Source organism: Oncorhynchus mykiss, chromosome 16 (assembly GCF_057628025.1).
Source record: "Oncorhynchus mykiss isolate SJ-2025 chromosome 16, ASM5762802v1, whole genome shotgun sequence".
In the NCBI taxonomy this organism is placed as follows: domain Eukaryota; kingdom Metazoa; phylum Chordata; class Actinopteri; order Salmoniformes; family Salmonidae; genus Oncorhynchus; species Oncorhynchus mykiss.
The window spans coordinates 20,184,661-20,328,839 of record NC_143037.1 but is presented as its reverse complement, the minus strand read 5'-3'; the positions used below and the strand labels follow the sequence as shown (position 1 = coordinate 20,328,839).

The 144,179-nt window shown below is 41.5% G+C and overlaps 3 protein-coding genes across 6 annotated transcripts in view; 1 reads left to right on the top strand and 2 right to left on the bottom strand.

The window, feature by feature from the left end:
- LOC110492850 (SH3 and multiple ankyrin repeat domains protein 1) overlaps positions 1–39,459 on the bottom strand; it is a 57,712-nt gene extending 18,253 nt beyond the window's left edge. Inside the window, 13 exon segments of the mRNA XM_036946466.2 lie at positions 903–1,045; positions 1,230–1,414; positions 2,376–2,442; positions 7,574–7,651; positions 8,220–8,336; positions 8,963–9,004; positions 9,485–9,652; positions 9,978–10,129; positions 10,315–10,423; positions 10,542–10,613; positions 12,523–12,726; positions 19,401–19,981; positions 39,053–39,459. Coding sequence (XP_036802361.2) covers positions 903–1,045; positions 1,230–1,414; positions 2,376–2,442; positions 7,574–7,651; positions 8,220–8,336; positions 8,963–9,004; positions 9,485–9,652; positions 9,978–10,129; positions 10,315–10,423; positions 10,542–10,613; positions 12,523–12,726; positions 19,401–19,919 — 1,856 coding nt within the window. The 5' untranslated portion in view covers positions 19,920–19,981; positions 39,053–39,459.
- Positions 39,460–83,499: 44,040 nt separating this feature from the next.
- LOC110491577 (uncharacterized) lies at positions 83,500–93,288 on the top strand. Of its 4 annotated transcripts, none has more exons than XM_090202188.1 (8): positions 83,500–83,900; positions 87,677–87,715; positions 88,138–88,359; positions 88,654–88,944; positions 90,358–90,852; positions 91,137–91,253; positions 91,396–91,713; positions 91,804–93,288. In XM_090202188.1, the coding sequence occupies exons 1-8, from the start codon at positions 83,867–83,869 to the stop codon at positions 91,905–91,907; spliced, it is 1,620 nt and encodes a 539-aa protein (XP_090058314.1). In that variant the 5' UTR covers positions 83,500–83,866; the 3' UTR covers positions 91,908–93,288. The 4 variants fall into 4 exon arrangements, with proteins under 4 accessions (XP_090058314.1, XP_090058313.1, XP_090058312.1 ...); XM_090202187.1 differs by having other exon boundaries at positions 91,131–91,253; XM_090202186.1 differs by having other exon boundaries at positions 91,396–93,288.
- A 5,475-nt stretch (positions 93,289–98,763) lies between these two features.
- Positions 98,764–121,357, bottom strand: LOC110491576 (vesicular glutamate transporter 1). The gene is made up of 13 exons (XM_021565125.3): positions 120,642–121,357; positions 108,271–108,523; positions 106,753–106,871; positions 106,247–106,361; positions 105,802–105,889; positions 105,403–105,489; positions 104,539–104,681; positions 103,399–103,548; positions 103,011–103,143; positions 102,225–102,335; positions 100,292–100,419; positions 99,801–99,870; positions 98,764–99,446 (listed from the first exon to the last, which is right to left on the bottom strand). The coding sequence occupies exons 1-13, from the start codon at positions 120,701–120,703 to the stop codon at positions 99,160–99,162; spliced, it is 1,746 nt and encodes a 581-aa protein (XP_021420800.1). The 5' UTR covers positions 120,704–121,357; the 3' UTR covers positions 98,764–99,159.
- Positions 121,358–144,179: the final 22,822 nt, after the last annotated feature.

Here is a 144,179-nt window from a genome sequence, read left to right as displayed (position 1 = left end):
GGATGGTGTTCTTCGGCTTGCAAGCCTCCCCCTTTTGCCTCCAAACATAACGATGGTCATTATGGCCAAACAGTTCTATTTTTGTTTCATCAGACCAGAGGGCATTTCTCCAAAAAGTATGATCTTTGTCCCCATATGCAGTTGCAAACCATAGTCTGGCTCTTTTATGGCGGTTTTGGAGCAGTGGCTTCTTCCTTGCTGACCGGCCTTTCAGGTTATGTCGATATAGGACTCATCTTACGTGGATATAGATACTCTTGTACCTGTTTCCTCCAGCATCTTCACAAGGTTCTTTGCTGTTGTTCTGGGATTGATTTGCACTTTTCGCACCAAAGTACATTAATCTCTAGGAGACAGAACGCGTCTCCTTCCTGAGCGGTATGACGGCTGCGTGGTCCCATGGTGTTTATACTTGCGTACTATTGTTTGAACAGATGAACGTGGTACCTTCAGGCATTTGGAAATTGCTCCCAAGGATGTTTTTTTTCTGAGGTCTTGGTTGATTTCTTTTGATTTTCCCATGATGTCAAGCAAAGAGGCACTGAGTTTGAAGGTAGGCCTTGAAATACATCCACAGGTAAACCTCCAATTGAGACAAATGATGTCAATTAGCCTATCAGAAGCTTCTAAAGTCATGACATAATTATCTGGAATTTTCCAAGCTGTTTAAAGCAGAGTCAACTTACTGTATGTAAACTTATGACCCACTGGAATTGTGATACAGTGAATTATAAGTGAAATATTCTGTCTGTAAACATTTGTTGGAAAATTACTTGTGCCATGCACAAAGTAGATGTCCTAACCGACTTGCCACAAATATAGTTTGTCAACAAGAAATTTGTGGAGTGGTTGAAAAACGACTTCAACTGTATGTACGGTCACTCCCTCCACTATGTCCTCACCCCTGTCTGCCGCGCTGTGGTTTGCTGTGATGCCTCTCCTCTGTGTCACTCTGTCCTCCTCCTCCTCCTCTTCCTCGTGATGGGGAGCGGGTACGGGCCCTGGGACTGCTGGAGCTCCTCACACCTACAGAGGCCCTGCGACCCTAGAGAGAGAGGGGAACAAACAATTACACAATATTATATTATATAAATACATAGGCTGAATGATGTAACTGTGTTGACACTTACACAAACCCAAACTCACAAATCGTTAACTAAAATAATCTTAAAGCATAGCTCCCCAATAAACAATTCCCCACTGCATCTCCATACTGTGCCCCTCAGTACCTGTCCAGGGATGGGATTGGATCTAGCAGCCTTGTTGGGCAGGGCCATGGTATCAGGCAGGGTCATGCTGTTATCACTGTTAGCACGCAGAAGGGGGTGGGGGTGAGGGTGAGCCATGAGGAGAGGGATTGCGCGTGCACTCTCTCCTCTTTTGGGAGCATACTTTGGGAATTCCAGAAAGGGCACTGAGAAAAGAGAGTGACAGGTAGGTGGGAGAGCAGTGAGGTTAGTGCAAGAGGGGGAGAGAAAGAGGGAGGGAATATTGTGAGAGTGTGAACGATTACCAACCAGACTCAAGTGATTCGGATGAAAAGACAAATACATAAGCAACACGGATGGACTTGAACACCACACACACAACCCTGAAACTGGGCAAGCAATCATCAAAAGGATCACTTGAGGTAAAAGGAATACTTCTGGATTTTTGGCAATGAAGCCCTTTATGTACTTCCCCATAGTCAGGTGAACTCATGGATACCGTTTTATGTCTCTGCATCCAGTATGAAGGAAGTTAGAGGTAGTTTTGCGGGCCAATGTTAACTAGCACAATAACTGGAAGTCTATAGTCTATGGTAACAGCTAGCTGTTGGGGCGGCAGGTAGCCTAGTGGTTAGAGCGTTGGGTCAGTAACCGATCCCCGAGCTGACAAGTTAAAAAAGACATTCTGACGTTCTGCCTCTGAACAAGGCAGTTAACCCACTGTTTCCTGGTAGGCTGTCATTGTAAATAAACATTTGTTCTTAACTGACTTGCCTAGTTAAAAAAAAATAAGAGGTTACCATAGACTCCCAGTCATTCAGCTAACGCCAGTTGAAACAAGTTTAGGCCACCTCTGAACCAACACAGTGCTTTCAGAAACAACATCGTTTGCAAAATGTCTAGGGATTAGCCTCTATTCTGATCCAATGCACCGCGAACAAATACTATCTACCAGTGTGATAAAACAACTTAATAAGATGACAAAAGACAACATATATTGTGAGTCAAAGGTTGATTGAGGAAGCAGGACATTCATACCAAATGATGCACTGAAAGGTGTTTTATAGCAGACAGAACAAAATAAATATAGTAGACACTCATTCATCAAAACACACTATCAATCACTCCCGAATCTGAAGATAACCCAAGTGGAGGACCAAAACTTACCTACATCTGCATCTCTGTGGTTTTTGATGATTTCCCCGATTTCAAAATGGCCTGACATTACTGCTACCTTCAAAACACAAACACATGTAGACACACAATTACATGCAACTGTGCAACACAATACATGCTCCATGTACAGGAACAATTCTACAAAAACACAGAATTTGATAAATGCTTTGCAAATAACACATGTAAAACAAGTAACTGATTATTAACTCAATGGTTTATTTACCGATTTATTTTATTTTTTAATTTCACCTTTATTTAACCAGGTAGGCCAGTTGAGAACAAGTTCTCATTTACAACTGAGACCTGGCCAAGATAAAGCAAAGCAGTGCCACACAAACAACAACACAGAGTTACACATGGAATAAACAAACATACAGTCAATAATACAATAGAAAAAGTCTATATACAGTATGTGCACATGGCGTAAGGAGGTAAGGCAATAAATAGGCCATAGTAGCGAAGTAATTACAATTGAGCAAATTAACACTGGAGTGATAGATGTGCTGATGATGATGTGCAAGTAGAAATACTTGTGTTTAAATGAGCAAAAAAGTTTTTTTTAAACAATATGGGGATGAGGTAGATAGTAAGATGGGCTATTTACAGATGGGCTGCGTACAGCTGCAGCGATCTGTAAGCTGCTCAGATAGCTGATGCTTAAAGTCAGTGAGGGAGATATGTCTCCAACTTCAGCGATTTTTGCAATTCTTTCCAGTCATTGGCAGCAGAGAACTGGAAGGAAAGGCGGCCAAAGCAGGTGTTGGCTTGGGGATGACGAGTGAGATATACAGTGCCTTGCGAAAGTATTCGGCCCTCTTGAACTTTGCGACCTTTTGCCACATTTCAGGCTTCAAACATAAAGATATAAAACTGTATTTTTTTGTGAAGAATCAACAACAAGTGGGACACATTCATGATGTGGAACGACATTTATTGGATATTTCAAACTTTTTTAACAAATCAAAAACTGAAAAATCGGGCGTGCAAAATTATTCAGCCCCTTTACTTTCAGTGCAGCAAACTCTCTCCAGAAGTTCAGTGAGGATCTCTGAATGATCCAATGTTGACCTAAATGACTAATGATGATAAATACAATCCACCTGTGTGTAATCAAGTCTCCGTATAAATGCACCTGCACTGTGATAGTCTCAGAGGTCCGTCAAAAGCGCAGAGAGCATCATGAAGAACAAGGAACACACCAGGCAGGTCCGAGATACTGTTGTAAAGAAGTTTAAAGCCGGATTTGGATACAAAAAGATTTCCCAAGCTTTAAACATCCCAAGGAGCACTGTGCAAGCGATAATATTGAAATGGAAGGAGTATCAGACCACTGCAAATCTACCAAGACCTGGCCGTCCCTCTAAACTTTCAGCTCATACAAGGAGAAGACCGATCAGAGATGCAGCCAAGAGGCCCATGATCACTCTGGATGAACTGCAGAGATCTACAGCTGAGGTGGGAGACTCTGTCCATAGGACAACAATCAGTCGTATATTGCACAAATCTGGCCTTTATGGAAGAGTGGCAAGAAGAAAACCATTTCTTAAAGATATCCATAAAAAGTGTTGTTTAAAGTTTGCCACAAGCCACCTGGGAGACACACCTGGGAGACATGTGGAAGAAGGTGCTCTGGTCAGATGAAACCAAAATTGAACTTTTTGGCAACAATGCAAAACGTTATGTTTGGCGTAAAAGCAACACAGCTGAACACACCACCCCCACTGTCAAACATGGTGGTGGCAGCATCATGGTTTGGGCCTGCTTTTCTTCAGCAGGGACAGGGAAGATGGTTAAAATTGATGGGTAGATGGATGGAGCCAAATACAGGACCATTCTGGAAGAAAACCTGATGGAGTCTGCAAAAGACCTGAGACTGGGACGAGATTTGTCTTCCAACAAGACAATGATCCAAAACATAAAGCAAAATCTACAATGGAATGGTTCAAAAATAAACATATCCAGGTGTTAGAATGGCCAAGTCAAAGTCCAGACCTGAATCCAATCGAGAATCTGTGGAAAGAACTGAAAACTGCTGTTCACAAATGCTCTCCATCCAACCTCACTGAGCTCGAGCTGTTTTGCAAGGAGGAATGGGAAAAAATGTCAGTCTCTCGATGTGCAAAACTGATAGAGACATACCCCAAGCGACTTACAGCTGTAATCGCAGCAAAAGGTGGCGCTACAAAGTATTAACTTAAGGGGGCTGAATAATTTTGCACGCCCAATTTTTCAGTTTTTGATTTGTTAAAAAAGTTTGAAATATCCAATAAATGTTGTTCCACTTCATGATTGTGTCCCACTTGTTGTTGATTCTTCACAAAAAAATACAGTTTTATATCTTTTTGTTTGAAGCCTGAAATGTGGCAAAAGGTCGCAAAGTTCAAGGGGGCCGAATACTTTCGCAAGGCACTGTACCTGCTGGAGCGTGTGCTACGGGTGGGTGTTGTTATGGTGACCAGTAAGCTGAAATAAGGTGGAGCTTTACCTAGCAAAGACTTATAGATGACCTGGAGCCAGTGGGTCTGGCAACGAATATGTAGCGAGGGCCAGCCGACGAAAGCATACAGTGGTGGGTGGTATTTTGGGCTTTGGTGACAAAACAGATGGCACTGTGATAGACTGCGTTCAGTTTGCTGAGTAGAGTGTTGGAGGCTATTTTGTAAATTACATCGCAGAAGTCGAGGATCGGTAGAAGTGTCCGTTTTACGAGGGTATTTTTGGCAGCGTGAGTGAAGGAGGGTTTTTTTTTCGAAATAGGAAGCCGATTCTAGATTTATTTTTGGATTGGAGATGTTTAATATGAGTCTGGAAGGAGAGTTTACAGTCTAGCCAGACACCTAGGTATTTGTAGTTGTCCACATATTCTAAGTCAGAACCGTCCAGAGTAGTGACGCTGGACGGGCGGGCAGGTGCGGGCAGCGATCAGTTGAAAAGCATGCATTTAGTTTTACTAGCGTTTAAGAGCAGTTGGAGGCCATGGAAGGAGTGTTGTATGGCATTGAAGCTCGTTTGGAGGTTTGTTAAAACAGTGTCCAAAGAAGTGCCAGATGTTTACAGAATGGTGTCACCTGCGTAGAGGTGGATCAAGGAATCCCCTGCAGCAAGAACGACATCGTTGATATATACAGAGAAAAGAGTAAGCCCAAGAATTGAACCCTGTGGTACCCCCATAGAGACTGCCAGAGGTCCGGACAACAGGCCCTCCGATTTGACACATTGAACTCTATCTGAGAAGTAGTTGGTGAACAAGGCGAGGCAGCTGTTGAGTCTGCCGATAAGAATACGATGATTCACAGGGTCGAAAGCCTTGGCAAGGTCGATGAAGACGGCAGCACAGTACTGTCTTTTAGCGATGGCAGTTATGATATCGTTTAGTACCTTGAGTGTGGCTGAGGTGCACCCGTGAACAGCTCGGAAACCGGATTGCACAGCGGAGAAGGTACGGTGGGATTCGAAATGGTCAGTGATCTGTTTGTTAACTTGGCTTTCGAAGACTTTAGAAAGGCAGGGCAGGATGGATATAGGTCTGTAACAGTTTGGGTCTAGAGTGTAGGGAGATAACTGCGGTAGCTTTCCAATCTTTAGGAATCTCAGACGATAAGAAAGAGAGGTTGAACAGACTGGTAATAGGGGTTGCAACAATGGCGGCGGATAATTTTAGAAAGAGATGGTCCAGATTGTCTAGCCCAGCTGATTTGTATGGGTCCAGGTTTTGCAGCTCTTTTAGAACATCTGCTATCTGGATTGGGGTGAAGGAGAAGCTGGGGAGGCTTGGGCAACTAGCTGCGGCGGGTGCAGAGCGGTTGGCCGGGGTCGGGGTAGCCAGCAGGAAAGCATGGCCAGCCGTAGAGAAATGCTTATTGAAATTCTCAATTATCGTGGATTTATTGGTGGTGACAGTGTTTCCTAGCCTCAGTGCAGTGGGCAGCTGGGAGGAGATGCTCTTATTCTCCATGGACTTTACCGTGTCCCAAAACTTTTTGGAGTTAGAGCTACAGGATGCAAATTTCTGTTCTGTCCTGACTTTCCTTGAAAGTTGCATATCACGGGGACTATTCGATGCTAGTGCAAATCGCCACAGGATTTCTTTGTGCTGGTCGAGGGCAGTGGAGAGAACCAAGGGCTATATATTTATTCTTAGTTCTACATTTTTTGAAAGGGACTTGCTTATTTAAGATGGTGAGGAAATGACTTTTAATGGATGACCAGGCATCCTCTACTGATGGGATGAGGTCAATATCCTTCCAGGATACCCGGGCCAGGTCAATAAGAAAGGTTTGCTCATCGCAGACGTGTTTTAGGGAGTGTTTCACAGTGATGAGGGGTGGTTGTTTGACCGCGGACCCATAGCGGATGCAGGCAATGAGGCAGTGATCGCTGAGATCCTGATTGAAAGAGCAGAGGTGTATTTGGAGGGCAAGTTGTTCAGGATAATATCTATCAGGGTGCCCATGTTCACAGATTTAGGGTTGTACCTGGTGGGTTCCTTGATAATTTGTGTGAGATTGAGGGCATCTAGCTTAGACTGTAGGACTGCCGGGGTGTTAAGCATATCCCAGTTTAGGTTACCTAACAGAACAATCTATAGATCAATTCACATATGGTGTCCAGGGCACAGCTGTGAGCTGAGGGGGGTCTATAACAGGTGGCAACAGTGAGAGACTTAATTCTGGAGAGATTAATTTTTAAAATTAGAAGCTTCGAAATGTTTGGGCATAGATCTGGAAGGTATGACAGAACTTTGCAGGCTATCTCTGCAGTAGATTGCAACTCCTCCCCCTTTGGCAGTTCTATCTTGACGGAAATTGTTGTAGTTGGGGATGGAAATCTCAGAATATTTGGTGGCCTTCCTAAACCAGGATTCAGACACGGCAAGAACAAGGGTTGGCGGAGTGTGCTAAAGCAGTGAGTAAAATAAACTTAGGGAGGAGGCTTTTGATGTTAACATGCATGAAACCAAGGCTTTTACGCTTAAAGAAGTAAACAAATGAGAGCACCTGGTGACACACAGGGCCTGGGTTAACCTCTACATCACCCGAGGAACAGAGGAGGAGTAGGATGAGGGTACGGCTAAAGGCTATCAAAACTGGTCGTCTAGTACCGCCTAGTACCTATAACAATCCTGATTACATTTGGCGAAGTCGGCAGTATATATATATAAACTGAAAACATGAAGTTGTTATTGATACCTGAAAGGGGGTTTGTCCATGCTTGTTCTTCATTTCCTTATTGGCACCTCTGTAGAGCAGAACACGAACACAGCTTTCCTGATAGGCCAGAAAGAAAGTCGCTGTTTTAAGGCCCAGTGCAGTCAAAAATGTAATTTCCTGTGTTTTATTTCTATTTCCACACTTTGAGGTTGGAATAATTATGTGAAATTGTGAAAATTATGACAATGCCCTTTTAGTTTAAGAGATGTTTTTAAAGGCCACCTTAAATTTCACCCTGTTTTGGTGAGAGGGAGTTTTGTTATATTACTTAATTAGACCAATAAGAAAGAGATACAAGCCTCTCTACCAATAACAGCAAATGTAATGTTTTCCCCTCCCCACTCAAACCACTCCCAGACAGTCCTAGCAACATACTTGCTTGAGAAATTGCTCTTTGCTAAAAAAAACTATTTGTTCATTTTTTTACCATTTTAATTGTAAAGGTACTTCATTGTTATCCAGAAATTATTTGATATTTCGATAAAAATGGCTGCATTGGACATTAATAACTTGATTCAGGACTAAAATATCATACAGTAGTTTTGGAACTCACATACCAGTTTCTTTAAGTTCAACTTTGAATGGAAACACACACTCTTTATTGCACATTTTAAATGGTACTTACCTTATTATACAGAGCACAAATGTGAAGTGCAGTGTTCCCTGAGGCATTCTGAGAAGTGGTATCTGCCCCATAGAACAGAAGGTGCTCCAGGTGCTGGGCAAAACCATTCTGGCAGGCCTTGGGGGAGGGTGTATAAAGAAAGTATCTAAATATGACAATTATTAGCAATAGAAAATCTCAGGGGTTGTAGAAGGATCATCACGTCACAATCAATTTCAAATAAATGAAATATACTGTATGTAGCAACATTTGTGACAACGTGAAAGATAAACAGAATAGAAAGATATAGAGTTGATGAATAAAATGATATAAATACGCCTTTGACTTCCCCTTCTGCTTAAAGATTTGCTCTTTCTTTTTTGCACTTGAAATAACACAAGAAACCAAATTAAAAGAAGTACCACAGGACACTACACAAGCTAACATGAACAAAAGTAAAATAGCATGACACCACACTGGTGAACAGCACAGCACAGAAAAAGATGCAGAGATAGAAGATGTCAGCACGGGATGGTATCTAAAGTCTATTCGCATTGGACTCAACAGTTACATGAGATACGAGTAAGGATTTGGCACTTGGGAAGGATCACTGTTTCAGGAAGAAATGACCAATCTCCCCTTTCTTTCTTTCTTTCTATAATATTTTTTCTTAACCACTTTGAGACCATGGAAGGTTATGTAAGGTCATGACCCTAAGTATTCATGACTTAAATCGAAGTATTAATGGATTACATGATGAGTACCTTGTGTATTTCTTGCATTCCAAATTCCTCTTCATCCCTGAGCTGTGGAGAGAAAGGAAGAGCGGAGGAAAGGGAATGAATGGAAAGAGATGAGTGAGAGTGTTTCTCAATGGAGGAGAATGGAGAGTAGAAAAAGAGGGATGAAATGTTTAAGACATGGACAGGACAGGAGACTGAAAGGAAAGTAAAAACCTAATGTACTATACCAACGTATGATAATACACAGAAGAGAAAAATATGAATAGACATAAAAACAACAGTATACATGTCACCTTCCACAAAAAAAACAGTTATTGCGTGTGACAAAACACATTTCAGTTCATTACTGTAGCTACCGCCTTGGTCCAGTCAGTGTAGTTTTGTAGATATCAGATCTCTATGGCAAGACACGTCCCTCAGCCAATTTGAGTCAAAATAGGGCCAGTGCTGTCTGAGACATTGTTTGTGACGATCATACGGATGGAGGTGATTATTTTTTTTTGGGGGGGGGGATTGATCTGCTTTAGACAGCCAGACGGATACCTGGTGAGACTCCTCCCAGCCGTTTTCATCTCTCACTCCCAGTCTGGCCCTGTAGTAGAGTAGGGTCTCGCAGCAGGAGGTGTCGCCACCTATCAGCACTGAGTGGTACAGCGGGGTCAGGCAACATCTGTCTTTGTAATCAGGAGACGCTCCCAGGGACAGTAGAGCCTGGCAAGGATGGAGAAAATACATGCTTATTAAACCCATGATGTGTGTGTGTGTGTTTTTTATTTAACCTTTATTTAACTAGGCAAGTCAGTTAAGAACAAATTCTTATTTTCAATGACGGCCTAGGAACAGTGGGTTAACTGCCTGTTCAGGGGCAGAGCGACAGATTTGTACCTTGTCAGCTCGGGGGTATGAACCTTCCGGTTACTAGTCCAACGCTCTAACCACTAGGCTACCCTGCCGCCCCGTGTGTGTGTGTGTGTGTGTGTGTGTGTGTGTGTGTGTGTGTGTGTGTGTGTGTGTGTGTGTGTGGAGTCCTAGTTACCAGCAGCGCAACATGATTGTGTGCCTTGACAGCCTTGTGTACAGCTGTCAGTCCATCTCTGGTTCTGAAGTCGACATGGGCCCCACCTTGAACGAGCGTCCTGATCCCCTCCACTGTCATACCAGATTGCACCGCCACAGACAGGGGAGACTCTGAAGAGGAGGGAGAGAGAGAAAGGAGGGAGGGGGAAATGGAGGATCAAGAAGAGAGGGAGGGAGCAGGGAAAGAGTTTGAGATTATGGGGGTTGTTAATATCGGTAATGATCATTTGAGATTTGACTGAAAACAGTGTCAGAGTCATGCAGTGGTAACCCTATCAAGCTAGTTTTCAACTCACCTCCATTGTCAGGGTCATGGTAGTTTGGGTCGAGACCTTTGTCCAGGACCTTTGATATCTTATCTAATGATCCACTCACAATGTAGTCCATGAACTTTTTCAGACTCGCCTGCAATGGAAGATGTTCACTGGACATTAAAAACATTGTCTGCCACAGTCTGCCATAAACTTTCATTTCCATAGCTGTACAAATATCTTTCACCTACAACAAGGGACATAGGAAGTACCTTGGTGTGCAGTTTAGTAAGTAGTTTTTCATCCAGGTTTGTTTGTTTGTATACCCTGGTCTTGTACCTAAACTGTGGAACAGAAAACATTTGCAGTAGAATCAAATCTTTAAAGCAATCTGAAGGATGAAAACACGTTATTTTCATACCCCTGGCTTCAACCTTGCCTAATCTAAACACTGTAGTCCTTCTGGAACCAACTCTAGCCCTGACCTCTTACATATTTGGAACCCCACCCAGGTCATAAACACCCACAACAGACATACCACCAGAGGGCATCATAATACCAGTGCATGGGTATCACTGTACTGTGTATTGGTTTCACAGTAAGTGAAGCTCCGCAGTGAAAAATCGAAGCACTGCAAACACACTAAAAAGCAAATGTATAATAAATACATCGATCCAAATCTGTTTTGACCTACAAGCTGGTTGTGGTTAAGGTTGAGGTCAAACCCATTCATATCAAGTCAGTTAAAGAAAATGCAATGAAAATCTGACTTGGGGGCAGCCCATTAGTCTTAGTGAGTTTTTAAATGCACTCCCCGAAAAGTCTCAAGCTAAATAGGATACAAATACACTACCGTTCAAAAGTTTGGGGTCACTTAGAAATGTCTTTGTTTTTGAAAGAAAAGCCATTTTTTTTGTCCATTAAAATAACATCAAATTGATCAGAAATACAGTGTAGACATTGTTAATGTTGTAAATGACTATTGTAGCTGTCTTAGGTCAGTTAGGATCACTACTTTATTTTAAGAATGTGAAATGTCAGAATAATAGGAGAGAATTATTTTATTTCAGCTTTTTTCATCACATTCCCAGTAGGTCAGAAGTTTACATACACTCAATTAGTATTGGGTAGCATTGCCTTTAAATTGTTTCACTTGGGTCAAACGTTTTGGGTAGCCTTCCACAAGCTTCCCACAATAAGTTGGGGGAATTTTGGCCCATTCCTCCTGATAGAGCAGATGTAACTGAGTCAGGTTTGTAATCTGTCTGTAAACAATGGTTGGAAAAATTACTTGTGTCAAATGCACAAATTAGATGTCCTAACCGACTTGCAAAAACTATAGTTTATTAACAAGACATTTGTGGAGTGGTTGAAAAATGAGTTTTAATGACTCCAACTTAAGTGTATGTAAACTTCCAACTTCAACTTTACATACTGTAGAGGCCCATTATCAGCAACCATCACTCCTGTGTTCCAATTGCACGTTGTGTTAGCTAATCCAAGTTTATTATTTTGAAAGGGTAATTGATCATTAGAAAACCCTTTTGCAATTATGTTAGCCAGCTCCTAGCACAGTTAGCACACATAGTACCAGCAAAACACCAGTCTCAACGTCAACAGTGAAGAGGCGACTCCGGGATGCATTTCTCAAACTAGACACTCTAATGTATTTGTCCTCTTGCGCAGTTGTGCACCGGGGCCTCCCACTTCTCGCATGGAATAGCCTTCATTTCTCAGAACAAGAATAAACTGACGAGTTTCAGAAGAAAGGTCTTTGTTTCTGCCCATTTTAAGCCTGTAATCGAACCCACACATGCTGATGCTCCAGATGCTCAATTAGTCTAAAGATGGCCAGTTTTATTACTTCTTTAATTCAGAACAACAGTTTTCAACTGTGCTAACATAATTGCAAAAGGGTTTTCTAATGATAAATTAGCCTTTTAAAATGATAAACTTGGATTAGCTAACACAACGTGCCATTGGAACACAGGAGTGATGGTTGCTGACAATGGGCCTCTGTACGCCTATGTAGATATTCCATTAAACAAATCAGCCATTTCCAGCTACAATAGTCATTTACAACATTAACAATGTCTACACTGTATTTCAGATCAATTTGATGTTATTTTAATGGACAAAAAAAGTAGCTTTTCTTTCAAAAACAAGTACATTTGTAAGTGACCCCAAACTTTGGAACGGTAGTGTATTATTATTGCATCACTCTCTAACATCCAGTGTCTCCCATCAAAATACCTCCAGGTAAGGCACCCCTTTCTCAAAGGACTGTGGGTAGTCTCGGAGGCAGCGCTCCTCCTCCAGGAACATGGCGTCTCGTCCCTCTCCGGCGGGCTGGAAGAGGCCATAGTTGTAGATGTCCCACAGTGGCTCGCTCAGCGAACAGACGACCTGCTGCTTGGCACTCCACACCGTGAAGTCAGGGTCAAACTGCAGACACCTCTGACAGAGGGAGGAGACGAGAGACGAGAGAGCACAGTGGACAGTTAATAGGTATGAAAATCACGAGTGTATTATTTTCAAGGTGGTGTGCATGTGTGTGTGTGCATGTGTGTGCGTGCATGCGTGAGTTTTGAATGGAAGCAAGGATTGGGGCAAAGGTGAGTTCTACATTTTAAATGCCATTTGATTTGACTGGAAGGTGTATAATTAGCTTGGCATACAATTTGTGATCCAAATCTAAAGCATCATGGCAGTTAATTATTCATAACATGGTGACATTTTAGCAACAAGGCTGTATTAACGGCATGTGATTGACAAGAGTTTGTTTTAAAAGTAGAGGTAGAAAGTACTTTATGGAAATTGGTTTCACCTTTCTATCAATGGCCTTTTACTGGTCCCATTGAAAACTGACAATTATCATGTTTACTCTACTTGAAATGAACAAATAATCTAACTGATCTAGCACACTAACTACTGAGCATCAAATGTGCTCATTCGCTGCCAAGCCACCGATTCGCTATCACCATTCTGACTCATTTGTATACAAATGAAAGGTGTGTAAATTATTAATCAGTCGCCATGTCTATTAACTGTGTCTATTAACAAGACTCAAGACACACAATGAGAGCCAATATTTACTAGGACCCAGAGTACAACACTCACTCTGTCAACTAAACCAATTATCTGCCTTAGCCATAACCTTAGACCTGCATTGCAATCAATGGAAGACAGAGATTTTCTTCATAGACTTCTTTAGAGGATAAAGCGCGTTACCCCCACGTACGTCTGTGTTTGATACATTAGAGGCTTTCTGGTCACAATGGACAATGTCTTTGATGTTTTAATATGCATCTGGTAACTTTGCATTAATTTGATTTTAGGCTGATGTTTGTGGAGTATTCTTCCATATTATTGTTTTATTTTTTTGGGGGGGGGACAACATTTTCTATAGTTTTCTCCCCTTCTGTCTATCCGTTTGATACTGTAGCCAACAGCACATGGCGAGATCATTAGAGGAGCAATGTACCCGTTGCCATAGCAATGCCGTCCCTTGGAGGAAATACCCGAGTATGTGTGTCTGTGTGTCTGTGTGTGAGAGAGACGTGTGTATGCAAGATGTATGGTGTGTGTGTGTTTGTGTGTGATTCCTGGGAGAGAGCGGAACTTCAGAAAGTATTCACACCCCTTGACTTTTTCCACATGTTGCTGTGTTACAGCCTGGATTTAACATTTATTAAATATAAATTGTTTGTCACTGGTTTACTTTTTCTTCATTTTTACTATTTTCTACATCGTACAATAATAGTGAAGACATCAAAACTATGAAATAACACATATGGAATCACGTAGTAACCAAAAAAGTGTTAAACAAATCAACATATATTTTATACACTGCTCCAAAAAATAAAGGGAACACTTAAACAACACAATGTAACTCCAAGTCAATCACACTTCTGTGAAATCAAACTGTCCACTTAGGAAGCAACACTGATTGACAATACATTTCACATGCTGTTGTGCAAATGGAATAGACAACAGGTGGAAATTATAGGCAATTAGCAAGACACCCCTAATAAAGGAGTGGTTCTGCAGGTGGTGACCACAGACCACTTCTCAGTTCCTATGCTTCCTGGCTGATGTTTTGGTCACTTTTGAATGCTGGTGGTGCTTTCACTCTAGTGGTAGCATGAGACGGAGTCTACAACCCACACAAGTGGCTCAGGTAGTGCAGCTCATCCAGGATGGCACATCAATGCGAGCTGTGGCAAGGTTTGCTGTGTCTGTCAGTGTAGTGTCCAGAGCATGGAGGCACTACCAGGAGACAGGCCAGTACATCAGGAGACGTGGAGGAGGCCGTAGGAGGGCAACAACCCAGCAGCAGGACCGCTACCTCCGCCTTTGTGCAAGGAGGAGCAGGAGGAGCACTGCCAGAGCCCTGCAAAATGACCTCCAGCAGGCCACAAATGTGCATGTGTCTGCTCAAACGGTCAGAAACAGACTCCGTGAGGGTGGTATGAGGGCCCGACGTCCACAGGTGGGGGTTGTGCTTACAGCCCAACACCGTGCAGGACGTTTGGCATTTGCCAGAGAAGATTGGCAAATTCGCCACTGGCGCCCTGTGCTCTTCACAGATGAAAGCAGGTTCACACTGAGCACATGTGACAGACATGACAGAGTCTGGAGACGCCGTGGAGAACATTCTGCTGCCTGCAACATCCTCCAGCATGAACGGTTTGGCGATGGGTCAGTCATGGTGTGGGGTGGCATTTCTTTGGGGGGCCGCACAGCCCTCCATGTGCTCGCCAGAGGTAGCCTGACTGCCATTAGGTACCGAGATGAGATCCTCAGACCCCTTGTAAGACCATATGCTGGTGCTGTTGGCCCTGGGTTCCTCCTAATGCAAGACAATGCTAGACCTCATGTGGCTGGAGTGTGTCAGCAGGTCCTGCAAGAGGAAGGCATTGATGCTATGGACTGGCCCGCCCGTTTCCCAGACCTGAATCCAATTGAGCACATCTGGGACATCATGTCTCGCTCCATCCACCAACGCCACGATGCACCACAGACTGTCCAGGAGTTGGCGGATGCTTTAGTCTAGGTCTGGGAGGAGATCCCTCAGGAGACCATCCGCCACCTCATCAGGAGCATGCCCAGGCGTTGTAGGGAGGTTATACAGGCACGTGTAGGCCACACACACTACTGAGCCTCATTTTGACTTGTTTTAAGGACATTACATCAAAGTTGGATCAGCCTGTAGTGTGGTTTTCCACTTTAATTTTGAGTGTGACTCCAAATCCAGACCTCCATGGGTTGATAAATTTGATTTCCATTGATCATTTTTGTGTGATTTTGTTGTCAGCACATTCAACTATGTAAAGAAAAAAGTATTTAATAAGAATATTTAATTCATTCAGATCTAGGATGTGTTATTTTAGTGTTCCCTTTATTTTTTTGAGCAGTGTATTTCAGATTCTTCAAAATAGCCACCCTTTGCATTGATGACAGCTTTGCACACTCTTGGCATGCTCTCAACCAGCTTCATGAGGAATGCTGTTCCAAAAGCCTTGAAGAAGTTCCCACATATGCTGAGCACTTGTTGGCTGCTTTTCCTTCAATCTGCATTCCAACTCATCCCAAACCATCTCAATTGGGTTGAGGTCGGGTGATTCTGTAGGCAGCATCATGCTGTGGGGATGTTTTTCAGCGGCTGGGAGACTAGAGACTCAGGATTCACCTTCCAACAGGACAATGACCCTAAGCACACAGCCAAAACAACACAGGAATTGCTTCGGGACAAGTCTCTGAATGTTCTTGAGTGGTCCAGCCAGAGCCTGGACATGAACCCGATCATACATCTCTGGAGACACCTGGAAATAGCTGTGCAGCGACACTCCCCATCCGACCTGACAGAGCTTGAGAGATTCTGCAGAGAAGAATGGGAGAAACTCCCCAAATACAGGTCTGGCAAGCTTGTAGCGTCATACCCAAGAAGAATCAAGGCTGTAATCGCTGCCAAAGGTGCTTCACCAAAGTACTGAGTAAAAGGTCTGAATACTTATGTAAATGTGATATTTAAGTTTCAGATTTGTTAAAAATGTGCAAATATTTCTAAAAACCTGTTTTTGTGGTATTGTGTGTAGATTAATGAGGGGGAAAAAACAATTTAATCAATTTTAGAATAAGGCTGTAACGTAAAAAAATGTGGAAAAAGTGAAGGGGTCTGAATACTTTCCGAATGCACTTTATATATGTGTGACACTTCCACCCTATCATTCTGTTGTTTCTGACAGGGCTCTTCTGGGATGCTCTCAGCAGCTATCCTCATTGCATTAAATACAGTGGGGCAAAAAAGTATTTAGTCAGCCACCAATTGTGCAAGTTCTCCCACTTAAAAAGATGAGAGAGGCCTGTAATGAATTTATTTGCAAATTATGGTGGAAAATAAGCATTTGGTCAATAACAAAAGTTTATCTCAATACTGTTATATACCCTTTGTTGGCAATGACAGAGGTCAAACGTTTTCTGTAAGTCTTCACAAGGTTTTCACACACTGTTGCTGGTATTTTGGCCCATTCCTCCATGCAGATATCCTCTAGAGCAGTGATGTTTTGGGGCTGTTGCTGGACAACACAGACTTTCAACTCCCTCCAAAGATTTTCTATGGGGTTGAGATCTGGAGACTGGCTAGGCCACTCCAGGACCTTGAAATGCTTCTTACGAAGCCACTCCTTTGTTGCCTGGGCGGTGTGTTTGGGATCATTGTCATGCTGAAAGACCCAGCCACGTTTCATCTTCAATGCCCTTGCTGATGGAAGGAGGTTTTCACTCAAAATCTCACGATACATGGCCCCATTCATTATTTCCTTTCAACGGATCAGTCGTCCTGGTCCCTTTGCAGAAAAACAGCCCCAAAGCATGATGTTTCCACCCCCATGCTTCACAGTAGGTATGGTGTTGTTTGGATGCAACTCAGCATTCTTTGTCCTCCAAACACGACGAGTTGAGTTTTTACCAAAAAGTTATATTTTGGTTTCATCTGACCATTTGACATTCTCCCAATCTTCTTCTGGATCATCCAAATGCTCTCTAGCAAACTTCAGACGGGCCTGGACATGTATTGGCTTAAGCAGGGGGACACATCTGGCACTGCAGGATTTGAGTCCCTGGCGGCATAGTGTGTTACTGATGGTAGGCTTTGTTACTTTGGTCCCAGCTCTCTGCAGGTCATTCACTAGGTCCCCCCGTGTGGTTCTGGGATTTTTGCTCACCGTTCTTGTGATCATTTTGACCCCACGGGGTGAGATCTTGCGTGGAGCCCCAGATCGAGGGAGATTATCAGTGACCTTCTATGTCTTCCATTTCCTAATAATTGCTCCCACAGTTGATTTCTTCAAACCAAGCTGCTTACCTATTGCAGATTCAGTCTTCCCAGCCTGGTGCAGGTCTACAATTTTGTTTCTGGTGTCCTTTGACAGCTCTTTGGTCTTGGCCATAGTGGAGTTTGGAGTGTGACTGTTTGAGGTTGTGGACAGGTGTCTTTTATACTGATAACAAGTTCAAACAGGTGCCATTAATACAGGTGACGAGTGGAGGACAGAGGAGCCTCTTAAAGAAGAAGTTACAGGTCTGTGAGAGCCTGAAATCTTGCTTGTTTGTAGGTGAACAAATACTTATTTTCAACCATAATTTGCAAATAAATTCATAAAAAATCTTACAATGTGATTTTCTTTATTTTCTTTTCTCATTTTGTCTGTCATAGTTGAAGTGTACCTATGATGAAAATTACAGGCCTCTCTCATCTTTTTAAGTCGGAGAACTTGCACAATTGTTGGCTGACTAAATACTTTTTTTGCCCCACCGTATATCATTGTTCAGACATTAACTACTGAGAGATTTATCAATGTACAGAGATGTGTGTTGTAGTGTTGGGGGGAAAAAAATTATACAGTTACATATTGGGATATTATTTTTGGTGATATTTCACAATATTATTGTTGACAATATCGCAATAATATTTTTGCGCTAGTCGGCTGTACCTGCACCAAAACTCCAGTATTTTTCCTTCATAGCTTGTTCTCCATCTTCTTTTTAAGTCGTGAGACAATTTGTTTTCAGCACCTTTATTTCCATGACTGATCAAAACAAATGTTCTCATGGGCTCACTCTTGTCCCCCTGCAGCAGACATATGGTGAGCAATATGTTTGGAACATCGAATCGCAATAAAATCGCAGTACCGAATTGCAATACATGTCATATCGGCACCAAAGTATGGTGATAATATCGTAACGTGAGGTCCCTGGGAATTCTCATCCCAAGTATGTTGCTTGTGACCTTGATCCCCCTCTTTTGACCTATTCATGCCTCTTTTTGTCTCCCTCTCTAACATCCTGTGCTTCTCTCTCTCTCTCTCCTTCTCTTTCTCTCTCTCGCTTTCTCTCTCCTTCTCTTTCAGCCTCCACTCAACTTCATTTCCTCATTCTCTCCATCTAATTTTGAACAATTCTATTTCCTGTGCGAGGTACTTTAAGTTGTTTGTTGGGGTGGGTAATGGGTAGTCTAGGATGCCCCGTGGGTGACGGTGCTTTAAGACCAAGACACCAAATGCCCTCTTTTGTGTTCACGCCCTCCTCAAACTCATTAAAACTCTATTAGATAATTAGCAATTACTGTTATATTGAGGGCAGATCAGCTGACATGTAGAACAGTTGGGAATGTTCTGGGAATTGGAGTACGGAGAAGAGTCATAACAGGGGAGGGGTTAACAAAGGGTACTCATTCTCACCTGAAATGCCGCTGCAGTATGGAGCAAGGGGGTTGGCCAACTCTCACCCACAATCACACCTATCCATGCAGTACTGAGAAAGCATCTATCGCTTCAAATCATTGCTAACTTCATTGAGAAGTGAGAACACTGTCAATTACTTTGGATTATTAAGTGAGCCGTGTTTAGCACTTGCATGTAGCCTAACCTGAGTCAAGTCTCTGTTCTTCATAGATTCATAACCCATATGATAGAGATGGTTGTTCTGAATGTAGTATGGTTCCCCTCAGGATTGATCTCTGGCCTGGGCTTGGCTGTTACACTGTCTGTATCCAATGATAGTAATGTGAGAAGAATATAATAACAGCTTGACATAATTGTACTTAGCAGTACCATGAAACATGCACCTACTGTCTGTTTGATGTCAGGGATTCCAATGCGGAACACCATCATGGTCAGGTGAGTGTCCTCTATGGGCGCCACTGTGGTCATACTCCGCTCCATGTGAGCGCGTCTCTTCTGGGTCTGAGTGGACGGGGCCGGGTGATACTGCTGCTGATTGGCTGGGATGAGATGGTGTTGCTGCTTTTGGGGGGCCTGATTGGATGTATAGGGGATGCCTCTATTTCTTGGATTCGCTGGCCTCAGTGTCCGGTCTCCTCTCTGTCTTCCAACCACAATGGCCGAGGGTTTACCTCCCTCCCATTTACCTTCGCGTGATTGTCTGCCTCCCTTTATCTCCATCTCCTCGAGCCCTTCTATCCCTCCATTCTCCTTCTCTCTACTCTCCCCCTTTCTGTTCTCTCGTCCCTGCTCCTCTTCCTCTTCCTCATCCTCCCCATACTTGTCATCCTCCCCGGGATAATAGTGTTTGCTATTCCCCAGCATCCTTCGCTGTGCAGGATCACTGCAGAGAGGGCCAGGTGACATTGCTGTCGTGGCAACGTGACATGGCTGTCCCGTGCGACATTGTCTTCACCCCCAAAAACATGCTGTGGAGGAGAGAGGGACGTAAAAGGGTTAAACAAATGGCTAATTAACACATTGACTGACAACACTCAAATCGACACACTTCTCGAACTGCGAGAAAATAAATGAACTCGTAAAATGTAAAGCATTTGGTATTAACAGTAGCGCAGGCATATGCGATAGAAGCAATAACTCATTGGTGACATTGGCTTCTCACATAGCCTAGGTGAATGAGTGCTGGTCCACATTTTACATTTTGCTGTCGAGAATACATGGGGGAATAGAGCTGATGAAAGACGGCCTATATATAAACTCTATGAATATTTGCAGGTTCATTGCAGGAGAGAGAGGACAGGCAGTTTAGTATTGAGCATGGTCAAAAGCTTTGTGCTTCGTTTTTTTTAATGGTCATAGTCCCATTGTTTTCTCTAGTGAAACTAACAGCAAGTTGCCCAGTTTAATAATACTGTCCTTTCACGAGCATTTGGCTGGGAAATCCCTCCATATGCTTTTTGCTGGTTTCACTTTGAGGCGTAGTCTGGCTACAGGGCCTGCCATCATGCAGAGTTGGATCTTGTCCCAAAAAAAAACGTCTTAACGATGGTGGATGAAGTTGGGATTCCCCACTGCCCTATTGGCAGTTTTGAGGTCGGAATTGAAAATGAAGGCGGTGAGCCCCACATACTGTAGATGTGAATCTGTAGACTCAAATGGACAGACGGAGCTCAATAAAACATCCCATGATGCCACAGGGACAGCTTTAATTTTAGACTAGTAGCAGGCAAACTAACACAGAAGGGCCGCTTCTGGAAAGCTCATGATGCTTTAAGAATTACAGACATGAAAAAAAGCACAGACACATCACTCACATAAATTTACATGGCAAACATGATAGATAGGTTCTAGTGTTTTCAACCAGTGTTTGTGTTAGTACCACTGAATGACAGTATGTTGGAGGTATGTTTGATGCATGCAGATCAATAGGGTCTGTCCATGTCTCAGTACCCAGAAGGCAAACAGGAAGCATACCCATTGAATAGCTGCTGTGTAAAGAGGATGGGGAACCGAGGATTGAGCATGGTGGGAAAGTGATCCCCAAGGAGCCAGTGAGTGACGGGGATGGCCACTTCACCCTGAGCAACTGTCTGTCAAAGGAAGTGAGAAGGGCAGGACAGAGAGATGAGCCGGCCGGCTGGAGAATGGTGAAGAAGGAAACGTGTCTCTAACCACTTCAGCAAACACACACACTATACATTATAGAGGGGGCTCAATGAAAATCGCTTGGAAACAATGCATCAACACATGTAAAAGGAACTGCAGGAACCACCTATGAAATGGACAACGCTGCCATTCATCCTACACTCTAGTTGTTGTTGGCGGCATTAGATTCGACGTTCCCAAACCACGCCTCACATTGATGGTGATGGCGTCTATAATTCCCATGTTGCTAAACCGCAGCATGCTAATGATTAGAACACTTTAGGAGGTTACCACCGTCATGAAATGAACAAGGAGGGACGGAGATAGGCTGATTTATGTACATTGTCTCATTCATTATTGAAGAACTGGAGAGTCTGCACTGGAGGAGAGAAGAGAAAGACAGACAGAAGGCAGACAGGCCAATAGAGTGCCAAAGAGCTAACTCATTGGGGAGGGAAAGAGAGAGAGAGAGTGAGATGTATTCTGCATAAAGCAGAGTAATCAGATTGAGGGAGAAATAGAGAGTGAGAACAATTGGGCGGTTGGAAGGCTGATGAGAGAAAGTTGAAGAGAGCGCTGACAGGAAAAGTAGGATACAAGCGAAAGTGACTGGGTGAGGAGCGATGAGAGGAAGAACTCATTGGCAAACAAGGAGTGGAAGAGATGGTCCTGGAAATAGGCCTACATCACAAGTTTGAGCAACATTTACAATCACAATAGGTACTGAAGCCTCATGAACCTCCCAATAAAAGGATAAAACTCTTGTTGGCTTGCTCTGTATGACCAATTGAACATGGAGGGCCCCCAAATGAATTAAAAACAGTGAGAGCTCAGCACCATCTGACGACTGTGTTTTTGAAAGGCTGCTGAAGTTAGCGAGAGAGGCTGCCAAGGGGAAAATTGAATGATCTGAAAATCAGGGCCTAAGCTCACAGGTCGGAGCTCTGATTAGCACCATAAACCCTGGTGGAAACCTTGAGAAAGGGTTTGGGGCACAAACAGTGCCTTTAACAGGGATATGGGGAACAGAACACATGGGTTCACTGAGGTGTGTAGCCGAGGGGAGGGAGAAGGAGTTGAAAATAAGAGGAGGATCAGAGGATTAATCATGATAACGAGGAATAAGATGAATTGCCCTCCTTCAGGGCCCAGGAAGCAAAGATGGCTGGATGGATTCGGGGAAAGGTTCCATCAAATATTTTCCTTCCATCTTTCTTTTCATCTTCACGTTGGAACATAGTATCTAGAGCTCATCACTTGTGCATCTTGCAACAAAGTCACAATGACTTTGGGCTGGCATTGATATCTAACCACCCTCAGTAGCTGTGTAAACAATCATAGACTCCAAGACATGATACTGCATACAGTGCATTCGGAAAGAACTCAGACCCCTTCACTTTTTCCAAATTTTGTTACGATACAGCCTTATTCTAAAATGGATTAAATATTTTTTTCCCTCATCAATCTGCACATCATAGCCCTCACTGACAAAGCAAAAACTGTTTTTTAGAATTTTTGCAAATGTATTATAAATCAAAAGCTGAAATAACACATTTACATAAATGTTGACACCCTTCACTCAGTACTTTGGTGAAGCACCTTTGACAGCGATTACAGCCTCGATTCATCTTGGAAAAATCTCTATGTATTTGGGGAGTTGATCCCATTCTTCTCTGCGAATCCTCTCAAGGTCTGTCAGGATGGATGGGGAGCATCGCTGCACAGCTATTTCCAGGTGTCTCCAGAAATGTTAGATCAGGTTCAAGTCCGGACTCTGGCTGGACCACTCAAGGACATTCAGAGACTTGTCCCGAAGCCATTCCTGCGTTGTTTTGGCTGTGTGCTTAGGGTCATTGTCCTGTTGGAGGGTGAACCTTCGCCCCAGTCCGAGGTCCTGAGCTCTCTGGAGCAGGTTTTCATCAAGGATCTCTCTGTACTTTGCTCCGTTAATCTTTTATTTGATACTGACTAGTCTCCCAGTACCTGCCGCTGAAAAACATCACAGCATGATGCTGCCACAAACCATGCTTCACCATAGAGATGGTGCCAGGTTTCCTCCAGATGTGACGCTTGGCATTCAGGCCAAGAGTTCAATCTTGGTTTCATCAGACCAGAGAGTCCTTTAGGTGCCTTTTGGCAAACTCCAAGTGGGTTGTCATGTGCCTTTTACTGAGAAGTGGCTGATTGGTGGATTTCTACAGAGATGGTTGTCCTTCTGGACGGTTCTCCCATCGCCACAGAGGAACTCTGGAGCTCTGTCAGTGTGACCATCGGGTTCTTGGTCACCTCCCTGACCAAGGCCCTTCTCACCAGATTGCTCAGTTTGGTTGGGCAGCCAGCTCCAGGAAGTCTTGGTGGTTCAAAACTTCTTCAATTTAAGAATGATAGGGGCCACCGTGTTCTTGGGGACGTTAAATGCTGCAGACATTTTTTGGTACCCTTTCCCAGATCTGTGCCTAGGACACAATCCTGTCTTAGAGCTCTATGTAGAATTTCTTCAACCTCTTGGCTTGGTTTTTACTCCGACGTGCACTGTCAAATGCGGGACCATATATAGACAGGTGTGTGCCTTTCCAATTCATGTCCAATCAATTGAATTTACCACAGGTGGATTACAATCAAGTTGTAGAAACATCTCAAGGATGATCAATGGAAACAACAAGCACCTGAACTCAATTTCGAGTCTCATAGCAAAGGGTTTGAATACTTATGTAAATAAGGTAAATGATTGTTGCTGTTTTTTTACACCATTTTAAGTTATATCCAATTGGTAGTTACGGTCTTGTCCCATCGCTGCAACTCCTGTACTGACTCGGGAGAAGCAAAGGTCGAGAGCCCTGCATCCTCCGAAACACAACCCAGCCAAGCCGCACTGCTTCTTGACACAATGCCCGCTTAACCAAGGAAGCCAGTCGCACCAATGTGGCGGAGGAAGCACAGTACACCTGGCGACTGTGTCAGTGTGCATGAGCCCGCCCCGACACAGGAGTCGCTAGAGCACGATGGGACAAGGAAATCCCGGCCGGCCAAACCCTCCCCTAACCCAGACAGCGCTGGGACAATTGTGCATTACCTCGTGGGTCTCCCGGTTGCGGCCGGCTGCGACACAGCCCGGTATCGAACCAGGATCTGTAGTAACGCAGTGAAGAGGCGACTCCGGGATGCTGGCCTTCTAGGCAGCGTTCCTCTGTACAGTGTTCTTTTGCCCATCTTAATCTTTTATTTTTATTGGCCAGTCTGAGATATGCCTTTTTCTTTGAAACTCTACCTAGAAGGCCAGCATCCCGGAGTCGCCTCTTCACTGTTGACGTTGAGACAGGTGTTTTGCAGGTATTATTTAATAAAGCTGCCAGTTGAGGACTTGTGAGGCGTCTGTTTCTCAAACTAGACACTCTAATGTACTTGTCCTCTTTCTCAGTTGTGCACCGGGGCCTCCCACTCATCTTTCTATTCCAGTTTGCGCTGTTCTGTGAAGGGAGTTAGTACACAGCGCTATACGAGAGCTTCAGTTTTTTGGCAATTTCTCGCGTGGAATAACCTTAATTTCTCAGAACAAGAATAGACTGATGAGTTTCAGAAGAAAGGTCTTTGTTTCTGGACATTTTGAGCCTGTAATCGAACCCATGAATGCTGAAGCTCCAGATATTTAACTAGTCTAAAGAAGGTCAGTTTTATTGCTTCTTCAATCAGAACAACAGTTTTCAGCTGTGCTAACATAATTGTTTTTTATTTTCTTCGAATTATCAATTAGCCTTTTAAAATGATAAACTTGGAATAGCTAACACAACGTGCCATTGGAACACAGGAGTGATGGTTGCTGATAATGGGCCTCAATTGGCCTATGTAAATATTCCATTAAAAATCAGCTGTTTCCAGCTACAATAGTCATTTACAACATTAACAACGTCTACACTGTATTTCTGATCAATTTGATGTTATTTTAATGGACAGATTTTTTATTTTCTTACAAAAACAAGGACAGTTCTAAGTGACCCCAAACTTTTGAACGGTAGTGTATCTAAATATACAGTTGAAGTCAGAAGTTTACGTACAACTTAGCCAAATACATTTAAACTCATTTTCCCAATTCCTGACATTTAATCCTAGTAAATATTCACTGTCTTAGGTCAGTTAGGATCACCACTTAATTTTAAGAAGGTGAAATGTCAGAATAATAGTAGAGAGAATGATTTATTTCAGCTTATGTTTCTTTCATAACATTCCCAGTTGGTCAGAAGTTTACATACACTCAATTAGTGTCTGGTAGCATTGCCTTTAAATTTCATAACTTGGGTCAAACGTTTTGGGTAGCCTTCCACAAGCTTCCCACAATAAGTTGGGTCAATTTTGGCCCATTCCTCCTGACAGAGCTGGTGTAACTGAGTCAGGTTTGTAGGCCCCCTTGCTTGCACACCTTTTCAGTTCTGCCCACACATTTTCTATAGGATTGAGGTCAGGGCTTTGTGATGGCCACTCCAATACCTTGACTTTGTTGTCCTTAAACCATTTTGCCATAACTTTGGAAGTATGCTTAGGGTCATTGTCCATTTGGAAGACCCATTTGTGACCAAGCTTTAACTTCCTGACTGATGTCTTGAGATGTTGCTTCAATATATCCACATAATTTCCCCCCCTTATGATGCCATCTATTTTGTGAAGTGCACCAGTCCCACCTGCAGCAAAGCACCCCCACAAAAATGATGCTGCCTCCCCCCCCTGATTCACTGTTGGGATGGTGTTCTTCGGCTTGCAAGCCTCCCCCTTTTTCCTCCAAACATAACTATGGTCATTATGGCCAAACAGTTCTATTTTTGTTTCATCAGACCAGAGGACATTTCTCCAAAAAGTACGATCTTTGTCACCATGTGCAGTTGCAAACCATAGTCTGGCTTTTTTTATGGCGGTTTTGGAGCAGTGGCTTCTAACTTGCTGACCGGCCTTTCAGGTTATGTCGATATAGGACTCGTTTTATTGTGGCTATCGATTCTTTTGTACCCGTTTTCTCCAGCATCTTCACAAGGTTCTTTGCTGTTGTTCTGGGATTGATTTGCACTTTTCGCACCAAAGTACGTTCATCTCTAGGGGACAGAACGTGTCTCATTCCTGAGCAGTAGTACGGCTGTGTGGTCCCATGGTGTTTATACTTGCTTACTATTGTTTGTACAGATGAAAGTGGTGCCTTCAGGTGTTTGGAAATTGCTCCCATCCACAGGTACACCTCCAATTGACTCAAATGATGTCAATAAGGCTATCAGAAGCTTCTAAAGCCATGACACCATTTTCTGGAATTTTCCAAGCTGTTTAAATGCACAGTCATCTTAGTGTATGTAAACTTCTGACCAACTGGAATTGTGATACAGTGAATTATAAGTGAAATAATCTGTCTGTAAACAATTGTTGGAAAAATTACTTGTGCCATGCACAAAGTAGATGTCCTAACCAACTTGCCAAAACTATAGTTTGTTAACAAGAAATTTGTGGAGTGGTTGAAAAATGAGTTTTAATGACTCCAACATATGTGTATGTAAACTTCCGACTTCAACTGTATGTTGGCAAAATACATCCCTGACCGTTCTCACTGCAAAAAAAGCTGCAGATTAGGAGCAGCGAACGGAGGGGTGGGTGTCTGTGTCTGTGTGTCAATTTGCAGCGGGCAGCCAAGTCTGCTGTCACTCAGTCAGAATGTGCATTAGTTTAATCTACCCTTGCCCCATTTATAGATATTATGCACATTGATAGCAAACATCCTCACCATGTGATTTATCATAGTAGTCTTAGCAGCAGCAATCTAAATGATCAGACCGAAAACATGCGAGGAAAAGTGATTGGGTGAAATGATTAATCGAGTAGATGGAGAAATACAGCTTCACTCTATCCAATCAGAGCAGCAGGATCAACGTACAGCCCCCCTTCTCTTTACAGACAGGCAAACTAGCCCATTGAGTTATTTAGACCACATATGACTGACTTGAAAACAGTACAGAATGGTTTAGAAACTCTGTGACTGACTGACATGAGAAATACACTAGCTGCCACCTGAAAATATATATTTTTTCACAGATAAATACAGAACATACTCGGATCATAATCGTATCCAGAAAATTGCCCATATCCGTTACGATACTTGTTTTGTCTGACTATTCGGCACACCCCTATATGAAAGTTAACTGTGTTTGCGTGTGATCAGTGGTGGATTTATTCCGCCGATTCTGTTGAAAAACGTTCTTAAACGGAAGCAAATGGAACCAAGCGAAAATGAACATAACTGAATTTGTCCAATAGGAACTCTCGTTTGCAACTTTTGGACTAATGATTACACCCTAGATCAGCTAGATGCGGGCAGGATTGCGCAAGGCTGAATTGAATGTGTCGATGTCTGTCGCCTTGATTACTCAAATTTCTCTCGACCCGTGTACCCACATTGTAAACTTTCATTCATAGGTTAGGTTGTAGCAACCTCATGATAGGTATAGGAAAAATGTGAGTATCATGTAGTTGCCTAAACCTATCGATGTTACATTGAGCTGGGGGAATGGAATATGAATGACAGTTTTCCAATGTGCTGTAAGACAAAAAAAGATTTGTCTTCCCTCATCTTAAACAGCACCAAACACTATTGCGCAAAATGCTGTATCATATGAAGCAAAATGCATCATACACGCTGTATTTCTGTATTTTGAAAGTTCTATGTATTGAAAACTTGATAGGTGACATGCAAAATATTTTGGGACTATATCAATGATGGACTAATTAAACAAATACCAAAAGATCGTTTTGGGGTGGAATTTTCCTTTAAAAGGCACAGCATTCCACTCTCTTTCACACTCACTCTCTCCTCTCCCTTGCTCTCTATCTCTATGTAGGACAGAGCGTGAGTATAGATATATTTTCAGTGCATTGGTCCCCAGAAACTAGAATAGGAGAGTATCCAAGGAACAGATTGTCCCACTTTTACGTCCTGTTGAAAGTGGAGCGGCCAAGTTCTGTCCTCCATATCCCTCTCTTTCACTGGGTCTTCATCCTTCTACCTCTTTCACGCTGCTAGTCCCCTCTGTTTAGACATGGGACAGTTAGGGATGTGCTGTAGCCTAGGTCTATTACAAATATAGAGGGACTGACGGAATAAACACTTTTAATGAGACAGGGGGCGTTGATAAGTTGTATGGGAGGTACTGTACCTATGAGTGGGTCATTGGCCATCGAAGTGGGGAGTGGTCAGAGTTATCAGAGCTCTGACGTAGATAGTTACTCCCATGAGAGAAGATGAGGAGGAAGAGCTACAGTCTCTAGTGAAAGTCTACACACCTCTTACATAGTCCTCACATTTGCCTGTGTTATATATTTTTTTTATCTCATAACTGAATAAATTGGATCTTTTTCCTACCGATCTACACAAACTACTCAACATTGTCAACGTTAAAGAAAATTCTAGATCATTTTTCAAATTAATAACTAACTTTAAAAAACATATGTCTTCACAACCCAGAGTTAATATTTGGTGGAAGCACATTTGGCAGCCATTACAGCTGTGAATAACTTTGAATAATATTCTACCAACTTTGCAAAACTCTTAGGGCAATATTTATCCATTGTTTTTGTCAAAATTGCTCAAGCTCAGTAAATTTGGTTGGGAGTTCATTGATGGGCAGCCATATTCTAACCGTCTCAGATTTCAACCAAATTTAAGTCAGGATTGTGGCTGGAACACGCAGGAAAACTCAACACCTCTTGGAAAAGCCATTTGACATTAAATTGTGTAATTGTGATAAATTAAAACTCTATCCCAGGGTTTTCAGAAGACTGAGGTGGGTTTTCCTCTAACATTTTACCAGGGCTTTGCTCCTTTCATATTTATTTTGATCCTGACAAATTCCCCAGTCCCTGCAGGTGACAAGCATACCCATAACATGATGTGCCACCACAATAGTTGTTTTACATTTAATTTTAAAACAGCAAAATGTAAAGATTGTGCAAGGGGTGTGTAGACTTTCACTAGGCACTGTAAGCTTCAGTGGATCATTTCCAGGCCACAAACACTCCTTGGGGCCATGTTGTATGCTAGCTACGTTTCTAACTACTGTTTTATAACAAACTGAGGCAACACTTGATGCAAAAATTCAATGTGAGACAGTGAACTATCTAAAATGTATACATTTTCAGATTTAGCAGGTAAATACAATTAAATATCTGTCAAAAATAAATGTCTGGTGCCTTAAAACTGTATTTTAAATCAGATAAGAACAAATAATAGTATAATTCAGCATCCTCAACAATGATTATCTTACCCTAATTTCATGGGGAAATGAAATTCAAACAGCTATTCAAACAGACATTATATCTAATAATTAATTAAGTGCTTGATTAAAATAATTACCCCGAGCCTACACTATTTGGTAAACAATTCCCAACTCTTTGATCTACACTTAAGCCTCCCCATCCAACAACTTCCCTTCACAAAGGGTCATCCTTTTTCTGGAAACATCTAGCCATCCCCCAAGGTTACAGATGGGCTGACAACGTTTCAAACAGACAGCTTGGAATCACACTAATAGACAGCTATCACACTCATCTGTGCTGAGTCTAGCTAGAAAGCAGCTAAGGTGACAGACCACTCAATCCGGGCTAGGCTGGCGGTGGTCTGGTGCATATCAAAAGTGGGCTCTCTTTCCCCACCAGACTGGGTGTAAATGGGTCAGGTGGAATGTGTGTTGAGGGCCTTGCCTGCCTGGGATAGGCTATACTTGGTGGGGAGGGTGGGGAGCCTACTGTGCAGAGCACATTTTAGCTCTAATGTCCCCAATGCTATTTTTGAAAGCTCCCTTTCTACCGGAATGTAATTCTTTGGTTTTCAAGCTGATAAAAGTATTGCATTTTCAATGAACTTTTAAATAAGACGCATGGTACAAATCTTGCTAAAGTGTTGGTCCCATGTTTCATGAGCTGAAATAAAAGATCCCAGACATTTTCCATATGCACAAAAAGCTTATTTCTCAGTTTACATCCCTGTAAGTGAACATTTCTCCTTTGCCAAGATAATCCATCAGAGACCGCACCGGGAGGTCCGTGGGGCGACGCACAATTGGCCTAGCGTCGTCCGGGTTAGGGAGGGCTTGGCCGGTAGGGATATCCTTGTCTCATAGCGCACCAGCGACTCCTGTGGCGGGCCGGGCGCAGTGCACGCTAACCAAGGTTGCCAGGTTCACGGTGTTTCCTCCGACACATTGGTGCGGCTGGCTTCCGGGTTGGATGCGCGCTGTGTTAAGAAGCAGTGCGACTTGGTTGGGTTGTGTATCGGAGAACGCATGGCTTTCGACCTTTGTCTCTCCCGAGCCCGTATGGGAGTTGTAGCGATGAGACAAGATAGTAGCTACTAAAACAATTGGATACCACAAAAAATTGACGAGAAAAAGGGGTAAAAATTCAACAAACAAAAAAGCCCAGCATGATCATTACAGACGTGCATCTTCAGCTGGGGACAATAAAAGTCCACTCTAAAATGTGCAGTTTTGTCACACAACACAATGCCACAGATATCTCAAGTTTTGAGGGAGCATGCAACTGCAGGAATGTCCGCCAATGTAATGCTAATTTTACAACCATAAGCCGCCTCCAAAGTCCTTTTAGAGAACTTGGCAGTAAGTCCAACCAGCTTCACAACCACAGACCATATGTAACCACGCCAGCCCAGGACCTCCACATCCAGCTTCTTCACCTGCGGGATCGTCTGAGACCAGCCACCAGCTGTTGAAACTGAGGAGTATTTCTGTCTGTAATAAGCCCTTTTGTGGGGAAGAACTCATTCTGATTGGCTGGGACTGGCTCCCCAGTGGGTAGGCCTGGCTCCCAATTAGGTGGGCCTATGCACTCCCAGGCCCACCCATGATTGCGTTTATATTTTTGTTCAGTATAGTAACATTGTGCAGACTGCAGACTCTGTATGAGTTAGACTTCTGTAGATCTTATTACCAACACAATCCCGTCATCAAATGTTTCCTCAAGAATTTAGATTAATGACTCAATCTCTGGGGCTTTCCATTTGGAAAGCCCCAGAGATTGTGGGTGGGGGGAGGGCAGTATATGGGGGATTCAAGGCAATAACAAACATGCTGTTAAATTAATATAGTACAAATTCATTGTTTTAACACCTATTTCCAATGTGAGGTGGCTGTCCCAAACCCTGACTCCTAAACTTCATGTTTGAAAATAAAGCAATTCATTATTTTAGTAATTTTTTAACAGTATTATTTTAATAGAACATCTTGAGTTGTTCATTTATAACATTGACATGTACTGATCTAAATAGTAGGTCTGTTCATTTTAAAACATCTTTAAAAAAAAAGGTGTTCCCACCTTCTGATGTCACTACCGAATCACACACATTAAAAGACTATAGAATATCTGCCTTAAGCCGAATCCCTACAAATATCACCAGGTGATGGGAAAGCACCCCTCCCCAGCATGGCCAAATGGAGTAGTCTGTCTGCAAACATTTTGGAGAAAATGAGTGAGCAAGTCAGTAAATTATGTATTTTTAAAAAGTGTCACAACCGAACATCTAATATACGGTTTTGGGACTAAAATATGTTTGCTTGGACATACACTATCATTCAAAAGTTTGGGGTCACTTAGAAATGTCCTTGTTTTTGAAAGAAAAGCCATTTTTTTGTCCATTAAAATAACATCAAATTGATCAAAAATACAGTGTAGACATTGTTAATGTTGTAAATCCCGGCTTCTGGTATGTGCGGTCATTGTGGGGACGACATTGTCAATACACTTACAATTATGTGGATATATTGAAGCAACATCAAGACATCAGTCAGGAAGTTAAAGCTCGTCGCAAATGGGTCATCCAAATGGACAATGACCCCAAGCATACTTCCAAAGTTGTGGCAATTGTCCGTAGAGCTCCGAGACAGGATTGTGTCGAGGCACAGGGTAGCAAAACATTTATGCAGCATTGAAAGTCCCCAAGAACACAGTTGCCACCACCATTCTTAAATGGAAGAAGTTTGGAACCACCTATACTCGTTCTAGAGCTGGCCGTCGGGCCAAATTGAGCAATCGGGGGAGAAGGGCAATGGTCACTCTAACAGAGCTCCAGAGTTCCTCTGTGTAGATGGGACAAACTTCCAGAAAGACAACCTTTTCTGCAGCACTCCACCAATTAGGCCTTTACGGTAGAGTGGCCAGACAGAAGCCACACCTCAGTAAAAGGCACATGACAGCCCACTTGGAGTTTGCCAAAAGCACCTAAAGGACTCTCAGACCAAGAGAAACAAGATTCTCTGGTCTGATGAAACCAAGATTGAAGTCTTTGGCATGAAAAACAAGCGTCACGTCTGGAGGAAACCAGGCACCGCAAATCACCTTGCCAATACCATGCCTGCGCTGAAGGATGGTGGTGGCAGCATCATGCTGTGGGGATGTTTTTCAGTGGCAGGGACAGGGAGACTAGTTAGGATCAAGGGAAAGATGAACAGAGCAAAGTACAGAGAGATCATTGATGAAAACCTGCTCCATAGCGCTCAGGACCTCAGACTTGGGCAAAGGCTCACGTTCCAACAGGACAACGATCCTAAGCACAGCCAAAACAACACAGGAGTGGCTTCGGGACAACTGTCTGAATGTCCTTGAGTGGCCCAGCTAGAGCCCGGACTTGAACCCAATCAAACATCACTGTAGAGACGAAAAATAGCTGTGCAGCAACACTCCCCATCCAACCTGACAGAGCTTGAGAGGATCTGCAGAGAAGAATGGGAGAAACTCCCCAAATACAGGTGTGCCAAGCTTGTAGCATCATACCCAAACATACTCAAGTCTGTAATTGCTGCCAAAGGTCCTTCAACAAAGTACTGAGTATAGGGTCTGAATACTTATGTACATGTGATATTTCAGTTTAATTTTTATTTTTATACATTTGCAAAAAATCAAAAAACTTGTTTTAGCTTTGTCATTATGGGGTATTGTGTGTAGATTAATGAGGAAACAAATCTATTTAATCAATTTTATAAAATGGCTGTTACGGAACAAAATGTGGAATAAGTGAAGGGGTTTGAATACTTTCCTGTCCACTGTCTGTCTACCAGGTCTGTCCACCTGACGTAATGTATGTCGTAAGAAGTGTGCTGAAAGTTTTGGGAAAATAGGTCATACATTTGAAAAAAAAAGTGGTTTCCCCCAATTTACACAACTTCTGTGGAATGACCCTTAAACAGTAGCGTAATGTGTACACGAGGCAGCACACTTTCTCCTCAGCTCCCTCCTCTCACTGCTGGCACGGTTTGACCGAGTGCGTTAAAATGCCATGAAAAGAGCGACTGAACATGAAAGGGATCTCTGCTGCAGGTATCTTACTGTTTCACAAACACAGCAGAAAGACAGAAACACATAGGGCCAGTGGGAATATATATAGGTTGAGAGAAAGGAAAGAGAAGAACCTGTCTCTGGGTCATTTCAATGGCCCAATAATTCCACTGTAATCTGAGTGAGACACTTAATATGTATGCCTGTTAGTACAAATGGTTCTGGTTGCAATTGTGAGGAACAGAAGCATACAAGATCCTAATAAACGTTGTCAGTTATGGCTGACAACTGGGGACTATGATGTCGGGTCTTGTTAAGGTTTGTTCTGTAACTCATTACTGTAGTGCAATTAGTTTTGGAGACTGTACTTCCTGACTATTAGGCACTTATTTGAGGGATGGAGTAGAGGCCACTGATGATTGCTCTTCATCTGGCTCTGTGTTGGACTCGTTCTTAGAGCCTGTTATTACAGTGAAATCATTAGCTAGGAATTGTGGTGTTTCAGCAGAAGGGGAATGAAATTACTAGAGTATAATTCTGTCATTAAACCTACATTATGGTTTTGTTATTGGAATATAAGAGCAACTGACAATGTACATTTAGATTATTATTTTTTTATTTCTTATTTTATTTTTTACAGTGCTTTATTATGATGGCTATGTCGCAGTTTACCAGCTCCAGCTTTGCTGGCCTGTCCACTAGCCTACATATTTACTCTAGGGACTGTCCTATGTAATATGAAAGGATTGCAGAGTCAGGTGGAACAGCTATTTTGTTGTGTTGCACCATCTTATTGAGTGTTGCTCTGGCAGGCTGTTACGCCAGTTACAGTAAACAACAGTCGAACGCTCGTTAAAAGGATACATCTGAGGATAGCTGTCTCAAGGCCTTTAATTGATGGCACTTAAGCAACAGAGCATATAGGACGTTTGACTTCAGTAATCCTATGTTTTTCCACTCTATTAATATGTTGATCAAGTTATATGTGTGTGTGTGTGTGTGTGTGTGTGTGTGTGTGTGTGTGTGTGTGTGTGTGTGTGTGTGTGTGTGTTTGTCCCATCTGCTGCAGTCCAGTTGTGATTTCCCCATGGGAGTGAATGAAGCTATATCGTATTGTAAATTCTGCATCTTACTGTGCAGTAGCTCGGAATTCACCCTCTTTATTCCTTGTAGGAGTCTCGCTGCCACAAAAACATGGTCAACATGTCTCCCTCTTGTCTTCCCCACTCTCCATAATAAACCCTTGAGAGATACTGCAGCAAACACCAGAGTTAAATCTCCTACACAGTGACCAGTCCATTGCTCTCCTTTATTCAGAAATGGTAGTAGGGGTACAAAGGGACATTTCCCAGTTCTGTCAAGTGGAAAAGCGCCCAATGAGACTAAGAGCATTGTGGTCTACATTCACACTTTCTTTCATTGTTGTGCTTTCCATGAACCCCATTGTCTTTCATTTCATTTGAACTCATTACGGTTTGTTAGTAATTTCACTGTCTTTGTGGAATTAAACTGCACTTCTGTGTATTTTCTCCTCTCTGTAAATTAATTCCCAGTTTCCCTTAGAAAATATAAGTGTCTGTAGCAAGACTGGTTTAATGTACACTAAGTCCAGAGAGAGGCAGGCATAGACAATTACTTTCTGTATCTATAAGATCAACGTCTCCTTTAGTTGAATCTCATGTGCATGTCTTACACCATTGACGCATAGCACATTCCCATCTTATAACAACCTCTGCCACACATAACTTGGCTAGCTAATATGACTGGTTTTTATGCCAGGCCATGACCCCAGAGATACAACTAAAGTGGTGTGTGGCTGTCTTCAAGTAAACTGTTACTTAGTGCTCTCGGCAAAGCCTGAACCCATGAATAGAGAGATCAGGTAATGATATCTATTTTGTTGACAAGCAGCAGAAAAGGAAGTGTGTCAAATTGGGTGTTGATGAGTTCTGCGATGATTCTCCCTCACCTTTCCATTTCCTCATTCTACCCCTCTGAACTCCCACAGCAAGATGCAACACATTTTATAACTCTAATAGTTTATGCACCCATTGGATCAATATTTCCTTTCCAAAATTGTAGTACATAGGATGTAGGTTTGCAAAGGGAGGGTATATTACTGGAAAATGTCTACGTTTACCAGTAAACTACCAGAATCTGGGTAACTTTAAATTATTGGGGGGAATTTTATCAGATGACATTTAGTGGCATTCTTGGGTACCTCTGATTATCACAGGTGTCTAATTATCTCTCATCTCTGGCCCTCTGTGTGGCATTATCACATGTCAAATATATAAAATAATCAAATTAAATTATTTTAAAATAATATATAGAATGACGAAGCTGTAAAACATGATCCTAAATATAAACCATCAACTTAGCGAATACCATTGGTGTTTAATATGAAATTAAATATTGTTTTTCATTAGACTATGTCCATATGTCTTTGTTGTAAATGTTTTGGCACCAAACTTGTTGCAGTTGTGAAAAAAAGTCAACATTTGGAAGAGTTGCAGAGTTCATTGAAAATACTGCCATTGTTGATTAGATGCTTTTTTCATGAATTAGGCTATTTTCGCTTGAACCTCATGGTTTATCCACTAGAAATTCATGGACAGTATTGTCACAGATGTAAATATATATATATATAATATAAATACATTTGTAAAAAATTATTCAAGCATAAATGACCTAAATTACCATAGATTAACAAAATTACAGAAGATTGCGGTAAATTACCGGTAGCTTTGCAACCTTACTCGTTCTTCGGTTTTAGTTTGTACATACTCAACCATTTCCCAACCCTGGTCCAAGTGGGGCACTACTGTACGTATTAAGGAATTATTCACACTAAGAAAACTCAATTTAAATGGATAAGGTGTAGACACTGTAAACTTCTACTATTTAATATTTCAGTTGTTAAACTGTTTTACCTACTAACTGTCCACAAGCGTTTGGCTACGTACTGTACAGTAATTATATGGAAATCAGGTATACATGGTATACAAGGCACAAGTAAGTCCTGACAAATCTGTAGAGTGATATTAAGTGATGGAGTTATATTAATCTACTCTTAAACTGCTACTTCAGGATTTTGGCAATGAAGCCCTTTATTTACTTCCTCGGAGTCCAATGAACTCATGAATACTATTTTTATGTCTCTGCGTGCTGTTTGAAGGAAGTTTCTAACAAGCGTTAGCACAATTGCTAACTAGTGTTCGCGCAATGTCTGGAAGGCTATAGTAACTGCTAGCATGCTAGTAGATACATAGACTTCCAGTCATAGCACTAATGCTAGTTAGCATTGGCTTGTAAAACTTTCTCTATCTTCCTTCATACTGAATGCAGATACAGTACAGGCAAATTATATTCATGAGTTCATCTGACTCTGGGGAAGAAGATAAAGGGCCAAAATCCCGAAGTATCCCTTTAAGTGATATGCCCGATTACATGAGTGTTGGCTTTGAAGAACCCCCTGTGATCATGTAATCCCTGTACTGTCCCACTTTGTATTCATTCCCATTGACTTATTCTACATTGTGTTACAGCCTGAATTCAAAATGGATAATAAAATAATATAACAATAATGACAAAGTGAAAAACTTATTTAGAAATCTATTGAACATTTTAAACCAAAATATCTCATTTCCATAAGTATTCACACCCCAATACATGTTATCATCATCTCTGGCATTTACAGCTGTGAGAGTTTCTGGGTAAATCTCTTAGAACCTTGCACCACCAGGATTGTACAATATTTGACGTTTGTATTCATACCCATTGACTTATTCTACATTTTGTTGTGTTACAGCCTGAATTCAAAATGGATTAAATATAGGTTTTCACTCACCCATCTCACCCATGACAAAGTGAAAACATGTTTTCAGAGCTTTCCACACCTGGATAGTACAATATTGACATAATTATTAAAACAATTCTTCTAGCTCTGTCAAGTTGGTTGTTGATCATAGCTAGATTGCCATAGATTTTCAAGCTGATGTTGCCCTTTCCTGCAGTCAATGACCAAAAGAGCACTCTTTGGCCTCATGGGTGGAACTTTATTAATATTTTGTAAAGTTAATAAAGTTATTTTTTTAAACTGGTGTTTCCATGTCAAACATTTTTGTTATATTTCAGTCTTCTGTATATAAAGTGTAACATTGGATGCAAACTCAAAATGTAATACATTTCAACTCTATATCTATTTTAAAGTTGACTTGTTTAAGACTACCAATAATCACTCTGTGTGAACATGAACTGACAAGCATACCCATAACATGATGCAGCCACCACCATACTTGAAAATATAAAGAGTTGTACTCAGTGATGTGTTGTATCTGCCCCAAACACGTTTTTTTATTCAGGACACATTTTTCACAGTTTTACTTTGTTGTCTTATTGCAAACAGGATGTATGTTTTAGAATATTTGTATTCTGTACAGGCTTCCTTCTTTTCACTTTGTCATTTAGGTTAGTATTGTGGAGTAACTACAATGATGTTGATCCATCCTCTGTTTTCTCCTATTACAGCCATTCAACTCTGTAACTGTTTTAAAATCACCATTGGCGTCATGGTGAAAACCCTGAGAAACCCTGTTTCCTTCTTCTCCGGCAACTCAGTTAGGAAGGACGCCTGTATCTTTGTAGTGACTGGATGGATTGATACACCATCCAAAGTGTGACTAATACTACTTCACCATGCTCAAAGAGATATTCATTGTCTGCTTTTAAAATGTTGACCCAGTTACCAATAGGTACCCTTCTTTGTGAAGCATTGGAAAACCTCCTTGGTGTTGGTGGTGGAATATGTGCTTCAAATTCACTGCTCGACTGTGGGCCTTTACAGATAATTAATTGTATGTGTGGGGTACAGACATGAGGTAGTCATTCAAAAATCATGTTAACCACTATTAGTCCATTCAACTAATGTGACTTGTTAAGAAAATGTTTACTCCTGAACTTATTTAGTCTTAACATAACAAAGGGGTTGAATACTTATTGACTCAAGACATTTCAGCTTTTTATTTTTTATTCATTTGTAATAAGTCCTCTTTGACAGTATGGGGTATTGTGTGTAGGCAAGTGACACAGAATCTCAGTCAAGGGGTGTGAATACTTTCTGTATAATGCATAAAACGTTATACATTATATTAGACCTCTTCACCACCATCACTCTGTAGTACACGCCCCCCCCCCCTGCTTTTTCAACAGACTCCAGCGCTGTGCTCACTTCACTCTCTAAAGAACACAGCGCCTTTCCAGCTCACACCCCACTCTGTTCAAATCACGCATCGCTGAGACTATGCCACAAACCTCTTGCGTATATCCAAGCTTCCTTCTAGGCGTCTTACCTTTCTCTTTTTGCACAGTGGATCCCTGTCATCAAACCATCGCCCCTATCCTATTACTCTCTTTGCCTTCGCCTTCCTGACACTTCTCCTGTCACCTATCTCGGTCGGTCCCCAATCACCAAAACCTGCTCTACATTCCCGTGGCTCTTATGATTTACCTACTAATGTTACTCTATCAATTATTCTTTAAGACAATACATCAGCATATAACTACAAAGAAACCTGAAGCATAAATACCTTTTACTGGACTGTGTTCTGTTTCTTTGTATCCGCAGTGACCTCCTTTATACACCCACAAAGAGAGCAAGGAGGACCAGTGGAGATGAATAAAGATCCAGAAGGACAAATAAGGAAAGGTAAAAAAAGAGCAAATGTTTTTCCCTCCATTCAAAATGACATTTTCAGCTCTTCCCACTCTATAAAGGAGTATCAATGGGACCCAGAGCAACTGCACTGAGCAGCAGCCTCTACTTCGAGGGGGATCTGACAACCTCTCTCTCACACACATACACACACCATTTCACCTGCCCTACCCCCTCTATAGCACTGTCTCCATCTCTCCCTCGCACACACACTCACATACTCTCCCTCTCCAATGTGGCTCATTCAAACAGTCCTGCTCTCTCTTTCTCTCTCTCTCTCTCCAGCTGGTAGGTGGATCTCACTCATTCACTTTCCCCCCTCTCCCTTTACCTCAATTTTCCACTCACTCACTCACTCTAGCTGCTCTTGTTACTCTCTATTCTGACTTTCTATCCCTCTCTCTCCCTCTCATCCTACCCCTCTCGCTCTCCCTCTCTCACAAACACACACTTTCTTATTCCCTCTTGTCCCCCAATATTCTACCTCCCTCTCACACACTCTCCTTGTCCCTTGCAATTCTCTCTCCCTGCATCCAACCTTCTCTCACATACATTCTCTCTTCTCTCATGACAGTATGCCCCCCCCTCCGGTGTACATCTACCACTGAACCTGCCGTCTCCAGCCTCTGTAGTACTGTTTCAGTACATATACGGTAAGGGCCCTCAAAAGGACTCTCTGCTTCACCGTTCTCTGAGCCTGAGATGGCGTGTCTGTTCTATTTAACACAATACACTCCAGTCCTACATTGGCTCTCAATCTAGTTTTGCTGTGTCCTATGTCCTGATTCTGATAAACAAGCTTTCCTCTTGCCTTCTGAGTTAACCCTTTGCATGCCAATGGGAAGGAGAAGAAGTGGGTCATGGGCAGGCAGAGGAGAGAGCAGGGATTGTGTGGATATCTGTGGTGTGTGTGTGTGTGTGTGTGTGTGTGTGTGTGTGTGTGTGTGTGTGTGTGTGTGTGTGTGTGTGTGTGTGTGTGTGTGTGTGTGTGTGGGGGTGTGTGTGTGTGTGTGTGTAAAGGGAGAGGAGAACAATTATTTAATGATTAGGATGAAAGAACGAGTATATACTGTTGTGTGTATATATAGCTCATGCAAAGAAATGTAAAAAAATGCTTTCATTACACAGGAAGAATACATAGTAAGTTCTAATATAAAATTTTGGCTATTTATCAATTCATTACAAACAAAGGCCATGACCTAGTGAGATATGCATGGCGGAGGCTCAATCAAGCTAATCGTCTTGACTACTTTCGTACGTCTTTCTCACTTGCACCAAAAGTTTAAAAAAGTGTTGAGAGGGGACAGAATAATTGGCATATACATTATTACCCTTATAGAATTTCCACGTCGGCGAGGATAATGGAAATTTAATCAAAGCCTGTTGGATGACAACTTGACAACTAGGACAAGTTTTAACTTCCTGACTGATGTCTTGAGATGTTGCTTCAATGTATCCACATAATTTTCTTTCCTCATGAAGCCATCTATTTTGTGAAGTGCATCAGTCCCTCCTGCAGCAAAGCACCCCCACAATAAGATGCTGCCACCCCCGTGCTTCACGGTTGGGATGGTGTTCTTCGGCTTGCAAGCCTCACCCTTTTTCCTCCAAATATAATAATGGTCATTATGCCCAAACAGTTCTATTTTTGTGTCATCAGACCAGAGGACATTTCTCCAAAAAGTACGATCTTTGTCCCCATGTGCAGTCTAAAACTGTAGTCTGGCTTTTTTATGGCGGTTTTGGAGCAGTGGCTTCTTCCTTGCTGAGTGGAATTTCAGGTTATGTCAAAATAGAACTCGTTTTACTGTGGATATACAGTCGTGGCCAAAAGTTGAGAATTTTTACAAAGTCTGCTGCCTCAGTTTGTATGATGGCAATTTGCATATACTCCAGAATGTTATGAAGAGTGATCAGATGAATTGAAATGAATTACAAAGTCCCTCTTTGCCATGCAAATTAACTGAATCCCCAAAAAACATTTCCACTGCATTTCAGCCCTGCCACAAAAGGACCAGCTGACATCATGTCAGTGATTCTCTCGTTAACACAGGTGTGAGTGTTGACGAGGACAAAGCTGGAGATCACTCTCTCATGCTGATTGAGTTCGAATAACAGACTGGAAGCTTCAAAAGGAGGGTAGTGCTTGGATTCATTGTTCTTCCTCTGTTATCCATGGTTACCTGCAAGGAAACACGTGCCATCATCATTGCTTTGCACAAAAAGGGCTTCACAGGCAAGGATATTGCTGCCAGTATGATTGCACCTAAATCAACCATTTATCTGATCATCAAGAACTTCAAGGAGAGCGGTTCAATTGTTGTGAAGAAGACTTCAGGCAGCCAAGAAAGTCCAGCAAGCGCCAGGACCGTCTCCTAAAGTTGATTCAGCTGAAAGATCGGGGCATCACCAGTACGTACAGAGCTTGCTCAGGAATGGCAGCAGGCAGGTACAAGTGCATCTGCACACATAGTGAGGCGAAGACTTTTGGAGGATGGCCTGGTGTCAAGAAGGGCAGCAAAGAAGCCACTTCTCTCCAGGAAAAACATCAGGGACAGACTGATATTCTGCAAAAGGTACAGGGATTGGACTGCTGAGGACTGGGGTAAAGTCATTTTCTCTGATGAATCCCTTTTCCGATTGTTTGAGGCATCCAGAAAAAAGCTTGTCCGGAGAAGACAAGGTGAGCGCTACCATCAGTCCTGTGTCATGCCAACAGTAAAGCATCCTGAGACCATTCATGTGTGGGGTTGCTTCTCAGCAAAGGGAGTGGGCTCACTCACAATTTTTCCTCAGAACACAGCCATGAATAAAGAATGGTACCAACACATCCTCCGAGAGCAACTTCTCCTACAATGCCTTTTCCAGCATGATGGAGCACCTTGCCATAAGGCAAAAGTGATAACTAAGTGGCTCGGGGAACAAAACATAGATATTTTGGGTCCATGGCCAGGAAACTCCCCAGACCTTAATCCCATTGAGAACTTGTGGTCAATCCTCAAGAGGTGGGTGGATAAACAAAAACCCACAAATTCTGACAAACGCCAAGCATCGATTATGCAAGAATGGGCTGCCATCAGTCAGGATGTGGCCCAGATGTTAATTGACAACATGCCAGAGCGGATTGCAGAGGTCTTGTAAAGAGGCACTGAGTTTGAAGGTAGGCCTTGAAATGCATACACAGGTACACCTCCAATTGACTCAAATGATGTCAATTAGCCTATCAGAAGCTTCTAAAGCCATGACATAATTTTCTGGAATTTTCCAAGCTGTGTAAAGGCAGTCAACTTAGTGTATGTAAACTTCTGACCCACTGGAATTATGATACAGTGAATTATAAGTGAAATAATCTGTCTGTAAACAATTGTTGGAAAAATGCCTTGTGTCATGCACAAAGTAGATGTCCTAACCGGCTTGCCAAAACTATAGTTTGTTAACAAGAAATGTGTGGAGTGGTTGAAAAATGAGTTTGAATGACTCCAACCTAAGTGTATGTAAACTTCCGACATCAACTGTAGGTACAGCAGATCCCCTAATTGTATGGGACTCTTTTAAATGTGCCTTTAGAGGCCATGCAATTCAGTACTCATTTCTAAAACAAAAGCAATTTAGGCCCAAAGACTCCATATTAACAAAGGAAATGGAAGGTCTAACAGTACAGATAGATAGCAATAAAAACTGTACCATAGAGGCACTGAATATATTAGAGGAAAAACAAAAATAAATGGAGGAACTGTAATATATGTGTAATATATTATAAAAAGAAAGAGAACTGGATAAAATATGGGGGAAAATGCACCAAATTCTATTTTAAATCTTCAACATAACTTTTTACAAATAATGGAGTCACCCTTGATTCACCAAACTATACTTTGAAAGAGGAAGCAAAGTACTTTAAGCATATGTTTTCATTTCAGTCTCCTCCATCTCCACTAGCCAAATTTAATTGCATGGATTTTTTTTCTAATAATAATGTAAAATTAACAGCTGTATAGAAAGTCCAAATTACAGAGGAGGAACCTCTTGATACAAACAAAACCTTGGACAACTCCAGGGCTGGATGACATACCAGTGGAGGTATACCAAACTTGTTTGATATACTCAGAGGACTGTTATTAGCCTGTTTTAACCACTCCTATAAAAAATTGTAGATTATCAGATACTCAACAAAAATATCTGATTTCATTATTACTGAAAAAGGATCCAAGTGGTAAATATAAAGATCCAGTCCATTTAAAAAAAAATGGAGGCCCCTTACATCGCAGGGTGTGATGCAAAAAATTCTAGCAAAATGCGTAGCGCATACAATTGAAAAGGTATTGTTGGATATTATTCATCAAATTCAGACAGTTTTTTTTACATGGCTGATACATTGGAGATAATATAAGACTAGTACTGGAAACAATAGAACACTATGAAAATCTGGGAAACCAGGCCTGGTATTCATAGCTGACTTTGAAAAGGCTTTTGATGAAGAAATAAAGAATATTTCAATTTTGGAGAATCTCTTGTAAAATGGGTTAAAGTTATGTATAGTAACCCTAGGTGTAAAATAGTAAATAATGGCTACTTCTCAGAAAGTATTAAACTGCCAAGAGGAGAAAAACAAGGTTGTCCACTATCGGCATATCTATTTATTATGGCCATCAAAATGTTAGCTATCAAAATCTTATCCAACAATAATATCAAGGGGTTAGTGATAGGTGAGAATTGTCTGTTAATTGAATGATTAGAATATTCTGCCCTGAAACATAGAATTGTATGGAATTGATTAGAATGTATAAAATCATAATCAATAAATGTGTAGTCCTAGTCAGAATTAGGGTAAAACAATATGTCTTTATGGTATTTTAAACACAGACTGTCTGAGCTTTGTGCCGACCTGACTAGAGATTTGGGAGAGAATGGGGAGTACGTCTCAAGGACAAGGTCACTATCTCTGTCGGCTGGGTAGTGAGACAGACAGTGTGTGCGTATGTTTGTGTGTATGTGTGTGCGTATGTTTGTGCGTATGTGTGGGCGTGAGAAGTCAGTATACAATGAATTGTTTTGTATTCTTGACTTTGGAACGTTCCCGTGAATAAACCTTTTTGACTATTTAGCTGGGCCTCCGTCTGTTTCATTCGACCAGGATCTTACAAATTCTGGTCCGCAGACTGAGAGTAATATAATTAAATTGGGTTATGTGCCTGGAGAACAAAATTATTTTATCAGTTAGAAATCCAGGCCTAAAGACAAAAAGGTGTCATTGTACTCTGATGATTCATGTTTCATTTCACACAATTTGGATCCCTCCCCAGCCTCATAGAGGGTCTAGATACTTTTTCTAACCTTTCTGGATTACAACCAAATTATGATGTGTACTATATTACGTATTGGATCACTAAAGAATACAACTTTTACATTACAGTGTAGTTTACCAATAAAATGGTCTGACGTGGACGTGGACATACTCTGTATACATATCCCGAAATAAATAAATTATGTCCCTACAATAAATTTTAATAGAAAGTTAGCAAAAATAGATCTTGCTACCATGGAAAGGAAAATACCGATCAATTTGTGGAAAAATCACCCTGATAAAGTCTTTAGTCATATCCCAGTTTACCTATTTGCTTTTGGCCTTCCCTACACCTAGCTGTAAGAACCGACGCTGGAGATGAGAAGCAGGTACAGGGAGTGAACATTCAATGAACGGACAAGTGACAGAACAGGAACAGCATCAGAACAGGGCGAACAAAACGACATAACAATTAATGCTGAAGCCGGGAACAGAGCTGGGTAACAGTCAGATATAGGGGAGGTAATAACACAGGTGATTGAGTCCAGGTAAGTCTAATGAATTGCTGATGCGCGTGACCAGGGAAGCAGGTGTGCGTAATGATGGTGGCAGGAGTCCGTAGTGCTGGGCAGCCTGGCGCCCTTGGGCACCAGGGAGGGAGAGCGGGAGCAGGCGTGACACCTAGCGACCTGTTTTTTTTTATTATATGAGCAAAAGATATTCCATTTTATTTGGAACGGCAAGCCAGACAAAATTAATATGAGGGTAGAAATGATTAAATATTAAAGCATTAGACCTCTCACTAAAGGCATCAGTCATACAAAAGTTATACTTAAATCCGACTGGTTCTCTAACAAATGAAGAATGTCTCACCCCCTGTTCAAGAATGCCATTTTTACCTTTATTCAGATTACTACCTCACTTTTCGTTATTTGAAAATGATCTAAAAAAATATCTATATTTTTAAGCAATAGAAAGTTGGTTGCAATTTCAGTTTAATCCACCAGAAAAGACAGAACAAATAATACAACAAATATTGTGGTTAAACTCAAATATACTAATTGATTAAAAAATAAAAAATAAATAAATAAAGGCTTAAAAAAGGTATAATCTTTGTAAATGATATCATAAATAGGACTGGTGGAGTTGTCACACATGCAGCTAACAAAAATATATGGAAATGTCTGCTCTACACAAAATTACAACCAACTAATTGCAGCATTACCGCAAAAATGGAAGAGGGAAGTGAAATGGGGAAAAAGTAAGGAACTTGTCTGTCAGCCCTGCATTAAAGACCAAAATTGGTTAAAGAAAATTGTAATACATTTTTAAAAATACCTGTTTTATTTAAAGACCAGAAAAAATCACAGCTGTTCCATATGAATTGCAAAATAGTTGTGAAGAGATTCGATGTATCGATTCCATGCCACATTGTTCTTTAAATGATACAGAAAATAACGCTGGATTCAAAACTTCACATTTTTAAATTTACATCATTATACAAAATTCTTGCAACCAGTAGGCCGTCATTGTAAATGAAGGTTAAATAAAAATACAATTAAAAATAGAATGTTATGTGAGCGGACCAAGTAATTTGGTGTCACTCTAAAGCGGAAAGGTGGAATAAACGAGTCAGGAGTAGGTCTTCTTGATTGAACACAGTTCTCTATTGAGGGATTTCTGTCAATACAAACACTCCAACACATTCAATGAGAATCTCCCAAGGAAAAACACACATCTTCTTCTTCAGATGAAAACAGGAACACAAGACGATTATCCTTAAACTATAACAAAAATCACAGGTTTGTCACCGTCTTAATGGTTCTTCGGGGACAGCTCCTTTCTCTTGGTGGCCATTCTCCAGAGATAGTTTATCTTAATCTCCCCCTCCCCTCCCTCTCTGCTGGTTCCCTCCTCCCTCTTGTAGGGAAAAGAGAATATGTCATTAGTACCGTAAGCTGTGCTTAATTGCCTCTGGTCACATTGACTCACATGCCTGGTTGGGCTACTATGCGTGAGCCCAGCCTGCCCTCTGGTGGCCTTTCCACAGTTATATATATGAGAGAAACAACAATCCCATCTCTGCAGATTTTCTTGCGAAGAGACAATCATTAGATTATTTGTTTTGGTCCATATGTAGCTTGTTTTTGGTTGCAGGTCCAGGAATGGCTGAATAATTGCAACATTTACCTGCAGCTATGAAAAGTCATAGTCAATCGATCAATAATATAATAATAAATTGTATTTAGTTTACAATCTGTAGAAACTATGAGAATAGAACGTTTCAGAACTTTTGTGAAACATCACAGCACAGTTGAAAAATATATGGCTAATAGAAATCCAATACGGATGTTGTGAAGAGATAGATGGGAGAAGTTGAGTGGAGTTGAAGGGTGGGACTAATAACAAGATAACTCATGTCAAATATACAGTGTCCGTAAAATGTATATAGGTCCGGAACTTCTGTGAAAGAGCACAGTTAAAAATATGTGGCAAATAGAAATCTTCAGAGATAGATGGGAGGGGTTGAGTGTAGCAGAAGGATAGGATTAAAAACAAACAAAATACAACTATTGTAAAATAGATTGTGTCCATATATAATATGTATAAGCTGGAAGTAGAAGCCTAAGTGTTGTTGTTCATTATTTTTGCTCCAATTAGGGGAGGTCTGGTATGGTTAGGGGAAAATAATAAAGGAAAATATATAATACAATTACAAAAATGGAAGCAATTGCCACCATACGGTTTAAGGGCATTTCTGCAGTGACAAAGGAGCGCAAAAAAAGATATCAGTCCAGAAAGATCATTGCTACACTCAACTTTGACCTCAAATCACAAAGCCATCTGGTTTATCTAAGAATGTAGGCTTAGCTTACAATTTATTTAGTGAAAAACAACACAGTGGTGAACTCTAGTGGTGTTTATTAGTAACTGAAAGAAGATAAGCTGCCTGTGGCCAATACACTGATCAGAGTTTCCCCAACTCGGTCCTTTGGTTTTTGCCCTAGCACTACACAGCTGATTCAAATAATAAACTAATCACCAAGCTTTGATCAGCTGTGTGGTGTTAGGTAAAAAAAATAAAAAACGTGCACCTCTTGGGGTTCTGAGGACCGAGTTTGGTAAACACTGCACTGAGTGTAGAAAACATTAGGAACATCTTAATATTGAGTTGCATCCCCTTAGAACAGCTTCAATTTGTCGGGGCATGGACTCTACAAGGTGTCGAAAGAATTCCACAGGGATGCTGGCCAATGTTGACCTCCAATGCCTCCCACAGTTGTGTCAAGTTGGCTGGATGTCCTTTGGGTGGTGGACCATTCTGCGTTGCAGTTCTTGACACACTCAAACTGGTGCGTCAGGCACCTACTACCATAACCCGTTATAAAAGGCACTTACATCTTTTGTCTTGCCCATTCACCCTATGAATACACAATCAAATAAAAAATGTAAACATTATAAAGCCCTTTTTACATCAGCAGATTTCACAAAGTGCTTATACAGAAACCCAGCCTTAAACGCCAAACAGCAAGCAATGCAGATGTAGAAGCACAGTGGCTAGGAAAAACTCCATGTCTCCATGTCTCAATTGTCTCAAGGCTTAAAAGTCTTCTTTAACCTGTCTCCTCCCGAGTGACGCAGCGGTCAAAGGCACTGCATCTCAGTGCTAGAGGTGTCACTACAGACCCTGGTTTGATTCCAGGCTGTATCACAACCGGCCGTGATTGGGAGTCCCATAGGGCAGTGCACAATTGGCCCAGTGTCGTCCGGGTTAGGGTTTGGCTGGGGTAGGCTGTCATTGTAAATAAGAATTTGTTCTTAACTGACTTGCCTAGTGAAATAAAGGTTAAATGAAATGAATCCACACTGATCGAGGTGGATTTAGCAGACAGACATCAATAAGGGATCATAGCTTTCACCTGGTCAGTCTATGTCAACTGGTCAGTCTATGTCATAGAAAGACTGGGGTAATAAGTCATACAGACTGTATAACAGGAAACTCTTGCTAACAGGCACTTACTATAAGTCACTCAATTCTGGTTATCTGCAGTGCAGTGGTTAACACTTTTCAGTGGAAGTGGACAAAGGGCCTGACACCAGTAGCGTTTGGCCACTGGTTCCTCTTTCATTATGAACGCATAGCTATTTCTACACAGTACTCAAAATCTCACAGGAAGCTAAAAGCTATTTACTGTCTTTTTTAATCATCACATTGAAACCACATCTCCTCCGCCTCTCTGGTCGGCCATCAAACAAAATCTATGGCCTGTCTGTAACAAAAGACAATAACAAGTGTTCCTCTTTTAGTGTAAAGTCTATCAGACTTTGTTGTTGCAAAGCTCACAGACCCAATCATGGATTTATTAAAGATGAAAGATAGATGAAAAAGTCAACCTTAGCCCAAAATGACTTCAGTTAAAAGTTAAGTTAGACCTGTTGGTTGTATACCCAATCCCCTGTTTTCACAGGAAGTCTTGTTTCTTCTTTCATGGTCTGTTTTGGGACATTATTACATTCTACAAATGTCGAATCATCTGATGTTTGCTGACCTTTCTTGCACTTCTGCGCCAGCATTTTGCAGATTGCACAAATGGTAATTGTTGGGTTGTTCCACGAAAAGAGTGCCTTTGCCTCCCTTTGATATTTTAAATAGAAATTGTGCACCAATATTGAGTTTTAAAAGCCTGTTACAATATATTAAGTGCCCTTTAATATAGACCACATGGAGAATTCAATCAATCATATTTTGGATTTGAATAAAGGCCTGGTAGTGCCAAAATTCAGCATTTTGATGTGTCCCTCCATCAACTCTGCATCACTTCGAGAAAGATTTTCAACCCACTTAATCCCAAAATGTTTTTTATGAAATAGATCATATGCTCTTTATGACAGAATTTTCAAATTAGGTGAAATTAAATGTTTTTGTTGTTTTTTTTATACCAAGTTTACACCTCTCAAAAGGCACTGAGTCGGTGGAATGACCTGGTTATCTGACTACAATGAATTCTTCCCTAACTAGTTTTGAATTTAGTCTATTTCTCTATGCCCGATTAGTCATCAGTTCACAGATTTTGGTTCTGTGGTGATCCTACTGTTTCACATCCACAGAGAAAAGAAAGGAACACAGAGGGTCAATGGAAAAATATCTGTCTACGCAACAGTTCATCCCTGTGTACCCATTATGACGTGCATATTCCAAGGGCACGTTTTGCTTTTCAGATCTCGTCTCAGAGCTCTTCACTAAAGACCCGTGGCCTGAAGCCCTAGAAAAGCAGGACAATAGCAGCATAAAAAAAAAACTCCCTCAGGTTGAGAGAAAGGAAAGAACCCTTCTCTGGGTCATTTTGATTATGGATCATCATGGACCAATATTCCACTGAATCTGACAGACAGACTCACTTAATAATCTTTTACTGCAGTGGGCTAAATCCGGGGCACACAGAGTGTTTCTTGGTAGTTTTAAACCAATCTACTTTGAAAAAAAAAGTATACACCTCACACCTGTATCATGTCAGATATAGAGTTGAAATGTATTCAATTTTGAGTTTGCATCCCAATATTACACTTTTTATACATCACAGAAGAATGAAATATAACTCAATCATTTGACAAAGAAACACTGTATTATTGGGCTGTGTAAAACATGCGTTTATTAATTCTGAAAAATATCAATAGCATTCCACCCATGAGGCCACAAGAGGGTGATTTGGTCATTTGACTGCAGAAAAAGAATACTATGTATTCCTGTATGTATTCCTGTAATATGTATTCCAAAGGGTTCTGGTTGCATTTGTGAGTTTCAGAAGCATAGAAGATCCTAATAAACGCTGTCAGATATGGCTGACAACAGTGGGATTATGATTATGCCTGAGATTAGAAGTGAGAAGAAGTGACTGTCGGGTCTTGTCGAGGTTTGTTCTGTAAGTCATTACTGTAGCGCGATTCGTTTTGGAGACGGACATTTCTGTGCTTCCTGACAATTAGGCACTTCTGAAGGATGGAGTAGAGGCCACTGATGATTGCTCTTCATCTGGCTCTGTGTTGGACTCGTTTTTCAAGGCTGTTATTACAGTGGAATAACTTGACCAGCTCCAGCTTTGCTGGCTTGTCTTCTAGTCTACATCTAGGGGTTTGCAACAGGCAACCCGTGGGCCAAAACGGTCCCACAAAATTGTTTTCAGTGTTTGGTAAAAAAATAAAAATACTAAAATCACCAGGAATTCACACAAAAAAAGTTTAAACTGTTCCCAAGTTTTCCCACATTTTTTTTAAATAAAAAAAATACATGTGATCATGTCTCAATGTAATCAAGGTATGCCATGATAGTTATTTTCCAATACAATCTATTTTTGGGCTTATGGTCAATTTGCAGTGTACAAATTATTATTATTAGTTTCTGTCCACGGTTTAATCTAGTTGCCTACCCCTGCTCTAGGGACTGTCCTATGTAATATGAAAGGATTGCAGAGTCAGATGGAAGGAACAGCTATTTTGTTGTGTTGCACCATCTTATTGAGTGTTGCTCTGGCAGGCTGTTACGCCAGTTACAGTAAACAACAGTCGAATGCTCGTTAAAAGGATACATCTGAGGATAGCTGTCTCAAGGCCTTTAATTGATGGCACTTAAGCAACAGAGCATATAGGACGTTTGACTTCAGTAATCCTACGTTTTTCATTCTAATGTGTTTCTTTAGATATGTTCGCAACTACTGTGTGTGTGTTTGTGTGTGTGTGTGTGGCCCATCTGCTGCAGCCCAGTTATGAATTCCCCATGGGAGTGAATTAAGCTATATTGTATTGTACATTCTGCATCAATATTCTACCTCCCTCTCACACACTCTCCTTCTCCTTGTCCCTTGCTATTCTCTCTCCCTGCCTCCAACCTTCTCTCACACACAGCTCGACATTTAAGCTTGTCCACTTGCCTGGGGCAAGTAAAACAAATCGTTGGACGAGCAGATTGTAGATTTAAGTTGTCCGAATGAGAATGGACAAGTAAAAATAATACCGCAAGAATCACAATATCAAACAATAAAGCTACTCAATCAGAATTGGATCAAAATGTCCTCTGGATGCGATCTGTTGCGCACACTGAGGTAAAATGCTAACCTCCCTTGTTATTGTAATTGTAAGAGGTTAGCATGTCTTGGGGGTATGATATTTGTGTGTCTGTAGCTTTCTCACTCATCATTATTCATGATTCATTCAGGATTATCAAAAATGATGGTTGCATTCACATTAATGTAGAAGTGTTTAGAAAAGTATTATATTCTTATTTACAATAACAGTAAAATGGCAATACATTATTTACCATTCATTTCTATTGGGCACAAAATAATCTGAAACGCAACCAAAACACACAACAAATGCATCCAACAAAGTTGCAGAGTCAAAAGCTAGAGGTAGCCGAAACCCCCCAAATTTTCACTATCCCAATACTTTTGGAGCTCACTGTAGCTATTGACATGTGCTCATTTCATTGTCATGTCCAATGTCCTAAAAAAAACTTTCCACTGGCACTTGTGTATAACTGCAAACAGACTCAAATGCCCGACACGCAGTTTATTGGTGGTGCTCAGTCGATGAATCCAATGCTGCATACTCTGGTTGTAAAACCGTTTCTCAAGCTCTCAAAATTGGGTGTTGAGAAATGATTCTGACACCTGACAAGTAACACCTATGCTGCCAAGATCTCCCCTGAAAACTGAATATTTTAGCCGTACAAATAGATAAACATGTCTTGGTTAGCTACCTTGCTTTGAAGTCACCCACCTTGGCCATTTGATCCCTGGTTCCTTGTATTAGGGAATTATTTTATAAAGACATAACAAGTATTTGGTTGTAATTGTAATGTTGCAGGGTGCTTAACCATCCTCCAGGGGGGGCATAATTACAAATAATTTGTAGAATCCAAATTGACAACAAGAAGCCCAAACAGAGATAATGTTTGATTAAAACATAATCATTTAAAACCTTGCTCTCATTTCTATTTGATCACGTCTCACTAACATGTGTGAGAATATTTGGGAACCGATTTCTTCAATTCAAGTCACTTGGATCTGTTTTCACAATCTTATTTTATAGAAGTTTTTTTATTTTGCTTAGAAAGCTTGGGGGCCCTGCTTTACAGAATAAGACTTGTCTACGCTGCGGGAGGGGGGTTCTACTAAGCTATATGGAATTGTTTTAAGAAGGTCATACCAAGGACCATTAGCTATTTTATTTTGAATTTTAAGACTCCTTGAAGTATCCCCCAAAAAAATATATATCAAAATGTCATGACAATTTTTATTTGACCTTACTGCTATTCGCCCATACAGACACACTGAATAACAGATTCATTACATGGAACAACAGACAGTCCCCCCAAAAATCTAAAGGAAGTTTGAGAGACATAAGAAAGATCAGGAAACATGTAAAAAAATATATATAATTAACTCCTTATTTTCGGAACTGAACAGTCTCCATATATACTTCCATTTATTTTTGTAACTGGTAGAGGGGGACATTCAGACGAGTCTTGTGAGGCCGGCCCGTAGGCGTCCTTGAGCAAAACACCTTTCCACAGAGGGGTCATATTGGTGTGAAGCCCAAACTGTTTGGACGCTACTGACAGAAGTTGTCAGATCGGTTGTACCTACGAGTCCCAAGACGCTTGTGGGGGTCGTAGAGCAAAATGGAGAACACCATCGTTTGTAAAATTGGCAGATGCAGTGGATTGAGATGCATCCAATGCAAAAAAAATGATATCTCTTGCTTAAACTGACAGATATTTATGGAGATGTTTTTATTATGCTAATTTGATTTCCTTGAAAGTTAATGTCAAGTGACTTTTATCTCCCTCACGAACTTTAAACATCTGCTATCTGAGCAGCTAACCGATCGCTGCAGCTGTACATAGTCCATCGGTAAATAGCCCACCCAATTCACCTACCTCATCCCCATACTGTTTTTATTTATTTACTTTTCTGCTCTTTTGCACACCAGTATCTCTACCTGCACATGACCATCTGATCATTTATCACTCCAGTGTTAATCTGCTAAATTGTAATTATTCGCCTACCTCCTCATGCCTTTTGCACACAATGTATATAGACTTGATTTTTTTTCTACTGTGTTATTGACTTGTTTATTTTTTACTCCATGTGTAACTCTGTGTTGTTATCTGTTCACACTGCTATGCTTTATCTTGGCCAGGTCGCAGTTGTAAATGAGAACTTGTTCTCAACTAGCCTACCTGGTTAAATAAAATGTTTTAAAAAAGCTTGAGGTCTGTTTCCTCTTTCAAGAAGACTGCATTGCAATTTCTCTACAGGACATCTGATTCCCACTTTCACAATGCATTTTAAAGATGTTGTTCTTCTCAGAAATGTACAGGAAGCGAAAAGCTATTCACAGTCAATTTTTGTCACCACATTGAAAACACATCTCCTCAGCCTCTGTTTTTTTTAATTTTTTTTTACCTTTATTTAACCAGGCAAGTCAGTTAAGAACAAATTCTTATTTTCAATGACGGCCTGGGAACTGCCTGTTCAGGGGCAGAACGACAGATTTGTACCTTGTCAGCTCGGGGGTTTGAACTCGCAACCTTCCGGTTACTAGTCCAACGCTCTAACCACTAGGCTACCCTGCCGCCCCGATGGTTGACCATCAGACAAAATATATTGCCTGTCTGTGATGCACAACAATATCAAGTGTTCCACTTTTAGTAAAATGACTACCACTCTTTGGTGTTGCAAAGCTCATGGAAGCAATCATGAACTATAATTGGTTTGCCTCCCAGGCCCATGTTGCCCAGGGTTAAAAACATAAATTGTAGATTAATAATAATACATTGTATTGTATTACAGCCCCTAAACTTATTCCACATATCCCTTGTCCAAAATGTGTTTAATCTATTGTTAGTAATATATATATATATTTTTTAAATGTTTAAAAATAAATATTATTAAAAATAAATGTTGAGATCTGTCTGCTGACCGCCTGCAAGTACCTTGGACTTCACTTTGAGAACCCCTGGGTTAGACAGACAAATGTCTATTACATCCTGTTGACATCGACAAATGTTGGCGGAGGCAAGTCCCCTGTAATACTGACCTTTTGCTCCAGCATTTGACCAGACTTTTCAAATGGCCATTACTATCTCTTAATAAACGGAATACATTTGAATTATTCCTTTAACTCAATTTTAATTTGGTCTCTTTCGCTCTCTACATGATTAGTCATCAGTTCACAGAAAATAGGATGTGTCAGAACAGCCAAGCTTGCTGCACATTTCTGTTTCTGTGATGACGGCTAGGCTTGGCTTTGTGGTCGTGTGCTTAGTGTGAAACTTGCTCCACAGGGGAAGTACAGCTTCAAAATAATACCGCATGTCATGTTGCAACCCAATGAAGTAACTTCCCACTAAGAGAAAGAGACACGCTCAATAGACAGAAGAAATTACTGCACAACAAGAAATGTTTTAACCAGCAATGTATTGAACTATATTACCCAAATCCTCACTATCCTAAATAACTATCAGTACAGTAATTTCCCACTATTGATGTTAGTATCTCTGGCTGAACCAGAGAAAACATCACATCACTTGAGCAGTACAGGGCTACAACTGAACCCCAATGTATACTGAGCAGGGCTGAGTATGTCTCTACGATACAACACAAGTCGGTTTGGTGCAGTCCAATTGTATAAATAAACAGAGGTTTTGACAAATACCTCATGGCCTAAACTTTGTTTTAATGGGGAAATCTGTAGTTCATCAAATAACTTCAAGTTACTTGCATAACCCCGATTCTCTGATAATATGAGTGTGTAATCTCACATATGGGACATGGACCTTCGGGGAGGGGACCACAGGAAGCTCCTATCACACGTCTTTCGTAGGCAGACAGAAAGTGTATTGAACCACGTCAACAAGATAATAGTGTCCTGTAAAAAAGGATGAATTATGAGGCTGGAAATTAGGTGTCTGGTAGGTGGACAGCTTAGCTCAGAATTTTCTTTTGGTATCAAAATGATAATTTCATACTGTTAGGTTCTACTTTTTCAGAGTAAATAACTCACGGACACTAGAGAAGTTGAATCAAGTTTAATTCCCAAAGGGTCGACACAGCTGTATTCAGACAAAAGCATGTTTCCACCATCACAAATATATATACTCCACTTTAGGCACTCCTCTTTCTCTCCAATCCTTACATCTTAAGGTTCGACAAGAAGAGGGTAATAGGATAATAAACCATCATTTCTCCCTTCAGGGGATCTGACCTGACCGGCTGACCTCAACCACCCCTGTCCATCTGCTTCCCTTATAGCAATCTGGTGACTTCCACCTGTCCACCCAACACATTCCAAAGCCATCTGTCTTTCTACAGAGAACCATGAACTTCTGACATAAAACCCAGTCTCTTTCACTCCTTTATATACTATGCTTCTGATCTATCATGTCTTCAGTATCTCAATGTTCAAAGTTTACCCCGAATCCAACAATACAAAAAGCAATCAGTCACATATACAGTTGAAGTCGGAAGTTTACATACACCTTAGGCAAATATATTTAAACTCAGTTTTTCACAATTCCTGACATTTAATCCTAGTAACAATTCCCTGTCCTAGGTCAGTTAGGATCACCACTTTATTTTAAGAATGTAAATGTCAGAATAATAGTAGAGAGAATGGTTTATTTCAGCTCTTATTTATTTCATCACATTCCCAGTGGGTCAGAAGTTTACATACACTCAATTAGTATTTGGTAGCATTGCCTTTAAATTGTTTAACTTGGGTCAAATGTTTCGGGTAGCCTTCCACAAGCTTCCCACAATAAGTTAATGTGAATTTTGGCCCATTCCTCCTGACAGAGCTGATGTAACTGAGTCAGGTTTGTAGGCCCCCTTGCTTGCACATGTTTTTTTCAGTTCTGCCCACAAATTTTCTATAGGATTGAGGTCAGGGCTTTGTGATGGCCACTCCAATACCTTGACTTTGTTGTCCTTAAGCCATTTTGCCACAACTTTGGAAGTATGCTTGGGGTCATTGTCCATTTGGAAGACCCATTTGTGACCAAGCTTTATCTTCCTGACTGATGTCTTGAGATGTTGCCTCAATATATCCACATAATTTTCCTTCCTCATGAAGCCATCTATTTTGTGAAGTGCACCAGTCCCTCCTGCAGCAAAGCACCCCCACAACACAATGCTGCCACCCCCGTGCTTCACGGTTGGGATGGTGTTCTTCGGCTTGAAGCCTCCCCCTTTTTCCTCCAAACATAACGATGGTCATTATGGCCAAACAGTTCTATTTTTGTTTCATCAGACCAGAGGACATTTCTCCAAAAAGTATGAGCTTTGTCCCCATGTGCAGTTGAAAACTGTAGTCTGGCTTTTTATGGCGGTTTTGGAGCAGTGGCTTCTTCCTTGCTGAGTGGCCTTTCCTGTTATGTCGATATAGGACTCATCTTACTGTGGATATAGATACTTTTGTACCTGTTTCCTCCAGGATCTTCAAAAGGTCCTTTGCTGTTGTTCTGGGATTGATTTGCACTTTTCGCACCAAAGTACGTTCATCTCTAGGAGACAGAACACGTCTCCTTCCTGAGCGGTATTACGGCTGCGTGGTCCCATGGTGTTTATACTAGCGTAATATTGTTTGTACAGATGAAAGTGGTACCTTCAGGCATTTGGAAATTGCTCCCAAGGATGAACCAGACTTGTAGAGGTCTACAATTATTTTTCTGGGGTGTTGGCTGATTTATTTAGATTTTCCCATGATGTCAAGCAAAGAGGCACTGAAGGTAGGCCTTGAAATACATCCACAGGTACACCTCCAATTGACTCACATAATGTCAATTAGCCTATCAGAAGCTTCTAAAGCCATGACATTTTCTGGAATTTTCCAAGGCACAGTCAACTTAGTGTATGTAAACTTCTGACCCAATAGAATTGTGATACAGTGAATTATAAGTGAAATAATCTGTCTGTACATTTTTTGGGGAAAAATTACTTGTGTTATGCACAAAGTAGATGTCCTAACCGACTTGCCAAAACTATAGTTTGTTAACAAGAAAATTGTGGAGTGGATAAAAAACTAGTTTTAATGACGCCAACCTAAGTGTATGTATACTTCCGACTTCAACTGTACATCATCAATCACAAACACGTGGAAATACAGTGCATTAGGAAAGTATTCAGACCCCTTGACTTTTTCCAAAGTTGTTTATGTTACAGCCTTATTATAAAATGTATTAAATATATTCTTCCCTCATCAATCTACACACAATACCCCTTAATGACAAAGGAAAAAATGTTTTTTAGAAATAAAAAAATGACAAATAAAAAGAAAATCTGAAATACTACATTTACATATACAGTGGGGCAAACAAGTATTTAGTCAGCCACCAATTGTGCAAGTTCTCCCATTTAAAAAGATGAGAGAGGCCTGTAATTTTCATCACAGGTACACTTCAACTATGACAGAGAAAATGAGAAGAAAAAAAATCCAGAAAATCACATTGTAGAATTTTTAATGAATGTATTTGCAAATTAAGGTGGAAAATAAGTATTTGGTCAATAACAAAAGTTTATCTCAATACTTTGTTATATACCCTTTGTTGGCAATGACAGAGGTCAAACGTTTTCTGTAAGTCTTCACAAGGTTTTCACACACTGTTGCTGGTGTTTTGGCCCATTCCTCCATGCAGATCTCCTCTAGAGCCGTGATGTTTTGGGGCTGTTGCTGGACAACACGGACTTTCAACTCCCTCCAAAGATTTTCTATGGGGTTGAGATCTGGAGACTGGCTAGGCCACTCCAGGACCTTGAAATGCTTCTTACGAAGCCACTCCTTTGTTGCCCGGGCGGTGTGTTTGGGATCATTGTCATGCTGAAAGACCCAGCCACGTTTCATCTTCAATGCCCTTGCTGATGGTAGGTTTTGTTACTTTGGTCCCAGCTCTCTGCAGGTCATTCACTAGGTCCCCCCGTGTGGTTCTGGGATTTTTGCTCACCGTTCTTGTTATCATTTTGACCCCACGGGGTGAGATCTTGCGTGGAGCCCCAGATCGAGGGACATTATCAGTGGTCTTGTATGTCTTCCATTTCCTAATAATTGCTCCCACAGTTGATTTCTTCAAACCAAGCTGCTTACCTATTGCAGATTCAGTCTTCCCAGCCTGATGCAGATCTACAATTTTGTTTCTGGTATCCTTTGACAGCTCTTTGGTCTTGGCCATAGTGGAGTTTGGAGTATGACTGTTTGAGGTTGTGGACAGGTGTCTTTTATACTGATAACAAGTTCAAACAGGTGCCATTAATACAGGTGACGAGTGGAGGACAGAGGAGCCTCTTAAAGAAGAAGTTACAGGTCTGTGAGAGCCAGAAATCTTGTTTGTTTGTAGGTGACCAAATACTTATTTTCCACCATAATTTGCAAATAAATTCATTAAAAATCCTACAATGTGATTTTCTGGATTTTTTTTCTCTCATTTTGTCTGTCATAGTTGAAGTGTACCTATGATGAAAATTACAGGCCTCTCATATTTTTAAGTGGGAGAACTTGCACAATTGGTGGCTGACTAAATACTTTTTTGCCCCACTGTATATTACTTGAGGCTTGGGCCGATTCCGGTGTGAGTTATCTGGCCCAAATGTATTAATTTAATGGGGAAATCTGTAGTTCATCAAATAACTTCAAGTTACTTGCATAACCCCGATTCTCTGATAATATGAGTGTGTAATCTCACATATGGGACATGGACCTTCGGGGAGGGGACCACAGGAAGCTCCTATCACACGTCTTTCGTAGGCAGACAGAAAGTGTATTGAACCACGTCAACAAGATAATAGTGTCCTGTAAAAAAGGATGAATTATGAGGCTGGAAATTAGGTGTCTGCTTCCCCTATAGCAATCTGGTGACTTCCACCTGTCCACCCAACACATTCCAAAGCCATCTGTCTTTCTACAGAGAACCATGAACTTCTGACATAAAACCCAGTCTCTTTCACTCCTTTATATACTATGCTTCTGATCTATCATGTCTTCAGTATCTCAATGTTCAAAGTTTACCCCGAATACAACAATACAAAAAGCATTCAGTCACATATACAGTTGAAGTCGGAAGTTTACATACACCTTAGGCAAATACATTTCAACTCAGTTTTTCACAATTCCTGACATTTAATCCTAGTAACAATTCCCTGTCCTAGGTCAGTTAGCATCACCACTTTATTTTAAGAATGTGAAATGTCAGAATAATAGTAGAGAGAATGGTTTATTTCAGCTTTTATTTATTTCATCACATTCCCAGTGGGTCAGAAGTTTACATACACTCAATTAGTATTTGGTAGCATTGCCTTTAAATTGTTTAACTTGGGTCAAATGTTTCGGGTAGCCTTCCACAAGCTTCCCACAATAAGTTAATGTGAATTTTGGCCCATTCCTCCTGACAGAGCTGATGTAACTGAGTCAGGTTTGTAGGCCCCCTTGCTTGCACATGTTTTTTTCAGTTCTGCCCACAAATTTTCTATAGGATTGAGGTCAGGGCTTTGTGATGGCCACTCCAATACCTTGACTTTGTTGTCCTTAAGCCATTTTGCCACAACTTTGGAAGTATGCTTGGGGTCATTGTCCATTTGGAAGACCCATTTGTGACCAAGCTTTATCTTCCTGACTGATGTCTTGAGATGTTGCCTCAATATATCCACATAATTTTCCTTCCTCATGAAGCCATCTATTTTGTGAAGTGCACCAGTCCCTCCTGCAGCAAAGCACCCCCACAACACAATGCTGCCACCCCCGTGCTTCACGGTTGGGATGGTGTTCTTCGGCTTGCAAGCCTCCCCCTTTTTCCTCCAAACATAACGATGGTCATTATGGCCAAACAGTTCTATTTTTGTTTCATCAGACCAGAGGACATTTCTCCAAAAAGTATGAGCTTTGTCCCCATGTGCAGTTGAAAACTGTAGTCTGGCTTTTTATGGCGGTTTTGGAGCAGTGGCTTCTTCCTTGCTGAGTGGCCTTTCCTGTTATGTCGATATAGGACTCATCTTACTGTGGATATAGATACTTTTGTACCTGTTTCCTCCAGGATCTTCAAAAGGTCCTTTGCTGTTGTTCTGGGATTGATTTGCACTTTTCGCACCAAAGTACGTTCATCTCTAGGAGACAGAACACGTCTCCTTCCTGAGCGGTATGACGGCTGCGTGGTCCCATGGTGTTTATACTAGCGTAATATTGTTTGTACAGATGAAAGTGGTACCTTCAGGCATTTGGAAATTGCTCCCAAGGATGAACCAGACTTGTGGAGGTCTACAATTATTTTTCTGGGGTGTTGGCTGATTTATTTAGATTTTCCCATGATGTCAAGCAAAGAGGCACTGAAGGTAGGCCTTGAAATACATCCACAGGTACACCTCCAATTGACTCAAATAATGTCAATTAGCCTATCAGAAGCTTCTAAAGCCATGACATTTTCTGGAATTTTCCAAGGCACAGTCAACTTAGTGTATGTAAACTTCTGACCCAATAGAATTGTGATACAGTGAATTATAAGTGAAATAATCTGTCTGTACATTTTTTGGGGAAAAATTACTTGTGTTATGCACAAAGTAGATGTCCTAACCGACTTGCCAAAACTATAGTTTGTTAACAAGAAAATTGTGGAGTGGATAAAAAACTAGTTTTAATGACGCCAACCTAAGTGTATGTATACTTCCGACTTCAACTGTACATCATCAATCACAAACACGTGGAAATACAGTGCATTAGGAAAGTATTCAGACCCCTTGACTTTTTCCAAAGTTGTTTATGTTACAGCCTTATTATAAAATGTATTAAATATATTCTTCCCTCATCAATCTACACACAATACCCCTTAATGACAAAGGAAAAAAACATTTTTAGAAATAAAAAAATGACAAATAAAAATAAAATCTGAAATACTACATTTACATATACAGTGGGGCAAACAAGTATTTAGTCAGCCACCAATTGTGCAAGTTCTCCCATTTAAAAAGATGAGAGAGGCCTGTAATTTTCATCACAGGTACACTTCAACTATGACAGAGAAAATGAGAAGAAAAAAAATCCAGAAAATCACATTGTAGAATTTTTAATGAATGTATTTGCAAATTAAGGTGGAAAATAAGTATTTGGTCAATAACAAAAGTTTATCTCAATACTTTGTTATATACCCTTTGTTGGCAATGACAGAGGTCAAACGTTTTCTGTAAGTCTTCACAAGGTTTTCACACACTGTTGCTGGTGTTTTGGCCCATTCCTCCATGCAGATCTCCTCTAGAGCCGTGATGTTTTGGGGCTGTTGCTGGACAACACGGACTTTCAACTCCCTCCAAAGATTTTCTATGGGGTTGAGATCTGGAGACTGGCTAGGCCACTCCAGGACCTTGAAATGCTTCTTACGAAGCCACTCCTTTGTTGCCCGGGCGGTGTGTTTGGGATCATTGTCATGCTGAAAGACCCAGCCACGTTTCATCTTCAATGCCCTTGCTGATGGTAGGTTTTGTTACTTTGGTCCCAGCTCTCTGCAGGTCATTCACTAGGTCCCCCCGTGTGGTTCTGGGATTTTTGCTCACCGTTCTTGTTATCATTTTGACCCCACGGGGTGAGATCTTGCGTGGAGCCCCAGATCGAGGGACATTATCAGTGGTCTTGTATGTCTTCCATTTCCTAATAATTGCTCCCACAGTTGATTTCTTCAAACCAAGCTGCTTACCTATTGCAGATTCAGTCTTCCCAGCCTGATGCAGATCTACAATTTTGTTTCTGGTATCCTTTGACAGCTCTTTGGTCTTGGCCATAGTGGAGTTTGGAGTATGACTGTTTGAGGTTGTGGACAGGTGTCTTTTATACTGATAACAAGTTCAAACAGGTGCCATTAATACAGGTGACGAGTGGAGGACAGAGGAGCCTCTTAAAGAAGAAGTTACAGGTCTGTGAGAGCCAGAAATCTTGTTTGTTTGTAGGTGACCAAATACTTATTTTCCACCATAATTTGCAAATAAATTCATTAAAAATCCTACAATGTGATTTTCTGGATTTTTTTTCTCTCATTTTGTCTGTCATAGTTGAAGTGTACCTATGATGAAAATTACAGGCCTCTCATATTTTTAAGTGGGAGAACTTGCACAATTGGTGGCTGACTAAATACTTTTTTGCCCCACTGTATATTACTTGAGGCTTGGGCCGATTCCGGTGTGAGTTATCTGGCCCAAATGTATTAATTTAATGGGGAAATCTGTAGTTCATCAAATAACTTCAAGTTACTTGCATAACCCCGATTCTCTGATAATATGAGTGTGTAATCTCACATATGGGACATGGACCTTCGGGGAGGGGACCACAGGAAGCTCCTATCACACGTCTTTCGTAGGCAGACAGAAAGTGTATTGGACCACGTCAACAAGATAATAGTGTCCTGTAAAAATGATGAATTATGAGGCTGGAAATTAAGTGTCTGGTAGGTGGACAGCTTAGCTAAGAATTTTCTTTTGGTATCAAAAATGATAATTTCATACTGTTAGGTTCTACTTTTTCAGAGTAAATAACTCACGGACACTAGAGAAGTTGAATCAAGTTTAATTCCCAAAGGGTCGACACAGCTGTATTCAGACAAAAGCATGTTTCCACCATCACAAATATATATACTCCACTTTAGGCACTCCTCTTTCTCTCCAATCCTTACATCTTAAGGTTCGACAAGAAGAGGGTAATAGGATAATAAACCATCATTTCTCCCTTCAGGGGATCTGACCTGACCGGCTGACCTCAACCACCCCTGTCCATCTGCTTCCCTTATAGCAATCTGGTGACTTCCACCTGTCCACCCAACACATTCCAAAGCCATCTGTCTTTCTACAGAGAACCATGAACTTCTGACATAAAACCCAGTCTCTTTCACTCCTTTATATACTATGCTTCTGATCTATCATGTCTTCAGTATCTCAATGTTCAAAGTTTACCCCGAATCCAACAATACAAAAAGCAATCAGTCACATATACAGTTGAAGTCGGAAGTTTACATACACCTTAGGCAAATATATTTAAACTCAGTTTTTCACAATTCCTGACATTTAATCCTAGTAACAATTCCCTGTCCTAGGTCAGTTAGGATCACCACTTTATTTTAAGAATGTAAATGTCAGAATAATAGTAGAGAGAATGGTTTATTTCAGCTCTTATTTATTTCATCACATTCCCAGTGGGTCAGAAGTTTACATACACTCAATTAGTATTTGGTAGCATTGCCTTTAAATTGTTTAACTTGGGTCAAATGTTTCGGGTAGCCTTCCACAAGCTTCCCACAATAAGTTAATGTGAATTTTGGCCCATTCCTCCTGACAGAGCTGATGTAACTGAGTCAGGTTTGTAGGCCCCCTTGCTTGCACATGTTTTTTTCAGTTCTGCCCACAAATTTTCTATAGGATTGAGGTCAGGGCTTTGTGATGGCCACTCCAATACCTTGACTTTGTTGTCCTTAAGCCATTTTGCCACAACTTTGGAAGTATGCTTGGGGTCATTGTCCATTTGGAAGACCCATTTGTGACCAAGCTTTATCTTCCTGACTGATGTCTTGAGATGTTGCCTCAATATATCCACATAATTTTCCTTCCTCATGAAGCCATCTATTTTGTGAAGTGCACCAGTCCCTCCTGCAGCAAAGCACCCCCACAACACAATGCTGCCACCCCCGTGCTTCACGGTTGGGATGGTGTTCTTCGGCTTGAAGCCTCCCCCTTTTTCCTCCAAACATAACGATGGTCATTATGGCCAAACAGTTCTATTTTTGTTTCATCAGACCAGAGGACATTTCTCCAAAAAGTATGAGCTTTGTCCCCATGTGCAGTTGAAAACTGTAGTCTGGCTTTTTATGGCGGTTTTGGAGCAGTGGCTTCTTCCTTGCTGAGTGGCCTTTCCTGTTATGTCGATATAGGACTCATCTTACTGTGGATATAGATACTTTTGTACCTGTTTCCTCCAGGATCTTCAAAAGGTCCTTTGCTGTTGTTCTGGGATTGATTTGCACTTTTCGCACCAAAGTACGTTCATCTCTAGGAGACAGAACACGTCTCCTTCCTGAGCGGTATTACGGCTGCGTGGTCCCATGGTGTTTATACTAGCGTAATATTGTTTGTACAGATGAAAGTGGTACCTTCAGGCATTTGGAAATTGCTCCCAAGGATGAACCAGACTTGTAGAGGTCTACAATTATTTTTCTGGGGTGTTGGCTGATTTATTTAGATTTTCCCATGATGTCAAGCAAAGAGGCACTGAAGGTAGGCCTTGAAATACATCCACAGGTACACCTCCAATTGACTCACATAATGTCAATTAGCCTATCAGAAGCTTCTAAAGCCATGACATTTTCTGGAATTTTCCAAGGCACAGTCAACTTAGTGTATGTAAACTTCTGACCCAATAGAATTGTGATACAGTGAATTATAAGTGAAATAATCTGTCTGTACATTTTTTGGGGAAAAATTACTTGTGTTATGCACAAAGTAGATGTCCTAACCGACTTGCCAAAACTATAGTTTGTTAACAAGAAAATTGTGGAGTGGATAAAAAACTAGTTTTAATGACGCCAACCTAAGTGTATGTATACTTCCGACTTCAACTGTACATCATCAATCACAAACACGTGGAAATACAGTGCATTAGGAAAGTATTCAGACCCCTTGACTTTTTCCAAAGTTGTTTATGTTACAGCCTTATTATAAAATGTATTAAATATATTCTTCCCTCATCAATCTACACACAATACCCCTTAATGACAAAGGAAAAAAACATTTTTAGAAATAAAAAAATGACAAATAAAAATAAAATCTGAAATACTACATTTACATATACAGTGGGGCAAACAAGTATTTAGTCAGCCACCAATTGTGCAAGTTCTCCCATTTAAAAAGATGAGAGAGGCCTGTAATTTTCATCACAGGTACACTTCAACTATGACAGAGAAAATGAGAAGAAAAAAAATCCAGAAAATCACATTGTAGAATTTTTAATGAATGTATTTGCAAATTAAGGTGGAAAATAAGTATTTGGTCAATAACAAAAGTTTATCTCAATACTTTGTTATATACCCTTTGTTGGCAATGACAGAGGTCAAACGTTTTCTGTAAGTCTTCACAAGGTTTTCACACACTGTTGCTGGTGTTTTGGCCCATTCCTCCATGCAGATCTCCTCTAGAGCCGTGATGTTTTGGGGCTGTTGCTGGACAACACGGACTTTCAACTCCCTCCAAAGATTTTCTATGGGGTTGAGATCTGGAGACTGGCTAGGCCACTCCAGGACCTTGAAATGCTTCTTACGAAGCCACTCCTTTGTTGCCCGGGCGGTGTGTTTGGGATCATTGTCATGCTGAAAGACCCAGCCACGTTTCATCTTCAATGCCCTTGCTGATGGTAGGTTTTGTTACTTTGGTCCCAGCTCTCTGCAGGTCATTCACTAGGTCCCCCCGTGTGGTTCTGGGATTTTTGCTCACCGTTCTTGTTATCATTTTGACCCCACGGGGTGAGATCTTGCGTGGAGCCCCAGATCGAGGGACATTATCAGTGGTCTTGTATGTCTTCCATTTCCTAATAATTGCTCCCACAGTTGATTTCTTCAAACCAAGCTGCTTACCTATTGCAGATTCAGTCTTCCCAGCCTGATGCAGATCTACAATTTTGTTTCTGGTATCCTTTGACAGCTCTTTGGTCTTGGCCATAGTGGAGTTTGGAGTATGACTGTTTGAGGTTGTGGACAGGTGTCTTTTATACTGATAACAAGTTCAAACAGGTGCCATTAATACAGGTGACGAGTGGAGGACAGAGGAGCCTCTTAAAGAAGAAGTTACAGGTCTGTGAGAGCCAGAAATCTTGTTTGTTTGTAGGTGACCAAATACTTATTTTCCACCATAATTTGCAAATAAATTCATTAAAAATCCTACAATGTGATTTTCTGGATTTTTTTTCTCTCATTTTGTCTGTCATAGTTGAAGTGTACCTATGATGAAAATTACAGGCCTCTCATATTTTTAAGTGGGAGAACTTGCACAATTGGTGGCTGACTAAATACTTTTTTGCCCCACTGTATATTACTTGAGGCTTGGGCCGATTCCGGTGTGAGTTATCTGGCCCAAATGTATTAATTTAATGGGGAAATCTGTAGTTCATCAAATAACTTCAAGTTACTTGCATAACCCCGATTCTCTGATAATATGAGTGTGTAATCTCACATATGGGACATGGACCTTCGGGGAGGGGACCACAGGAAGCTCCTATCACACGTCTTTCGTAGGCAGACAGAAAGTGTATTGAACCACGTCAACAAGATAATAGTGTCCTGTAAAAAAGGATGAATTATGAGGCTGGAAATTAGGTGTCTGCTTCCCCTATAGCAATCTGGTGACTTCCACCTGTCCACCCAACACATTCCAAAGCCATCTGTCTTTCTACAGAGAACCATGAACTTCTGACATAAAACCCAGTCTCTTTCACTCCTTTATATACTATGCTTCTGATCTATCATGTCTTCAGTATCTCAATGTTCAAAGTTTACCCCGAATACAACAATACAAAAAGCATTCAGTCACATATACAGTTGAAGTCGGAAGTTTACATACACCTTAGGCAAATACATTTCAACTCAGTTTTTCACAATTCCTGACATTTAATCCTAGTAACAATTCCCTGTCCTAGGTCAGTTAGCATCACCACTTTATTTTAAGAATGTGAAATGTCAGAATAATAGTAGAGAGAATGGTTTATTTCAGCTTTTATTTATTTCATCACATTCCCAGTGGGTCAGAAGTTTACATACACTCAATTAGTATTTGGTAGCATTGCCTTTAAATTGTTTAACTTGGGTCAAATGTTTCGGGTAGCCTTCCACAAGCTTCCCACAATAAGTTAATGTGAATTTTGGCCCATTCCTCCTGACAGAGCTGATGTAACTGAGTCAGGTTTGTAGGCCCCCTTGCTTGCACATGTTTTTTTCAGTTCTGCCCACAAATTTTCTATAGGATTGAGGTCAGGGCTTTGTGATGGCCACTCCAATACCTTGACTTTGTTGTCCTTAAGCCATTTTGCCACAACTTTGGAAGTATGCTTGGGGTCATTGTCCATTTGGAAGACCCATTTGTGACCAAGCTTTATCTTCCTGACTGATGTCTTGAGATGTTGCCTCAATATATCCACATAATTTTCCTTCCTCATGAAGCCATCTATTTTGTGAAGTGCACCAGTCCCTCCTGCAGCAAAGCACCCCCACAACACAATGCTGCCACCCCCGTGCTTCACGGTTGGGATGGTGTTCTTCGGCTTGCAAGCCTCCCCCTTTTTCCTCCAAACATAACGATGGTCATTATGGCCAAACAGTTCTATTTTTGTTTCATCAGACCAGAGGACATTTCTCCAAAAAGTATGAGCTTTGTCCCCATGTGCAGTTGAAAACTGTAGTCTGGCTTTTTATGGCGGTTTTGGAGCAGTGGCTTCTTCCTTGCTGAGTGGCCTTTCCTGTTATGTCGATATAGGACTCATCTTACTGTGGATATAGATACTTTTGTACCTGTTTCCTCCAGGATCTTCAAAAGGTCCTTTGCTGTTGTTCTGGGATTGATTTGCACTTTTCGCACCAAAGTACGTTCATCTCTAGGAGACAGAACACGTCTCCTTCCTGAGCGGTATGACGGCTGCGTGGTCCCATGGTGTTTATACTAGCGTAATATTGTTTGTACAGATGAAAGTGGTACCTTCAGGCATTTGGAAATTGCTCCCAAGGATGAACCAGACTTGTGGAGGTCTACAATTATTTTTCTGGGGTGTTGGCTGATTTATTTAGATTTTCCCATGATGTCAAGCAAAGAGGCACTGAAGGTAGGCCTTGAAATACATCCACAGGTACACCTCCAATTGACTCAAATAATGTCAATTAGCCTATCAGAAGCTTCTAAAGCCATGACATTTTCTGGAATTTTCCAAGGCACAGTCAACTTAGTGTATGTAAACTTCTGACCCAATAGAATTGTGATACAGTGAATTATAAGTGAAATAATCTGTCTGTACATTTTTTGGGGAAAAATTACTTGTGTTATGCACAAAGTAGATGTCCTAACCGACTTGCCAAAACTATAGTTTGTTAACAAGAAAATTGTGGAGTGGATAAAAAACTAGTTTTAATGACGCCAACCTAAGTGTATGTATACTTCCGACTTCAACTGTACATCATCAATCACAAACACGTGGAAATACAGTGCATTAGGAAAGTATTCAGACCCCTTGACTTTTTCCAAAGTTGTTTATGTTACAGCCTTATTATAAAATGTATTAAATATATTCTTCCCTCATCAATCTACACACAATACCCCTTAATGACAAAGGAAAAAAACATTTTTAGAAATAAAAAAATGACAAATAAAAATAAAATCTGAAATACTACATTTACATATACAGTGGGGCAAACAAGTATTTAGTCAGCCACCAATTGTGCAAGTTCTCCCATTTAAAAAGATGAGAGAGGCCTGTAATTTTCATCACAGGTACACTTCAACTATGACAGAGAAAATGAGAAGAAAAAAAATCCAGAAAATCACATTGTAGAATTTTTAATGAATGTATTTGCAAATTAAGGTGGAAAATAAGTATTTGGTCAATAACAAAAGTTTATCTCAATACTTTGTTATATACCCTTTGTTGGCAATGACAGAGGTCAAACGTTTTCTGTAAGTCTTCACAAGGTTTTCACACACTGTTGCTGGTGTTTTGGCCCATTCCTCCATGCAGATCTCCTCTAGAGCCGTGATGTTTTGGGGCTGTTGCTGGACAACACGGACTTTCAACTCCCTCCAAAGATTTTCTATGGGGTTGAGATCTGGAGACTGGCTAGGCCACTCCAGGACCTTGAAATGCTTCTTACGAAGCCACTCCTTTGTTGCCCGGGCGGTGTGTTTGGGATCATTGTCATGCTGAAAGACCCAGCCACGTTTCATCTTCAATGCCCTTGCTGATGGTAGGTTTTGTTACTTTGGTCCCAGCTCTCTGCAGGTCATTCACTAGGTCCCCCCGTGTGGTTCTGGGATTTTTGCTCACCGTTCTTGTTATCATTTTGACCCCACGGGGTGAGATCTTGCGTGGAGCCCCAGATCGAGGGACATTATCAGTGGTCTTGTATGTCTTCCATTTCCTAATAATTGCTCCCACAGTTGATTTCTTCAAACCAAGCTGCTTACCTATTGCAGATTCAGTCTTCCCAGCCTGATGCAGATCTACAATTTTGTTTCTGGTATCCTTTGACAGCTCTTTGGTCTTGGCCATAGTGGAGTTTGGAGTATGACTGTTTGAGGTTGTGGACAGGTGTCTTTTATACTGATAACAAGTTCAAACAGGTGCCATTAATACAGGTGACGAGTGGAGGACAGAGGAGCCTCTTAAAGAAGAAGTTACAGGTCTGTGAGAGCCAGAAATCTTGTTTGTTTGTAGGTGACCAAATACTTATTTTCCACCATAATTTGCAAATAAATTCATTAAAAATCCTACAATGTGATTTTCTGGATTTTTTTTCTCTCATTTTGTCTGTCATAGTTGAAGTGTACCTATGATGAAAATTACAGGCCTCTCATATTTTTAAGTGGGAGAACTTGCACAATTGGTGGCTGACTAAATACTTTTTTGCCCCACTGTATATTACTTGAGGCTTGGGCCGATTCCGGTGTGAGTTATCTGGCCCAAATGTATTAATTTAATGGGGAAATCTGTAGTTCATCAAATAACTTCAAGTTACTTGCATAACCCCGATTCTCTGATAATATGAGTGTGTAATCTCACATATGGGACATGGACCTTCGGGGAGGGGACCACAGGAAGCTCCTATCACACGTCTTTCGTAGGCAGACAGAAAGTGTATTGGACCACGTCAACAAGATAATAGTGTCCTGTAAAAATGATGAATTATGAGGCTGGAAATTAAGTGTCTGGTAGGTGGACAGCTTAGCTAAGAATTTTCTTTTGGTATCAAAAATGATAATTTCATACTGTTAGGTTCTACTTTTTCAGAGTAAATAACTCACGGACACTAGAGAAGTTGAATCAAGTTTAATTCCCAAAGGGTCGACACAGCTGTATTCAGACAAAAGCATGTTTCCACCATCACAAATATATATACTCCACTTTAGGCACTCCTCTTTCTCTCCAATCCTTACATCTTAAGGTTCGACAAGAAGAGGGTAATAGGATAATAAACCATCATTTCTCCCTTCAGGGGATCTGACCTGACCGGCTGACCTCAACCCCCCCTGTCCATCTGCTTCCCCTATAGCAATCTGGTGACTTCCACCTGTCCACCCAACACATTCCAAAGCCAATATATCCACATAATTTTCCTTCCTCATGAAGCCATCTATTTTGTGAAGTGCACCAGTCCCTCCTGCAGCAAAGCACCCCCACAACACAATGCTGCCACCCCCGTGCTTCACGGTTGGGATGGTGTTCTTCGGCTTGCAAGCCTCCCCCTTTTTCCTCCAAACATAACGATGGTCATTATGGCCAAACAGTTCTATTTTTGTTTCATCAGACCAGAGGACATTTCTCCAAAAAGTATGAGCTTTGTCCCCATGTGCAGTTGAAAACTGTAGTCTGGCTTTTTATGGCGGTTTTGGAGCAGTGGCTTCTTCCTTGCTGAGTGGCCTTTCCTGTTATGTCGATATAGGACTCATCTTACTGTGGATATAGATACTTTTGTACCTGTTTCCTCCAGGATCTTCAAAAGGTCCTTTGCTGTTGTTCTGGGATTGATTTGCACTTTTCGCACCAAAGTACGTTCATCTCTAGGAGACAGAACACGTCTCCTTCCTGAGCGGTATGACGGCTGCGTGGTCCCATGGTGTTTATACTAGCGTAATATTGTTTGTACAGATGAAAGTGGTACCTTCAGGCATTTGGAAATTGCTCCCAAGGATGAACCAGACTTGTGGAGGTCTACAATTATTTTTCTGGGGTGTTGGCTGATTTATTTAGATTTTCCCATGATGTCAAGCAAAGAGGCACTGAAGGTAGGCCTTGAAATACATCCACAGGTACACCTCCAATTGACTCACATAATGTCAATTAGCCTATCAGAAGCTTCTAAAGCCATGACATTTTCTGGAATTTTCCAAGGCACAGTCAACTTAGTGTATGTAAACTTCTGACCCAATAGAATTGTGATACAGTGAATTATAAGTGAAATAATCTGTCTGTACATTTTTTGGGGAAAAATTACTTGTGTTATGCACAAAGTAGATGTCCTAACCGACTTGCCAAAACTATAGTTTGTTAACAAGAAAATTGTGGAGTGGATACAAAACTAGTTTTAATGACGCCAACCTAAGTGTATGTATACTTCCGACTTCAACTGTACATCATCAATCACAAACACGTGGAAATACAGTGCATTAGGAAAGTATTCAGACCCCTTGACTTTTTCCAAAGTTGTTTATGTTACAGCCTTATTATAAAATGTATTAAATATATTCTTCCCTCATCAAACTACACACAATACCCCTTAATGACAAAGGAAAAAATGTTTTTTAGAAATAAAAAAATGACAAATAAAAATAAAATCTGAAATACTACATTTACATATACAGTGGGGCAAACAAGTATTTAGTCAGCCACCAATTGTGCAAGTTCTCCCATTTAAAAAGATGAGAGAGGCCTGTAATTTTCATCACAGGTACACTTCAACTATGACAGAGAAAATGAGAAGAAAAAAAATCCAGAAAATCACATTGTAGAATTTTTAATGAATGTATTTGCAAATTAAGGTGGAAAATAAGTATTTGGTCAATAACAAAAGTTTATCTCAATACTTTGTTATATACCCTTTGTTGGCAATGACAGAGGTCAAACGTTTTCTGTAAGTCTTCACAAGGTTTTCACACACTGTTGCTGGTGTTTTGGCCCATTCCTCCATGCAGATCTCCTCTAGAGCCGTGATGTTTTGGGGCTGTTGCTGGACAACACGGACTTTCAACTCCCTCCAAAGATTTTCTATGGGGTTGAGATCTGGAGACTGGCTAGGCCACTCCAGGACCTTGAAATGCTTCTTACGAAGCCACTCCTTTGTTGCCCGGGCGGTGTGTTTGGGATCATTGTCATGCTGAAAGACCCAGCCACGTTTCATCTTCAATGCCCTTGCTGATGGTAGGCTTTGTTACTTTGGTCCCAGCTCTCTGCAGGTCATTCACTAGGTCCCCCCGTGTGGTTCTGGGATTTTTGCTCACCGTTCTTGTTATCATTTTGACCCCCGGGGTGAGATCTTGCGTGGAGCCCCAGATCGAGGGACATTATCAGTGGTCTTGTATGTCTTCCATTTCCTAATAATTGCTCCCACAGTTGATTTCTTCAAACCAAGCTGCTTACCTATTGCAGATTCAGTCTTCCCAGCCTGATGCAGATCTACAATTTTGTTTCTGGTATCCTTTGACAGCTCTTTGGTCTTGGCCATAGTGGAGTTTGGAGTATGACTGTTTGAGGTTGTGGACAGGTGTCTTTTATACTGATAACAAGTTCAAACAGGTGCCATTAATACAGGTGACGAGTGGAGGACAGAGGAGCCTCTTAAAGAAGAAGTTACAGGTCTGTGAGAGCCAGAAATCTTGTTTGTTTGTAGGTGACCAAATACTTATTTTCCACCATAATTTGCAAATAAATTCATTAAAAATCCTACAATGTGATTTTCTGGATTTTTTTTCTCTCATTTTGTCTGTCATAGTTGAAGTGTACCTATGATGAAAATTACAGGCCTCTCATATTTTTAAGTGGGAGAACTTGCACAATTGGTGGCTGACTAAATACTTTTTTGCCCCACTGTATATTACTTGAGGCTTGGGCCGATTCCGGTGTGAGTTATCTGGCCCAAATGTATTAATTTGGGCTCGGGCCGATTGAGCCTAGTCTCTGGCAGATGATTACACGGGCTGCTTTATATAATTAACATTTAATTATTTATTTGTCCATATTTTCTCATTGTTTCTGTGATCATAAAATACAATTAACATTTCAATAAAATTCTTTAAGAGTAGTATTAGTAAGTGTAGTATTTTAGTATTTTGATACTTTGTGCAAGGCAATTGATAGGCATTAAAAACTTTGTTGACTCCCAATTGGTGCAGTGGTCTAAGACACTGCATTGCAGTGCAAACTGCATTGCTACAGATGCTGGTTCGAGACCTGTACCAGCTGCTCCTGGGAGAACCATGCACACCTGGCCCAGTGTCGTCTGAGTTAGGGGAGTGTTTGGCCGGCCGGGATATCCTTGTCAAATCGTGCTGTAGGGACTCCTGTGGTGGGCAAGGCACATGCATGCTGACACGTTCACCAGGTGTATGAATCCATGTTATAGGTTATAGAGCACATCATTTTTTTAGGGGATGCTTCCCCCGGAGATTTTACACACGCACCGCTACTGAAAATCAGGTGAGTTAGTGCTACTCTTTTTGGACATTTTCTGGTGTTTTGTGGTGGAAAACTGAGAAGGTCGAGCATAACACGTCAACCCTGTTACACATAGATAGACAGGCTAGAAATGTTTGGCTAGATAATGGCGCTAGAGGGGATGGCTGCCATTTTACGGGCTCCTGACCAATCGTGCTATTTTGTGTGTTTTTCAAATTGTTTGGAACTTATTTTGTACATTATTGCTCAATCTAATATTTATATATTTCTTATTTCCATTCTTTTACTTGTATATTTGTGTGTATTGTTGTGAATTGCTAGATACTACTGCACTGTTGGAGCTAGGAACACAAGCATTTCGCTAGACCCACAATAACATCTGCTCAATATGTGTATGTGAGCAATAACATTAGATTTGATGTTGCTGCTACCATCTCTTACGACCGGAAAAAGCTTCTGGAAATCAGAAAAGCGATTACTCACCTCGTAATGGACAAAGATTTTTTGTCCATATAATGTTGCTCTCAGACAAGTCCCAAATCCCCGTCATTCGCATAAAGAAAATACGAAAAGGGGCACAGATCAGGGTTCGCTGTGAGAATTCGTCGGCGATGGGGTAACCCCCCTCTACCATCCGTTCTTTTGGCCAACGTGCAATCACTGGAGAATAAACTGGTTGACCACCGTTCGAGACTATCCTACCAAAGGGACATTAAAAACAGTAATATCTTATGTTTCTCTCAGAGTCTTGGCTGAACGACGACAGATACAGTTGGCTGGGTTTTCCGTGCATCGGCAGGAAAGAACAGCTCCGTCCGGTAAGCAGACAGGTGGGGGTGTGTGTCTATTTAATGCCGGAAAACTTAAATAAGTTTTACCAGCATGTCACATGTGCAACCAGAGGGAAAAAACAACTCTAGACCACCTTTACTCCACACACAGAGACACGTACAAAGCTCTCCCTCACCCTCCATTTGGCAAATCTGACCATAATTCTATCCTCCTGATTCCTGCTTACAAGCACAACCTAACGCAGGAAAAACCCATGACTCGCTCAATACGGAAGTAGTCAGATGACACGGATGCTACGCTATGCAGGTAGCCTAGTGGTTTGAGCGTTGGGCCAGTAACCGCAAGGTTGCTGGATCGAATCTCTGAGCTGACAAGGTAAAAATCTGTTGTTCTTCCCCTGAGCAAGGCAGTTAATCCACTGTTTCCTGGGTGCCGAAGAAGTGGATGTTGATTATGGCAGCCCCCTGCACCTCTCTGATTCAGAGGGGTTGGGTTAAATGTGGAAGATACATTCAGTTGGACAACTGACTAGGTATACCTCTTTCCCTATGGGACTGCTTTGCTAGCACAGACTGGAATATGTTCCAGTATTCATCCAATGGCATTGAGGAGTATACCACCTCAGTCACCGGCTTCATCAGTAAGTGCATTGAGGACGTCGTCCCCACAGTGACCGAACGTACATATCCCAACCAGAATCCATGGATTACAGAAAACATCCGCACCGAGCTAAAGGTTAGAGCAGCTGCCTTCAAGGAGTGGGACACTAATCCGGATCCTTATAAGAAATCCCGCTATGCCCTCCGACTAAACCATCAAATAGGGAAAAAGTCAATTCAGGACTAAGATTGAGTCCTACTACATCGGCTCTGATGCTCGTGGCAGGGCTTGCTAACTATTACGGACTACAAAGAAAAACCGAGTTGCAGAGTGACATGAGCGTACCAGACGGGCTAAATGCCTTTTATACTTGCTTCGAGGCAAGCAACACTGAAGCGTGCATGAGACCACCAGCTGATCCGGACAACTGTGTGATCACCCTCTGTAGCCAATGTAAGCAAGACCTTTAAACAGGTCAACATTCACAAGGCTGCGGGGCCAGACGGATTACCAGGATGTGTACTCAGAGCATGCACGGACCAACTGGCACGTGTCTTTACTGGCATTTTCAACCTCTCCGTGAGTCTGTAATACCTGAGTCTGTAATACCTACATGAGTCTGTAATACCTACATGTTTCAAGCAGACCACCATTGTATAGTCCCTGTGCCCAAGAAAGCAAAGGTAACCTGCCTAAATGACTACCGCCTCATAGCACTCACGTCAGTAGCCATTAAGTGGACAAAAGGAATCTGGACAAAAGGAGCACCTATGTGAAAATGCTGTTAATTGACTACAGCTCAGCGTTCAACACCATAGTGCCCACAAAGCTCGTCACTAAGCTAAATGGCAACTGCTCGGCATTTGACCGTAAGGCGCTACAGAGGGTAGTGCGTACGGCCCAGTACATCACTGGGCCAAGCTTCATGCAATCCATGACTTATATACTAGGTGTGTCAGAGGAAGGCTCAAAAAATGGTCAAAGACTCCAGTCACCCAAGTCATAGACTGTTGTTTCTGCTACCGCACGGCAAGTGGTACCGGAGCACCAAGTCTAGGTCCAAAAGGCTTCTTAACAGCTTCTACCCCTAAGCCATAAGACTCCTGAACAACTAATCAAATGGCCACCCGGACAATTTGCATTGACACCACCCCCTTTGTTTTTACACTGGTGCTACTCGCAGTTTATTATCTATGCATAGTCACGTTACCCCTACCTACAAATTACCTCAACTAACCTGTACCCATCGCACATTGACTCGGTACCGGAACCCCCTGTATATAGTGTCATTATTGTGTAATTTTATTGTGTAACTTTTTTTTTTTACTAGATTTTTCCTGTTTGGGGGTCTCTCTGTCAGAGATCCATTATTACTCACAATGGGCCTGCCTGGTATAGGTGATGTCTTCCTCTTGTGAATTTTGGGTAGAGCGTACAGTATGTGACAGGTGTGGGAACCCCACTACCAGGCGCCAAGGTCCCGCTCTCTGACATTCTCAACCATATGTATTTCTCCTTACGCTTGTAGCAAGAAGGGCAACGCGGTGAGATACCTCACTCATTTTATCAGAGAATTGGGGTTACGCAAGTAACCTTAAGTTCTCTTTCAAAGAATTGTTTCGGTATCTCACATATGGGATATAGCAAACTCCCGTATCGCTCATATGCACTCCAGATAGTCCTGGCAGACTCATCCCTCCGATGCCCCAAACTAAGGATTGTTTGCGCCGAGCAGGTGCAACGATATCCGTACGTTAAAAGCCTCGTAACCTATGAGGGGTAACTAAAGTACCGCAATACAAATCTCCTGACAGAGATGCCACAAGTGTTGCCATTGATTGTCCATGACCACAATAGCAAAGGGAGCCTCAAGCCTCACCGGGGTAGCATACACGTGCCAACATAATGAACCTCCGCTATGCCATGGGGACAGACATTTGATGAGAGAGGGGACCTGCCCCCCTACCCAAACTAGGGAGGCACCCCTTTGGGACCCACGTCCCCTGAATGGGACAACGTCCTGCCGGTACCAGGCACAAGGTAGGGTTCCGTTCTGGAAGAAATCCGGGCAAGCTGCTGGCAATAGCAGAATTTGCTCAGCAGATGAAGCGTTCATCCGTCCGATAGTGCAACCCAAAAAGGAAAAAGGAAGACACTGGAATCCAGACTTCCTATTCCTGGATAGGAGAACAGCTATACGTATTTGGTCAGCTTTGGCCCGTCTCCTGTGGTGGAGGGGCTGCAAGAGCTGCTGTGTCCCTCACTGCTTGTACCTGTGAAGGGGAGCAGAGAGGGTAGTAGCCTAGTGCGTGAACCAAACACAGGGTTGAAAAGAAGGGGACAGTAAGGTGTGAGAGCACTGTGGACTTGTGAAATACCAGATAGCCGTCCGCCCACCAACGTCTTTAGGTAACAGTAAATATAGTGGGTATCCACCGTACTGACGGTTCCCTACTTCTAGTTCAATAGACAGCTGGAAAGAACAATTATTTAATCTGAGTCCCAGATATTATTTTATTTGCATGGGCACTGAACAGCTTTGTCAGGATGATCTTGAACCCCAGTTCAATGAGAAGGGCTACAAGAGCTGCTATGTCTCGTACCACTTGCTGTAATGTGTCTCTCCCCTCCCCCTTTTCTCTGGGGAACAGGAAGAACTGGGAGTAGGGCCTGTAGGCTCTCTCCTCATAGTACTATTCTGATTGCCCCTTTGGTTAGCAAAGAGGAGATATAACGTGATATTGGCAGGTAAGCCCCCCATCTCCACCAATTAATGGTGGTAGTCTTCTGACGGGTAGTCTTCTGCTCTGTTTAACTCTGCATACAATTGTTTTTCTGTTATATTATGACCCCAAAAAATAAAGGGAACACTTAAACAACACAATGTAACTCCAAGTCAATCACACTTCTGTGAAATCAAACTGTCCACTTAGGAAGCAACACTGATTGACAATACATTTCACATGCTGTTGTGCAAATGGGATAGACAACAGGTGGAAATTATAGGCAATTAGCAAGACACCCCCAATAAAGGAGTGATTCTGCAGGTGGTGACCACAGACCACTTCTCAGTTCCTATGCTTCCTGGCTGATGTTTTGGTCACTTTTGAATGCTGGCGGTGCTTTCACTCTAGTGGTAGCATGAGACGGAGTCTACAACCCACACAAGTGGCTCAGGTAGTGCAGCTCATCCAGGATGGCACATCAATGCGAGGTATGGCAAGAAGGTTTACTGTGTCTGTCAGCGTAGTGTCCAGAGCATGGAGGCGCTACCAGGAGACAGGCCAGTACATCAGGAGACGTGGAGGAGGCCGTAGGAGGGCAACAACCCAGCAGCAGGACCGCTACCTCCGCCTTTGTGCAAGGAGGAGCACTGCCAGAGCCCTGCAAAATGACCTCCAGCAGGCCACAAATGTGCATGTGTCTGCTCAAACGGTCAGAAACAGACTCCGTGAGGGTGGTATGAGGGCCCGACGTCCACAGGTGGGGGTTGTGCTTACAGCCCAACACCGTGCAGGACGTTTGGCATTTGCCAGAGAACACCAAGATTGGCAAATTCGCCACTGGCGCCCTGTGCTCTTCACAGATGAAAGCAGGTTCACACTGAGCACATGTGACAGACGTGACAAAGTCTGTAGACGCCGTGGAGAACGTTCTGCTGCCTGCAACATCCTCCAGCATGACCGGTTTGGCGGTGGGTCAGTCATGGTGTGGGGTGGCATTTCTTTGGGGGGCCGCACAGCCCTCCATGTGCTCGCCAGAGGTAGCCTGACTGCCATTAGGTACCGAGATGAGATCCTCAGACCCCCTGTGAGACCATATGCTGGTGCGGTTGGCTCTGGGTTCCTCCTAATGCAAGACAATGCTAGACCTCATGTGGCTGGAGTGTGTCAGCAGTTCCTGCAAGAGGAAGGCATTGATGCTATGGACTGGCCCGCCAGTTCTCCAGACCTGAATCCAATTGAACACATCTGGAACATCATGTCTCGCTCCATCCGCCGACGCCACGTTGCACCACAGACTGTCCAGGAGTTGGCGGATGCTTTAGTCCAGGTCTGGGAGGAGATCCCTCAGGAGACCATCCGCCACCTCATCAGGAGCATGCCCAGGCATTGTAGGGAGGTCATACAGGCACGTGGAGGCCACACACACTACTGAGCCTCATTTTGACTTGTTTTAACGACATTACATCAAAGTTGGATCAGCCTGTAGTGTGGTTTTCCACTTTAATTTTGAGTGTGACTCCAAATCCAGGCCTCTATGGGTTGATAAATTTGATTTCCATTGATCATTTTTGTGGGATTTTGTTGTCAGCACATTCAACTATGTGAAGAAAAAAGTAATTAATAAGAATATTTCATTCATTCAGATCTAGGATGTGTTATTTTAGTGTTCCCTTTATTTTTTTGAGCAGTGTATTATAACTAAATATATACTATAGAACTGAAATTGTGAATTGTGTGCACTTTTTCTGTGGATTTGTAGACTCCTTGGGTTGAATATAAATGTAAAGATTAAATAATGATAACTTTAAATGACAAGAGGGTGAACGACAGTCGCCTACTCAAAGGCATTTAATGGTGTTTTTTGCGGTTTTTGAGAAAGTAACCAGTTTAGATGCAAAATGGATATGAGTCAGTAACAAGGTTTGCATCCAACCATTTAATTCAGATGAATGACCTGATGCATAAAAAAATTGCTATGACAGGTCATTTTCTCGGTATTGGATCAGTTTGGGTCTGTAAAATGTATTATGCGAGAATTGGTGGGGGAAAAGCCTTAACGCACAAATATTGATACAATAACTATCATATCAAAGTAAACTTGGAGTTACACGAGGATATGTTGTGTGGTCCTAATACTACTTGGGAAAGCATGCAGTTTATTAGGGTCTTATTCTGATGACGTGATGGTTGATAGAAAAACCATCATGTAGCAGTAAGCTTGGAATCACACGATGATGTTGTAGCCTACCACGACATTGAAAAGCATGCAGAGTTTATAGGCAGATGGAATAAGTTATTATGACCTTAATAACTTATTTCATAACTTCATAACTTATGGCGATTAAGTGCATGTTGATGAGCTTCGTGCAAATGTTCAATAAATAGAGGGTAGGCTATCATGTGAATGATGCTGGTGACATGGTGATCGGTAATTGGCTGGCAATTGTTTTTTAAGGATGTTTATTTTATTCATTTCTCAACGTATAACCTAGAGCATGTTCCCAAACCAGTGTGCAAGTATACTATTTATCGCGACAGTTTTAGTGGAAAAAAAATCCAGAGTTGAAAATGCAATGGAAACACATTAAACTTCAGTTACTATTCCATTTAACCCATCTGAACAATACAGTTCTCTTGACATGCCATATTTGAAGTCCACATCTTTGGACTAAAATTTGTATAGCGCCTCATAAATCATCACATATTTCCCAAACATTAGGCTACTGTTACGGCCCTCCCTTCTCTTAATTTTCAACTCTACATTTCACAGCTTTTCTCTTATTGAATTAAACTCCGACATTTGTCTTTTTTGTCTCAGTGGATCGACGTTAACTTTTTCTGCCCAAGTCCCCAAAAGTATCTTGTCAATTGTCGTGTATTTGACACACATAGTTAGGCCCTAAAGCACTAAAAGCAGATACAAATGAAAGAAAACACTCAATGTAGCCTATAGATATGAATTGCACAATAATTATATATTTATGGATTTTTAATTAATGCATTGTTTTCTCTTTATTCAACCCGCACCCCCTACCCGCTCGTCATCCACACAAGATTTAATGACCCTTAATCCACCCACCCCACGGATATAACCACGGGGAATGCGGGTTATGAGTGAACCTGCGCATCGCAAGCAGAGGGGAGATACATGACTTACACCAATGATGGAAGGACTCATATCTCCCGGTTCCTCTCTATAAAGTGCCTTTAAAGTTGATCTTTAAAATGGCCTCGTAATTACTTCTGGAGTTGATTCTACATTTAGTATTCATTTCTAGGCCCTGAATTTCCCATTCCATTTAAAAAGGTAGTCTGCCGTTTGGACAAGAAACATTCTATCACGCTGCATGTGTCCACAGTTGCGCATTTTAGTACCAGATGGATACGGGGTATTTTCCAAACTCTATAAGATAGAACTACATTTATAAATTAATAATCTGTTGAATAAGACATGATAATGGATATCCAAAAGGATAAATAAGGGTGCATCAATAATATGGGGAGCTATAAGATATATTAAACTACAAACAGCGTTACAATATTTATTAGAATCAGAATCACCTTTATTTGCCAAATACATTTACAGTGCACATAATAAGCATTGGATTTATATTGTATTTTATTTAACTAGGCAAGTCAGTTAAGAACAAATTCCTATTTTCAATAGTGGGTTGACCTTCAGGGGCTGAACGACAGATTTGTACCTTGTCAGCTCGAGGGTTTGCAACCTCCCGGTTACTAGTCCAGCGCTCTCTAACCACTAGGCTACCCTGCCGCCCTTAATCACCATCCTCAGATCTCTAATCACAGCCATTCAACTCTGTAACTGTTTTAAAATCAACATTGACCTCAGCAAAATCCTCTCCAGCAACTGAGTTAGGAAGGATGCCTGTATCCTACTAGTGAATGGGTGTATTGATATACCACCCGAAACCGAACGAATAACTTCACCATGCTCAAAGGGATATACCCATCTACCAATCCGTGCCCTTCTTCTCGAGGCATTGGAAAAACTCCCTGGTCTTATTGGTAGAATATGTGAGTGAACTTCTGTACTCCACTGAGTGACCTTAAACATAATTGAGTGTGTGGGGTATAGAAATGGGGTAGTCATGTTAACCCATATTATTGCACACAGAGTGAGTCCATGTGACCCATTATGTGATTTGTTAAGCAAATGTTTTTTCATATTTGTGACGTCTTCACTGTTATTCTACAATGTAGAAAATAGTAAAAGTAAAGTCAAACCCTGGAATGAGTAGGTGTGTCCAAACATTTGACTGGTACTGTACACATTATGAAGTATTTTGTGTAGCGAAGTGAAATAAATCACAATTAAATCCCGAGCACAGCCCCCACTTTGTAACGGAACAAAATGTGCATTACAAAGTGAGAAGGTTTGTAAGACGGTCAGTTCTGGTGACTTTTAAAAAATAAAATTATATAAAATATAATTTCCCCCTCCAGAAATAAACCCAAGAACATATTGGTCCATATTATCAGGCAGGTGTTATTTAGTAATAAGCGTTATCACCTTCTGTAGCCTAACTGATGCAGGATAGTGGCAATATATACATTGGCCGAGAGTTTTCCATCTGCATTTACCCAATTGCATTCGGCTAATCATTTTCTAAATCACAAACTCTAAACATTAGCTTGTTGCTAGTTAGCAACATAGGCATGACTTGAATGTCCCCCAAAAAACGTTCCAATGTCACTCAGGCAAGGATCATGTACTATGAATATAATGTAGGCCTACCTGTTACAGCTGACCCGTGTTACATTTAAACCCGGTCTCCCCTAAGCGTTCAACGCCATTGGCGAGGACTAACTGGCATAAACCATGTCCCTGCTAATAACTCAGGTTCTAAAATGGTTCAGTTCACTAATATTTTGGATATGAGAAGTAAGTAACAAAAGAAAGCCCTGGATGACTGACCATCCATGATATCAAAAGAATAGTTTTAACCATTGTTATGAGTCCATTCAGTGTTTGCTTACATTTACGTTGTTTACAAACATTGAAGTAGATCAAGCTTATATTTTGGGTTCTGGTGGGATATGACAGTTGAAATAAGTCCATGAGGTGGTTGGTTATTCGTTATGTTCTTCAATAATCAACGGGTGTATATAATTCATTTCAAAGACTATATAATGAATTGGGTAGTGCACCAGCAGTTTCTCTTGTCATGTCAGTCATTGCAGACCTCAGAGCTATTATATAACTCAGAAATGTACAGAACAACTAGTTCATGTCAGCTAATGCTTTTTAGCTAGGTTTATTTTTCAGCCCATTGATTTTGTTGTAATGTTTGAGTCACTCAAATATCACATGAACACATATAAGGCACGGCAAAATGTGTATAATAGCAGGAAATTAGCTTTAAAACTGCTTAATTTTCTCTGCACCCCATGACAAAATGTGTATAATTGCATGAAATTAGCTTTAAACCTGCAAAATGTTATCTCCGCCAACAAGAGGGGTGTGAACAGTTTGTGTCATGAACAGTGCTCATGCCCATAGAAATAGAAGTGGAGCACGTGCGCAGGGGGGCGCGGGATGTTCCCCAATGCTGGAAGGGGGGCCTGAGTGAAAAAGTTTGGGAACCCCTGCTTTTAGAGAACAATGAAAATACCGTGGAACAAACAAGAAAGCCAGCGTGCAGAAGTTTGTTCGGGAATGTTCTACTAAAATCAATCAAAACAAAAATATTTTGGGTGTCTTCCAAGTCTCAACTTCCTCAACATTGTTCTGTCTTTAGCACAGCCCCGTGCTATGTGTTCTCCATTCACTGTCCTCTCATTGTTAGTCACCCAGTCATTTCCCTGATGTGCAGATCTTAAGTAGGCATACTGAACAGCCATGGGAATGACATACCTTTTCCTGATATTGGCAGGTAAGCCCCCCATCTCCACCAATGAATGATGCTACCAGTCTTCTGCTCTGTTTAACTCCGCATACAATTGTTTTTCTGTTATATTATGACCAACAAAATGTTCAGTTTATATTATGACTAAATATATACTATATAACTGGTATTATGAATTGTGTGCACTTTTTCTGTGGATTTGTAGACTCCTTGGGTTGAATTCAAATGTAAAGATTAAATAATGATAACTTTAAATGACAAGAGGGTGAATGACAGTCGCCTACTCAAAGGCATTTAAGGGTGTTTTTTTTTGCGGTTTTTGAGAAAATAACTAGTTTAGATGCAAAATGGATATGAGTCAGTAACAAGGTTTGCATCCAACCATTTAATTCAGATGAATGACCTGATGCATAAAAAAAATAGTTATGACAGGTCATTTTCTCGGTATTGGATCAGTTTGGGTCTGTAAAATGTATTATGCGAGAATTGGTGGGGAAAAGCCTTAACGCACAAATATTGATACAATAACTACCATATAAAAGTAAACTTGGAGTTACGCGAGGATATGTTGTGTGGTCCTAATACTACTTGGGAAAGCATGCAGTTTATTAGGGTCTTATTCTGGTGACGTGATGGTTGATAGAAAAACCATCATGTAGCAGTAAGCTTGGAATCACACGATGATGTTGTAGCCTACCACGTCATTGAAAAGCATGCAGAGTTTATAGGCAGATGGAATAAGTTATTATGACCTTAATAACTTATTTCATAACTTCATAACTTATGGTGATTAAGTGCATGCTGATGAGCTTTGTGCAAATGTTCAATAAATAGAGGGTAGGCTATCATGTGAATGATGCTGGTGACATGATGATCGGAGCTTGGCTGGCAAATTTTTTTTTTAAGGATAAAAAAATATATATATATATCTCATCGTATAACCTACCCTATCCACTGTCAGCTACCTGTTGTCTATACAGCATGTTCCCAAACCAGTGTGCAAGTATGCTATTTATCGCAACAGGTTTAGTGGAAAAAAAATCCAGAGTTGAAAATGCAATGGAAACACATTAAACTTCAGTTACTATTCCATTTAACCCATCTGAACAATACAGTTCTCTTGACATGCCATATTTGAAGTCCACATCTTTGGACTAAAATTTGTATAGCGCCTCATAATCATCACATATTTCCCAAACATTCGGATACTGTTACGGCCCTCCCTTCTTTTAATTTTCAAATCTACATTTCACAGCTTTTCTCTTATTGAATTCAACTCCGACATTGTCCTTTTGCCTCAGTGGATCGACGTTAACTTTTTCTGCCCAAGTTCCCAAAAGCATTTTGTCAATTGGCGTGTATTTGACGCACGTAGTTAGGCCCTAAAGCTTAGGCTTATGCACTAAAAGCAGATACAAATGAAAGAAAACACTCAATGTAGACTATAGATATGAATTGCACAAGAATTATACATTTCTGGATTTTTTTATGCATTGTTTTCTCTTTATTCAACCCGCACCCCCTACCCGCTCGTCATCCACACAAGATTTAATGACCCTTAACCCTCCCACCCCACGGATATAATCACGGGGAATGCGGGTTATGAGTGAACCTGCGCATCGCAAGCAGAGGGGAGATACATGACTTACACCAATGATGGAAGGACTCATATCTCCCGGTTCCTCTCTATAAAGTGCCTTTAAAGTTGATCTTTAAAATGGCCTCGTAATTACTTCTGGAGTTGATTCTACATGTATTATTCATTTCTAGGCCCTGAATTACACATTCCATTTAAAAAGGTAGTCTGCCGTTTGGACAAGAAACATTCTATCACGCTGCATGTGTCCACAGTTGCGCATTTTAGTACCAGATGGATACGGGGTATTTTCCAAACTCTATAAGATAGAACTACATTTATAAATGAATAATCTTTTGAATAAGACATGATAATGGATATCCAAAAGGATAAATAAGAGTGCATCAATAATATGGGGAGCTATAAGATATATTAAACTACAACCAGCGTTACAATATTTATTAGAATCAGAATCACCTTTATTTGCCAAATACATTTACAGTGCCCATAATAAGCATTTACCCCCCTTGGATTTCTTCACATTTTATTGTTTTGAAAAATACTTTTGCCAGTGATTACAGCTGTGATCCTTTTTTTGTAAGTCTCAAGAGCTTTGCACACCTGTATTGTACAATATTTGTCCATTTTTGTAATTTTTTTAATTCATCATGCTTTGTCAAATCTTGCCATAGATTTACAAGCAGCTTTAAGTAAAACTGGAAATAGATATTAACCGTCTTCTTGGTAAGCAGCTCCAGTGAAGATTTGGCCTTGTGTTTTAGGTTATTGTCCTCCATGCTGATTTTGCTGAGGTCAATTTAAATTTTAGGAAGGATGCCTGTATCCTACTAGTGAATGGGTGTATTGATATACCACCCGAAACCGAACGAATATGGTCTTATTGGTAGAATATGTGAGTGAACTTCTGTACTCCACTGAGTGACCTTAAACATAATTGAGTGTGTGGGGTACAGAAATGGGGTAGTCATGTTAACCCCTATTATTGCACACAGAGTGAGTCCATGTGACCCATTATGTGATTTGTTAAGCAAATGTTTTTTTCATATTTGTGATGTCTTCACTATTATTCTACAATGTAGAAAATAGTCAAAGTAAAGTCAAACCCTGGAATGAGTAGGTGTGGCCAAACATTTGACTGGTACTGTACACATTGTGAAGTATTTTGTGTAGAAAAGTGAAATAAATCACAATTAAATCAATTTCAATCCCCCTTTGTAACGCAACAAAATGTGCATTTCAAAGAAAGAAGGTCTATGAGAAGGTCAGTTCTGGTGACATTAAAAAAATAAAATGATCAAAAGTATAATTTCCCCCTCCAGAAATAAACCCAAGAACATATCGGTCCATATTATCAGGCAGTTGTTATTTAGCAGTTAGCGTTATCACCTTCTGTAGCCTAACTGATGCAGGATAGTGGCAATATATACATTGGCTGAGAGTTTTCCATCTGCATTTACCCCATTGCAATCACAAACTCTAAACTTTAGCTTGTTGCTAATTAGCAACATACTGATAACTTGAATGTCCCCAAAAAACGTTCCAATGTCACTCAGCCAAGGATCATGTACTATGAATATAATGTAGGCCTGTTACAGCTGACCCGTGTTACATTTAAACCCGGTCTCCCCTAAGCGTTCAACGCCGTTGGCGACATTGGCGAGGACTAACTAGCATAAACCATGTCCCTGCTAATAACTCAGGTTCTAAAATGGTTCAGTTCACTAATCTTTTGGAAATGAGAAATAAGTAACAAAAGAAAGCTCTGTGATACCCTCTTTTAACAGTGGCCATCAAAACTGCTTTCAAAATGTGTGTTTTCCCACGACTGCATTAAGAATGTTATACAATGACGGGGCATGCATTCTCTCCCTGTGTGGCACCCGCAATTTGAATGTGCCTCGAGAGGAATATTATTTTCTCACATAGAATACGACAAGCTGACCAAACTATTCTACTGGGGTTATCTGACTTTGCTGTTGCTACTCGTGTTGTTGGCTCAGAAAAGTTAATTGTGGACAATATTTTTCATTAGATAATTCAAACTGTGCATAACCAAAGGCAGTTTCTGGGGTCTCCGTTCTGCCTATCTTTCATTTGGATCATAGGTCGCCTCACCCGGCCCAGTTTAACACGCTACCACAGCGTAGAGAGAATGGAAAGTGCGTACAGAATTATGTAAAAACAATTTTCATTTTATTTTTTACAGTGTTTTCTGTTGTGGTCAAGAGTCAGCTCAAACCCCAGGGTAAGTACACAGCGTTTTACAACCCCACGCAACCAAAAACATGTATTTTTCACTTGAAGCCAAAAACCATACACGCCTATCTACCTAGTCCGCCCGCCAAGCCTCCACCTGCTCCCCCTGGACCCCCCTTCTTTCTGCTTCCGCCCATTATTTGGCACAATATCTCTGAAAGTGTGATAAAGGCGTTAGCCATTACAGCAACTTTCATATCTCTTCTAAAATGCGATGTCTCAAACGCTGATGCTTGTAATCTACCGCTAGGTGGCAGCATAAACCTAACCTCAGACTGCAGTTGGCAAGTTCACTGTCATTCCGATTTACAGTAGCCAGCAGTGACAAGCATAATATTGTGAGAATTCCTATTTGCACCAAGAGAAAAAAGCATCTCCTCCAACGGTTCTCTCTCCTGTATCTCTTTTCAGTTTCCATGGTCCTCACATTCAAGCAAGTCTACTCTGGGGATACAATAATTCTGAGTTGTGACAACAGCATAGGTAAGGTAAAATGGTTATTCAACAAGGTTGAGGATCAAAATCAAGCCAACAAGACATGGAGCATAAGGGCTGTCTCCGCTAAGAACTCCGGCTCATATCAGTGTGAGAACAATGGACAGAAGAGTGACAACTTCAACATCACAGTTCAAGGTAAATATACCACGCCAACTCCCGAATGCCTAAGCCTCATGGACATATCGTTTCAGCTCAGTGGCATAAAATGTGGGTAGTTTAAATTAAGCAGAGAATTCATAAACTAACAGATATGGCAAGAGTTTATACAAGTATTGCTGTGTTCAAAATGCATGCGTCATATAAATGCTGTTTTCATGCTCAACCTCAACCCTTACTTAAAAAATAAATAAAAAACTCTCCCCTTACTTTACTTTTGAACCTTCCACTCCACTACAATCTACTCTGGACTCACCTGGGACTGCATCACAGAGTACCTTCCACCTGCTACTCTGTTGCTCAAGTCAGGGGAGCCAGTCATCAACATAAATGGCTCAGTAGTCCTGGAGCTGCTGGTGGAGGAGGATGAGAGTCTGAAGGGATGGTGCTGTTGGGTGTACAAGGCTGGGAGAGTAGGAAGAATAACACTCAAGAAAAGTCTGACGACCGAAAATCACAAAGTGTTGACCTTTCAACCCAGCAAACTGAAAGACAACGTCGCCATCTACTGGTGTAGTGACGAGAATAACCTGAGGAGCACCCCCCTCACCATCAAGACCTCAGGTAAAACAACCATTGGTGGCTGCAATGTTTCCATAATTTCAATGGAATTGTGGAATAAATATGAACTCTCGAATTCATGTTTTGGCAATTAATCATCTCGATCCTAGAAACCCAGGACTAAAATATTGTGTCAAATTCTCATACCATTATGTTACATACCTAGTCTGTCCACGATTAGGAAGAATTATAGCCTCCTTGGCAAAGTGTTAATGGTTACAGTAGGCTGTGTCAGACCTCCAAGTTGTTGTAGCCTAGGCCTAGCTTTGACGCAAGGGCGTTTTCACACCTAGTCCGGAGCTATAGTTCGAATCAGAGTGCGATTATTTGTTACATCGTATTATTTTTCATTTGTTCCATTTCGTTTCACATTGCCAAATGTCAAACGAACTAAGATGTCTAAACAAATCACGTGATCATGCAAGTCTATTGTTTGTTGAGTTCATTGTTTATTGGAGAAAAATGGATGAAACTATGATTATCAAAAAGCAGAACTTGTGTCCCCCAAAAATGACTTTGGCTTTGGTCTTCAACAACAAAATGCGTTAGCAAACAGCGCAATAGCTGCTCTAACTGGGAAGTAAGTAGGCTATATTCTGTAGCCTATTGGCGCTTTCAACACAACTGAGAACTAAACAACAAAAGTTAGGTCAAATTATGATTTCATTGTTCTTCAGGTCGGAAAGTCTCTAGAAATATGCCAGAATTGTCCATTTGTAATTCCGAGTTGGATGGCCATTAAAAATATTTTTCCCAGCTCGTTGTTTTCCGGAGCCATGAATTAAAACAAAAGCAAGAAATAGTCTAATAGCAAATGACTTACTAGAATAACTAAATAACTCACCAACAGTAACTTTTGAACCATTCAAGCTAGACACCAAACCGGCTTTCACATCTTCAGGCTATCCTAATTATTTCTAATTCTTTAACATCTTTATAAACTAAATTTTCTTCAGGAACAGTACTTTTCTAGTTTGTATTTAAATCCTGTCAAGCCATTCCTGGGTTTCTTTCCAGTTGTGGGCGTCCAAGTTAAGAGTAGGTTTGTTTCCTGTTTTTCATGTACAGTATATTCTAGTTAAGTCACAGCGTTTGAGATGTATTGGCTTAATAGGTCTATCCAAATCACCTTGACCTTTTATGCTATGCAACATGCTCATGATGCCTCTCCTTTGTTGCAGAACCACACACAAACCTTTACCATATCCAACCACAAGTCCTCCATAAATATGTGACATTTGTCATCTGCTTACTCTCTAACCGGGGAAAAGTACTCCTGGTGAAATCTAACCACCCAGTTACCTATCTTGGGTTCCTGAGCCATTTTCTTTGCTACTATACAGGATGTCTGCATCAAATGATAACCATTTTTTTACTTCCTCTCTTCCACCTTCTCTGTTTCTATCTCTCCTCCAGACCGGGTCGTACGGATGATGATATTGCCTGGGCCTGCTCTTTTGGGGGAGAAACTGAGTCTGCGGTGTGTTGTGTCGGGGACCGACCGAATTAGCCACACTATATTCTACAAGGATAAACAGACGATAAAAGACGGTTCCAGTTCTTCTCATGTTATCAACAATGTGACCGAGTCCGACCAGGGGGTATATAGCTGTCAAGCCACCTTTACGCGAAGCGACAAAGGAGTGCCAAACACAGTCAACTCAACTCAACAAGAACTGATTGTTTCAGCACCCCCTATGAAGGCAGTTGTCTCTGAGTCCGCTGGCCTGTCCTGCTCATGCTCCAGCTGCCCCAACGGCGCCTTCTATCACTGGTACTACAAACAGCACAATCCTCAGTGGCTACCTAAAGGCATCAGCGAAAGCTACACAGGTTTCATGCCGGCTGGTAGTTACGCATGCAGAGCAGTGTGGAAAAACGGGAGGTCTGCACTAAGCAATATCCATCATTGTGAGTTCTACACAAATGAGAGAACCTGAACATATATTATTGGAGCGTGAAAATATGAGAGTAGATTCTTGTTGAAGGACATGCCTGATAGAAGTTTGAAATATTCACATAAAAGTTAGTTGCTCAAGCCAACTCTGCTTAAGCCAACTCATCATACAGTGTAGTAGGCCTATGATGTTTTTTTTTAGTGATACACTTGTCAGCAAAATTAAACAAAGTTAATAAACCTTTAGAATTGGACAAACCTAACATTGATCATCTTTCTGCTTTACTCATAGTGACAGATGACGTCGACGCTCAAGAGACACATGTGCTACTGATCACCATTGGGTTGATCGTCTTGGGGGTTATGCTGGTCATAGGAGCCATAGTCATGTATCGCAAGAGGAGGACTAGGGAAGGTAAGCCTACAACTGGTATCCTCAGCGTGTTTTTGTGTGCACAGACATACATGTTTGTTTAAATGACACATAAGTCTTTTACATGACATCAATTGTTTACCATTCAAAAGTTCTTCATGTATTTTCTGTGTTTCTCTGCTAGAGGCCATTTACCAAGATATGCCCCTGATGACAGTGAAGTCGCAGGATGGAGGAGATGGGGGGTACGAGGAGCTCCACAAAAAACATGGTACCAAGAGAGAGGGAGAGTACGACACCCTGAACACAACTCCAGCACAAGCAGCAGGAGGAGAGAAAACAGAGGGAGCGTACGAAGCGCTGAAGAAAGCAGAAGGAAAGGAGGAGGAGTACCACACCTTGGAGGAAGGAGCGGCGAAAGGTGGGGATGGGGGGTATGAAGCGTTGAAAAAGTCCAAAGATGGGGGAACTGGGGATCTGTACCACACCTTGGGGGCGAAAGGTGGGGATGGAGGGCATGGGGGGTATGAAGCGTTGAAAAAGTCCAAAGATGAGGGAACTGGGGATCTGTACCACACCTTGGGGGCGAAAGGTGGGGATGGAGGGGATGGAGGAGATGAAGCATTGAAAAAGTCCCAAGATGGGGGAACTGAGGATTTGTCCCATGCTTTGGGGGCAGAAGGAGGCAAAGAGTGAGATGGAGAGTTTGAAGCATTGGAGAAGGCTAAAGAGGGGTATACCGATCTCTGGGAGCAGAAAGGGGAGAGGAGAAGTAGGCCTAAATCTGAGACTATAGCAAGTCCTGTAATGACAAGAGGAAAGGTGGGGTGTAGGATCGGTGGCGTAGCGCAGTTTTGCAGGGCCCCCCGTAAGGTCCAAGCAAGGCAGTTTTATAGCTAAGCTCATGCTATTTGACCCATTTTGCCATTAGGCTGAAAGAAAAGTTTGCTGTTTTAGAGCTAATTTCCTGCTATTCTACACATTTTGCCATGAATCTGAGAGAACAGTTTGTAGTTTTAAAGCTAATTTCCTGTAATAAAAATAAATAATTCCTCCCGAGTGGTGCAGCAGTCTAAGGCACTGCATCGCAGTACTTGAGGCATCACTACAGAGCCAGGTTCGATCCCAGGCTGTGTTTTAGCTGGCCGCGACCGGGAGACCAAAGAGGCGGCGCACAATTGGTCCAGCGTCGTCCGGGTTAGGGGAGGGTTTGGCCGCCCGGGATGTCCTTGTCCCATTACGCTCTATCGACTCCTTGTGGCGGGCCGGGCGCATACGATCGGCAGTTGTGCGGTGTTTCCTCCGACACATTGGTGCGGCTGGCTTCCAGGTTAAGCGAGCAGTGTGTCAAGAAGCAGTGCGGCTTGGCAGGGTCGTGTTTCGGAGGACGCATAGCTCTCGACCATCGCCTCTCCCGAGTCCGTACGGGAGTTTCAGCGATGGGACAAGACTGTAACTACTAATTGTATATCACGAAATTGAGGAGAAAAAAATAGGGGTAAAAAAAATAAAAATAAATAATAATAATAATTAATGTCTTATGACATGTACATATGTTATCTGGGATGCCCAACCTTCGGAGGGTATCCCAACCCCCCAAAAAATTTAATAATTGTTTATTTTTGGGTTGTGGGAGGGGGGGGGGGGCTAGTGTGTAGGATAATGCTTTTTCTCTGTAATGTGTGAAGTGTTTAAAAGGAGGGATTTCAATACTTACTTTTCTTTGTAATATTAGACATTTTCAGTATTGTTTTAGACCGATATCAACTGCAACACTGAAAGTTTGACAAAAAATGTTTGTATATGTTTTGGTGTTGTATACATTTGAGCTTTAAGGCAAATATGCACTGTTCATTAATTAAGCACTTTCTCTTTTTTGGGTTACGAATTAAACCTAGTCTGTAATGTAAATAGAATATATAAAACATATTATGCTTAAGTTGCACAGTATCTGAGATATCTAAATGCAGTACTCCAAACTGTATATTCATGTCATTTACAGTGGGCGGTAGTGTAACATTGGTAATATATCATTATGATAATTTAGTTTGCTGAAATAAAGTATTAGCATAATCAATTCTCGTGTTTTTTTGTTTGTTTTGTTTAATCAGGTTGTTTGATTCCCACACTCAAGATTAAATCGGTATCATTTTACCATGGTACTTTGGTGTACGTTGGTGCAGGATCACCTGTGCTGGAATAATAATGTTTTATTTTATTCCACCTTTATTTAACCAGGTAGGCCAGTTGAGAACAAGTTCTCATTGACAACTGCGACCTGGCCAAGATGAAGCAAAGCAGTGCGACACAAACAACAACACAGAGTTACACATGGGATAAACAAGCATACAGTCAATAATACAATAAAAAAAAGTCTATATACAGTGTGTGCACTAGGCCATAGTGGCAAAATAATTACAATATAGCAATTAAACACTAGAGTGCTAGATGTGCAAGTAGAGATACTGAGGTGCAAAATAAATAAATAACAGTATGGGGATGAGGTAGTTAGATGGGCTATTTACAGATGGGCTATGTACAGGTGCAGTGACCTGTGAGCTGCTCTGACAGCTGGTGCTTAAAGTTAGTGACGGAGATATGAGTCTCCAGCTAAAGTGATTTTTTCAGTTCGTTCCAGTCATTGGCAGCAGATAACTGGAAGGAAAGGCGGCCAAAGGGGGAATTGGCTTTGGGGCTGATCAGTGAAATATACCTGCTGGAGCGCGTGCTACAGGTTAATATTTTATAATATTAAAATAAGGTTTGAGAACAATGGAATGAGAAGCAGAGTTTAATAGCACTAGACAAGATGGATGGGTAATTAACACGGTCTACAACTGGTTACTGTTTTGGGCCTGTATTCACAAAGCATCTAAGAGTGGATGTGTTTATCTAAGATCAGCTACCCCCTGTCCATGTAATCTTATTCATTATGATTGAAGGCAAAACTGATCCTAATCAGCATCATGCTTTGTAAAAACGGACCTTGCTCTTAACAACCTTGAAGCCAGTAGCTTTGACCCAAGAAAAACCACTGAGAGGGAAGCTGAGTGAGCAGTGCTGGGCGGGCAGAGGAGGAATCCTCCTGCACCACACTCATCCATCTTGACTTTAATTTGCCAAACCCACTGTTCCCTCCAGGAAGCTCCTCAGCCCGGCGCTGCGTGTCAGAGAGAGACCTCAGCTAACCTGACAGCTTCTCTTTCCTCCCTCCTGCCTCACTCCCAGTCTCTCTCCCCTCAACCCCTAACAGAGAAATGCCAAGAGAATACAGAGTGCAGTTAGAATTCAGGTGTCGTATTAAAGTACCGTTGTCTGATATCACTTACCAATGGCTCTCCCTTCCCCCCTCCTTTTCTCTCTCTGTCGGGCAAAGAGATTATCTCTCCCTGATGTTAGACAACGACAAGAGAGGAAGGGAGAAAGAGAGAGAGAGAAACAAACAGGGAGAGAGAGAGTCCTGTCCCATATGACCAGTGTCGAAAACTATTTTCTGACATGACGACATAGACCCTACAATCTTGGAAAAAAGGTATCCAAAAGGGTTCTTCGGCTGTCCCCATAGGAGAACCCTTTTTGGTTCCATGTAAACCTTTTTTGGAAAGGGTTCTACATGGAACTCAAAAGGGTTCTACCTGGAACCAAAAGGGTTCTACATGGAACCAATAGAGTTATTTAAAGGGTTATCCTATAGGGACAGGCGAATAAACCTTTTAGGTTCTAGATAACACCTTTTTTTCTAAAAGTGTACACTCGCTCCCTGGACAATGGCAACGGCCTCTTTCAGATCCCATCAAAATCTTTATTTCTCCCTGACATTATCTCTAGCCCAGCGATCAATAGATGGAGAATAAATAGGTGGAGCGTATTAGTAATACGACACCTCGCATCTGGAGAGAAGGGTTCTTTGCCCGTTAGCAGCCAAACCAGAGGGAGAGGAAAGCAGGGGGTGAAGAAGGGAAAGTTGTGGGCTGACAGAGTGGGAAGCAGAGGCTTTGTGTAATATACAGTTTGTTCATTAAGCATTTGTTTAAAGGTCATTTCACGATTCACATTCACATACAAACCTGAACAGGCTCACAGAGAAAATATAATGTAATGTTAAAAAATAATCATTTGTAATAATGTTGATAGTAGTAGTAATAATAATATGAATAATATAGTAATAATAACATTGTACTCTAGCTTTTTTTTCACCATATTTTTTCACATTAATATGTTTTTGAACATATACAATTGTACATTTTACAGGAAAGAACCAAACAAAAAGAAAATAAACAAACATTCAAAAAGACAACAGGAAAATCCCTAACAGTTATTATTCCTATTTTCCTGGAATGTGATTTTTTATTTTTGATTGTTTACAGTATCTCCATATGGACTGAAGCAAATTCTCCAGTCAAAGCATCGGACCTGGGTCAAATACAAATAAAAAACTGTTAAATACTTGAGCTGCTCTTGAGTTAGTTTGCTTGTTTAAATCAAGGGCACCTCAAATACCTTCAAGGTTTTGACATACAGTATGTGTTTGATCCTAGTGACACACCTCTCTGCTCTACCAATGAAAACATGGGTTTTATATTTGGCTCACTAAACAACTCACAACGCTTACCAGTACAATTATTATTTCTGTACAGTGACATACATAAAACATTATTTATTGCTTTTCGACTAAGTGCGTAAAAATCACTAGCCTACAGATGTTTCTAAGTAGTAAAAATCCAGTGCAGGCTACAATATAAAGGAAGGAATTGAAGAGAGAGATATTCCTCCATAGGAGAGAGATCTCAGTTCCCCTTCTCTGCTCTGTATGAACACCAGGGTCGTGTTCATTAGGGCGCAAGAATGAGCATTTCTTGTAGGATAAGTCCAGGTAGTTACTCCCTGTTTCAATCTGGGTTTTTTCCCCGTTTGGTGCCTAATGAACACGGCCCTGCAGGAGAGGGAGCCTGGGGCTCCATCAATCCCATGGTTGACATGCACTGTCAGCAATCGACTGGTACATAGCTTCATGCACCATTTTGCCCTTCAAAGCAGTCACTATTTGATTGGTTCGAATGAGTGATTGATAGGGTCGTGGTGGGTGCTCGTTGGGATCACGACACCGTGGTCTCTCTCCCTCGGTGTGTTATTGCTTCGCGATGGCGGGCACAGGCTGGCGTGCGTGGGTTTTAGGCTCCTTGGTGCAAGCAAACAGCTTCTTCAGTGAGAGCGCACTGACACTGCACTATATCAAGCGTGACCGTCCAGACAAAGTGGAAACCGATACAATGCTACAGTACAATAACTTCCAGACTATTGGAGGTGGAGAATACAGTATATATGGAATGCAGACTTTTTTGCGTTTTACGCGATTGTGAATGTTCCTTTGCCAAAACACGTTCCATATATACAGCCATATATGACGTAAAACAGATCCGAAAAGTCCTGAAGAGTCCAACAAATATATGTGAAATATGTACCATATACTGTACTTCTTCACTGTATTTTGTAGAGCTTGGATTGGATGGAGATGCTGTGTTGGTCTTTGAAGCAACTATTCTTCTCATCCTTCTCTTCCCATCTCAATTGACAATCATTTTCAACCAGGCAGACAGGTTAGGCCTAATATATATATACACTTCGTTGACATGATAGACTGTAAAAGTGTGCTTATCGAAGTGACACTGTGGAAGCAACACTGAACGGACTAAAGATACTTCATTGTGACCAGTATGCAAGTCAATAACTTTGAATTTTAAAACTGCCTTTCACCAGATTAAGCAAACCAATGTTACAGCACAGAATCCTGTGCTTTATTGGCACAAGTAATATATTTTTTCTTAAAAGTGAACATTATCATGAATTGATTAATTTAGCTTTCAAGGACGTTAGCCGCCAGATAGTGACGACATACATGGCCATCAGTTGTAGCTACATCTACTGATAGTGTAACAAAAACTGTCACAAAAATCAGGCTCATACTCATTATGAAATAAAACCAGACTGACAACCCACATGGTGGGTTATAATAAACACACTGTTGATGAAAGTAACCAAACTAGGCCCCCCAAAAAAAACTCTTCAATAAGAGGTGTAATACCACTATCGACATAGAAGCTTTGGTGCCCTAAAATACTCTTAGAGAGCCTGTCACACATACGGGGCACAAACACAAAACACACTCACATAGAGTGCATTCAGAAAGTATTCAGACACCTTCCCTTTTTACACATTTAGCTACGTTGCAGCCTCATTCTAAAATGGATTAAATAAACAAAATCCTAATCAATCTACGCACAATACCCCATAATGACGAAGCAGGTTTTTAGAGATTTTAGAAAGTTTATAAAAAAACAAAAACTATTTGCAGAAGTATTCAGACCCTTTGCTATGAGACTTGAAATTGAGCTCAGGTGCATCCTGTTTCCATTGATCATCCTTGAGCCGTTTCTACAACTTGACTGGAGTCCACCTGTGATAAATTAAATAGATAGGAAATCATTTGGAAAGGCACACACCTGTCTATATAAGGTCCCACAGTTGACAGTGCATGTCAAAGCAAAAACCATGAGGCAGGAAGGAATTATCCATCGAGCTCCGAGAAAGGATTGTGTCGAGGAACAGATCTGGGTAAGGGTACCAAAACATTTCTGCAGCTTTGAAGGTGCCCAAGAACACAGTGGCCTCCATCATTCTTAAATGGAATAAGATTTGAACCACCAAGACTCTTCCTAGAGCTGGCTGCCTGGCCAAACTGAGCAAGCAGGGGACATGGGCCTTGGTCAGGGAGGTGACCAAGAACCTGATGGTCACTCTGACAGCGCTCCAGAGTACCTCTGTGGAGATGGGAGAACCTTCCAGAAGAACAACCATCTCTGCAGCACTCCACCAATCAGGCCAGACGGAAGCCACTCCTCAGTAAAAGGCACATGACAGCCCTCTTGGAGTTTGCCAAAGGGCACCTAAAGGACTTTCAGACCATGAGAAACAAGATTCTCTGGTCTGATGAGACCAAGATTGAACTCTTTGGCCTGAATGCCAAGCGTCATGTCTGGAGGAAACCTGGCACCATCCCTACGGTGAAGCATGGTGGTGGTGGCAGCATCATGCTGTGGGGATGTTTTTCAGAGGCAGGGACTGGGAGGGAAAGATGAACGGAGCAAAGTACAGCGAGATCCTTGATGAAAACCTGCTCCGGAGCGCTCAGGACCACAGACTGGGGGGGGGGGGGGGGGGGGGGGGGGCGAAGGCAAACCTTCCAACAGGACAAAGACCCTAAGCACAGAGCCAAGACAATGCAGGAGTGACTTTGGGACAAGTCTCTGAATGTCCTTGAGTGGCCCAGCCAGAGCCTGGACCTGAACCCGTTTCAAACATCTCTGGAGAGACCTGAAAATAGCTGTGCAGCGACATCTAACCTGACAGAGCTTGAGAGGATCTGCAGAGAGGAATGGGATAAACTCCCCAAATACAGGTGTGCCAAGCTTGTAGTGTCATACCCAAGATGACTCAAGGCTGTAATCGTTGCCAATAGTGCTTCAACAAAGTACTGAGTAAAGGGTCTGAATACTTATATACGTTTTTTTATTTGAAATACATTTCCAAAAATGTCCAAAAAACTGTTTTTGCTTTGTCATCATGGGTTATTGTGTGTAGATTAATGAGGGGGAAAAACTATTTCATCCATTTTAAAATAAGGCTGTAACGTAACAAAATGTTAAAAAGTCACGGGGTCTGAATACTTTCCGAATGCACTGTACAGACTTAGTACATGGCTCATCCTCTTTCCGCTGTTGTACAATCTGTTTCAGTTCTCCGTAAATAATACTTTGGTCCTCCCCTTCTTCCGCTCCTCACCCTCATCCCAACCACCCACCCCACCTCTTTCCAAGTTCCTGTGCCAAAAGGAAACCATCTACTCTTTCTGTCTGCTACCCCACTCTGTAACTCCTACCTGTAAGTCCCTCTATGTTAGCTCCTTGTCTTCCTCTCCTCCGTATAGGTAGCTATTGGTTCCTGGTGGTTGTACTAACTCCTCAGTCTTATCCCAGTCCGAGACCCAGGTTCCTGCGCCTCCTCCTCCTCCGTTGGGATCCTGAGCTTGGATCGTTGCTCCGTAGCCTCCTTCTCCGCTAGTACGGTACAACTCCTCTGTCTCATTGGCCAGCTCATCCTCATCCAGAATTCCACACTTCTCATCGCTAAGTTGCTCGGGCTCTGCCCACCACTGCTTTTCTCCGGAGGCAAAAAGTCCTAGAATACAAAAGATAAATGAAATCATTCTTCCCAAAACTATACTTACTTTGACTTGGATCTAGATTATGCAGTTCAACTCTAAAGGGTTGCATGCCTAGTTAAATAAAGGTTCAATACAAATAAATGAATACAAATGAATATAAGAAATAAAAAAAATGGAACCAAACTTCATTAAATGTTAATATTAGGACAATATGGAATACAATTGTGTAAGAGCGAATATCAATACAATACACAATTGAAACACATTCATTTACTTCAGGGTCAATTCAAACAAGTGTTGCATCACTATACAGCTTCATTATGACGTGCGACGACAGGGGGGGGGGAGAAAACAGACAGAATACATACCGTAGAATATAACACCCCCGTAATGAACGAGTGCAGCAATGAGAAACACATACTGCCACTCTTCCCGCGTCTAAGGCGGGAGAGGGAGGGAGAAAGATAAAGAGGAGTTTTATTGTCACGTGCAGAAGTACAGTGAAATACCTAATGTGATTGATAGACGGCGGGATAAAGAGTGAGAGAGAGTGTGTGTGTGTGTGTGTGTGTGTGTGTGTGTGTGTGTGTGTGTGTGTGTGTGTGTGTGTGTGTGTGTGTGTGTGTGTGTGTGTGTGTGTGTGTGTGTGTGTGTGTGAGGGAGAGAGAGAGAAAATAAAAAGAGAATGAACGGGAGTGAGAGAAATAAACTAAAACAAGTGATAAAAGAGGGATGAATATTGAGTAAGAATGTGTATCTATTATCCCTCCATAGATAATGATGTATATGATGTGTGATGGTGGGTGTGCAGTAGGCAGTGTGCTGTATGGTGTGGTGTAGAAGCAGGGTCATTTCGTACCTTATGTTTGGTCATGGCACCAACAATGAGCGGGCACACCATGCCAGACAGAGTGCCCACCCCGTTGGAGATGCCCATGAGGATACTGGCATAGCGGGGAGCAATGTCCAGGTGGTTCACATTGAAGCCTAATGGAGAAACAGAGAGAAAGGTCACCAATAAATTGTTGTTGTCACTGTTGTTGTTGTCGTACCGACACAGACCATCAACTTTCAAGAAGTATGATATAATAGTAGCCAAACTCTACAGTATGTCAGATAGCAAAGACAATCCCCTAAATAACTGAGCTTGAGAGATTATGCAATTCTCTATGGACAATTCAAGGTTAGCTGTTCTGCTGACGGAGCTTATCCTTTTCTGTGAGGAGGTGGAGTGAACTCTCTGATCTGTTGTGTGATAAACCTGCCAAAACCTGTCTTGAGGAGAGAATAACAGAAGACCGAGAGGTAAGAGAACTATGTGGACACCTCTTCAAATTAGTGGATTCGACTATTTCAGCCACTCCCGTTGCTGACAGGTATACAAAATCGAGCACACAGCCATGACATTTCCATAGGCAAACGTTGGCAGTAGAATGGCCCGTACTGAAGAGCTCAGTGACTTTCAATGTGGCGCCTTCATAGGATGCCACCTTTCCAACAAGTCAGTCTGTCACATTTCTGCCCTGCTAGAGCTGCCACGGTCAACTGTAAGTGCTGTTATTGTGAAGTGGAAATGTCTAGGAGCAACAACGGCTCAGCCGCAAAGTGGTAGGCCACACAAGCTCACAGAACGGAACTGCCGAGTGCAGAAGCACGTAACGTGTAAAAATCGTCTTTCCTCGGTTGCAACACTCTACCGAGTTCCAAACTGCCTTTGGAAGCAATGTCAGCACAATAACTGTTCTTTAGGAGCTTTATGAAATTGGTTTCCATGTCCGAGTAGCCGCACACAAGCCTAAGATCACCATGTGCAATGCCAAGCGTCGGCTGGAGTGGTGTAAAGCTCACCGCCAAGCTCGCCGCCATCACCATCGGCAGTCCGACGGACAAATCTGGGTTTGGCGGATGCCAGGAAAACGCTACCTGCCCCAATGCATAGTGCCAACTGTGCCTTCTTCTCCCCAATTTTGTGTTATCCAATTGGTAGTTACAGTCTTGTCTCATCGCTGCAACTCCCATACGGACTCGGGAGAGGCGAAGGTCAAGAGCTGTGCGTCGTCCGAAACACAACCCAACCAAGCCGCACTGTTTCTTGATACAATGTCCACTTAACCCGGAAGCTAGCCACACCAATGTGTCGGAGGAAACACCATACATCTGGGGACCGTGTCAGCTTGCACTGCGCCCGGCCCACCACAGGAGTTGCTAGTGCGCGATGGGACAAGGACTTCCCTGCCGACCAAACCCTCCCCTAACCCGGACAACGCTGGGCAAATTGTGCGCCGCCCCATGGGTCTCCCGGTCGCGGCCGGCTGCGACAGAGCCTAGTAAAGGGAAATCTTAACACTACAGCGTACAATAACATTGTAGACAATTCTGTGCTTCCAACTTTGTGACAAGAATTTCGGGAAGGCCCTTGCCCCTGTGCACAAAGCGAGGTCCATACAGAAATGGTTTGTCGAGATTGTTGTGGAAGAACTTGACTGGCCTGCACAGAGCCCTGACCTCAACCCCATCGAACACCTATGGGATGAATTGGAACGCCGAGCCAGGCCGAATCACCCAACATCACTAATGCTCTTGTGGCTGAATGGAAGTCCCCGCAGCAATGTTCCGACATCTAGTGGAAGCCTTTCCAGAAGAGTGGAGGCTGTTTTAGCAGCAAAGGGGGGACCAACTCCATACTAATGCCTATTGATTTTGTAAGAAGATGTTTGACAAGCAGGTGTCCATATACTTTTGGCCATGTAGTGTATATGAGAGATATGTAAAGATAACAACCAAAGTCTCACCTGAAATAGCGAACCCACTGAAGCCCACAGCCAGAACCAAAAAGGTGATAGCCACAACTTTCGTATGAGAAAACCCGACCACTAGCAGCAGGGTGGCTTCCATTCCGAAACCTATCACGAGAAAGTTAAGACACATAAACAAATATGGAGGAAGTCAAGAATCAAGGTAGCATTATTTCAATACTCGGGTAAATGAACGGGGATAAAACAGCACACAAAGACAGTGGTGAAACTTGATAGAGGATATTCTTCTAGTTAAAAGTGCAGTCTGCCCGAAATGTGGCTCTATGTGGTTCAGCTTCCCACAGTGATATAGATATGTATAAGCTTCTCATTCCCCTCACTCCTGTATTCTCTGCAGTTCAAAAATAGTTTACTGTGGCAAGCAATGCTGCGTTACTGTAAGTCATAATTTGCCTTGTGCCGTGATCGTTTTCTCACGCACCGACCGGACACCATGGTTACCACAAAACGAGGTGTTGTATTTTCCAAGTAAATATCTCTCTTACATTTTTTAGGTGTAACTTTTTTTACCTTATATTTTTCCTTCTAGCTGAGTTGTTTTGTTCATGTAAAAGTAGTCTTTGGTTATATATGACAAAACTGGCACGAGCTGTCAACGAACAGCTGATACGAACAAACCAACAATCTTTCACAGTTCTTAAAAAGCAACACTTGATAGCTAATCACGAAATCAAAGACATGTCTTGCCCTGTCGCCTGCTTCTGCTTTTTCCTTCCTCCTTCCTCCTCTTTTCCACCTTCTCTTTTCACCCTCCTCTCTTACCTCCGCAGTTCATCATCTTCCGGACGTTGGTGGTGCTCATGATTTTGTTTGTGCGCAGGTAGTCAGCCAGCTGGCCACCGATCGGCACGATGATGGTCATCACCAGATGGGGGAGAGCCGACACCAAGCCCACCTGGGATGAGAGGTGGAGGGGTGGATAGGAGGTGGCCAGAGGGTGGAGGATATTTTTTAGTACTGTACAACAAATAAAACCAGTCTTGGAGGAGCATAACAGTACTTGTTAGTAGTCCTCATAAGAAAAGCTAAAAAGGCCATTTGTGCACCCCGGGATCACACAACCCTGGGTTCACATAGGGCCACATAAACCTGCACCAGCACAGTACTAGCTCTAGGCCAGATGTACATGGATATTCCTTGTCTTAGTCACCTTGCTGATCTCAAACCCAAACACTTCTTCAAAGTATGCAGGTTGGCTGATGAGGAGCAAGTAGAAGGTCCAGCTTCTACAGAAATTGGCCACGATGATGGCGTAGACTGGCATCGAAGTGAAAAAGGCTCTCCAAGGCGTGTTCCATTTCTAGAAGGACCAGAAAACATTCAATTTACAGTAAGGAGGCAGGCAATAGTGCATGGTAAAATACAAATTAAACATTGAGTAGATACTGGACAGGATAGCGATTACAAGATACTGACATTAACATTTTTTACGTATTATGACCAAATCATTCAAAAGTATCTAAAATGTTTTGTGTATCTCAACAAAGTCACTTACAGATGAGTTGTAAATGATGTGAGAAAAATGCTACTATACATATGTAGGATCTTAATTTTGAGCCAGTTTGCTACAGCAGAGTGATCCTGCAGCAACAGGAAATGTGAATTATTATTATTATTATTATGTGGTCTATAATCAATGTACATTTTTTGTAGGGGTTGATATATATTTTGTTCGGGCAAATCAAGTCTGAGATTTTAAAGTGGAAATTACAAACTTTAGAAGCCTTTTTAAACATTGAATACAAGCTTGCATTTCCTGTTGTGCAGGAAAATAATTCTCAGCAACAAAAGAGTGATCAAATTAAGATCCTACATCTGTAAATACCATGACTTGCATGGGATTTGTGCCATTTGTGCCAGCATTTGGAAACATTGCCAGGGAAACTAAACCAAAGCATGGATTGCTGTCATACTTTGTCCATAGATTGGTTACAGGGGTAAGGAGACCAACATGTCATTTTGTAATTTGAGTGAACTATCACTTTACAGCTTTTGTAACAGCCACCACATTGAGACCAGGGTTGATCGTGATCATCTTATCATGATTCCTTTGTGTGTTCTAAAATACACCATATGCCCTATATAGTGCACTACTTTTGGCCATAGCATGCCACTTCAGATGAAGACACTGTTAAAAATAAATGTTAGTTTAAAGGCTCAAATCCCCTAAATCACATTGTCAGAACACAGCAACGAGGGGCCATGAAAAGTGGATCTGCAGAGGAAGAGAAACAAAGTGATGTTTAGCTTAGAAGCGAGATAGTGGATAGTGGAATTGGTGTAGACTAACCGTAACAGGTGTAGAGTTAGCGGCTGACATTCCAATAGCCTCCTCAATGTATTTCCGCTCCTGTTCTGTGATGGTGGGGTGGGCTGCCGGGCTCTCGTACGACACCAGGATCCAAAAGAGATACCAGAAGATCCCAAAGCTGCCTGGGAGGTGGAAGGTAGAGTGGAACGAGTGTAGAGAAAAGAGTAAGAATAGAGAAAATTAGGTTTCTTAAAACTAGGACAGACTGCGGTTCAGAGCTACAGTGCATACGTTTCACAGCCAATTCATAAGCCTTTGTAGCATTTGCATACTTGAACTGAACTGAAGGATTGTTCACTTTTGCACCGCTAACCGATACAATCCATTTCCACTAGCATTGCTACATTCTCCAAAAATGCTAGCCAGGAAATGTAGGACTTTGCTAAATACATAGATAACCAGGGTTGTGGTCAATTCCATTTAAATTCAGGAAGTACACTAAAATTCAAACTCTCTTCAATGCTTTTCAATAAGGAAAAATGTGAATTTAAATTGGAGTTTGGTCCACATTTTGAATTGACTGGAGTTTAAATGGAATTGACCACAACCCTGCAGCAAACTTTTTAAAACGGTTTGGAGGAAACAACCACAGTCGAAGATAAGCTTAACTTCACATAAAAGTGAACTACACATGTAGGATCTTAATCTGAGCCAGTTCAAATTAATCTGAAATCAGTTGAAATTTCAAAGTGAAAATTACAAAAGCCTTTTTAAACCTTAAATACACTGCAAGTTTAAAATGTCCTGCATTGCAGCAAAGTTCTCCTGCAACAGGGTGATACAATTAATATCATACACCTGTATCACTTTAAGTTGGGAACAGTTATGACAGAGGTTACTAACCATAGACATAGAAAACAGATGACCACCCTGAATACTGGACTAGTACTCCAGCCAGTGGCATGGCTATCACGGCTCCTGCATAGGACCCTGAGATACAGAGGCAGACACACTCAAACATGAGTGAGACAGAAAGATCAGTCATATGGAAGTGCACATCAATAAACAACATTGCTTTGGAACTAGAACTACTATCTTGAGCAATCCGAGCATGATTATTAATGATTACAATGGTAGAAATAGTCAAAGTAGATGTTGAGATGGTTCCAGTCATATAGGATTATGGAGAATTAAGTCATCACAATAAGTTATATTAATTGTAGTAGTGAGCACAACTGTGACCCTTTGTAGTGCCCAGACAAAGACAGGAGAGAGGATGACAGAAGAGTGAGTTGACCTCACCACAAAAGGCTGTCGTGGCCAATCGACTTCTTTCAAGAGGTGGGGCCCATTTTGCCCAGATACCGTGGCACGCTGGATATGAAACACCCTGCGAGAGAAAGAATTACAGTTAAGTGACCAGGAACTTTTCATATTTGTAGTTATACTGAAAGGTTACTGACAACTGATTGTTTTCTCTATGGTGAACTGGCCACTGACCATGTCATAATTTTTGATGTTTTCTTTCTAATATGAAAATCTCCTAACATCCATGACATCACTTCCGGGTGCAACTCTTTCTCTCAAAGGGGTGTTTCAGGTGAAATGCACTCTACACGAGAAAAAAAACCTTCTCGTCATGTAGGACACATGGCCAGTGACCAGTTCACCATAGAGAAAACAATCAGTTGTCAGCATAGTGAAATCTGATGTATGCTAGGGAAAGCCATGGAATGTAGCCAAGCACCTCCACGAGTCCTTGACATATCCTGACAAGGATAACACAGGCAATGTGAGTTCGTGCTGCCGAAGGGATCAACATATTCAGGCATGAGGTAGCCACTATGGCAAAGCCAAAGACTCTGCGTGATAGAGGAGAAAAAAGAGGGAATAGAATCAGATATGTACCTACACTCTTAGGAAAAAAAAGGTGCTGTCTAGAACCTAAAAGGGTTATTTGGCTGTACCAATAGGAGAACCCTTTGAAGAACCCTTATTGATTCCAGGTAGAACCCTTTTAGTTCCAGGTAAAACCCTTTTGGGTTCCATGTAGAACCCTTTCCACAGAGGGTTCTACATGGAACCCAAAAGTGTTCTACCCGAAACCAAAAAGGGTTCTACCTGAAACCAAAAAGGGTTCTCTTATGGGGACAGCCAAAGAACCCTTTTGGAACCCTTTTTCCTAAGAGTGTACAGTAATAGTTATTGAAATATTCACAGCATATTATTCACATATAAGTATAAGCAGCTGACCTGTTGGCTGCAAATTTTTGACAGATGAATCCCCCGGGTATTTGGGTTACTATGTATCCCCAGAAAAATGACCCATGGATCATTCCAACTGTTTCTGGTTCCCAGTTGAACTGAGCTTTCTATGGAGAGATGGAGAGAGTGAGAAAAAAAATGAAAGGAGAGTTCAAGGCAAAGAAATGGGAAGGAAAAAAATACATGTGAGATCGCTCAACCAAAGTAGGCGACCCTTACTACCAACCTTCAATGGTAATCATTAATCAAAGCCTTATCAACCCAACAAAAGACAAAGTTGACAATCAAACTATTTAATTGCGATAGATGAACGTTTTCACTAGCTGTAACAATCCTCTTTTAGCTAGCGCAACATTGCATGCGTCTTGTGTTTGCTGGTCAATAAGGTCATTATCATTATCCATTTAGGAGAAGGAGGTAAAGCCAAACCAACCAGATTGGTCCAACTCTGACTCTTAGAGAGCATACAATACCATCACTGACAATAAGGATTCAGTCTCCCAAAAAGTCACACATATCACTCATGGAAACAAAGGTGCTACCTAGAACCATAAAGGGTTCTTTGGCTTGTCCCTGTTGGAGAACCATTTTTGGTTTCTGGAAGAATGTTTCATCCAACAAAGAACACTCAAATGATGGAAAAGGTTCCATGAACACTGAACAAAAATATAAACACAACATGTGAAGTGTTGGTCCCAGTTTCATAAGCGGAAATAAAAGATCCCAGAAATGTTCTATACGTATAAAAATGTAATTTCTTTCAAATGTTGTGCACAAATATGTTTACATCCCTGCAAGTGAGCATTTATCTTTTGCCAAGATAATCCATCCACCTGAAAAGTGTGTCATATCAAGAAGCTGATTAAACAGCGTGATCATTACACAGGTTCACCTTGTGCTGGGGACAATAAAAGGCTACTCTAAAATGTGCAGTTTTGTCACACAACACAATGCCACAGATATCTCAAGTTTGGAGGGAGCATGCAACTGGCATGTTGACTGCAGGAATGTCCACCAGAGCTTGTTGCCGGAGAACTGAATGTTCAATTATCTACTGTAAGCCTCCTCCAACATCGTTTTAGAGAATTTGTCAGTACATTCAGCAGGCCTCATAACCGCAGACTATGTGTAACCACGCCAGCCCAGGGCCACCACATCCGGCTTCTTCACCTGTGGGATCGTCTGAGACCAGCCACCTGGACAGCTGATGAAATTGAGGAGTATTTATGTCTATAATAAAGCCCTTTTATGGGGAAAAACTCATTCTGATTGGCTGGGCCTGGCTCCCCAGTGGGTGGGCCTGTTCCCTCCCAGGCCCAACCATGGCTGTGCCCCTTCCCAGTCATGTGAAATCCATAGATTAGGGCATAATAAATGTGTTTCAATTGACTGATTTCCTTATATGAACTATAACTCAGTAAAATGGTTGAAATTGTTGCATGTTGCGTTTATCTTTTTGTTCAGTATAGAACACTACCAGTCCTCAAATGACCCTTTTGGACTCACCACAAGGATTGGTTTGTCGCCCTTGTAGATGGTTTGGTTGTTGACCATGCTGACGATGGCCACGCCCAAGTTGCATCGGATGCCAAAAGAGATGCAGAAGCCCAGGCCGGAAAGGATGGCGATGATATAGCGCCGTGGCAGGCCGAAGCAGGTGCAGTCCACCACGGGCATCTCCTTCTCCTCCACGATAACTGCCTGGCCCTCATCGGTGAGCTCGATGGTCTCGCCATTTTCCTGCCGCTTCTCTAGGATTCTGAGAACAAAGAGGAGAGAATATATATGCTGTATATATAGAGACCGTTGGCTTGTGACTTACAGCGACAGCTGTAACATACAGATGGCAAAGAGACATGATTCAGTGACATTGCACAGTCGAGAATTTTGTTGATATTAATTGAAAGTATTTGGAGACATATGTTACATTTACAAGTAACTGCCAAAATAAAGGAAACACCTACACAAAGTGTGTTAATAGGGCATTGGGGCACCACGAGCCGCCAGAGCAGCTTCAATATGCCTTTGCATAGATTATATAAGTGTCTGGAACTCTATTGGAGGGATGCGGCACCATTCTTCCACAAAAAAAGTCCATCATTTGGTGTCACAGGCACCGCTCCTGGCTTGAGATCTGGTTATTGAGATGACCATGGCATATGGTTTCCATCGTTTTCATGCTCATCAAACCATTCAGTGACCACTCATGCCCTGTTGATGGGGGCATTGTCATCCTAAGTGAGCACAACCATGGTAGCCAAAATAATGGGCAACTGGGGCTGCCCAGCATTTTTATAGATGGCATGATGGTTAATTACTTAGGAATTGCTCAGAAACCACACCTGTGTGGAAGCACCTGCTTTCATTGTACTTTGTACCCTCATTTACTCAAGTGTTTCCTTGTTCTTGTTAGCATCAGTCTGAGGTATGATTGTGTAGGTGTGTGTGTGTGTGTCTTCCATGCATTAGTTATGCAAGTTATTTTGCATGGCATTAAACGTCCATGAGGTTGTATTCATTGCTAATGTATTTTAATGGCTATGCTTGACAACACAAACATATTTCCATTGTGGAAAAATCAAGACTCATCCAAGACTGAGACTTTCCTTCCTGTAAACCTCTTTAAAAAATGTCAACCACCTCTGGGCTATTCAATGTCACCTTGGCCAAGCCATGGCTTGCAGTGATTATTATTCTTTTTTCTTATATATTTTTTGCTGACATGGCCAGTCTGACAGGCCTGGCTGGCAGGCTGTGGTAGAGTAGAGCCAAAACCATAAGGTGAAAACAGTACTTGTCTCTTTGGCAGAACTCAAGCCCCACCCCGCTCTCTCCTGCTTTCTCCCGACTCATCCAGCTCACTGAGCAAACATGCTAACGACCTGTGCCAGCCTCCAGTCTGGGAAACATCAAATATGTATTCAGCCGAGGCACATCATCCATTAAGCATGAGATCTGCCCGGCCCCAGTGCGAGGCTGTACCTCTGCTGCAAGGCCAGGGAATATGGGGAGATGTGGGGGAGACTGAGGTTTCACATGCCCCTGCTTTATTTACATTCTGGTCATACGTTTTTAATGCTCAAGTGATTAGGGGGAAGGAGAGCCATTGGTTAAGAGCAGACTGTAGGAAGCGGTAGAACACTAAACTGTCAATCAGTCAGTGGTGATGCCAGCATTGTTTGAACTGCAAAGTTGACCGTTTCTTGTCTGAGGAATCAGACTATTGGCTTTGTATATATTTTAGCTAGTTGGGTATAGTTCTTGGGAATGGTAAAAAATGGGTACTGCCTTGAACCACACAGTGATTTGCTATGTTATACTTTTTTTTACCCAGACCTTTTCATCCCTCCAAAATCTCACTTTTGTCATTTTACAGACGTATCAGAAACAACGTAATATGAAGTGGAAGGAGGAAACTGCTGTTTAAGGTAAAAAGCTTCACAAGAAACAGGGGAAGGGGATGCTTAGACGGGATGTCTCGCAAATATAGTCTCTGAAAACGGTACAGAAGACATTATTTGATACATTTGTCCATATCAAGACAAAAGTATTTATCATACTGGGTCAATGCTCTGATAGATATCCTTACCTACCAGAAACTTGACCAGAATTTCAGAACCACCAGGGCAATATCTACTGAGACAGACTACCCAGGTCCTGTCAAACCCATGATAAATCAAGCTAGGGTAATCTACTGACAGTGTCACCAAAGCAGTATGTAGACCAATGTCACAATGGCATAGCGATCTGTCACACAGCAGCACTGTCACTGGGCACAAGGTGTGTGTCTGTCACCCCATCAACATGCAAGGCCATTTTAGAAGGTGAGCTTCCTATGTGGAGGCTTGAGAATGATGCGAGGGTAAAATAGACATGTCCTCTAATACACCTTTGAGAGCAAACTTTATACCATATTTGGCATCAAACTATAGTTCACAAACTGTGCATTGCGGCAAGTCGAAAACTGCTGTGGTATGCGGAACCTGTGTACGCTAACACATGGGAGGAAGCAACATCCACAAGACGGGTGCCACTACGGTAGCCTGGCTGACTCGTCCCACGTGACTTACGTCGAGGGAGAGCTGTGACACGCTGGTCTGGACCGGAAGCCGTTTGATAATGCAATAGTCGCTCAGAAATTGAGGGGACGTATTGATTAGTTCTCTCAAATGTTTTGGATTTGAAAATCCAACAGTTGTAATGGAAGGGGACAGCGCTCAGGGGCTGTCCATGGCTGTGCGTGTGGGTTCGAGTGAGAAAGCGACGAAGGAGAACCAACCAGTAAAAGCACAGCACCCTTCATTATCGACGCATTGTGCCGACAACATCAAAACAGTCTTTCCAGACTCTGCAGTCAGGAGGACTTTTGAATTTGGTATCAGCCAGACTACCACTACGGTGCCTTTACCAATAGCAGTTCACACAAGCAATGGCTCCAACATTCTTCGACATTGATGAAGTATTAATGACTTTTGCTGACGATTAATTATTTATATCTCCTCCTATTTCTGTCTTAGTGGGCCTCTCTTTCTTTCTATTCCTCCTGTCCCTCGTTCATCTTTTTTGGGTCTGGTCTCAGTCCCTGCCTCCCATCCTCAATTCCCTCTCCTCTCACATTGTCACACCCATCTTGCACGACTGCTCTTCTAACACCAATTCCCCCTTTCTGCGTCTTGAGAAATCACTCCCTGTCTGAACAGGAGAGCACACAGAAGGACACATCTGTGCAGGTGAAACAATGTCCTTTTGATACCTGTCAGGTGTTTATGAAATGTGTTCAAGGGGGAAACGTGCTCAACACTACTGTCTTGCAAATAACCGCTGAAAAAGTGCGAGGAGCCAACTGTCCCATAGTAATGAAGTAGAAGACAGGCCAGAGCTCACTTGATATCCTTGCAGCAGATGCTTAGATTTTTTAAAATGCATTTCCTTTTCTGTCTTTTCTCCTCCATGTCTCAACTTCCGGTTGCCTTCGCCTGGCCCCGAGACGTATAGCCCTTTAAACCCTTGGCTCTTCACTAACTCCTCTTGTTTTGACTCTCTAAATAATATCACACAAACCGACAGAATGATACGTACCTGTGTAGTAAATGTGGATGTCTTTCTGCACAAAACTCTTTTGAGACATATTACAGGAGAGGAAATGAAATCGAGGTCAATGACTCTGAATAGTTGTTCACTGGTTTGTCCCAATGAGTATACCATGTTCTCTCCAACTTAATCTCTTAATTAATTTGTCAAGGACACTGACGTGAGGACAGTTCAGCGTTGCAGTTCAGAGTTCAATCAACAGGTTAAGATGATTGAAGAATCAGTTGTAATGTACATGAAGAGTAGGACTAGGGAAGCAACTAGAATGGGAATTATTTTCAAGATACCGTACCACCTGAATATGACACAGACCCTCTTGATATGAGGTTGCAGACTTCTGAATACACAACGGAATAGTTAAGTCAATTGTTGAGAAAAATGTGAAATGGCATAGGAAAACCTTTCGACGCAGAGTGAAAAGTAAGCTGAGGGCAATGGAACTCTCTCTTGAACAATACGATCATAGATGTAGGAATTAAAATACATCTCTATGAATACAATAACCAAACAACTTATTCTCTCAACAATCCACACACTGTACTGGGCCAAAATGAGCTTGAGAAACACATTTTTTATTGGGTTTATGAAAACTCTGCTCTAAACTCACAATAGATGGCTGATTGGTGACTGATAATATTTTGTGGAAATGACATCACATGGTCAAAAACACTGGCTACTTCCCACTGGGCACAGACATTAATTTAACATCTATTCCAAGTTGGTTCAAGGGAATTTAATTGAAATGACGTGGAAACAACTTTGATTCAACCAGTGTGTGTGCCCAGTGGGTTGTGTTAATAAGACAAACTATACCGCAGACACAAGTTAATCTGCAGAAAATGTCCCAGAGTATTATCACCATGTGGGCAAGGGACTCAGCCTTAATCAATTGAATTGCATTCAGCAGCTAAATGTGATATTGTTAAGACCCCAATGCTTGACAAAACAGGTGGATCTAACTATATACTCTCTGCCTTGGGGACAATGTCAACCAAATGTCATTATGCAACTGTTTATACAATGTTTTGTAAATTACGAATTATGACATGGATTGGTTATATCAAATTAGGGACACTGCACTTGAGTTGCTATTTTACTACAAGATGAGACACTCTCTCATCCTTTCTAAAAGTTCTGAAAACAAAGATACTGTAGTTCTAGGCAAAAGCCTCCATTTAATGCCACCTCTTTGTGTTTGAAACGTGCAGAGAGCAATGTCAGGTTAATTAAAGGAACATTCCACCCAAAAACAATCTTTTGGTATTTGTTTCATTAGTCCATGGTTGACATAGTCTAAAATGTTTTGTTTGTCAGCAATCAAGTTTTCAAGATATGTCAACTTTCTAAATACAGACATCATCCCTGTATGATGCATTTAGCATTATATTAAAAATGCATCAGTACAATCAAAATGAATTGAATGAGTCTGGCAACCTAAAACATATACGTATATGGAGAACCATTGCTATGGCGTAGTAAATGTCACAGAAATGCACGCATGACAACTACAACTTTATATTGATACGCATATGCTCGTTAACCTAGCCACAAACCAACACCTCTGGGAAACACCTCCGCGCACGCACGTGCTGAGGAAGTGAGGGTTTACCGGACACTATCGCGTAAGGCAATAGCCTACAGTAATCCTGAGTTTAAATGCTTTTGGAAGGGACAATGACGAGTTATCGAAAGGGGCGGACCTGGAGAGGTGTAGGCTACTGAAAGAAAGAGAGGGGGGAGAGAGAGAGAGAGAGAGAGAGAGAGAGAGAGAGATTGTAAATACAACCCATATTTATGTTGATTTATTTTCCCTTTTCTACTTCAAGTATTTGCACATTGTTACAACACTGTACATAGCCAAAATATGACATTTCAAAATGTCTCTATTCCTTTGAAACTTTTTTTTAAGTGTACTGTTTAGACCTACTGTTCATTGCTGATTGTTTATTTCACTTTTGTTAATTATCCATTTCACTTGCTTTGGCAATATAAACATGTTTCCCATGCTAATAGAGCCCTTTGAATTGAACTGAAGTGAGAAAGAGAGAGATAGAGAGAGAGAGAGAGGGGTATATGGTGATTGGGATTTATGTGGGCCAACAGCTTGGAGGGGGAGGGTTATTTCGGGAGAGGATTTGTGTGTTTAGACACATCTTAAAATCCTGAGAAAAAGAGAGACCGCAAACTCTTTGCCCTCCGATATCCATCCAATGTTTCTGAAGATTCATCATACCTTTTCTTGCATCGTGGGCGCGCCAAACAAACACTATGTTCCCTTTTGAAAGATGTGTCTTTCACATTTCTTGAGCAGAGTAGCCAGCTCTCGCAAGTGGTCACATTGCATCTCACTAGGCAAATTAGCTGCTGATCTAACTTTCATTTTATGTAGGCCTAGGCTAATTCCAAATGCTTTTTTTGTATTTAGTTTTTATTTAACCTTTATGTAACTAGGCAAGTCTGTTAAGAACAAATTCTTATTTACAATGAAGGCCTACTTTTACAATGTGACAGTACTTAGCTGACCAGCTGGACACAATAGGCTATGGACTGGGTGGACAAAACATTAGGAACACAGTGCCTTTTTATTAAGTGCCTTTGAACGGGGTATGGTAGTAGGGGCCAGGTGCACTGGTTTAAGTGTGTCAAGAACTGCAACGCTGCTGTTTTTTTTCACTCAACAGTTTCCTGTGTGTTTTAAGAATGGTCCACCACCAAAGGACATCCAGCCAACTTGAATCCCTGTGCAACACTTTCGATACCTTGAAGAGTCAAATGCCCCAACGAATTGAGGCTGTTCTGGGGGCAAAAGGGGGTGCAACTCAATATTAGGAAGGTGTTCCTAATGTTTTGTACACTCAGTGTATACTGTTCTTTTGCACACAAAAAATACCTAAAATGCATGCAAACTCTGGGCACAAAGCCACATAGAGATCAGCTTGTTGTACCCCCTGTATAAAGCTGTATATGTTATATATGTATATTGTTATTTTATTGTGTTACTTTTTTTTAAAACTTTAGTTTATTTAGTAAATATTTTCATAACTAGTTTTTTAAAACTGCATTGTTGGTTAAGGGCTTGTAAGTAAGCATTTCCACCTGTTGTATTAGGCGCGTGTGACAAATCAAATTTGATTTGATTTGTTATCGTGTCATTACAGTAAAATAACCATGATTATTGGGGGGTAAAATATGAACCAAGCATAAACTTAAATGAAACTTCATGTCTCCGACTTCATAAAGTTCTAAAAAACGAAGATACAGTAGTTCTAGGCTATAGCCTCCATTTAATGCCACCTCGTTATGTTTGAAACTTGCAAAGAGCAATTCAACTGGGCACACCACGTCATTTCAAAGTGGATAATTGGATAACATTTGGTTGAGACGTTGATCAATGAGATTGGCCACAACTGTAGGTTGCAAAGGTTTTGAGAATGACACAAATATTAATTTTCACAAAATCTGCTGCCTCAGTTTGTATGATGGCAATTTGCATATACTCCAGAATGTTATGAAGAGTGATCAGATGAATTGCAATTAAATGCAAAGTCCCTATTTGCCATGCAAATGAACTGAATCCCACAAAAACATTTCCACTGCATTTCAGCCATGCCACAAAAGGACAAGCTGACATCATGTCAGTGATTCTCTCGTTAACACAGGTGTGAGTTTTGACGAGGACAAGGCTGGAGATCACTCTGTCATGCTGATTGAGTTTGAATAACAGACTGAAAGTTTCAAAAGGAGGGTGGTGCTTGGAATCATTGTTCTTCCTCTGTCAACCATCGTTATCTGCAAGGATACACCTGCCGTCATCATTGCTTTGCACAAAAAGAGCTTCACAGGCAAGGATATTGCTGCCAGTAAGATTGCACCTAAATCAACCAATTATCGGATCATCCAGAACTTCAAGGAGAGTGGTTCAATTGTTGTGAAGAAGGCTTTAGGGCGCCCAAGAAAGTCCAGCAAGCGCCAGGACTGTCTCCTAAAGTTGTTTCAGCTGCGGGATCGGGGCACCACCAGTACAGAGCTTGCTCAGGAATGGCAGCAGGCAGGTGTGAGTGCATCTGCACGCACAGTGAGGCGAAGACTTTTGGAGGATGGCCTGGTGTCAAGAAGGGCAGCAAAGAAGCCACTTCTCTCTAGGAAAAACATTGATGACAGACTGAAATTCTGCAAAAGGTACAGGTACACTGCTGAGGACTGGGGTAAAGTAATTTTCTCTGATGAATCCCCTTTCCGATTGTTTGGGGCATCCGGAAAAAAAGCTTGTCCGGAGAAGACAAGGTGAGCGCTACCATCAGTCCTGTGTCATGACAACAGTAAAGCATCCTGAGACCATTCATGTGTGGGGTTGCTTCTCAACCAAGGGAGTGGGCTCACTCACAATTTTGCCTAAGAACACAGTCATAAATAAAGAATGGTACCAACACATCCTCCGAGAGCAACTTCTCCCAACCATCCAGGAACAGTTTGGTGACAAACAATTCCTTTTCCACCATGATGGAGCACCTTGCCATAAGGTAAAAGTGATAACTAAGTGGCTCAGGGAACAAAACATCAATATTTTGGGTCAATGGCCAGGAAACCCCCCAGACCTTAATCCCATTGAGAACTTGTGGTCAATCCTCAAGGGGCAGGTGGACAAACAAAAACCCACAAATTCTGACAAACTCTAAGCATTGATTATGCAAGAATGGGCTGCCATCAGTCAGGATGTGGCCCAGAAGTTAATTGCCAGCATGCCAGGGCGGATTGCAGAGGTCTTGAAAAAGAAGGGTCAACACTGCAAATATTGACTCTGCATCAACTTCATGTAATTGTCAATAAAAGCCATTGACACTTATGAAATGCTTGTAATTATACCTCAGTATTCCATAGTAACATCTGACAAAAATATCTAAAGACACCGAGGCAGCACACTTTGTGAAAATGTATATTTGTGTCCTTCTCAAATCTTTTGGCCACGACTGTATATTCAACCACTTCAAAAGACAGCCAAAAGTTAGTTGAATTTCCAATGTGTTTTCAGTATGCTTTCAAACTAAAATCTGAACCAAATTCCAATGGATAAACAATGTCCGATTTGTCACCCAAATGCCTAACACTGCACTTTCAACGACTTAAAAGCAAAGCAAAGTTCAAATAGGAATACAGTAATTCTAGGCTATAGCCTCCATTTAATGCCACCTCTTTTGCTCTCTGCAAGTTTCAAACGCAAAGAGGTGGCATTAAATGGAGGCTTAGCGTAGAACCAACAGTATCTTTGTTTTTAGAACTTTTAGAAAGGTGAGAGAGTGTCTCATCTTGTAGTAAGGCCAGCATCCCGGAGTTGCCTCTTCACTGTTGATGTTGAGACTGGTGTTTTGCGGGTACTATTTAATGAAACTGCCAGTTGAGGACTTGTGAGGTGTCTGTTTCTCAAACTGGACACTATAATGTATTTGTCCTCTTGCTTAGTTGTGCACCGGTGCCTCCCGCTCCTCTTTCTATTCTGGTTAGAGACAGTTTGCTCTGTTCTGTGAAGGGAGTAGTACACAGCGTTGTACGAGATCTTCAGTTCCTTGGCAATTTCTCACATGGAATAGTCTCCAATAACCATTTCTCAGAACAAGAATAGACTGACAAGTTTCAGAAGAAAGTCCTTTGTTTCTGGCCATTTTGAGCCTGTTTGAACCCACAAAATGTACACCTATGTAGATATTCAATTTTAAAAAATCTGCCGTTTCCAGCTACAATAGTCATTTACATCATTAACAATGTCAACACTGTATTTCTGATCATTTAGATGCTATTTTGATGGCTTTTCTTTCAAAAACAAGGACATTTCTAAGTGACCCCAAACTTTTGAACGGTAGTGCATATAGTGCCTTGCGAAAGTATTCGGCCCCCTTGAACTTTGCGACCTTTTGCCACATTTCAGGCTTCAAACATAAAGATATAAAACTGTATTTTTTTGTGAAGAATCAACAACAAGTGGGACACAATCATGAAGTGGAACGACATTTATTGGATATTTCAAACTTTTTTAAAAACTATATTTCAAACTAGATGTTGGAACATTGCTGCAGAGACTTTCTTCCATTCAGCCACAAGAGCATTAGCAAGGTCGGGCACTGATGTTGGGCAGTCGGCGTTCCAATTCATCCCAAAGGTGTTAGATGGAGTTGAGGTCAGGGTTCTGTCCAGGCCAGTCAAGTTCGTCCACACCGTTCTCGACAAACCATTTCTGCATGGACCTCGCTTCGTGCACGGGGGCATTGTCATGCTGAAACTGGAAAGGGCCTTCCCCAAACCGTTGCCACAAAGTTGGAAGCACAGAATCGTCTACAATGTCATTGCATGCTGTAGTGCAGGGGTAGGTAATTCCAGTACTTGAGGGCTTGATTGGTGTCACAGTTTTGCCCCAGCCCCAGCTAACACACCTGACTCCAATAATCACCTAATCATGATCTTCAGTTTAGAATGCAATTTGAATAATCAGCTGTGTTTGCTAGGGATGGAAAAAATGTGTGACACCAATCAGGCCCTCGATGACTGGAGTTGCCCACCCCTGCTGATTTCCACTCACTGGAACTAAGGGGCCTAGCCTGAACCATGAAAAACAGCCCCAGACCATTATTTATCCTCCACCCAACTTTACAGTTGGTACTGCATTGGGGAAGGTAGTGTTCTCCTGGCATCTGCACAACTCAGATTCGTCCATTGGACTGCCAGATGGGGAAGCGTGATTCCTCACTCCAGATAATGCATTTCTGCTACTCCATAGTCTAATGGGGGCGAGCTTTACAACACTCCAGCCAACTATTGGCATTGCGCATGGTGATCTTAGGCTTGTGTGCAGCTGCTCGGCCATGGAAATTATTGTGCTGACGTTGTTTCAAGAGGCAGTGTGGAACTCGGTAGTGAGTGTTGCAACCGAGGACAGACAATTTTTACGCACTGCGCGCTTCAGCACTCGACAGTCCTGTTCTGTGAGCTTGTGTGGCCTACCACTTTGCGGCAGAGCCATTGTTGCTCCTAGCCTTTTCCAACAGCACTTACAGTTGACCGAGGCAGCTCTAGCAGGGAATACATTTTACTAACTGACTTGTTGGAAAGGTGGCATCCTATGACGGTGCTACATTGAAAGTCACTGAGCTCTTCAGTACGGGCCATTCTATTTCCAATGTTTGTCAATGGAGATTGCATGGCTGTGTGCTCGATTTTATACACCTGCCATCAACGGGTGTGGCTGAAATAGCCGAATCCATGAATTTGAAGCGGTATGTTCAATGGCTAAGGGGTGTTATTAAGCATGATGCAACTCGGAGTGGATACAGTCATTATCCATGGTATATTGGCCATATACCACAAACCCCTGAGGTGCCTTATTGCTATTTTAAACTGGTTACCAACGTAATTAGAAGAAAAAAAATCATTTTCATATCCGTCTGATATATTATGGCTTTCAGCCAATCAGCATTCAGGGCTCAAACCATCCAGTTTATAATCATGTTTAGATCATTATGGTATATCTATATAAAATAATTTACATGTCATATTAGAATAAACTAATGTTGGCTATTCGGTCTCTTCATCCGTCCATCCCATCACAAGCTGACTGAGCTTTGCGCACCTACGTGAGCTGAGGCTAACTTCTTTATTTAGGTTCGGCCTACAGAAAACGTCCGTGAACTCGAAGATACTGCAGGTTCAAATCTAGCCTTTAGGGAAACTATTTGAGGTAAGACCTATCTATAGACTTTAGAATGGACGGAACGGAAACTGTCTCAAGTTAACAGGTAAAAGTGAGGACATTCCCACATCGATATTAATAGGGCCTGAATTAAGTTAATCTAGTTAGCTATATTTCAAATCAAATCCAATTGTATTCGTCATATAAACAACAGGTGTAAACGAACAGTGAAATGTTTACTTACGGGTAATTTTCCAGCAATGCAGAGTTAAAGATACATAATAAAATACAATATTAATAACAGAAATAGTGACACGAGGACTAAATACACAGTGATTTACGAATAAATATAACGAGTAAAAATAACATGGCTAATACAGGGAGTACCAGTACCGAGTCTATGTGCAAGGGTACGAGGTAATTAAGGTAACTATGTATCTCTTTGCAATGTCCTTGCTCTGACATTTGACATAGAAGCTATACATTTACACACGATGAAAAATCAAATATTTTCTATTAGAGCAACCATAAACCTTTTTGAAATTAACAATTTAACATGAAAGATAATCAAATAACCCACATTAAAAACAGTTGGCTACTCGTAAAATACATCACTGAACATAAATAAAAATGTAGGCTAGGCCTATCTTTAATTTTACTCAGTTAGAGTTGTCTCAAAGGTTAAAAGAAAATAAAAAAAGAAAAGGGGGTTTTATGAAATTGACAGAAACACAAAATTGATAATTGCAAACAGATGTTTCGTCAGGTCAACCAACCCCGCTCAGGCCTTTGGGCATCTTGATATTCCCTAGCCTACAGCCAAATGTTTCTACCAGCCGGCCCACCGGTTCCTTTTTAGCCAAAAGTGCAGATAAAAGTAATCCCTGATCTTTTACAACGCTTAATAGGCCTAGGTTACTTGAATATACATACATTTAAACTCTGTATAAACTCTAAATGCGTGCCGGGCGGGATGACAAGTGACTATTTTGTAATAAAAAATCAAGACCGCGCTAAACTGGATTTCACGCGCTACGATAACAAAGTAGGCTACACAATTTGCACCAATAAACCACACAGAAAAAGTAATAAAGCTGTTGTTTTAACTTACTTGTGTAATTTTCCGAGGGTCTGGCCCGCGACGATTTTAAACCTATCTGGTCGTATCTCCATCCTTGCGACTCCAGTCTCTGACCGATTTGCTGTCCGCGCGCACTCCCGCTTGAGCGCGCAGCCCTATTCACTATCACCTTCTCTCTCCGCCCTTAACCTCTCACTCACATACCATTAAACCTTGCTTCCCTTTATCAACTCGCTGGTCCACCCCCTATGCTGGTCCACCTCCTATGCTGGTCCTCCTTTTCGTAATTATTTTAGCCCAATTCAACCCAACGTGAGCAAGGAGTAGAAATTCAAGAAAAAAGTACAAAAACTTCCCATGCCTACATTTTACACAATCGAGATTAGAAAATACGTTGTTTTAGCAGTGTTTGGCAATTAAAAAATAACTTCTCAAACAAATCCAAATGTGTATCTCGAATGAATGATCGCGCGCTGTTTGGCCGCGAGTGTCACTATCCATGGTGCTGAAACCAGATTACTGACCTCAAGACTAATCTGCCCGATTGTGTGTAGCGAGTATCTGTCACTTCCTTTCCAGAAGCCCAGCGTCTTAAGTAGCCTGGCTATTCTCGTACCACACTGAATGACGGGCATTAGATTAGTCTATACAGACACACATGTAGCCTACTGGAGGAACAGGTAATTTAGGGCCAGAGTGGTCGCCTGAGATTAGACGTGAGTAAACGTATAACCACTATCTTGAGTAAACTCATTTAAGGAGACGTACATACCGTGGCTGTTTGAGTTCTGTTTGTTGCCACAATAACTGTAAGACCACAAACATGGATGCGCTCTGATCATATGCGCTCTGCCATATTATCAGTAGTACTATTGGCTTTTATTTTAGGCTATTTTGTTTTGATTGAATAGATGAGATGCTTATTAATATTTTAATTCCTGCCATCACTGACGTCTTTATCATAAAATAACTCTACAGTACCACAAGTATCACCAATAGCTAGGTGTTCTAGCACCTACTGGCTTGAATATGACATGACATGTAATCTACAGTAGACTACTCATCTACGACCATAGTACTGCAGACAAAAAAAATGCAGTTCTTGAATTTCAGAATTTCCAAAAACCATAGGATCACAGGAAATGCACAGTGTAAACATCAATTAAAGGTAGAGAGAGAGTCACATGTATTATGTGTTCAACAGCACCAACTTTAGTTAATTACAAAAATATATATATAGAATGTATGGTGAGTATAACTCCGACCAATTATCCGGTTCGTATGTCGCTAGTCACTGGTAATCTAATATAAGATGACGCTTCTCTCCAGATTTCTAACTGATATGGTCCTGAGAGGGTAAGATGAGAGAAAGAGGGGAGGGTAGGGTAGGGCACTGCAGCGGGAGGAGGAGCCAGCATGGGTGGTACAGAGATTATGGAGGTGGTGTCAGAGAGGAGAGATCCATTACTAGCCCTCCACACCTCTTTCTTTCTGTTCATCACTCTGACAGAACAGTGGAAAAAAACAGGAGATGCCTCTGGGAGGTCATGAGTCAACTTTTGGAGAGAGAGAGAAGGTGAGAAAGAGATAAAGAAAGAGGGACAAACAGAGAAAGAGTACATATTGTCAAAGTGCAGTACATATTGATTGAGAACAAAAATAATAAACATAAGTAGCCTAGAACTTGCTTCTCTGACGTGGCCCACGTGGTACACAGTGAGGAAGAGTTGTGGCCCACTGATCTAGAAAGGAGTCCGTTTGGTGGTGCAACATTCATCCAGGAATTGATTGAGCTTCGATTGGTTCTCTCAAAAGGTTTTTTCCCCTGGGTTTATGGAGATGTATGCTCAATACAAAAGTATAATCAACTCATTGCAGCTTTGCCACAAAAATGGAAGAGGCAATTACTTAAAAGAGAAAGGAATTAATTGGTTTCTCTGCCTCCAATGAAAAACCATGCATGGCTTAAAATGACTAGCTAGCATCATTCGTAGATTGCATGTTTTACTTAAGGTCGAGAGGTTTGACAACTATTCCGCATAAAATTCTAGATAGTTGGAAACAGATGTTTTATGTCCCAATACCATGGCATTGGGTTTATGAACTGATATACAAAAAATCATTCAGTTCATTTCAATTTAAACTATTAGAAAGAAATTCTCGCCACAAAAAGAATGCTCAACATATGGGGCATTGAACAGTCAGCCTTGTGGAGACTCTGCCCCAAGGAAACAGAGTCAACAGATACTCTGTTTTGATTACTGTCCTTCGGTGGCTTGATTTTGAAGTCATGTCCAGGAGTGGTTCTTAAGTCATAATGTCTGTGTTCAGATAGATCTACAAACAGCACTGTCATGATATTTGAAAAAGCACATTCAATCAATGGGAAAATGTATTATACTCTTAGATAAAGTATTCATTTTTTAGGGAAATCTCTATAGAAATGGTACACAGCAATTCTTCAAGACTCTCATAAGACATCACAGTAAAATAGAAGGATGTATTGCAAAAGGAAATAGTAAAGGGGTAGTGTACTGGGAAAGATGGGTTATGGGTTGATGGACATCTGAATGTTGGAATTAAGATTGGAGTGATTGGATGATTGGCAAAACACTTGGAGTCCAGTACAATTCAACAAAGAACGTTATATATACATATATAGAGTTGTAATGTTTTCCACCCACCAAAAAATATAGTGAATAAAAAGGGGAATTCAAAATTGTGCAAGTAATGTTATTTGATAGACTCCAATTCTATCTTCTAATTTCATAGCTAATCTATCCCCTAAAAATATAAGACACCTTTTCCCCAACTCCAGGCCAGTGGCTATTGATGGGCCAAACCCCCATGTTATCGTTCAAACTAAAAAAATATATATCTCTCACAACACAAGCAGTGGAGCGGCTTCTGTTGTGAAAAGCAACTACGGATCCGGGCTGTCTGCAGTTGTTTTTCAAAACAGAAGACGCCCACTGCTTGTGTGGGGAGAGTGAAAAAACAGAATTTGAACGAAAACATGCGGGTTTTGGCCACCATACAGAACCAATCAGTCACTTTATTATCGATAACTATCATCAGAAATCACGCGATATGAATCAGACGCGTCTTTCTTTTCCTCAACGCAGTTAAGCCAAAACCACGCCCCGTTATTCAGATGTTAGTTCGACAACGCTTTGAGCGTTCTCCAAGTCCGGAAGTGAATGTCACGTAGCGCGAAATTTCAGTCACTGATTAACATTTGCCCTTGTATTTCAAGATAGAAAAATATAATAACATAATGTTGTGGACCGAGCTAACCATTAACGTCCCTTAACGCTCAAAGACAGATTGAATGGCTGTGGCATAGCTTTTCTACTGAATGATTAGCGAATACATATTTGAGAAATTATATAACATATAACAACTTCAAATACTGAGCTAGTAAGGTTAAGTAACGTTAAGCAGCCTAGGTTAATGTAGCTGACCTTCAATTGAGGGAATTCAGCAGAGTTCTGAGACATTTTTACAACTCATTGAAACTCTGAAAATAAATACATGGGCAAATGTTACCAAACATGATAATAATAGCCCTGCATTATGGTTGCCAGCTAATTGTTAAATTACACTTTCCATCCTTACCTTGGAAGGTTACTGTCTGCACTGATGGCCTATGAGTGAGACAACGCTAGCTAGCCAATAGGAGCGTAGTAGAACGTCTCTCTGAATAACGGGGCGTGGTTTTGGCATAACTGCGTTGGGAAAAAGAAAGGCGCGAATCAGACAGAGGGGCGCCGCCTCACCCACTAATTGGTCAGAAGGTTCAAATCAAATATTCATACCATAATTTCCAAGTGAAATGTTTACAGTAGGCAAAAAGCATCAACTACTGCTGTTATTGGACCCTGTACTAGTTTGTGGGGGATAACTTTTCATGAGTGCAATTCGATCCGAATGTATTAACAATTTCCCATGATTTGCAATTTTGCATTTAGCAGTCGTTTCGGGTTAAATTTCCCAGGAACCATGACATGATGTAATTTCCTGTTTTGGGTGATAGACTGTATCCAGTGGCGATTTTAGCATGTAAATCTTTGTGGGGCAAACTAAAAACATAATTTTTTGTTCAGCACTTTTGAAATGTACAGCAACAGAATTCAGAACATGGGCCGTTCTTACACTATTCACCCTGTACACCAAGTCAGAACCGTAGGATAAATTAAGGAGGCATATAAGCAGACAATGAAAGCTCTTACAATATGCAATGATTACATTTCTCTACATGTGCACACCACCAAATCAGAACAGCTAAATTATGAGGGCAAAAGGGACCAAATTATTAGGGTGAAGCACATGGACTACTAGCAGCTTACTACACAACATACACTTAGTAATACTTTATTAGCAACAGAAAACATATCTCCCTGTCACGCCCTGACTTTAAAGATACTTTTTATGTCTCTATTTTGGTTTGGTCAGGGTGTGAGTTGGGGTGAGCATTCTATGTTTTGTGTTTCTATGATTTTCTATTTCTATGTTTTGGCCGGGTATGGTTCTCATTCAGGGACAGCTGTCTATCGTTGTCTCTGATTGGGAACCATACTTAGGTACCCTTTTTCCCACCTGTGTTTGTGGGAAGTTAACTTTCTTTGATGGCACATAGCGATAGCTGTTTGTTTAGTATTGTTTATTGTTTTGTCGGCGGCATTTCAAATAAAAGAGAAAATGTACGCTCACCATGCTGCACCTTGGTCCAGTTCTTTTAACGGCCGTGACACTCCCTTGCATATTACATAATTTATGCAGCAGCATACAATACATGTTTGGACTCACCTTGAACTGGAAGGTGGCACGGTGGTCCTTCTTGTTGGCAAATTTGGTCATCAAACTTTGTCATCAAAGTCTGGCATTCTCTGAATTTATGGTGCTTTCAAACAACTGGGAACTTGGAAAGAAAACAGGTCATGACGTCAGTGACAGCACATATTTTCCTAGATGTCTTGAACTCTGAGATTTCCCAGTTCCGAGTTTCAAATTATTTTGAATGCGACAGAAGTTATTCTGGATTGACAGCATGGCCAATGTATTCAACCTTTTCTGGCACATGATGTGTTGCGAGTTAATGTTTATCCTTTTAAGCTTGGAAAATAGACCCTTAAATCCAGACTTGGACCACACATCCTCTCCACTGAATAGCAGGCTAGTGATCGCTATGCAAAGCTTGCAGTTAGCCACTGATTCCTTCCAAACTACTCACTGTTGAATTTGCAATTTCCAACTTGTTGTGTAATGTTTAAGTCCAATGGCCGATGAGCACCGATACGTTTAATCTATAATTTCTCTTCATATGACAAGGATTTGCCAGCAGATTGTCAACTTGATTCATGACGATGACTGCTTGACTAGCTTGCTAACTAAAATTCTGAAAGTATTATGTTTACATGATCAGTCCAATCAAAGCTACGGTAGATATAACGTGATTTGACATCATTTCATCTGTGGCCAATGACCTTGAGCCTTCTTCGATGGGCAGTACTAATGTAAATCTATGGCAGCACCCAAGGGGCTTGAATTTTCCAGCTCTCCCCGTTGATTTTGAGTCCCCATGAGTGACAGAACACTGAGCCAATCACGGCGCAACTAGAGAACATTACCAACCCCTACGATCCGTATTTTCCGTTGGCTGCCTCACCACCACAGAAAGCACTGAGCTAGGCTGAAACACTTGCATTTTGGAGCTGTCTTACTCAAGAAAGCAAAACAATACACCATGTTTGTATGTGGCTTTATTAACTCAATGTTGTTTTTTTCATTGTTTGCAAACTGATATGTGACACGTATTAATGCCAAAATAACATGCAAAGCATGCTCTGCCCCACCTGTCCTCAATGAGGGGTCGCCACTGGCTGTATCTCAGTTCTCTGGCTGAGTCTTAATTATCCACACTTCTCTCAAAGTGTGCACCAGTACACTTTCTCACAGGGACTTAAACTCCCTCTCGACAATACTTACAACATTCCTATCCTATGATTTAAAATCCATGACAGGGATGGTGCAAGTGCACACTTCTGAAAAAGGGTAGATAATCAGGATGCAGCCTGTGTCCTTAATCCTGAAGTGCACTCTTGATCATTCAAATGAATATATTAAATGACTGGTATAACCATTTTGGTGAAAAATCCCCCAACCCCTTGTTTACATCAATCAAATGAGATGACAATTGGGATGAAAGGAACAGATAGAAAAAGCCATGACCTAATGTGGCTTATGTAGACAGACTAGGCCAGTGGTTAGGGTGACAGGTTCCAGCTCACAGCTGCAGAACTGCAACCAGGCTTCCTGAGCTCTTCCTGGAATGAGGACCTTCCGTTTCTTAGATTGCATTGCTAGACATTACACAAGTGCTGGTGAGATACATGTCTCTAAGAACTTTCAAAATGACATATTTTCATCATAACAGTGTGAACAGGGTCATGGTAAACTGGATCAAATGAAATACAAATCTAAGTTGTTATTTATGCAGGAATACAGTGTAATGTGCACAACACAATGAAAGAAGTAGGTAACTACAGTATATTAAGTACAGTGCTGTAGATAACTACAGTACAGTGCATTCGGAAAGTATTCAGACCCCTTGACAGGATTGTGTTGAGCCACAGATCTGGGGAAGGGTACCAAAAACATTCTGCAGCATTGAAGGTCCCCAAGAACACAGTGGCCTCCATCAATCTTAAATGGAAGAAGTTTGGAACCTCCAAGACTCTTCCTAGAGCTGGCTGCCCTGCCTAACTGAGAAATCGGGGGAGGAAGGCCTTGGTCAGGGTGGTGACCAACAACCTGATGGTCACTTTGACAAAGCTCCAGAATTCCTCTGTGGAGATGGGAGAACCTTCCAGAAGGACAACCACCTCTGGAGAACTCCACCAATCAGGCTTTTATGGTAGAATGGCCAGACGGAAGCCACTCCTCATTTAAGGCACGTGACAGCCTGCTTAGAGTTTTCCAAAAGGCACCTAAAGGACTCTCAGACCATTATGAAACCAAGATTGAACTCTTTGGCCTGAATGCCAAGTGTCACGTCTGGAGGAAATCTGGCACCATCTCTATGGTGAAGCATGGTGGTGGCAGCATCATAGTGTAGGGGTGTTTTTCAGAGGCAGGGACTGGGAGACTAGTCAGGATCGAGGGAAAGATGAACGGAGCAAAGTACAGAGAGATCCTTGATGAAAAACTGCTCCAGAGGGCTCAAGGACCTCAGACGGGGGAGAAGTTACACCTTCCAACAGGACCACAACCCTAAGCACACAGCCAAGAAACACAGGAGTGGCTTCGGGACAAGTCTCTGAATGTCCTTGAGTGGCCCAGCCAGAGCCCAGACTTGAACCCGATCGAACATCTCTGGAGAGACCTGAAAATAGCTGTGCAGCGATGCTGCAAGAAGACTCAACGCTGTAATTGCTGCCAAAGCTGCTTCAACAAAGTACAGAGTAAAGTCTGGTGAGACTGGTAAGACGAGGGGTTGGGGGTGTGTGTCTTTGTCAATAACAGCTGGTGTGCGATGTCTAATATTAAAGAAGTTAATATTAGCTGTAGACCACACTATCTACCAAGAGAGTTCTCATCTATATTATTCGTCGGCGTCTATTTACCACCACAGACCGATGCTGGCACTGAGACCACACTCAACCAACTCTATAAGGCCATAAGCAAACAAGAAAATGTTCATCCAGAAGTGGCACTCCTAGTGGCCGGGGACTTTAATGCAGGCAAACTTAAATCCGTTTTACCTCATTTCTACCAGCATGTGCAACCAGAGGAAAAAAAACTCTAGACAACCTTTACTCTACACACAGAGATGAATACAAAGCTCTCCCCGCCCTAAATTTGACAAATTGACCATAATTCTATCCTCCTGATTCCTGCTTACAAGCAAAAACTAAAGCAGGAAGTACCAAAGACTCGCTCAATACGCAAGTGGTAAGATGATGCAGATGCTACTCTACAGGACTGCTTTGCTAGCACAGACTTGAATACGTTCCGGGATTCATCCAATGGCATTGAGGAGTATATCACCTCAGTTATCGGCTTCATCAATAAGTGTATCGATGACGTCATCCACACAGTGACCGTACGTACATATCCCAACCCGAAGCCATGGATTACAGGCAACATCCGCATCGAGCTAAAGGCCAGAGCTGCCGCTTTCAAGGAGCAGGACACTAATCTGGACGCTTATAAGAAATACAGGATTTTTATACTTTTATTTTTTATTTTACCCCCTTTTTTCTCCCCAATTTCGTGGTATCCAATTGGTAGTAGTTACAATTTTGTCTCATCGCTGCAACTCCCATACAGACTCGGGAAAGGCGAAGGTCGAGAGCCATGCGTCCTCCGAAACAGGATGCAGTGCCTTAGACCACAGCGCCACCCGGGAGGCTACAATACAGGATCAAGATTGAATCCTACTACATCAGCTCTGACGCTCGTCGGATGTGGCAGAGCTTGAAAACTATTACGGACTACAAAGAGAAACCCAGACACGAGCTGCCCAGTGACGCAAGCCTACCAGACGAGTTAAATGCCTTTTATGCTCGCTTCGAGGCAAGCAACACTGAAGCATGTACGAGAGCACCAGCTATATGGATGACTGTGTGATAGCACTCTAGGTAGATGATGCGAGCAAGACCTTTAAACAGGTCAACATTCACAAAGCCACAGGGCCAACTTGCAAGTGTCTTCACTGACATTTTCAACCTCTCCCTGACCGAGTTTGTAATATCAATATGTCTCAGGTGGATTCCCTCCAGGTGGAATCCCACAAACTCTCCCCCCAATTTATTGGCACGTTCCCAATATCCAAGACCTCTACCTTACCCTGACCCTGAGCCTGCCTGCCGCCGGTACTGTTGCCCCACCTCTGGTTTACTGACCCCTGCCTGCCTAGACCTGTCTATTTACCTGCCCATGTTGGGATATTAAACTATTGTTTATTCAACGTGGTCTGCATCTGGGTCTTACCTTCATGCCTGATAGTAAGGCACTACAGAGGGTAGTGCGTAAGGCCCAGTACATCACTAGGGCCAAGCTTCCTGCCATCCAGGACCTATATAATAGGTAGTGTCAGAGGAAAGCCCAAAGAATTGTCAGAGACTCCAATCACCCAAGACATAGACTGTTTTCTCTACTACCGCACCGCAAGCGATACCGTAGCGCCAAGTGCAGGAAAAAAAGGTTCCTTAACAGCTTCTACACCAAGCCATAAGATTGGTGAACAATTCATCAAATAGCCACCGGACTATTTCTATTGACAACCCCCCCCCCCCCCCCATTTGTTTGTACATTGCTGCTACTCTCTGTTTATTATCTATGCATAGTAACTTCACCCCTACCCACATGTACAAATTACCTCGACCAACCTGTACCCCTGCACATTGACTCTGTATATAGCCTCGTCATTGTTATTTTATTGTGTTACTTTTCATTATTTTTTACTTTAATTTATTTGGTAAATATTTTCTTGGTTAAGGGCTTGTAAGTAAGCATTTCACGGTAAGGTCTACACTTGTTGTATTCGGCGTATGTTGACAAATAAAGTTTGATTTGAACTGCAACAAACACTCAAACTGGACAGTTTTATCTCAATCTCTTCATTCAAAGACTCAATCGTCGACACTTACTAACAGTTGTGGCTGCTTTGCGTGAGGTGTTGTTGTCTCTACCTTCTTGCCCTTTGTGCTGTTGTCTGTGCCCAATAATGTTTGTACTCTGTTTTGTGCTACTACCATGTTGTGCTGCTGCCATGATGTTGCCATGTTGTGTTGCTGCCATGCTATGTTGTTGTCTTTAGGTCTCTCTTTATGTAGTGTTGTCTCTCGTCGTGATGCGTGTTTTGTCCTATATTTGTATTTTTAATCCCATTCCCCTGTCCCCGTGGGAGGCCTTTTGCCTTTTGGTAAGCCGTCATTGTAAATAAAAATGTGTTCTTAATAACTGACTTGCCTAGTTAAATAAAAGGTTAAATAAAAAATCGAAATAAATTTATATTTCAGTAAAAAAATGTTTTGTAAATTTGCACAAAAATCTAAAAACCTGTTTTTGCTTTGTCATTATGGCGTCTTGTGTGTAGATTGATGAGGGGAAAAAACGATTTAGTACATTTTAGAATAAGGCTGTAACGTGACAAAATGTGGTATAAGTCAAGGGTCTGAATACTTTCCGAATGCACCGTATGTTAAGTGCAGTGCGTTAGATAACTATAGTATATTAAGGACAGTGCAGTAGATAACTACAGTATATTAAGTACATTGCAGTAGATAACTACAGTATATTAAAGACAGTGCAGTAGATAACTACAGTATATTAAGTACATTGCAGTAGATAACTACAGTATATTAAATACAGTGCTGTAGATAACTACAGTATATTAAAGACAGTGCAGTAGATAACTACAGTATATTAAATACAGTGCTGTAGATAACTACAGTATATTAAGTACATTGCAGTAGATAACTACAGTATATTAAGTACAGTGCATTAGGTAACTACAGTATAATAAGTATAGTACCGTAGGGAAAAGGAGTATATTAAAACCAGTGCAGTAAATATCTACAGCATATTAAGTCCAGTGCAGTAGGTAACTACAGTATAATAAGTACAGTGCAATAGGTAACTACAGTATATTAAGTACAGTGCAGCAGGTAACTACAGTATATTAAGTACAGTGCAGTAGCCAGAAGTTGACAGGTTTGTTGACATAACATAAAATACATTACATTCCATAACTCCAACTGGTGGAGAATGTTGGAAGTGCTGGGAGTTCTCACAGCACAGGTGGCACAGAAATATTTCTCTGAGACACAATCCCCACAGCGCCATAGATCAGCCTCCTCCAAACTCCACACACACTGCAGATGGCATTTGGTGGTGGACATTCCAACTCCACTGCAGGCATGTGTGGTAGCTCCCTCAACCCTTTCCCAGATTCTAGTCAGGTCTCTGTAAACCAGCGCTGCTCATTTTCTTCTAAAAGATGGCATCTCTTAAAGAAAAAAAGACAATGACAGCTATGTTTGATTCATTCTAAATGCAGATATAATATACATATATACATGATACATAGTTATCAACCATAATGCATGACGAGTGGAGGTACATTGCTTACACTCTTAATTAAAGACGGTTATGGGAAGGAAGTTGTGCTTCGCACAGGCATAAGTAGTCTGAAATGGATTTAAAGACAGGTGATGACACACTTCAACAAGCATGGGACAGGTATATATTGGGCATCTTGGATAATGAATGATTATTGTTGGAATTGTTATAATATACTATACTATCTAATACTTACCTAGTCCAGTGGTTCCCAGCCTTTTTTGGTCATTGTGGCCCCAATCACATCTTGCTCTGCTCAGAGTGCCCCCAAAGTACCCCCACATTTGCATTTTACATGTAGGCATATGAAAATAGTCTTTCCAAGTACCCTATTTGGATATGTCACAACTTCTGCCGAAGTTGGTGCCTCTCCTTGTTCGGGCGGCGTTCAGCGGTCGACGTCACCGGCTTTCTAGCCGGCACCGATCTATGTTTCTTTTTCCATTTGTTTTGTCTTGATTGTACACACCTGGTTTCCATTACGTTATAATTTATTCCCTATTTAACCCTCTGGTTCCCACATGGTTTTGTGCGTGTTTGTTCTTTGTTAAGTGGTCGCTCTTTTGTGTCGAACTGGAATATGATTCCCTGTATGGAATTAGTTTGTGATTTATTCGAGTAAAGTACGATTTTACTCAGTTCTGTGTCCTGCGCCTGACTCCGTCCTACCCGCTACACACTGACACTTGACAGGATATTGGTTCCTGATTGGGAACCACTGGCCTAGTTTATCTATATAAGCCACATTAGATCATGTCTTTTGCCTACCTGTTCCTTTCATCCCAATTAGCATCTCATTTGATTGGTGTAAACAAGGGATAGAGGGATTTTCCACCACAATTTATTAAGGTGAGTGATCAAGTGATCAAGAGTGCACTTCAGGCTTAAGGACATAGGGTGCATCCTGATTCTGGATGCCTGATGAAGACTTAAGGGTCGAAACGTTGTGATAGATAAAGTCCACGAGATGCATACAACTCCAGCACCCGCGGAAAGTACTTGGATGTGCGTATGTTCTTCAGCTTTTGCACTTGCACACTCCCTCATGGATTTAAAAGTATAGTAATGGTGTAAGCATTGGCTAGAGGGAGTTTAAATCCATGTGAGAAAGTGTACTAATGCACACTTTGCCTAGTCCCCTTACATATCTACCTCCATCACTCCAGTATCCCTCCACATGTAAATATGGTATTGGAAATATTTCCTGTATATAGTATGCTTACTTACTTACTTTATTGTGTATTTCATATTTCCTATTCTTATTTCTTGTGTTTTATTTTTTAGTAATAGATTGTTATTGATTATTGCATTGTTGGGTTTTGAGTTTGCAAGAAAGGCATTTCACTGTACTTGTGCATGTGACATTAAAACTTGAAATGAATTAAGACACTGCCAGAGAAAGGAGATGCAGCCTAGCACCCAAGACAGAAAATAACACCGTGCCCGGGAAATTTAAGTAAAAAATACTCTCACTCAACAAATGATATCCCCTACTATGGGTCATATTCTGGGACTATCCCAGTATAATTGTTTTTTTAAATCCATTACATTAGCATGTAAATCACAATTTTTAAAACAATGCGATTGGGTACCTTTGACCTTGAAGAAAAAGGAAGTCAGAAGATCTAGTTTTAGTTACAGCACAATCAAAAATGTATGAAAATTGTAATTACCTCCACTAACTTGTATGGGGTGTAATAACAGGTGTGGTTGATGATTTTTTGCCTACTGTAAACATATTGCACTCTGAAATTATGATATTAATAGGATTTGAACCAGTCTGACCAACTAGTGTGCAAGGTTTAGCCCCTCTCTGAATTATATTGTGTTATTTCTGATGATAATTCTGGATTATATCGACTGATAGGCTCTGTGTGGGGTATGGGTGGGGGCAAAGCCCCATGTATTCGTTCAAACTCTATTTTTACTCTCACAACAAAAACAGTAGGCGGCTTCTGTTGTGAAAAACAACTGCAGATCCGGGCCACTGCTTTTTCATAACAGAAGCCGCCCACTGCTTATGTTGTGAGAGAGAAAAAATAAGAGTTTGAGCGAAAACATGGGGGTTTAATTTTGGCACAACCATAGCCGCATGGATGGCATTGGGAAAGGTGCGTCTTTGCGCTAAATCCCGCCCACTCGAACGACGGTTATTGTGGCATTTTATCAAATTAGATTAGCTCACTCACAGCGTTCTGTCTCCTCCATTCTCTCTCGCCTGCTTTTGAAAAAATTCAAAGTTAATGTAGGAGAGTCAGCGAGAAGCGCAAACGTGGATGAAAATGCGCTTGCTTGAAATGAGACTGGGAATTCAAGACCTCGGAAATCTCTGACTTCAGACAATTTATGTTCAACTCAACTGGGAAAAATCTTTTGAATGGTCGTCCAACTCGGAATTCCAACTCGGCATCTCGAACCTTTTTCTAAAACTCCGACTTTCCGACCTGAAGATCACTGATGTCATGATTTGACCTTGATTTTTCCAAGTCCCCAGTTTCAACAGTCCTTCTCCACTTGTGTGTTATTATGCAAATTACATTTACAAGGGTGGATCCCAAAAGCCAGGGGCGCAACTTTCACTGGGGACATGTCTTCCATGTCTTTTTTTAGACCAGAGGAAATAGTGCCTCCTACTGGCCCTCCAACACCACTTCCAGCAGCATCTGGTATCCCATCCAGGGACTGACCAGGACCAACCCTGCTTAGCTTCAGAAGCAAGCCAGCAGTGGTATGCAGGGTGGTATGCTGCTGGCCGTGCTGTGCCAAGGTGAGCAACTGTCCAGGACAGATTGTGCCGGCTCAGCGGTCCTGGTCTCCAGTGCGTCTCCTCGGCCCAGGATATCCTGCGCCAGCTCTACGCACGGTATCCCCAGTTCGCCAGCACAACCCAGTGTGGCCTGTGCCAGCTCCTCACACTTGCCGTGGTACAGGGGATATCCAGCCAGGACGCGTTGTGCCAGCTCCACGCACCCGGCCTCCAGTGCGTCTCTCCAGCCCGGGGCGTCCTGTGGCAGTTCCATGCACTCTGCCTCCAGTGATGATCCATGGCACGAAGCCTCCAGTGAGGATCCATGGCACAAAGCCTCCAGTGATGATCCATGGCACGAAGCCTCCAGTGATGATCCACGGCATGATGCCTCCAGCAACGATCCACGGCACGAAGCCTCCAGCGACGATCCACGGCACGAAGCCTCCAGCGACGATCCACGGCACGAAGCCTCCAGCGACGATCCACGGCCCGAAGCCTATAGCGACAATCCACGGCCCGAAGACTCCAGCGACGATCCACGGCCCGAAGCCTCCAGCGACGGTCCCCGGTCCGAGCCTCCAGTGACGGTCCCCGGTCCGGAGCATGCAGTGACGGTCCCCAGTCCGGAGCCTGCAGCAACGGTCCCCAGCCTCCAGAGACGGTTCCCAGTCCGAAGTCCGCGACAACGATCTACGGTCCAGAGTCCACAACGACGATCTACGGCCCGGAGTCTGCGGCAACAATCTACGGTCCGGAGTCCGCGACGACAATCTACGGCGACGATCCCCGCACCAGGGGCGCCACCAAAGTGGGGGGAGCCTCAAGCGGAGCGGGGTCTGCCTCCACCGAGATGCCCACCCGGACCCTCCCCTATAGGTTCAGGTTTGCGGCCGGAGTCCGCACCTTGGGGGGGGGGGGGGGGTACTGTCACGCCCTGACCTTAGGGAGCCTTGTTTATTCTCTATCTGGTTAGGTCAGGGTGTGACTTGGGTGTGCAAATCTATGTTTCTATTTCTTTGTTGGCCTAGTATGGTTCCAAACAGAGGCAGCTGTTTATCATTGCCTCTGATTGGGGATCATACTTAGGCAGCCTTTTTTCCCACCTTAGATTGTGGGATCTTGTTTGTGTGTAGTTGCTTTCTGCACTGCATATAGCTTTACATTCATTTTCTTATTTTGTTTTTTGGTGTCATTTTGAATAAAGAAAAAATGTACACCTACCACGCTGCACCTTGGTCTCATTCTAACGACGGACTTAACAGGGTAGTCTGGCTGAAATTTGATATAAGAGTTTCTTAAAGACAATCAAAAGTTGTCTTTGTATTTTATTTGTAAGAGTTGTTAATTTGTTAGCCTATTGGTTAAAGGTGCAACACAATATTGATTATTGAATTATCATTTATCTAGTTCTGTCTTATCAATCACTTAAACATATTTAATAATCTCTTACCTAGCTTGACTGTGGGTATTTTTGCTTACTTTTTGTTGTTCTAAATAGAGACGGCTAGAAGGGCCATGGGTCATATTAGATTGTGTAGAAATTCAGGAAATGTGCTTTAGATGCCCCCCAAAATTTGAGGACCCCAGAACCCCTGCCAAGTTATGTCCCCCTCTGCAAATAGCACTGCTGGGTGATTTAAAAGGTTATAGTCATTAAATCAACAATATAATAATACTCTTAGCAAAAATATATATATTTTTATTTACAATATGTCAAATCTATGACAATAGAAAGGACTTTTGTTAAACATCACAGCACAGTTTAAAAAATTTATGGCAAATAGAAATCAAAACTAGATGGTGTTTAGAGATAGATGGGAGGGGTTGAGTGGAGCTGAAGGACATTGTAAAATATACTATCTGTAAAATTTGTATAGTATGTATAAACTGGAAGTAGAAGCCTAAGTGTTGTTATCCATTGGTGTACTCCAATTAGTGGAGGGATGGTAGGGTTAGAGGATTAATAATAAAGGAAAATATATTTTACAAATATATTTACAAAAAAATATATGGGGGATTGGAAATGATGCAGACAATTACATTGATGGAAGCCACAATCTATCTGCAATATTAAAGCTGATCTACCCCCTAAAAAAACTAACAAAAAACAAAGTTGCGCCCCTGCCCAAAATAAATGTGTAAAGTGACCAAAACAAATTAAGTTAGTTGTGAATGTTTTTAACCTCCGACAAAAGCTGATTCAAAGGGGTCTGTCAGATTTCAAAACTCTTCCGCAATTGGATACACATGAGTAACCTTTTTCGTCACTAGTTATGACAGCCATAAAGTCAGAAAGCCCGCCTACTCGACCTATCAAATGAGGGAGTATGATGACACGTATGCCGACCCGTTTGCAGGGGTAGACGAGACACATGCATTTCTTTTATCTAGTGATCCATCAATGATTTGGTCATTTTTTTGCTATAATAAATCCAACCGCTCTAAAAGCAAAGTGTTAATCGGAAATCTTATTCAAGCGAAGCTTGCAAGCTTATCATGATGTTTGCCTTTACCCATAGTTACTTGTCTTCACCAATGTTCCCTCTAATTTTTGGGGTCACTAAGCAAATTTCAGGTCTGCTGAGAGCAAACTTTAACTTTCAGCGCGCATTTACTGTGAACACTGAGGCTGATGGCCATGTAGGCTACTGTGGCAATTTGATCATAATGTAGGCCTACGAGAGTGACCTACAATCAAAAACAATGGAGAAAATGCATCCCATAACAGTTTCACATGGAAATAGCTGTTCTATCATTCAGTCTGCAGTAGCAACCAATGTGTGGTGTTCAATGTAGGCCTAGATTCCATGTGACTTGAAAAAAACTTGCAGGGCTTGACATTAACTGTTTATCCACTAGTTCTTCAGACAAGGAGGTGACAAGGAGGTGACTGATAATGTTGTGTTGTTTGATGCAAGAAACCACTTGACAAAATAAAATGCATTATTATTCCCATACCATTAGTACAGAGAATCAGACAAATTATGCTACCCTCTGCCTACTGGCTACTTCGCTTATTCAAGCCTGTCTCAAAATACAACACTACCCCTTTAAGACAAAAAAAAGCTCTTTACCTGACTCGCTTTTCAAAGATGTCTAGAAATGTACACGTTTGGTGTTCTTGTAGGAAGCAATCACTCCCCTATTGCTGACTCCAAATTATCTATAACTGGGCTAACTCACTAACTAGCAAAAGATATGAACAAAATGTCCTCACATGGCTACATGTAGTACTCGCTTTGAACTCAAAACAAGTGCATCTACTCACAACCGCTCAGCTGTAAACACAGTCCAGTTCAAAGGGAATGGCACAGATCCATATATGGCAATGGTCTATTTGCATAAAGGCCAACTGCAGCTCTGATTGCATGTCAATCCAATAGAATCCTACTCCGGTGCGTTCTGCTTAGAAACAAAATATCTTGCATAGTTTTGGTATGTTGCATTGAATGTGGCTAATATTGCGTTGCCTAGTGGTTAGAGCGTTGGACTAGTATCCGGAAGGTTGCAAGTTCAAATCCCCGAGCTGACAAGGTACAAATCTGTCGTTCTACCCCTGAACAGGCAGTTAACCCACTGTTCCTAGGCCGTCATTGAAAATAAGAATTTGTTCTTAACTGACTTGCCTAGTTATATAAAGGTAAAATAAAATAAATAAATAAAACAATTGCCAAAGTAAAGGGAAATGCTTATAGTGTTAACTGGGGAAAATCTAAAAGTGGTCAACAACCTTTTCTGAGTCCAAATCACTTTCTGAGTCCAAATTCAAGTCAAAATCTCCCAGGTCCTCCCGGGTGGCACAGTAGTCTATGGCACAGTGGTCTCCGTTACTGCATCACAGCGCTAGTTGTGCCACCAGAGACTCTTGGTTCGCAACCAGGCTCTGTCGCAGCCGGCCGCGACCGGGAGGTCCGTGGGGAGTCGCACAATTGGCCTAGCGTCGTCCGGGTTAGGGAGAGCTTGGCCGGTAGGGATATCCTTGTCTCATTGTGCACCAGCAACTCCTGTGGCGGGCTGGGCGCAGTGTGCACCAACAAAGGAAGACAGGTGCACCAATGTTCCTCTGACACATTGGTGCGGCTGGCTTCCGAGCCCATACGGGAGTTGTAGCGATGAGACAAGATATTAATTACTAACAACAATTGGATACCACGAAATTGGGGAGAAAAAAGAGGTAAAATGTATCAAATAAAAATATATTTTAAAAATGCAACAATTGAAAACAGTACTGTAGCAACTAAGTTTGTGCAGTAAGCTAAAGGCCCAATACATGATCACTGCATATTGGCTTTGCTTGAATTGCCCAGCATTTTTGTTCAGGCCATTTAAAATATATATATTTTTTTAAATATATACTTGTGAGGCACAGTTGAGTGAGCATAAATTTAAATAATTAGCTTTTTATTTTACTGGGATGATGGCATCTGCTTCCAGTGGTCAGTCTCAGTGGAGGGAGAGAACAGCAGTCTGCCTTTCAACAGCTCTTCTAGCTAAGGGCGAAATTCGAGTCGAACCGCATTATTTCTGCCTCATGCACAAATTCATATTTTTACTCCTATGAACAGAGAAAGTGAAACATTCCTATATATTAAAAAAGACCTAAGCCACTGATAATAACAACAACGTAAGCCTTTAGATCAGTGGAGGCTCCTCCTCAGAGGAACGGGAGGACCATCCTCCTCAGTGAATTTCATACAAAAATTGAAATTGTAAAACATTTCAAAAGTTATCCTTTTTAGATAATTGATTAAAACACACTATTTTGCAAAGAAGGTCTACAGTAGCCTCAACAGCACTCTGTAGGGTAGCACCATGGTGTAGCCATAGGACAGCTAGCTTCCGTCCTCCTCTTGGTACATTGACTTCAATACAAAACCTAGGATGCTCATGGTTCTCATCCCCTTCCATAGACTTACATAATAATTATGACAACTTCCGGAGGACATCCCTACAGCCTATCAGAGCTCTTTCAGCATGAACTGACATGTTGTCCACCCAATCAAAGGATCAGGGAATTAATCTAGTACTGAATTCATAAGCTACAGCTAGCTAGCACTGCAGTGTGGTGCACAAAATGTGGTGAGTAGACTCAAAGACAGAAAAAGACAATGGTTGAACAGTTTTGAATAAATTAATTTCCTCCCAAATGAAGGAGAAGCCAGAGAGAAATAGGGACAGAAAGATTTTGTCCTTTTTTTTCACTTTCAGTTTCACTTTCTTAGATAGCAAATGGAGCTAGCTAGTAGCCAAACAGAGGGATGCTATGTTAGCTAGCTGGCTATGACTTTCCAACAACACTGGAACTCTTCTGAGTCAATGTAAGCTTTTGGTATTACTAATTTATTGCCACCGGGGCCCTCCAGTGTAACTGCTAACTGACTGTACACTGTAACATTACCACATGATTTTAGCGGGTTCACTAACGCATTCGTTTTTTCTATGCTGACTATGACATTACTTTAGCTAATATGGTGACAACGATGTAGGCTGTGTGTAGCGGTTTGGCTTGGAAAGTTGTTTTCTCCTGGTCACATACAGCTGATGTGTTGTGCATTGAAGTCCACAAGCGAAGGGAAGAGGTGAGAGGAGGAGAGCGCATAGATGCGACAAAGAATACAACGTGGCTGCTATGAAAGTGAACTGTGTTCACACGTTATCAGGGGTGTATTCATTCCACTGATTCTGTTGAATTTTTTTTCTTAAACAGAAGCAACGCGGTATTGAATATCACTGTCTGTGACCTCAAATTTGTCTCTCGACCTGGGTGCACCTACGTTGGTTGTAACAAATGCATGAGGGCTATAGGGAAAAGTAGAGTATCATGTAGTAGCCTAAACCTATCGCTGTTACATTGAACTGGGTGAATGGAATATGAACGACAGTGATCCAATATGTTCGTAATAGAAATAAGGCCATGCTCATAAAAAAGAAACTCATCCTCCCTCATCTTAAATGGCACTGACCACCACTGCTATAGATACACTTTCCTACTCATTCATTACTGCTGCAGTGCTTGTTGTAGCCGTGGAAATAGGAAGAACGTGCATTTTATGGCTTATACAATTTGAATACAAAGTGTTAACAGTGCTGAGTAAGAACTTAAACATGAACTCACTCATAAAAACAGCAGCTCTTTGCTGTATTCATTGACAGTCTCTCTCTAGTCATGGTTTTAAACTATTTTTTAAAAAATCTTACAGTATCAACTTTGCTGTAAATTTTTATGCCAAGTAAAATGTTCAAAGTTTCACAGAAAAATTTTGAAATTGGCTGATTTAAGATGAAAACTCAAACCCTCTAACTTTATTTGGTACCTAGGCACCTACTATAGTAATTTATTTAACTTAACATAGCCTTGCAGTCCATCTTTTTGGTATTTTGTACCAGTTTCCATCTCTGTACAAGGCATGGTCGTCAAGCTATGGAAGATAGCAAAGCATTAATAATTGATTGGACCCACATGGCACTTTTCTAGACACCCAAAGATCTTTATAGTGTAAGTGGAAACTCATCACCCAAACCCCACTTACATACTCTATTTTATTGACCCTCTTCGGGGGACAAAAGTCACTGTTTGACATTTTAGTTTTGAATAGATATTATTCATACATGGTACTTTTATACCCAGTATTACATGATAGGAATACAGTTTGATATACACATTACACAATTTTATTTTACTAGACAAGTCAGTTAAGAACAAATTCCTATTTTTACAATGACGGCCTACCCTGGCAAAACCCTCCCCTAACCCTGACAACGCTAGGCCAATATTGTGCGCCGCCCTATGGGACTCCCGATCACGGCTGGTTGTGTTACAGCCCAGGATCGAACCAGGGTCTTTAGTGATCCCTCGAGCACTGAGCTATCAAGGAGGGGGGTTTGGGAAGATGGAAGATGGAGGCGGATGTTTTGTTTCAAATTGATGGCGCGTCGAATGGAGATGAGAAGGAATGGATTACAGTGGCAAACAAAAAAGGGAAACAAGAGAAGTAAAGTGGTTGTGGAGTCTAGTAAATCCAAGCCTAGTTCTGACTCTTTTAGTCAGAGTGAGGATTTTAGATCGATCGAGATACCTGGGAGATCCGTTTGAAGTCTCGATAACAAGAAATGTGTTTATTTTTGTGTGTCTGAGGAGCAGGAGGAGAGTGCTTTGCACCTGATTAAGATATTAGAAGGTGTCGTGTGTGGATCTGCGAAGCAGGGCGCCTACGGTGCATGCTGACTGACCAGTATGGTGTATGGAGTGAGGAAACCGACTCCATCCATTATTTTGTTATTTTCTCCGTGCAGCGTCATATGTATATTTGGGTTATGTGAGATATTCTGTAGGAGCTTTCGTGCCCAACCCTTTGCAGTGTGATAAATGTTAACTATTTGGACATGGGGCGGACTAATAACCGAAAGGTTGCAAGATTGAATCCCTGAGCTAATAAGGTCAACATTGTCATTCAGTCCCTGAACAAGGCAGTTAACCCACTGTTCCTAGGCTGTCATTGAAAATAAGAATTTGTTCTTAGCTGACTTGCCTAGTTAAATAAAGGTGTCAAGTGTATGTAGACTGGAAGAATATCGTATGCTAGTTGGAGCGAAATGCTGCAATTGTGGTGGCAAGCATGCACCCAAATTCAGGAAGTGCCCTGTTAGGGTGAAGGAGACCAAGGTGGCAAGAATAGATAGGAGACATGTCCATGTCTCCTATCTGGAGGTAGTAAGAAGAAGGAAGTAATGTTTAAGAAACCATAGTAGTTGTCACCAACAGGATCCTGAAATGTGCATGTTAAAAATGTGGACTTTGTATCGTTTATTGCATTGGTTATAAACTGCACAGCGCTAACAACGAAATCAGAGAAAATAGGCATTGTTGTGAATGCGGCTGAATGTTTTTTGGGACTTTACAGCAGAGGCAAGGAATCCTGTCAATTAATGTTCCGTCCACACAGGCCCCAGAGAGATGTGATCCTACCATTAATTAATATATTGTGTCCCTTGCCTGAAAATATGGAAGTTCAATGTAGCTTGATGTAGTAGGCTAATCGTTGCCCATAAAAGGAAGTTAGGCTAGCGAGCAAGCATTTTAGCCAGATAACCTAGGACAACAAAAAATAAAAGCGTGATATGACAAGAATCAGAGACCGTTTCGCCAAAATCAAAGAGGGCAGGATGGCATTGGCGTTTCTCTACAAATAGGGTGAGTCAACAAGTAGAAAACACACACAGAAATCAGTACCCCCATTGACAGCCACATGATATTTAGCTTACATTGATTGGACTAAATTGTTGTGTGAATCTTTTAGTCACTGTATTAGACTAAACATAGGTGATTTGATGATGTTGAAATGGTGGTGGAATAGCGGAGGCAGCTCCGGTTTTTCTTTGCGACATGCGGTAACTCTCCAGTGTTCTAAATCAATAGTTAAGTAGTCTGAAAATGTCGGAAACATTAACTTTATTGACCATGCTATCGTAGGTCATGTAACTGTTTGTTACATGTAATATCCTTTGTGGACTCCACTGGACAGATGTTGCTCTCCGGTTTTGTGATGAAACAAAGGTATGGTTGAATGTATTCTGCCACTGTGTCTGTCTTCTTATTGTTTCGGCCTTAAGCCTATATAGCACGGTGGCAAGGTAGATGAACGAACAGGTTATGGAGCAAACAACGCAATTATCATAACAAACACGGTTTTTTTTTTTTCTGGCTTGGCTTCCTTAGGGATTTTACCCACCCACTGCTACTGCAATAACCTAAAACACAAGGCCAAATCTACAGTGGAGTTTAACAAAAATACAGTGTATGTTCCTAAGTGTCCGAGTTAACGTTTTGACTTAAATCTGCTTGAAAATCTATGGCAAGACCTAGAAATGGTTGTCTAGCAATGTTCAAAAACCAATTTGACAGAGCTTGAAGAATTTTGAAAAGAATAATGCCAAATATTGCACAATCCAGGTATAGAAAACTCTTAGAGACTTACCCAGATCGCTGCCAAAGGTGATTCTATCATGAATTGGCTCGGGCTTGAATAAATATCTAATCAAGATACATGTGTTTTATTTTTCATAAATGTTTTACAAATGTTAGTTTTCTTCCACTTTGACATGACTATTTTGTGTAGATCGATGAAAGAAAAAAGTTTATTTAATACATTTTGACATTTCCTACTTTGTAATGCAACAAAATGTGGGAAAACTTCGGGGTGTGAATACTTTCTGAAGGTACTGTATTTTAGAGGCTATACAGAAAATTTGTATACAACGTATATAAACTGTATTTATAATTATCACAATATTTTAGGTTGTCAATAATTCTAATACACAATTTCTGATATCGCATGCTTTACCTTTAAGATCCTGAATCTCCTCCTCAAGCAAGTCGTCCAGATCCTGAGGCAGCAAAGCATCCCCAAACCATCACACTACCACCACCATGCTTGAACATTGGTATGAGGTTCTTACTGTGAAATGCAGTGTTTGGTATTTGACAGGCATAATGGGACCCATGGCATCCAAGAAGTTCTACTTTTAACTAATATGTCCTTAGAACATTCTTCCAAGAGTCTTGATGATCTTCCAGGTGCTTTTTGGCAAACTTGAGTCAAATTTTGTATCAGATGTGTCCCATAATGTCATGCTTGAAAACACACAAATGTCGCCGAGTTAAAGCCATTCTGCATGCAAGTGGGCCAAAATGC

Excerpts from the sequence above, each read along its gene's own strand:
- LOC110491576 (XM_021565125.3), bottom strand. The coding sequence starts at position 120,703 with ATGGAGATACGACCAGATAGGTTTAAAATCGTCGCGGGCCAGACCCTC. Across the intron at positions 106,872-108,270 it reads GCGACAAACCAATCCTTGTG|AAAGCTCAGTTCAACTGGGA; the intron begins GTGAGTCCAAAA and ends ATCTCTCCATAG. Across the intron at positions 99,871-100,291 it reads GTGCCATGACCAAACATAAG|ACGCGGGAAGAGTGGCAGTA; the intron begins GTACGAAATGAC and ends CTCCCGCCTTAG.
- LOC110491577 (XM_021565126.3), top strand. The coding sequence starts at position 83,867 with ATGGGAATGACATACCTTTTCCTGATATTGGCAG. Across the intron at positions 83,901-87,676 it reads CCTTTTCCTGATATTGGCAG|TGTTTTCTGTTGTGGTCAAG; the intron begins GTAAGCCCCCCA and ends TATTTTTTACAG. Across the intron at positions 87,716-88,137 it reads GAGTCAGCTCAAACCCCAGG|TTTCCATGGTCCTCACATTC; the intron begins GTAAGTACACAG and ends ATCTCTTTTCAG.